The 142,258-nt window shown below is 47.0% G+C and overlaps 3 protein-coding genes, 2 long non-coding RNA genes, 4 other non-coding genes and 1 pseudogene across 16 annotated transcripts in view; 2 read left to right on the top strand and 8 right to left on the bottom strand.

Moving 5' to 3' along the window:
- The first annotated feature begins 5,647 nt into the window (after positions 1-5,647).
- On the top strand, positions 5,648-5,811 carry LOC127483947 (U1 spliceosomal RNA). Its single transcript, XR_007910738.1, has one exon. It is a non-coding gene; the product is annotated as a U1 spliceosomal RNA (small nuclear RNA).
- Positions 5,812-6,199: 388 nt separating this feature from the next.
- On the bottom strand, positions 6,200-8,571 carry LOC138844633 (uncharacterized). Its single transcript, XR_011380765.1, has 2 exons — positions 8,057-8,571; positions 6,200-7,587 (listed from the first exon to the last, which is right to left on the bottom strand). It is a non-coding gene; the product is annotated as an uncharacterized lncRNA (long non-coding RNA).
- LOC127483936 (U1 spliceosomal RNA) lies at positions 8,407-8,570 on the bottom strand. The gene has a single exon (XR_007910727.1). It is a non-coding gene; the product is annotated as a U1 spliceosomal RNA (small nuclear RNA).
- Positions 8,572-17,446: 8,875 nt separating the features above from the next.
- Positions 17,447-17,610, bottom strand: LOC127483980 (U1 spliceosomal RNA). The gene has a single exon (XR_007910769.1). It is a non-coding gene; the product is annotated as a U1 spliceosomal RNA (small nuclear RNA).
- A 6,710-nt stretch (positions 17,611-24,320) lies between these two features.
- On the bottom strand, positions 24,321-85,429 carry SNX6 (sorting nexin 6). Of its 6 annotated transcripts, none has more exons than XM_008269489.4 (14): positions 85,224-85,429; positions 85,020-85,070; positions 76,961-77,065; positions 74,834-74,959; positions 70,624-70,745; positions 68,336-68,459; positions 54,259-54,354; positions 51,010-51,115; positions 44,646-44,721; positions 41,214-41,253; positions 36,275-36,361; positions 33,880-34,039; positions 33,711-33,796; positions 24,321-26,078 (listed from the first exon to the last, which is right to left on the bottom strand). In XM_008269489.4, the coding sequence occupies exons 1-14, from the start codon at positions 85,227-85,229 to the stop codon at positions 26,025-26,027; spliced, it is 1,239 nt and encodes a 412-aa protein (XP_008267711.2). In that variant the 5' UTR covers positions 85,230-85,429; the 3' UTR covers positions 24,321-26,024. The 6 variants fall into 6 exon arrangements, with proteins under 6 accessions (XP_008267711.2, XP_051678719.1, XP_069909858.1 ...); XM_051822759.2 differs by having other exon boundaries at positions 85,020-85,067; positions 85,224-85,350; XM_070053757.1 differs by having other exon boundaries at positions 74,834-74,944; positions 85,020-85,067; positions 85,224-85,350.
- Positions 85,430-90,243: 4,814 nt separating this feature from the next.
- Positions 90,244-119,997, bottom strand: LOC138844632 (uncharacterized). 2 transcript variants are annotated; one of them, XR_011380763.1, is made up of 6 exons: positions 119,908-119,997; positions 110,783-110,860; positions 110,434-110,505; positions 110,105-110,161; positions 107,918-107,968; positions 90,244-90,432 (listed from the first exon to the last, which is right to left on the bottom strand). It is a non-coding gene; the product is annotated as an uncharacterized lncRNA (long non-coding RNA). The 2 variants fall into 2 exon arrangements; XR_011380764.1 differs by lacking the exons at positions 110,434-110,505; positions 119,908-119,997 and having other exon boundaries at positions 110,783-110,902.
- Positions 99,204-99,755, bottom strand: LOC108178358 (peptidyl-prolyl cis-trans isomerase FKBP1A pseudogene; annotated as a pseudogene).
- Positions 103,325-103,754, top strand: LOC100354714 (large ribosomal subunit protein eL34). Its single transcript, XM_002718133.5, has one exon. It carries the CDS (start codon positions 103,355-103,357, stop codon positions 103,706-103,708), a length of 354 nt encoding a protein of 117 aa, XP_002718179.2. The 5' UTR covers positions 103,325-103,354; the 3' UTR covers positions 103,709-103,754.
- Positions 119,173-119,328, bottom strand: LOC127484035 (U1 spliceosomal RNA). The gene has a single exon (XR_007910816.1). It is a non-coding gene; the product is annotated as a U1 spliceosomal RNA (small nuclear RNA).
- Positions 119,998-139,936: 19,939 nt separating the features above from the next.
- Positions 139,937-142,258, bottom strand: part of CFL2 (cofilin 2) — a 2,762-nt gene continuing 440 nt past the window's right edge. For both annotated transcript variants that reach the window (XM_051822158.2, XM_051822159.2), the window contains exons 2-4: positions 141,207-141,514; positions 141,021-141,097; positions 139,937-140,930 (exon numbers count right to left, since the gene is read on the bottom strand). In XM_051822158.2, the coding sequence (XP_051678118.1) occupies positions 140,818-140,930; positions 141,021-141,097; positions 141,207-141,514 (498 nt within the window). In that variant the 3' untranslated portion in view covers positions 139,937-140,817. The remainder of the gene's footprint in view (positions 140,931-141,020; positions 141,098-141,206; positions 141,515-142,258) is intronic.

Raw genomic sequence — 142,258 nt, 5'->3', positions numbered from 1 at the left:
CAACCAGACTACGGAAAACAACACAAGTACAGAAATGTGCACTTGGTAAGAAAGGTTAAGAAGGAAAGAGTGTTCTTGGTAAGGAAGGTTAAGAAGGAAAGAGTTCTTTTGAATAAAGAAAGGACATGGCTTGTAGGAATGACTTCATCCTGACGTCTAGTTTACTCTAGACTGGAATGGAAATGATGGAATGTTTCAGGTAAGTTGAAGAGGGTGTATGGAACTCACAAAAGGTTATGAAATAAAAAATATTGGATATCCTAACTGCCACTCAGGGAGATATCTGTGCCATGTTCCAGGAAGATGTTGTTTCTGGGTAAATCAGACTGGACAGGTACAAACCCAAATTCGTACTTTCCTGGACAAAGCCAAAGAGCTCCAGGAGCAGGCCAAGCAGGGCTGGGATTTCTGGCCTGACATCTGGTCATGGAAATCCTGGCTATTTCCTCTCCTTGGCCCTCTAACTTCTGTAATCTTGATGCTTCTCTTTGGACTGTGTGTTTTCAATGCCCTTGTTCATTTTATCTCCAACAGAATAAAAGCTGCTGAACTCCAAATGGTTGTCAGACAAGGCTTCTAGCCCATTCCATTGGATGACCTGAGCAGCCCTCTGGACCAAGCAGGACAGTCATTCCAAGGCCACTGTTGCAACCATAGGACAGACAGCGAGAGGAAATACCCATTTCCTTCTCAACACCCACGTGTCAGCTTTGAAGAAGCTACAGAAGACAGAACTCCACCCATTATCCCAAAAATAATTTTGGGTATTCCTCTTGAGGGGGGAATGTTAGGTAGGAAGTCAGATATGAGCTTATGTGTGTGTGACAAAGGCATAAGGAGACATCTAGGTCCAGCATATGCATCTCAGAATTATCCTGATAACCTTCCAGGTGCAGCCCAGGATCTGCACTTCAAACATCCTGCCCCAGATCCTGATCTTCCAGGGGGTCCTGCTCATCCTTCCCCTAACCCAGGGAGACGCCAGCCAGGCTTCCTCCTGTCTGATAACTTCAGGGGGAAAACTCAGAAAGGAATTTTTAGTACTTACATCCAAAAAGTCCTTTGTTCCAGGAGAAGAAGATGTGGGAAGACAAGACCCATCCCCTTAAAAAACCCCAGCCTCAACCAGACTGCGTGCTCAGCCCTCTGCTTTCTGCTGAGCTGCCCGCCTGGCCTGCCCAGGTGTATTCTCTCCACTCAACCATGTAACCCCTCTCACCCCCAGTCTGAGTGACTGGGCACTCTCTCTCACGTTCTGTCTGGAGAGGTGCCCACCTGTTCTTATGGATGTTCCTGCCCTAATAAACTTTGCTATTTCCTTTCCACTTACTCTCTGTCTCATGCCTGAATTCTTTCTTTCTTTTTTTTTTTTTTAAATTTTTAAAAATTTTTTTTATTTTTTTATTTTTATTTTTTGACAGGCAGAGTGGACAGTGAGAGAGAGAGAGAGAGAGAGAGAGAGAGAAAGGTCTTCCTTTGCTGTTGGTTCACCCTCCAATGGCTGCCACGGCTGGTGCGCTGCGGCCGGCACACCGCGCTGATCCAATGGCAGGAGCCAGGTACTTATCCTGGTATCCCATGGGGTGCAGGGCCCAAGCACTTGGGCCATCCTCCACTGCACTCCCTGGCCATAGCAGAGAGCTGGCCTGGAAGAGGGGCAACTGGGACAGAATCCGGCACCCTGACCGGGACTAGAACCCGGTGTACCGGTGCCGCAAGACGGAGGATTAGCCTAGTTAGCCGTGGCGCCAGCCCTGAATTCTTTCTTGTGCAAAGGCAAGAACTCTGCAGTTCTCCAGTAACACTTGGGCCCCTGAACCCACGTAGGAAACCTGGAAGAAGCTCCTGGCTCTTGGCTTCCAATCAGCACGGCTCCGGCGTTGTGGTCAACAGGGGAGTGAACCATCAGATGGAAGACCTCTCTCTTTCTCTCTCTCTGCCTCTCCTCTCTCTGTGTAACTCTGACTTACAAATAAATAAATAAATATTAAAAAACAAAAAAAAACAAACAAAAAACAAACAAAACCAAAAACAAAACCTTGGTCCCTACACCTGGTACCAAATCAAAGAACAAAGTTTGATAGTGGCCAGCGCTGCTGCTCAATAGGCTAATCCTCCGCATGTGGCGCCGGCACACCGGGTTCTAGTCCTGGTTGGGGTGCCAGATTTTTGTCCCAGTTGCCCCTCTTCCAGGCCAGCTCTCTGCTGTGGCCAGGGAGTGCAGTGGAGGATGGCCAAGTGCTTGGGCCCTGCACCCCATGGGAGACCAGGAGAAGCACCTTGCTCCTGCCATCTGATCAGCGCGGTGCGCCAGCCGCGGCAGCCATTGGAGGGTGATCCAACGGCAAAGGAAGACCTTTCTCTCTGTCTCTCTCTCACTGTCCACTCTGCCTGTCAAAAATAAAAAAGTTTGATGGTAAAAGGACAGAATAAAGTTATTAATATATCAATACACGAGGAGGCAGCAGACATCTGAATCTCAAGACTAGTGTCCCTTTCACTGAGGCAGGTCTGCTTTTTTGTTTTTGGTCTGGGGCTTTCTATTTTTTTCTTTTTTCTTTCTTTCTTTTTCCTTTATTCTTTTTTTTTTTTTTTTCACCAGGCAGAGTTAGACGGTGAGAGAGAGACAGAGAGAAAGGTCTTCCTTTTTCTGTTGGTTCACCCCCCAAATGGCTGCTGCAGCCAGTGCACTGTGCCGATCTGAAGCCAGGAGCCAGGTGCCTCTCCTGGTCTCCCATGGGGTGAGGGCCCAAGCACTTGGGCCATCCTCCACTGCACTTCCCTGGCCACAGCAGAGAGCTGGCCTGGAAGAGGAGCAACCGGGACAGAATCCAGAGTCCCAACCGGGACTAGAACCTGGGGTGCCGGCACTGCAGGCGGAGGATTAGCCAAGTGAGCCGCAGCACCGGCTGACACTTTTAGACCAGATCTAGTCATAACGATATTTAACGCAACTTTTTAAGACTTAATGCTTTTCATCAATCTGAACTTAACAGAAACAGTACACAATAGATTACTTTGGCAGAACATGAATTCTATGTCTCTTGTTTTCGAATAAACCAGAAATAAAAACCTTGAACATATGAATTAGCACACGAAATCATCACATAACTCAGAACTATTTAACAGAGTCGAAAAGAGCTTACAGGACCTAACTCTAGAAATGGCAGAGTAACCAATTGGGCAGACACTGTCAAAAAGAGACGTTGCAGTTTTTGCAAAAACAGATTTTAAGATTTGCGATTGAGACCATTTCCAGATATTTACTAACATTAGTACACTTAAAAACAAAACAAAACAAAACAAAACAAAACATTGTTGTAACAGAAGATCAGACTTCAACTTTAGGTCAGTGTAATTTTGGTATTAACACTGAACTTATAGAAAACCCTGTAAACAATATTTTAAAATCGTAAACTTTTTAAAACTTTTTGTGATTTGCTCACACCTTCTGAAACTTACACCCGTAGTTCCTTTTACATAGTCTTGAATTGTCATGTATGGACAACCTATGAGAACGCATGCTAACAAGCTCAGTCTCATTTTCCCATGTTTTACTTAGCACCAATGTCTAGATGACTTAAAACACTGAGATATTAATGAATAAATAGCACACTGTTATCTGAATTAAAAATCAAAATTACATTTCCACGCTTTTAAGTAACTAATAAGGATGACACCTCCTGAACAGCAAACGTGTGCACTAGTGCATGTTTACAACTTTGAAAAAATCTTCATCTTTAAAAGAAACAAGTTTAATGCATATAAAAGACACGTAAAACTGAGCAAGGGACCCAAACAAACTGAAGGGCGTTTGGATTAACCCAATTTTCTGAACCAATCTGTATTGACTTACTTTAGTTAAGAACATAAAGGCTTGTATACACAGAATTTACTCTCATTTTTATAAGACCACTTTAGCTGGAAAGCAAAAACATGAATACAACATAGGTCTGACATCATTTACAACATTGTAATGCACTTTACATAATTTGAATTGACTCAAACAGCTGTTATTTTAACAAGTTCAGAGTCTCATCCTTTGAGAGTTCCAGGGATCCTGGAAGCCTCAAAGTTGGAAGACTCGGTTTGTGCCGATCCTTGTGCCGATCTGAGGCCAGGATCCAGGAACTTCTTCCAGGTCTCCCACCCGGGTGCAGGGGCCCAAGGACTTGGGCCATCTTCCACTGCTTTCCTAGGCTATAGCAGAGAGCTGGATCGGAAGTAGAGCAGCCGGGTCTCGAACCTGCGCCCATATGGGATGCCGGCGCTTCAGGCCAGGGCGTTAACCTGCTGCTGCCACAGCACTGGCCCCAAGGGACCAAGGTTTTGGTAACACAGTAGAGGGCTAATCAAAATGTATGAGTGAGGGAATTAGAAAAGCAATATTTAGGGGTTGGCAATGTGGCACAACAGGTTTAAGTGGCTGCCTGAGATGCCCACATCCCACCTGAGTGCTGGTTAAAGTCCGGCTGCTCCACTGCCCATCAAACGTCGGCTAACGCACATGGGAGGCATCGGCAAACGATGTAGTGTTTGGGCTCCTGCTCCCACAAAGGAGATCCAGATGGAGTTTCAGGAGCCTGGCTTCGACATGGCACATCCTACCGTTGGTAGCCACTGGGCAGTGAACAGCAGATGGCAGATCTGTGTGTGTGTGTCACTCTGATGCTCTGCCTTTCAAATAAATGAAAAATTTAAAAACAAAAGGGTGAGCCCAGACTGTGAAGTGGGGGGAGGGGTTTGGCAGGTGGGTGGCCCCTGTGGTGCAGTGGGTTACCGCAGCATCCCAAATCCGAATGCCAGTTCGAGTCCCTGCTGCAATGCTTACCATGCAGCTTGCTGCTAGGGCACATGGTGTTATATTCGGAACAGCAAGTACAGAACATGGCAAACTTTTGGCTGAATTATGGAAGGCAAGGGCCTTGTCCTAAGGGAGACAAGACACCTTCACCCCGCCTCTCCAAAACATACGCAGACCAGACAAGAGAGACACAGGAGCACACAGTGAGCGCTGCTAGCTGGGATCTGCTTTCTCCCACGGCTTCTCAGAGAAGCCGTGGGTGCCCGGCACTGGCGCGGCACCCTGCTCCCGCCCGGCCTCGCGGGTCTCTCGGTCCGACCCTCGTTTCCGCGGACAGACCGCGCTCCGCCGGCCAGAGGGCAGCCGAGGGAGAGGCCACCCGGGGCAGCGTCGGGAGGGCCGCCGCGCGGGGCTGCGGCTCCTTCCCCGGGGGCGAAGTCGGACGGAGCCGGCGAGGAAATCCAGCCGCTTCTACTTTCGAGCCTCGGGCTCCGAGAGGGGAGGAGAGGGGAGGAGGGGGACGAGAGGGACGAGAGGGACGAGAGGGGACGCGCTCGGCGGGCTCCAGCCCGCCCCGCGCCCCTCCGGCTGGGGAGAGCGGGGCGGGGCCGCGGAGAGAAGGCGGGGCGTATGCAGATGAGAGGCGCGCGCAGAGGCTGCCGGTCGTGCGGGGTCCGGGCCCCCGAGCCCCGCGTGGGCAGCACGGCGGGGGCGTTCGTGGGGTTCCCGAGGGGCAGGGGGGCGGGCGGGGCCGGGAGGGGCCGAGGGCCGCGTGCGGAAAGTGACCGTGCGCTGAGAGTGGGGCGGGCGCGAGGGTGTGGGCTGGGCCGGGCCGAGCGACTCATACTTACCTGGCAGGGGAGATACCATGATCACGAAGGTGGTTTTCCCAGGGCGAGGCTTATCCATTGCACTCCGGATGTGCTGACCCCTGCGATTTCCCCAAATGTGGGAAACTCGACTGCATAATTTGTGGTAGTGGGGGACTGCGTTCGCGCTCTCCCCTGGTTTTCTGCGGTTGCTAAAAATAGTGTTTCGCTGGGAAATGACTGGGTTGACGCCGAAGCACAGGCTGCTTCTGCAGGATGCGCGGAGGGTCAAGACGAGTGCTGCGGTTGTAGGTATTAACTGAGTTGTGGCGCGACGCGGCGCAACCAGCACTCTCGTGGGAACAACTTCGTTCATGACTGCATTTTTAGGCGCAGCCTAGGGATTGTGTGAGGTCGACCTCACGACACAGCTTCCCTCCAGCGATGCTTAATTAAAATCTTTTTTGTGCGCAGGCCTGCTTCCCCGGAGCTCACCACCACCGGGAAAAATGCTTACAGAAGCGAGTAAAATTTTCCGCTACTGATTTTTTGAAATAAATATAAGGGAGGATGTGTGTATTTTAAGTTTCTTATTTTAAGTGCAGAGTGAAGCGAGGAGGGGCGAGGGGGGCTAGAGGTCTTCCATCCACCGGTCCACTCCCCAAATGGCCGCAGGGCCGGAGCTAGGCTGATCCGGAGCCAGGAGCTTCTTCCGGGTCTCCCACCGTGCGCTGCGGGGGCCCGAGGACTTGGGCCATCTTCTACTACTTTCCCAGGCTCGGAAGTGGAGCAGCCGGGACTCGAGCTGGCGCCCATATGGGATGCCGGCGCTGCAGGCAGAGCTTAAACCCACTACACCATAGTGCCGACCCCGGGAGGTGGTTTTTCAGAAGGGTACTCATTCTGGGAGCCATGTGAATCCGAGACACAGTTGACCACTAAACAGACTTATAACGAGGATGACAGGGAAGTACATAAACGTTCCCGACTGAATTCGCAAAGCTCTGCTCTCCGGTTCTGCTTGCTCTTCTGTCCCTCTAGCGGCTGCATCCAAATTCCTTCTTGTTTCCACTTCATGTCCAGCGTTTGTGGCAAAATTCCATACTTGGGGCCAAGGGTGTGGGAACTCTCCTGTTTTCTTATCGTGTACCGGAAAAGTTAAGAGAACTCAGTCCAACCAGAGGGGCCCATCATCATGCAAAACACAGAGGATTAGTTGCTAGCCTCTGAACTCCAGAGCACGATGTGCCGCCGCCTGGTTTCACAGGGATTCAAGGCTTCCCGGGACATAACTGCAATACTGCCAAACTGGAGTGAACTGCTGAGGGAGGGCTTGCTGTGTCAGCTGCAGGAAAAGTGTTACAAAGCGCACAGTGTGGGCATCACCTTGATTTTGCAGATGAACTTGTCTACCTACCGCACAGAACGAGAAAACCGAAATGAGGAAATCCAAAATCAGGGTCGACGGTTTGGGGGAGGGTAGTGTTGGATAGTGGGATCCAGCTTTTGCAGAGAGGAGACAGTCTGCACGGTGATGGCTGGGCAGATCCTCTGGTTGGGTCCCCAGCTCTTAAAGAGTAAGTTTTTGAAGTCACTCAGCTATCGTCATTTCCTCCACCGTGGGGATTCCAAAATTGGAAAAATCTTTCTGCTTGTTGTATCAGTATCATAAAAATTAAATGAGCCACTAGTGGAAGTCTACCTCGAAAGCTGCGATCAGGGGGGCCCGGTGTTGTGGCGTTGAGGGGAGAGCCTGCGTCCCATATGGGCGACAGTTCAAGTCCCGGCAGCTCCCCTTCCCATGCGGCCCCCTGCCGGCGCACCTGGGAAAGGCAGTGGAGGATGGCCCAAGTACTTGGGCTCCTGCAGCCCACGTGGGAGACCGGGAAGAAGCTCCTGGCTTCGGCCTGGCTTGGCCCACCGCCATTGTGGACATGTGCAGCGAACCAGTGGATAGAAGACCTCTCTCCGTCACTAAAATAGATAAAATTGCTATTAGGCTGCAGACCAAATAGCATATTTCTCAGTTAATGGGTGCCGTGGGCCCCGACAAGTACCTGGGTCCTTCAAAGGCTTAAACTTCTCCCCCGATTTATTTTGTTATCACGGCAACAAAAAGGAAAGGGGAAGAAAAAAAAAAAAAAGTTGGATTTATGCCTCTCATGTGAAACCAGTGTGTGTGTGTGTGTGTGTGGGGGGGGGGGTCTGTGGGCTGAGAGGGAGAGGCCCGTTAGACCAGACACCTGCAACTGCCAGGGTTGTGCCAGGCCAGAGCCAGGATCCAGGGACTCCATCCAGGCCTCCCGCGTGTCCTATGACCACTTGTGCCGTCTCAGGGCGCAGTTCAGCTGACAGAAGCCCAGGCAACAGGTGTAACCCGCTGTGCCACACCAGCACACCCCCGGCGCCCCTTAGAGCGATCCAGAGCTGTCCTGCCCTCTACCTTGTTACGCGGGTGACTCCGTGTAGCAGTCCCACTGTGCGCGTCCAGTGCACTGGACAGTTCACACAGCGCGGGAGGCGTGGCCTTTCAAACGCGGAGACAGCCGGGTAAAGCGCCTGTGCAGGTTCCGTGCTACTGCGCCTGCGACGTGAGTGAGGCTTCTCCGGAACCGCTGTTTGCAAAGGAGATGTCCCTGAACGCGGAATTCCACGCGCCACACCCACCCCACGCCGTGACACTTTGAACGCAGACACGGCCGCCGAACAGTACACGCACAGCCCAGGTCCACAGAGGTACTGAAACACCCCGGCGAAGCCAAGAAAAGAACCTGTTTTTGGAACAACAATTGCCAGGGGAGAGCGCGAACGCAGTCCCCCACTACCACAAATTATGCAGTCGAGTTTCCCACATTTGGGGAAATCGCAGGGGTCAGCACATCCGGAGTGCAATGGATAAGCCTCGCCCTGGGAAAACCACCTTCGTGATCATGGTATCTCCCCTGCCAGGTAAGTATGAGTTGCCGCCCCCCCACCCGCCAGACACCCTCGCGCCCGCCCCACTCTCAGCGCACGGTCACTTTCCGCACGCGGCCCTCGGCCCCTCCCGGCCCCGCCCGTCCTCCTGCCCCTCGGGAACCCCACGAACGCCCCCGCCGTGCTGCCCACGCGGGGCTCGGAGGCCCGGACCCCGCACGACCGGCAGCCTCTGCGCGCGCCTCTCATCTGCATGCGCCACGCCCCGTGTGGTGACGTCCCCGCCCACCCGCCTGGCCACCTGCTAAGGCGCTAGCGGGGAGCCCTTGGGCCCGGCATCTGGGGCCTGAAGCGCAGACCCGCGAAGACGGGGACCCCGCCGCCGGGCGGGCACGGGGACGCAGGGGGCAGAAAGGAAACCTGCGCCCGCGCTCTGTGCTCGCCGGTGCCGGCTCGGCTCCCAGGACCCGAACCCTCCGAGAAAGCCTGGTCCCGGGGGACGTTCAGGCCGGGCCGCGTCCGCGAGAGCCGGGGACGGGGACACCGCGGCGCAGGACCGGGGGCCTCCTCGGCCGCTACGAACGCCCGAAGGCGCGCGGACCCCGAGTTGGAAAGGGGAGAGGGAGAGCCCCGGACACCGCAGCCCGCGCCGCGCCGGGGTGAGCCCCGCGCCCTTTCGGCCGGTTCCGAGCTCGGGGGCGCCGACGTCCCCCGTGCCCAGCGCTGGGGCGTCTGGGGGCGAAAAGGCCTCTTGGGGTCACTTCCTAGTGGGGCGGGGCGCGGGAGAGGGGGCTGGGGAGTCCCCGAAAAGGCCGGCCGAGGTGCTACATCGGGGGGCCGCCGTGAGAAAATCGTGTGGGGAGAGACCTGCAGCGGCCAGGGGCTTGGTCCTGCGTGGGGCATCCCGCCCCCGGCTCAGAGCAAAGCCTGCTGCAGCGGAGGCCCAGGTGAGACAGCCCCACCCTGCCCCGGCCTCGACATCCAGGACAGGTGCACGAAACTCAAGTCCGCGAGGCGGTGGGGTTGGGGGACGATCCCCAGGGTCTTGTAGACCATCGCACGGCCCTAAACCCGAGTCAGCCGGGTTTTGACGACAGCACGCCAGCACGCACCGCCACCCCCGTCATCACCTGGCTGCAAGGGTGAAAGCAGGGAGGCCAGTCAGGGGGCTTGCAGCTTCCGGGCAGCATGATGCGGGTTGAAGCTAGGCTGAGGACGGAAATAGGCAGAGGAGCCGGGCTGAGAAAAGCAGGGTCCTCGCCTCGTCTCGCCTTCTCCTGGCGCCTGTAAACGGTCGGGTTCCTCTACGGGGAGAGCAGGAGCCGGGCGGGAGGCCAGGGCGGAGGGTGGGGGACTGCGGCGGGAGCGCGCACGCGGGGCTTCAGGCCCATGGTGTTCAGAGTAATCGCCGCGGACGCGGACGCGGCGGTGTGTAGGGGCCCAGCTCGGCCGTCCCGGCGTGGGCGCGCGGGGCGGGAGGTGGGTGGGACACGCTCTCCTCGGCCAGCGCCTCGACAACTCACGCGCTGGCTCGGACAGGCTCAAGGACGCTCAAGGAGCTTCTCGGGGATTCCTGCCTCTCTGTGAGAGACCTGAGCCTGCATCAAGGCGCCGCTGTTTTAGACCAGGCCTCCATCTCGTAACTTGGGCCTGACCGGGCCCGGAACCCTAAGCCAAAAGCGCCTAAAAGAACAATAAGCTTGCCGGCGCCGCGGCTCACTAGGCTAATCCTCCACCTTGCGGCGCCGGGACACCGGGTTCTAGTCCCGGTCGGGGCACCGGATTCTGTCCCGGTTGCCCCTCTTCCAGGCCAGCTCTCTGCTGTGGCCGGGGAAGTGCAGTGGAGGATGGCCCAAGTGCTTGGGCCCTGCACCCCATGGGAGACCAGGAGAAGTACCTGGCGGCCATTGGAGGGTGAACCAACGGCAAAGGAAGACGTTTCTCTCTCTCACTGTCCACTCTGCCTGTTCAAACAAACAAACAAACAAAAACCCCAACAACATAATAAGCTCCCCTTGCGATAAAGTCCGCTAGCAACGGCCAATGAGCAGGTAGTAGGGCAATACCCAAAGTTAGTTCCAGGTGTCTTATCAGGCAGTGAAGGTGACTGATAACATCCTGAAACCCTGCAGTGTGGCTCCTACACCCTAGCGGCTCGGACCCTATACTTTAACCAATCATAGAAGGGCAAATATAAATTTAAAGCATAAGCCTATCAGGGGCCGGCATCCCATATGGGCGCCGGTTCCAGTCCCGGCTGCTCCTCTTCTGGTCCAGCTCTCCGCTATGGCCTGGGAAAGCGGCAGAAGATGGCTCAGGTCCTTGGGCCCCTGCACCCGCGTGGGAGACCCAGAAAGAGCTCCTGGCTCCCGGCTTCGGATCAGCGCAGCTCTGGCCATTGCGGCTGTGGTGAAATGAGAAGGCCATGCCAAGATGGCCGCTGGCAAGCAAGCTCAGTTACTCAGGAATGGCTTCGAAACCCCCCTGGCAACAGGCTGTGATTGGCTAGGGCATAGGCCACCCCTTGACCGGACTGGCTGCCTTGGCTATTTAAGCCGCTGTACCAACTGAAAGAAAGGAGTCTGTGGGCTGCTCCCCTCGGGCCCACTGTCACCCGAGTCCCGGGGTCTGTGTGGTGACTCCGCGCCTCTTGCCCTCACCACACTCCTCCTCTCCTCCAGCAACATCTGGCGCCCCAACGTGACTGAGAGAGAGAGTCGAGTCGGCGAGGTAAGTGGGCCCCTCGGTGTTTGTCGCTTCTCTCGCTTCTCGGCTCCTCCTTTTACTTTCGGTTCGCCCGGCGAATTCACATAAGGGACTGATCATCCCAGAATTCGGAACCAAGTCACCTTCCCTCACTCGAGAGAGGTGACGCTCCGGAGACACCGTGTGGGCATACGGCCTTGCCTAACGAATCAAGGAAGTCCCCCGCTACGCACAGGGCATACGTACGATCTGATACACCGCTGTCAGTCTAACGTAGGGAACCCCCTGCAGGAAGCCATCAGCCGCTGAGGTGCTAGGAATTTGCTTTGTTAGGGCAGCAGTGCTGTGCGTGTCTTTCCTTTGGCTAGAGTTGGCGTGGCGCGCCGCTCTTAAGCGCTCAAACATGGGAAACATACCCCCCTCTCAGAAGCGCACACAGATTACCAGACATAGTGAACCTGTGAGTGATGAGAGCCTGTCACTCCAGGCCTCTGCTTCACAGGCAACAGTTGATGACTTAGGGAGAGAGAGCTCCCACAGTGAAAATGACAATGTAGCAAACAATGTAGCAATGCCTGGTCAGCCGACCTGGAGGCAGTAACCCACGCGAGGTCATCCCATCCACACCCAGTGAGGATCCCCACATTGGTGGCAGTCCCCGGGCACCGCAGGCTCTCAGGGCAGCCGCTAGACCCCGTCCCACCCGCACGTTTCCCGTTAATGTAGGAGCGGAGGCAGAATTCAGGCCCTGGACTCCAATGCCCGTAAATGACCCTGCTATGCTAAAAAAGGCTTCTCAAGAGTCAGGCCCTGGCTCTCCCTACTTTGAACAGGTGCTCACACAACGGGCAGCGAACCTTCAAACTCATTTTGACTGGGTTACACTGCTCAAAGCAATGTTTACAGTGGAGAGCCTCCGATGAGGAGGAGGCTGAAACCGTGGCGAGGACTAATGCTGCCTATGGAATTGCAGTCACCTTTGCTATGCTTACAGGCCGCGGCACCTACGTAGATCCTCATGAACAGGCCCGCATTGGGGTAGCTGTCTATTTTGATCAGGTCAGAGGCACTTAGAGCCTTAAAAAATATAAATCCTCCTAATTATAGCCAGCTCTTTAGAAACCTAGTTCAAGGCCCAGGCGAATGGTTCCCCGATCTCCTTGCCAGAGTCTCGGAGGCAGTAGAGAAAAGATGACCGCTTGGCCCCGATCAAGACAATCTGGTCGAACAATTAGCTTGGGAAGGTGCTACCAAAGAGGCAAAAGCTGCAATCGCCCCAGTCCGTAATGAAGACTTTTCTAAATAGGTGGTAGCCACACAGGAGGGAAACCCTGCCGATACACCCACACAGGCCCTAACTGCAGCCATTGACAAACTGAACACAAGGAAGTCCAATGACCCTCCAGTTTGCTGGGGATGTCAGGAAATAGGGCACCTACGGCGAAACTGCCCAAACGCTGACAGACGAGGCCAGCCCAAAACGCTGTGTCCCAGATGTAAAAAAGGTTTTCATTGGGCCAAAGATTACAAGACCGAGCCTTTAACCTCCCAGCGGGGCGGCCCTCAGCCCAGCAAGTAAGAGGGAGTCCCACCACCATTAACTGGCCGATGCCTATCTTCAATCTGAGGCCAAAATTGACCCTATACTTAGATGACATTGCCTTTGTGGGTTTAATTGATACGGGGGCAGATGCCACTGTCTTGAAAGCTAGGGACGCAAGAAAAATGCAACATTGGTGTTGGAGGATTAAAATTGGCTGATCAGGTCATCACGCCTGTAACGTGGCGAGAGGACAGTGGAGATATGGGAACTATCTTTCCGCTGATTGCTGAGGTTTCCATGGCCTTATGGGGGAGAGATGTGCTCTCACAAATGCAAGCGGTCCTTACTACGGATCACAAGTCTCCACGAGCCAGCAGCTTTAATGGAGCGCCTACAAGTAAGATTCACCCCCGATTCTAGGGGCCACTGCTCACCTCATACAAAAGCCAATTTGCCAATCCCCATCGAATGGGAAAAAACAGGACACATCTGGGTAGAGCAGTGGCCAATAGTACAACCCAAACTTGGCGTCCTTAGAGAACTGGTACAGGAACAATCGGAAAAGGGACACATAGAGCCCTCCACTAGCCCTCACAACACGCCCATTGCTTGTGATACCAAAGAAACAGGGAACATATAGGCTACTAAGTGAGACAGTAAGAAATTTACAATTCCTGGATTTGTCTATTGCCACAGAAAAGGTACAACATTTTCCTCCCTTTCAATTCTTGGGTTATCAGATCTCCTCCCATATATCTCCAATGGGCCCGAACCTAAAAGTCAAGCATAAATACTCAATCAACTTCAGCAGCTGTGCGGCCAAATCGATTGACTGAAGCCCTTCCTTCCCTTAACACCTGCAGAGCTTAGACTGCTGTTCGATTTACTGGCTAAGGGGAACAGCCCTTCTTCAAAAATCACATTGACACCAGCAGCCAAATTCACTATAGAAAAGATCGACACCCAGGTGTCATTGAAAACCTTTAGATGTGACTCTCAGGTGCCTCTGTTTGCCATAGCCATATCTACCCTCAAGGCCCCCTTAGGAGTTATTTGGCAACAACACGGACCACTTTTTTGGGCGAGCATAGCCTGGAGCGAGTGTCGTAAAATAGATACCAAAGTAGATGCCATCCTTATGATGGGACTTAAATTAAGATATTATGCCAATGAGAAATTTAGCACGGAGCCATAGTGGCCCTACCCCTATCACAATTAGAACTGTCCACACATCGATGCAGAATAGCACGCTCTTTCAAACGTTAATGATAAATTTCCCAGGACAGGTTGACGATCACCTGCCAGCGGACAGGCTACTCCAGACGTTACAAACCTTAGACATAGACTATCCAAAACATGCTTTCCCTGCTAATCGACCTGTACCCATGGCACGTTGTGCATTTACGGACGCCAACAAGTCACTGTTTGGAATAGTGATCAAATTGTCAACAGAAAAAAAATAAGATCCATGTAGAGCCCCACGGGGGGATCAGTACAGTTGGGAGAAATAAGGGCAATAGTCAAGGTTCTACTACTTCGCCAGGATGGGCCGGTAAATATATTTTTTCGGACAGCAAATACTCAGTACAGGTAGCAAAGACGATCCCTTTTGCAGTCTTTAACCTGACCAATAAGCCAGCTGACCAGATGTTCACAACACTTAAAGAGATAACTGAGAATAGAAAACACCCATGGTATATCTCACACGTAAGATCACCTACTGGGTTACCTGGCTTTATTTTCCAAGGCGACAGAAAGGTTGGTCGTCTTATCTCCTGCGATACGGCTTCCAACGGACACCTAGAACAAGCCCGTATTCTACACCAACAATTTCATATGTTAGCAAGCAACATAAAATTGCTTTTCCCGGAGCTAACAATGAGCCAATGCAAACACCTAGTGCACTCTTGCAAGAATTGTGCACCCCTCGCCCCGTTGGGCCCACTGCAACAAGCAGGAGGGAACCCACGAGGCCTTGCTTCTAATAAGCTCTGGCACGTGGACGTCACCCACATGAACTCCTTTGGTAAACTTAAGTTTGTCCACGTGGTGGTAGACGCTACTCAAAGGCTGTATTTGCAGCAGCCCTATCCAATTACCAGAAAAGGCTAGTAATGCGATAAAGGCGGTTAAATCAGCCATGCTGGTCCTTGGTGTCCCCTGGACCATAAAGACGGATAACGGGCCGGCACACACGTCACGGGAATTGAATTCCTTCCTGAAATCCTGGAACATACAGTCTGCCACCCACAGGTATCCCACACAACCCACAGGGACAGGCAATCATTGAAAGAACTCATGGGGCAATTAAAGATCTCTTACAAAGACAGAAAAACAATCTTATGCCCCCAGACCCACAGCTTGCTTTGACTGAGGTCCTTTTCACTATCAATTTTCTTACTTTTGATTCCCAAGGGATCAGCCCAGCTTATAAACACTGGGGATCCTTTCCATCCCAGACCCCTGCCCCTATGGTTAGGTGGAAAGACCCCCTGACAGGAGAGTGGAAGGGACCACACCCTCTGCTAACCAAGGGTCGAGGATATGCTTGTGTCTTTCCAGAGAATGCGGGACAGCCCATTTGGGTACCAGCCAGAAACATCAAGCCTGCAACTGACAGCCAACCAGAACCAGCTGAACAAGACTGGGAGTCCGCATTGTTAGGGGACGCACCTGCCCTATCATCCTACCCTGAGGAACTGCCCATAGCCACATCCGCTACTGTCTTATACCCCACCAGCTCTGGTCAGCTACTCAAACGGCCCACAGCCTGTGTGCGGTCATGCCGTTCCTGATTACCATTGTTCCTCATTCCTACCCCTATCTGAGCAAGCACTCCTGTGGTCTCCCGTTTTGAGCACTGGTTAGTCAACGACAGGTAAGACCCCTGGGGGACAACCTAAGACAGGCACAGCCGCGTACAGAGACCACACGGAAACGGGTCAACAATGGTGTGGCCAAGAATCACGCCTCCCGTTGCTCAAAAATAAACGAAAAGGGGGAAATGTGGTGGAATGCGAAGGCCATGCCAAGATGGCCGCTGGCAAGCCAGTGCCGGGATGGCTTCGAAACCCACCTGGCAACGGAGCCTGCCCGGCAACAGGCTGTGATTGGTTAGACATACACCGCCCCTTGACCGGATTGGCTGCCTTGGCTATTGAAGCTGCTGTACCAAGGGAAATAAGCGACTCTGCCGGCTGCTCCCTTCTGGCCCGCTTTCACCCAACTCCTGGGGTCTGTGTGGTGCCTCCGCGCCTCTTGCCCCCACCCAGGTGCTGTATAGCCAAACTTGCTTGTTCAACTGTATAAAAACCCTAACGACCTTACTGTAGGGCTGCCGATCCAGCCCAGCTGCACCTGGTGTGGACATCGGACCAAACTCGAGTTTGAAATAAAACTTGAGCTTGCATCAGCCTCGGCTCCTGGTGGTGTTAATTGGTGGGAATCGGACATTTCGGGTGCAACATTTGTTCTCACTGCGGCGGCTGGCTGAGGGGACCCGGGAAACGCATCTGCTTGCTAGTGGTGGCCGACGACCTCGGCGAAGAGGTCTGCCTCAGTTTCTCATCCGTGCTTCCCAGGCCGCGGCGGCTGCCATGGGGAACTCCATCGCCTTCTAGGCTCGCTGACGAGCAGACCACGGGTCGGAGGCTCGGTCCCTGCCTGTCACTGCAGCAGCTCTCTCCCCCTGCCGCAGGGGTGTCCTTGCTGTCCCCTCCCACACAGACAGTGTGTTTCCTCCCTCCCTCCCTTTTCCAAGGGTTATTTTATTTATTTGAGCGGCAGAGCTATGGAGAGAGGGAGACACAGAGAGAAAGACGTCCATCCCCCTGGGTCACACTCCCCAAATGGCCAGAGCTGGGCCGGCCCGAAGCCAGGAGCCAGGAGCTCCCTCTGGGTCTCCCACGCGGGTCAGGGGCCCAGACACTCGGGCCATGACTTCCACTGCAGCGCGGAGCTGCACTGAAGTTTAGCAGCCGAGACTCCTCCCCGACGCCCCTATGCTCCGGAGGCCGGTGTGGCAGGCGGAGGCGCCAACCTACTAGGCCCTCACAAGAGTATTTCTAACTGCAATTTCTCTGTGAAGACAGTGGGATTCTTGCGTGGGCTCAGAGCTACACAGCTGGGAACCTTGTCCGGTAATGCACATTTGGTCGCCTAGGACAGCCAGGTGTCATTTTAGCCAACGTTATAACTATGGGCGGGACCCTCAACGAAACGAACAAGAATCCCTGGGAGACGTTGGAAAACAGGTAGAGAGGCCGGCGCTGTGGGTTCAAGGGTCACGGCGCTCCCTGGGGCCGTCGACACTCCGTCCCAGGAAATCTCGCAAGGGTGGGGCCCAAGGGTCCGAGCTCAAGTAGCCCCTATTTGGAAGGCCGACCTATCAGTGATCAGCGGCAAGGAATCACCCCGGAACGCAGCTCTAATCCCGCTTCCGCGTGCTAACAAGAACGGCAATACAGCTTTCTGCTCGAGAGTCACGTGGCTCGAGAGGCAGCCAGCGCAGCACCCACATCGGAAAAACTCCTCCCGCAGAACAACGTGAGAAGTAAAAAACCAACAGCCCTCAGTTATCTTGAGATGCGATGTTACTGCAACCACAACTAGAGAACGTAAACGCAGTAAGAAAAGAGCATAAGAGTCTGACTTTGGAACCGAAGAAATCAGGGGAGAGCGCGAACGCAGTCCCCCACTACCACAAATTATGCAGTCGAGTTTCCCGCATTTGGGGAAATCGCAGAGGTCAGCACATCCGGAGTGCAATGGATAAGCCTCGCCCTGGGAAAACCACCTTCGTGATCATGGTATCTCCCCTGCCAGGTAAGTATGAGTTGCTCGGCCCGGCCCAGCCCACACCCTGCCACCCGCCCCACTCTCAGCGCACGGTCACTTCACGCACGCGGAATCCACGCTCTCCCGGGCCCTTCCCGGCATCTCGCCGCTCCGAAACCCAGCGATCGGCCCCGGCCTGGTGCCCACGCGGGACTCGGAGGCCCGAATCCCACGCGCCCGGCAGCCTCTGCGCGCCCTGCTCATCTGCATGCGCCACGCCCCGGGCGGTGACGTCCCCACCGCTCGCGTCCCTGCCCTGGGCCCGCGCCCGTCCTCTGGAGCCGAGCTCGGGACTGGCGGCTCTGGCGCGCGCGGGGCTGGCCCGGGACCGCGCGCAGCCGCGCCTGGGGGCGCCTGGAGGGGACCTCCGCGAGGTCCTCGCCGCCCAGTGTTGGGCGGGCCCTCCCTCCCCACGGACAGGTCACGACGCGGCTTCGCTCTGACCCCTCCTCTCCTGGAAAACAAAGGAACACCACAGCCCGTGTGGTTGTGAGCTGCCCGACAGAACTCGTCCTCGCGGGGCGCCGTTCGCACAGGAGCTCGCCTCCGGCCCTCAGTCAACCGAGGCGCCTTCTCCGTCCCGCTCACTGGGAAGTCGGTGGTGCCCGGCACCTCCACGCCAGGCCGCCCGTGTCGTTTCAGCAAGCACAGCGCCCACGCCCAGCAACCCGTAAACTGGGGTAAAATCCCCCTCCTCCTCCGCACTCCGACCCGGAAGACAGGGAGGCGGGAGAGGGACGGCCTGGTTTCCTGTGAGCGCGCGCGGGTGGCTGCGTGTCCACGAGCGGCCAACAGCGCGTTTGCAGCACCCGGGGGGCGTGCGTGGGCGCCCGGGGCTTCCCAGGCCGGCCCCGCTGCGGGGAGGCCCGCGGCCATCTCGGAAACGCAGGAGTTCCAGAGAGAGAGGGGGGACGGGCAGAGGTCCCCCAGCCACTGCTTCCCTTCCCAGGCAGCCGCAGCGGCCAGGGCTGGGGCAAGGCCGAAGCCAGGAGCTCCACCCGGCCGTCCCGCGTGGGTGGCCGGGCCCGAGCGCCTGGGCCGTCTTCCGCTGCTTCTCCCAGCCGGTTAGCAGGGAGCCGGGACCGCGCCGGGACGCCGGGGTCGCGGGCCGGCCTCCGTCTACCTCTTCATTGTCCATCCGCGTTCGGAACGGAGGGTGTGGTTGGCTCTGAGCGGCCGGTTTGCGTCCCAGCCGCTCCACTTCCGATCCTACCGGTGTCCCTGGGAGGTGAAGGTAGCCCAAGTACGCGCGGGTCCCTGCCACTCAACGGGGGACACCTGCCTGCGCTGCGGCGTTCCCGGCCGGCTCCTGGCTTGGGCCTGGCCCGGCCCTCACTGTCGTTGCCATTTAGGGAGTGAACTGGCAGTTGGTTCTCTCTCTCTCTCTCTCCTCTCTCTCTTTCCATCACTCTGCCTTTCTTATAAATACGGTTTTGTAAATAAAGGAACGTAGTCGCCTATCCATGAGCGGGATCACGCTTCCCCGGGGAAGATTTTAACCTGTATGCCTGCCTCCTTCAGTGCCCCAAAAGGCCTCTCCTTCGCGTCACTGTGGACCGTGGGAGAGGGGCGACCCCTTCCTACCCGCCGTAAGGGCTCGGCTGAGACCCGCGTGCCAGAATCCCGGTTGACACGAGAAAAGCCGCACCCATCTGATCCCGCCTTTACACGGCGCCAGGCCCACAGGCTGAGAACCGGAGGCTGACGACGCTGAGCCGACAGCTTCAGGAACGCGTGCGCGGGCACGGGGAGGCAGGGTTGCACCCGCAGGGGCCGGGCCGAGCCGAGGCTGGTAACCGCGCGGGGAAACCCAGCCAGGCCTGCCAGGGCTCCTCCCTGCCCCTCCGCGCCGCGGTGCGGTGCGGCCGGACCTCTTCCTGCGCCCGGGTCCCAGGCGTCCTGGCCGGCTCGCAGACCGAGAGGCCTGGGGAGACTGGGGCTACACTTTTAGGCTTTGCGTCTTGCTTTGGGGAAAAGGTGCTAGGATGCCCCCTGGGGAGAGAAATCCCAGTTTCTGTGTCTTGCCGCGAGCGAGCGGTGGGGCGAGGGGAACGGGAGACACGGGGACGGGGGTGGGGGGTGGGGTGGTCAGAGCAGCTTTGCTCAGAGGCTTCTATTTTGGGGAAAAGTCGTGAAATCTGTGCTTCGTTTCTTCCGTAATACGCTGCTTCTACGGAGCAGGAAAACAATCTGATCTGAGGGGCCGGCACGGTGGCACGGCGGGTTCAGCCCCCGCCTGAGACGCCAGCATCCCGCATGGGGCACGGGCTGGCGCCCCGGCTGCTCCGCTTCAGATCCAGCTCCCTGCTGCTGGGCCCGAGAGCAGCGGAAGACGCCCTGCCACCCTCGGGGAGACTCGGCTGGGGTCCCGGGGTCCCGGCTTCGGCTTCGCTCGGCCCCAACCTTCGTGGCCTTCTGGGGGAGTTGAACCACCGGTTGCAAGATCCCTCTCTTTCCTTAGGTAACTCTGCCTTTCAAATACATAAACGCCCCTTTAAAACACTTATTTGAAAGGCGGAGTGCCAGAGAGGTGGCAGTGGGGGAACTGGAGACGCCTACGCTCTGAGACCCCTGAGACCTCTGTTGCGTGGGCTGCTTCGCTCCTCGAGCGCCTGCTGCAGCCAGGAGCCCGGAATTCCATCTGGGCCTCCCCTACGCTTGGCAGGAACCCCTCACCCACCCGCTGCCTGGCTGGCGCCTTAGCGGGACGCTGCACGAACTGTGGAGCGGCCCCGCCGGGTCCAGGCGCCGCGATCCGGGAGGGGGCGTCCCAGGCGCCGGCTCTGCCTGCTCCGTGATCCCTGCTGCTCCTGCGCCCGTTTCTGAAGACCCCCTGACACCTCGCCAGGCGGCTGGGTGCAACCCTAGTTGAAAACCAGAGACGCAGGAGGCACGCGATGGCACAGCACACCGGAAGCGGTCTAAGGGCGGAGCCGCGTTCCCGGTCTAGGGGCCATCTCACAAAGCTTCAGAGCTCCGGTGAGACAGCCCGCGGCTAAAGCGCTTTCTGCAGGAGAGGAAAAACAGCAAGACTTTCAGGAGCCTGTCGCCGGCGGTCCAAGCCGAGAGGCGGGAAGGCGGGCGGCGGCGGAGGCCTCCTGCGGGACCCGGAGCCGAGCGCTCCTGCGGGGACAGAGAGAGGAGTCGCGGTTCCCCGACGTCCAGCCTCCTGCAGGCCCAAGGACGGAGGCGATGGCAGGAGCAGAAACCAGGAGTCCAAGCAGGTCGTGGCTGAGGTGCAGCCGCGATCTTGGGTTGGGTTTGGGCCGCACCGAGTCTGGGTTGCCGGTGGTACGGCAGCTGGAGGGCTCCGGCGGGTGATGGGCAGTGTCACGGGCGGCGTGCAGGGCAGAGGCTGACGCGGGCGGGCGTCGGATGGCTCCCGAGTGGGGTTCAGGCTGAGCACAACGGGAGGAAACAGTCTCACGCCCGACGGGGCCATCCGTCTCCTCTGCTCGCGCATCCCCTGCAGCTGCAGGAGGCCGGAGCAAGGGCCGGGACAGGGGCGACACGGAGAAAAGGCCCCTTGTGGAGTTCCGACCACTGTCTCCCTTTAGCAACCAGAGCTCTGTTTTGTAGCTAATCTGAGACACTGCCCGTGTCTCACTGATGGGGGGCGGGAGTACTGTTATTACATTTGGCACGAGGTAGCTGCTGCTTTCACCCAGGCTGAGGCTGTGGCAGGCAACGTTGATGGTTCATGCAGTTGCTCCTGCCAGCTACGTGAAAGGCGCATGAATCCCAGCTTCGGCCTGGCTCAGCCCCGGCTGTTGCAATGCCAGCATCCTGTACTGGAGCGCTTGTTGGGAGTCCTGGCTGCTCTGCTTGCAATTCAGCTCCTTGCTAATGCGCCAGGAAGGCAGGAGATGGCCTGAGTATTTGCTTAAATATATATATGTGTGTGTGTGTGTGTGTGTGTGTGTGTGTGTGTTTAAAAGATTTATGAGAGGCAGTCACAGAGGGAGAAAGGTCTTCCATCGGCTGGTTCACTCCCCCAAATGGCTGCAATGGCCCAGAGCTGCGCTGAGCCAAAGCCAGGAGCCAGAAGCCAGGAGCTTCTTCCGGGTCTCCCACGTGGGGGCAGGGGCCCAAACACTTGGGCCATCTTCCACTGCTTTCCCAGGCCATAGCAGAGAGCTGGATGGGAAAAGGGGCAGCTGGGACACAAACCGGCACCCATATGGGATGCTGGCATCACAGGTGGTGGCTCAGCCTATGCCACAGCGCCGGCCCTGGCCCGTCACCCACATGGGAGATGGAGTTTTGGGCACCTGGCTTTGGCCTTGACCAGCCTTGGCCATTGTAGCTAAGGTGGAGTGAAACAGTGGATGGAAGACCTTTCTCTTTCCCTATCACAGTAAATAAATAAAAATATTTTCCCTGTTTTGCTACCTGGAAGTGACTGAGGCCTGGAGCTGTAGCAGCCAAGACATACTCTGAAGCAACAGGCAGGCCAGGGAGAGTTTACACCTGGGTAGGAAGAGCAGAGGAGCCGCAAGGTAAAGAACTGGTAACAGCTGCACCACCCAAACTGCTTCTGCGGCATCCTGGATGAGCAGTCAGCCCTGTCCAAGCTCCTCGTTCAGCCACCTGTATGAGCTACAGATGGGGAATGGTGGTGGTACATATGTTCTAAATTGTTTTAAATCACTGAAATGTTCCCTCTTCGCTTTTTTTCTTTCTAAGCCAACTTCCCATGCTCCCTCCTCCTTACTCATGCTATTTGTTGTACTGTACCCCATTTCAAAAATATCAATTTGAGCTCAAGAGCTTTACTATAAGATTTTTTTTTTTTTGGACAGGCAGAGTGGACAGTGAGAGAGACAGAGAGAAAGGTCTTCCTTTGCCGTTGGTTCACCCTCCAATGGCCGCCGCGGCCGGCGCACTGCGGCCAGTGCACCGCGCTGATCCAAAGCCAGGAGCCAGGAACTTCTCCTGGTCTCCCATGGGGTGCAGGGCCCAAGCACTTGGGCCATCCTCCACTGCACTCCCGGGCCACAGCAGAGAGCTGGGCTGGAAGAGGGGCAACCGGGACAGAATCCGGCGCCCCGACCGGGACTAGAACCCGGTGTGCCGGCAACGCAAGGTGGAGGATTAGCCTAGTGAGCCGCGGCGCCGGCCTTCTATAATATTTTAATAAGTATTAATAATAAGTATTTAATAAGATTTGGGGCTGGCTCCATGGCATAGCAGGTAAAGCCATTGTCTGCAGTGCTGGCATCCCACATGGGTGCTGGTTTGAGACCCAGCTGCTCCACTTCCGGTCCAGTTCTCTGCTGTGGCCTGGGAAATAAGTGGAAGATGGCCCAAGTCCTTGGGACCCTGCACCCATGTGGGAAAGCAGGGAAAAGCAGCTCCTGACCCCTAGCTCCAGTTCAGCTTGCTCTGGCTGTTGCAGCCATTTGGGGAGTGAACCAGCGGATGGAAACTCTGTTTCTACCTCTGTAATTCTGCCTTTCAAATAAATAAAATATTTAAAAAAAATAAACTGAAGATTTTCCAAACTAAGTACACCTCACATAGTCTACAGAGTACTTTCCCGTGCAATTTCATCTCCACCCCTTCACCTTCCCTGCATAAACTCCTCTCCCTGAATTGTTTCTACCCATAGCTGACTCTCCAGGCTACTCCCACTGCCTGGACCACTCATCCTCTCATCCCACAGGGCATGGGCATCACCTCCCACAAAGTCAACTCTGCTTCTGGTCTCCAAGGACTCTCTTGGACTGAAGGCAGAGAAACCCTTCATGCAGAGCTTTTTCTGTACCACTAGGTGTCTTCTCGTTTCAATTTTGTGCCTCCCAGGGTCCAGATGGTCAAATATTAAGCAAATGCTTCAGCAATGAATCTAGGGCTGGCTGTTTTTATCAGGGACTAACAGTGAGCTATTGATGGTACAAGGACAAAAAGCCTTAGATCCTACTGACTCCTCACATACGTAACAGCAAGAAGGCCCCCCATTCTCTGCCCTAGATACAGCCCCAGCCTGTATTGACCAGCCCTGCGCTACCACTATCTGAAGAGTTCAGCTATCAGCTTGAGTAGTCTCCTCCCAACTCAGCCCGAGTTCAGCCACAGCCTCAGCCAAACCCCTCCCCGTTCACACTGGATCTCGTAGGACCTCTAGAACGAGCCCAAGCTCTCCCTCTATCCTGGCAGCCCAGCTTTAGCTCACACCCCCCAGCCCCTTTGTACCATATAAACCACTTGTCTATAAGGGAAGGTGCTCGCTCTCCGCTGTGTGTTCGCTGATAACTCTCTGCCATGCATTCACTGGGACTGACCCCCACCCCCCAAGCTTTATTCTTCAGAATAAAGGTCTGGCTTTGACTTCATGCTCTGCCTCTTCTTTCCTGACAGCTATGTTATGAGTATTTCAGTTGTTTAATATTTCCTTAGTTTGCCCTTCAGGGAGTCATATACATTCTTTACCTTATTTGTAAGTTTTGTTAGAAAGCCTTCCTTAGTGCAACTGTCAACTCAGTGTGTATATGAAGCACCCCCTCCAACACACACACACACACACACACACACGCTGCTTCCAGCACACTCCCAACCTCACAACAAGCACTTAAAAAATGCAAACCATAGGCATCTTCCATTCAACCGCCTCCACAAAAGACCACTTGCCAATGGGCAAGTGAACACCAGGGAACCTGTCACCCTGCACTTGCTATTTGTTTGCATTTACACAGCGTCTCTTCACTTTTCCAAAGCATGGTTACCAACATTTATTAATCCTCACAACATCCCTGTGAGGTAGGTCAACATGTCCTTTGTAGTAGCGAACTGAGGCAGAAGTCAAGCGAACCTGCTCAAATCTGGCTTGAGGCCACAAGGGCAGTAGGCAAAGGGGCTGGGTCTGAATCCTGAAGTCAGGCCTCAGTCCTGGGTCACCCACTGCTGGACTTCGCAGGAGCGTATTTTTACCAGTGAAGATTACATGAAGGACAAAACACACAGATCTCTCAGCCAAGAGAAAAACCAACAGTTCAAACAGCACTGGGGAACATGTCAGTTAGAGACCAGCACACGAGAGGACATGAAGAGCACATGCTGCTGAGAAAGGCTGGGATCACCACGACTGGCGATGAGACCGAGACCAGGCCTTCTTCAGAACGGCTTGGGACAATGTAAACGAATTAGGAACCCATCCAAGGGGTGACCAGCCCACATGCCTGTGGTTTCCAAACGGGAGAAAAGTTAGAAAAGAGTGAAAAAACCCAAGCACTCAATCTAACTTAAAACTAGGAATGACAATAATGTTCATTCACATTAGAAAGGCCAATAACATTTTTAATATAACTACTGGCAAATGGTATCCTATCATATACCAAATTTTATCCAAAATATTCTACTTTTTCCCTTACAGGTAAGTGTATTCATTAGACCTCTTTTCCTCTACGTACCAATTTACACACCGACATGGTAACTACCAAGTGGACTGACGGCCTATGTCTCATATCTAACTGACCGAGCCAGGGACGGAATCCAGGAAACCCAAATAGACTGTTGTCTGCTCCTTGTTTCAGAAACAGCCACCTCTCACCTGCACCTGCCCAGTTCCTACTTCTGTGGAGTGCACACAGAGGAGCAGTTCCTTCTTTTGTGGAGCGAATGGTGAACTTGGTTCAATATGCCATTTTAAAAGAGGTAAGAAAAAGAAAAACTAAAACCTGCACTGTAAAGCATAATACAGGAGTAGATTTATTACAGCTACTCCAGATTTCAGAGTGATACCGTGACCACAGAGTTAAAAATATCACTGTTATCGCTGGTTATTTTACATTATAATTGGTTTAGTCTACAAGTTTAAGGCAAACATACTAATGCATTTGCTTTTCTTCAGAAATCATACTTATAAGGATACGTAAAGTTTGTCTCAAAACTTCTAAGAAACGTTAATTAAAAATAAGTATGATTACAATGCTTTGCCAGGATACATGAACGAACCAAGGTGGTATACAATGTGTTTTAAAACAAAATTTAAAAAAAACTCAAGAAAGGCAATCTCTGTCTTGTTTGGACAATGTATTTTGGAAGGGTTAAACTTCAGAAATCACTTAAAGGTAAATAAGATTGGCAGCCATAAGGAATACTATTTATAAAATAAACACAGTTATAGAAACTACTTTAAAAAGACTGAACTTTGGACTTCTGAGTAGGACAAGCGCACAAAGATGGATGACTGTCCCTGGGAAGACAGTGCAGGGACACACCACAGACTGACATCACCTGTGCACGGTGGTGTCGCTCCCTTATGGACTTTTTCAGAGAAAGAAGAGTATATGCACTTTCAGCTGCTTTTTTGTTGTTGTTTCCAGTGAGCATAAATGGCTAACATCATTAAGAAAACAAAAGTAAAATTGGAAGGAAGGCAGCCCTTTTTAGCAGGAAGGTGGAAAAAGCCTTATGTATCTCCATTTAACACTGCCAGGCAGTTCTGCAGCAACTGTAGGTTACCCTAAAAAAAAAAAAAGGGGGGGGGGAATATGAAATTAAAAATTTTACAAAAAATTTATTTACTTTCATTTAAAAGACAGTCACAGGGAGGGAGGGAGAGGGAGGGAGAGAGAGACAGACAGACACACCAATCTTCCATCCACTGATTCAATCTCCAAATCCCCCTACATGGCTGCAATGGCTGGGGCTGGCCAAGCTAATGCGAGGAGCCAGGAGCTTCTTCTGGGTCTCCCACATGGGTACCAGGGACCCACGCACTTGGGCCATTACGTACTGCTTTCCCAGGCACATTGGCATGGAGCTGGATTAGAAGTAGAGCAGCTGGGACTTGGACTGGAGCCCAAATGGGATGCTGGCATTGCAGGTGGCAGCTTAACTATCTACAACACCAGCCGTAAAATAAAAATTTCTTTTTTTTTGTTTGTTTTTAAAATTTATTTGACAGGTAGAGTTTTAGACAGTGAGAGAGAGAGACAGAGAGAAAGGTCTTCCCTCTGCTGGTTCACTCCCCAAATGGCCGCCATGGCCGGCACTGCCCCAATCCGAAGCCAGGAGCCAAGCGCTTCCTCCTGGTCTCCCACGTGGGTGCAGAGGCCCAAGCACTTGGGCCATCCTCCACTGCCCTCCCAGGCCACAGCAGAGAGCTGGACTGGAAGAGGAGCAACCAGGACTAGAACCCGGTGCCCATATGGGATGCCGGTGCCACAGGCAGAGGATTAACCAAGTGAGCCACGGCTCTGGCCCCAAAAATAAAAATTTCTACGTTCATTTACAAAACCACTAAAAAACATCAGGCTCTGGGTTTCTCAACTACAGCACTACTGACACTTCTTTTTTTTTTTTTTTTTTTTTTAAATTCTTTTACCAGGTACTCTTTAAGAATTTATTTATTTATTTATTTATTTATTTGAAAGGTAGAGTTACAGACAGTGAGAGGGAGAGACAAGAGAGATCTTCCATCTGCTGGTTCACTCCCCAAATGGCCACAACGGCCAGAGCTGGGCCGATCTGAAGCCAGAAGCTTCTTCTGGGTCTCCCACCTGGGTGCACAGCCACACCCAAGTGGTCAGGCCATCTTCTACTGCTTTCCCAGGCCATCAGTAGAGTGCTGGATCAGAAGAGGAGCAGCCGGGACTAGAACCAGTACCCATATGGGATGTCTGTGCCACAGGTGGAGGATTAACCTACTGTGCCACAGCGCCAACCCCGGCACTACTGACATTTTCTGCTGAATAGCCCTTGGTTGCTGAGGACTATCCTGAGAATTAGAATATTTAGTGGCATCCTTGGCCTATCTAGCCCTCATATACCAGTATAAACACCCTCTCCCTAAAGGTCTCAAGACATTGTAAACTGTTCATCAGGAGGCAAAATAACCTCTATTGTGGACCATTGGAACAGAGCTAACAGAACCCTGATACAGAGAACTCATTTCAGAAAGGATTTGAGGGGCCCGCACTGTGGTACAGCAGGTTAATGCCCTGGCCTGGAGTGGCGGCATCCCCATATGGGTGACGGTTCAAGACCCGGCTGCTCCACTTCCAATCCAGCTCTCTGCTATGGCCTGGGAAAGCAGTAGAAGATGGCTTAAGTGCTTCAGCCCCTACACTTGTGTGGGAGACCCGGAAGAAGCTCCTGACTCCTGGCTTCAGATTGGCATAGCTCTGGCCGAGGACAACTGGGGAGTGAATCATCAGATGGAAGACCTCTCTCTCTCTCTGCCTCTGCTCTCTGTGTAACTCTGACTTTCAAATAAATAAATGTTAAAAAAAAAAAAAAAAGAGAGAGAGAAAGGATTTGAAAAAGTATAGAATTTGGAACTCAGAGAATGACATCAATTTATCACAGAAATCAGCAAACTTTTTCTGTAAAACGTTAAAACAAATATTTTGGACTTTGAGAGACATATGGCACCTGTTTCAACTATTGTATTTGGTTGGGGTGGTATGAAACAGCTAAAGGCAAAGCATCAATGAACAAGCTTGGCTGCATTCCAGTAAAATCTTACAGATACTTAAATTTAAATTTTATGTGGTTAATACATCTCATGAAATATCCTTCTACTGCCTTTAAGCCATTTTACCATATGGGCACCAGTTAAGAGTCCCAGATGCTCCACTTCTGATCTAGCTCCCTGCTAATGCTCCTGGGAAACCAGCAGAAGACCCAAGTCCATGGGCCCCTGCACCCACATGGGAGACCTGGAAGACACTTCTGGCTCTGGCCTGGCCCAGTCCCGGCTCTTGCAGCCATTTGGGGAGTGAACCAGCAGATGGAAGATGTTTCTTTCCTCTCTATCTATACCTCTGCCTTTCAAATAAATAAATCTTAAAAAAAAAAAAAAAAGGGTATAGTTTGCCGACTCCTAAATTATAGCAAAATTCTTGGTTAGTTTATGACTTCTTCAAAAAGAAAACAATGAACATTAGAAACCCACACAGGCTAAGTAACAGAAAACATGCCAAGCAGTCATGCCAAGCTTATTAAGACATTTTCTGTGGACACAATTACCAGACCAGATAACATATCTTAATTATATCATTCATGCATAAAACAGAAATAATGGTTGATTATAGGTCAATTTATAACTGAATAACTAGAGCCAATGAATTTTTGTTTGTTTGTTTGTTTGTTTGTTTTTTGGACAGGCAGAGTGGACAGCGAGAGAGAGAGAGACAGAGAGAAAGGTCTTCCTTTTGCCATTGGTTCACCCTCCAATGGCTGCTGCGGCCGGCGCACCACGCTGATCCGAAGGCAGGAGCCAGGTGCTTATCCTGGTCTTCCAAGGGGTGAAGGGCCCAAGGACTTGGGCCATCCTCCACTGCACTCCCAGGCCACAGCAGAGAGCTGGCCTGGAAGAGGGGCAACCAGGACGGAATCCGGTGCCCCGACCAGGACTAGAATCTGGTGTGCCGGCACCGCTAGGCAGAGGATTATCCTATTGAGCCGCGGCGCCGGCCCGAGCCAATGAATATTAATAATTCAATACAAGGGGCTGGCGCCGCGGCTCACTTGGTTAATCCTCTGCCTGCAGCGCCAGCATCCCATATGGGTACTAGATTCTAGTCCCGATTGTTCCTCTTCCAGTCCAGCTCTCTGCTGTGGCCTGGGAGGGCAGTGGAGGATGGCCCAAGTGCTTGGGTGCCGGCACCCACATGGGAGACTGGGAAGAAGCACCTGACTCCTGGCTTCGGACTGGCATAGTGCCGGCCGTAGCGGCCATTTGGGGAGTGAACCAACAGAAGGAAGACCTTTCTCTCTGTCTCTCTCTCTCACTGTCTATAACTCTACCTGTCAAAAAAAAAAAAAAAAATAATTCAATACAAATCAGTATAGAAAAAAAGGAACTAAACTTCAGCCTTTTTTGGAGCCAGGTACTTCTACATATTTACAATTAGATTAATGAATGTTGGTTCTTGTGGTCCTTCTTTTAATCATTTTTTTTAAATCAAAACTTTGAAGAAGGCAAAAGGGAAGTTCACACGAATCACAAATGTCCATCACCTGGGAGGAATAAATATTATGATAATTAAGTCCTATATGACCAAATCCAACTTTCAAAGATCTTGGATGAACTTGGAACCAGCACTGTGGCGCAGTGCGTTAAGCTGCCACCTACAATGCCAGCATTCTATATAAGTGCAAGTTACTCCTGACTGCTCCACTTCCAATCTGGCTCCCAGATGACCTGGGAAGGCAACAGAAGATGGTCCCAGTCTTGGGCCCCTGCCACCCATGTGGGAGAGCTGGCTGGAATTCTGGGCTCCTAGCTTCAGCCTAGCCCCAGCCTGAGCAAGTATAGACATCTGTGGAGTGACCCATCATACTGAAGACCTCTTTCTCTTGTCTTTCTGTAACTCAGTCTTTCAAAAAAAAAAAAAAAAAAAAAATCATGCTGAGCTTACCAAAAATTAGCAAGCTAAAATTTTACAGACATGCAAACTGTGCCAATACTTTTTTTTTTTTTTTGGACAGGCAGAGTTAGACAGTGAGAGAGAGAGAGAGAGAGAGAGAAAGGTCTTCCTTCCATTGATTCACGCCCCATATGGCTGCTATGGCCAGCGCTGCGCCGATCTGAAGCCAGGAGCCAGGTGCTTCCTCCTGGTCTCCCATGCAGGTGCAGGGCTCAACCACCTGGCCATCCTCCACTGCCTTCCCGGGCCACAGCAGAGAGCTGGACTGGAAGAGGAGCAACCGGAGTAGTACCCGGCGCCCCAACTGGGACTAGAACTCGGGGTGCTGGTACCGCAGGCGGAGGATTAGCCTAGTGAGCTGCAGCGCCGGCTGTGCCACTACATTTTAAGAATTAAATGAATGAATAATAAAAGTTCTAGAGATCTGTTGCATTACAATGTGAATATACTTAACACTATTGAGCTGTATAAGATGGTGGGTCAGGCACTGTGGCAGACAGGTTAAGCCATGGTTTGGGGTGTGCTGCTTGGGATGCCCACATCCGTACTGGAGTGCCAGGGATCAAGTTCTGTCTCTGTTCCTGATTCCAGCTTCCTCCTTATGCACAACCTGGGTTATAGCATTTTGGACCCTGCTACCCACATGGGAGATTCGAACAGAGTTCCCGGCCTCTGGCTTTGGCTTGGCCCAGTTCTAGCTCTTGTGGGAATATGGGGAGTGAACCAATGGATGGAAACTCTCTCTCTGCCTTTCAAACAAAAAAACAAAAACAAAAACAAAAAAGAAAAAAGAATTCAAATATCTTACGGGCTAAATTATAATGTATTCAAATTACATGGGAAAGCTTAATTTCTTTTATTTAATTTGGAGAAATTTGAATACATTTTTAATTGTTCATGCTCTATGACTGAAGATAAAAAACATTAAAATAAGTTTTTCAAATTTTTAATTTATTTGAAAGGTAGAGACAGAGAAAGAATAATTTTTCAAGTTTTTAAATTTATTTGAAAGGCAGAGAGACAGAGAGAGCGAGAGAGACATCTCAAGAGAGATGGCTCATTTGTCCATCTACTCCCCAAATGCCTGCAAAGGAAGAGCTGGGCCAGGACAAAGTCAGGAACCGGGAACTCGATTTGGGTCTCCCATGCAAGCAGCAGTGACCCAACTACTGCAGCCATCACCTACTGCCTCCCAATGTGTGCACCAACAGGAAGCTGAAACTGGGAGCAGAGGTGGGACTCAAACCCAGGACTCTAACACAGGATGCCAAGGGTCCAAAGTAGGGTCTTAACTGCTAAGTTAAACACCTGACTATTTAAACAAATTTTTAAATGCTGTTTTCATGAAGGAAGACACTTTTCCCACCCAGCAACTAGTCAAAAAATGATATTAGTGATTAGCGCAGGAGAAGTGTTGAACATAAAGCCCTGGACTGAAGGCCGAGGGTCCTGCTTATCCATGCTATGTCTGGCCTCTCTGCTCCAGAGACCGTTGTTCCCAGGAGGTGCTGCACACAGGTCAAGAAACATCCAGGGACCGGTGCTGTGGTGCAGCGGGTTAACGCCCTGGCCTGGAGCACTGGCATCCCATATGGGCGCCAGTTCCAGTCCCGGCTGCTCCACTTCCGATCCAGCTCTCTGCTGTGGCCTGGGAAAGCAGTGGAAGATGGCCCAAATCCTTGGGCCCCTGCACCAGTGTGGGAGACCCGGAAGAAGCTCCTGGCTCCTGGCTTTGGATAGGCATAGCTCTAGCCGTTGCAGCCATCTGGGGAGTGAACCGTCGGATGGAAGACTTCTCTCTCTCTCTTTCTCTCTCTGCCTCTCTTCTCTCTGTGTGTAACTCTGACTTTGTAATAAATAAATCCTTAAAAAAAAAATAAAAAAATAAAATAAAAAAAAAAAAAAAACACCCAAAGGCCTAGAGCTTTGCAAACAGTTTTACCATTTGGGCTGAATCATCAGGACCGGAAGAGAAATGAGCTTGAAGCATGGTAATGAAATACATTACTCCTTTAGGAGTGCAAAAGAAACAAATTCAGCCTGAAGACATGTTTGTTAAAAGTGGACAAGAGGCACTGGTTCCAGTCCCGGCTGCTCCACTTCCAATCCAGCTCTCTGCTATGGCCTGGGAAAGCAGTAGAAGATGGCCCAAGTCCTTGGGCCCCTGCACCCCTGTGGGAGACCAGAGGAAGCTCCTGGCTTCGCATCACCCCAGCTCCGGCCATTGCAGTCATCTGGGGACTGAACTAGCAGATGGAAGACCTCTCTCTCTCTCTGCCTCTACCTCTCTGTAACTCTGCCTTTCAAATAAATAAATAAATCTTAAAAAAAAAGTGACAAAGCAATTGAACAATTTTATACTAAAAAAATACTAACTCTCATATTAAGTACTAGATTCTTTCAGAGCTGACCAACAGAGACACTACAGATATTATTACTCTTTGAATCACAATTGCTAAAATTCCTCAATTCTAAGATTCTGTTTGTAAGGTTTGGACCAAGGCTTCCTTTCTCTTAATTTTTATATATTTGATGAGAAGGAGGGGGAGAGATAGAGGGGTGTGACTGCAGGAAGAAAACGAGCTCCAATCTACTGGTTCACTCCCAAAATGGTTGCCAACAGCTAGGGCTGGGCCAGGAGCTAGGAATTCAATTCCGGCTTCCCACATGGGTAGCAGGATCCCAGTCATAAGCCACCAGGAAACTGGAATTAGGAGCTGGAGCTGGGGCCTGAGCAAGGCATCAAACTCAGGGATCTGATAGAGGACATGGGGCATCTCAATTGGCACCTTAACTGCTAGGTCAAATGCCTGCTTCCACCAGGCTTTTCATTTTATTTACTTTTAAAATATTTCTTTATGGGGCCAGCGCTGTGGTGCAGTGGGTTAAAGCCCCAGCCTGTAGTGCCAGCACCCCAAGTGGGCGCTGGTTCAAGCCTTGGCTGTTCCACTTCCAATCCGGCTCTCTGCTATAGCCTGGGAAAGCAGAAGATGGCCGAAGTCCTTGGGTCCCTGCACCTGTGTGGGAGACTTAGAAGAAGCACCTGGCTCCTGGCTCTGGATCAGCTCAGCTCTGGCTGTTGTGGCCATTTGGGGAGTGAACCAGCAGATGGAAGACCTCTCTGTGTCTCTACCTCTCTGTAACTCTTTCAAATAAATAAAACAATCTTTATAAAAAAATCTATCTTATTTGAAAGGCAGACTGACAGCAGGAGAGAGCCCTTCCATCTACTGGTTCACTCCCCAGATGCTTTCAACAGCCAGCACTAGGCCAGGCTAAAGCCAAGAGCCCAGAACTCCATTCGGGTCTCCCATGTGGGTGGCAGGGTCCCAAGCACTTGAAGGATCACTTGTTGCCTCCCAGGATGCATTAGCAGAAAGCTGGATCAGCAGCAGAGCTTCTGGGACTTGAACCAGCACCCCAAAATAAGATGCAGGCCTTCGGATAAGTGGCTGCACCACAATGGCCACTCAAGCCTTGTCTTTATATTAAATAAGGAAGCAAAGAAATACTGTTAAAAAAAAGAATACAGAGATGACATCTACTGTAATTTTTTTTTTGAAGCAGTGAAATAAAAGAAAATTGAATTCCAGCTCAGGAATAGTCCTTAAGTTCACTGGTAGGAGGCAACTGTCAATAAAGGATCATTACCAATTATATAACTACTCAATTATAAGCTATATATCACTTAAATCATTAAATCTTTAATATGACTCTACCTTTGCATGCTTCAGTTCCAATTCTGCCAGTTCCACTAAATTTTTCCTGAATGCAGCAACTCTTCTTGTCTTAAAATCTATAAGTTCTGGGAACAAATCAGGATTAACTATTTAGTTTACATAATGCTCATAAAGTATGACTTGTGATTAAAGATTAATATAAGAGTACCTTGTTTTGCAGATTCAGATATTTTTTCAAATTTCTGACAACATAATTGTTGGGAAGTTTCAGCTTGAAGAACATCTTTATTTTTCGCCCTTGCTTTATCCAGTGCTTTATTAGCATTTTCATAATCCACTAGTGACCGTGATCTTCGATAGAGGAGATCCTGTAAAACAGAATGCCTCACAATAATGTATGATTAAGCTGCACATTCCTGGTAGTCACAATCAACCATCATCACCACATCCTCTACCACCACTATCAGAGCCAACACATGGGGAATACCAGATGCCAGGCATAATTCTACTTTTTTTCTTAAGTAATAGCTTTACTGATAGAAATCTACATATAAAACTCATACATTTAAAATATATACCTCAACAGTTTTTTTTTTTTTAAAGATTTATTTATTGTTATTTAAAGGTCAGAGTTACACAGAGAGGAGAGGCAGAGAGAGAAAATCTTCCATCCACTGGTTTACTCCCCAGTTGGCCGCAACAGCCAGAACCAAGCAGATCTGAAGCCAGGAACCATGAGCTGCTTCTGGGTCTCCAACGAGGGTGCAGGGTCCCAAGGACTTGGGCCATCTTCTACTGCTTTCCCAGGCCATAGCAGAGAGTTGGATCAGAAGTGGAACAGCCAGGACTCGAACCAGCGCCCATATGGGATGCTAGTACTGCAGGTGGCGGCTTTACCTGCGATGCCACAACACCAGCTCCAATCTCAACAGTTTTTACTGTGATCAGACACTTGTGTAACCAGCACCACAATCAGTTTTAGAACATTACGAACTTAAAAAGTTCACAGGAAATAGAATTAAGGGGCCAGTGTGTGGTATGGTGGGTAAAGCTGCCACCTGTGAACACTGGCATCCCATATGGGCACCAGTTTGTGTCCCAGCTGCTCCACTTCTGACCCAGCTCCCTGCTAGCAGCCTATGAAAAGCAGAAGACGACCACCAAAGCGTTTGGGCCCTTACACACACATGGGAGATCTGGATGAAGTTCCTGGTTCCTGGTTGTAGCCTGGCTCAGTCCTGGCCGTTGCAGCCATCTAGAGAGTGAACCAGTGGAAGGAAGATCTCTCTCTGCAACTCCGCCTTTCAATAAATAAATAGCTCTTAAAATAGAATTAAAATATATATTCACTTTGCTGCAAAAACTTTGAAATCCCATATATGAAGGAGTCTTCAAAAGTTTATGGAGGGGCCAGCATTGTGGTATAGCAGGTAAAGCCGATGTCTGTGATGCCATATGGGTGCCATTTCCAGACCTGGATGCTCTACTTCTGATCTGGCTCCCTGCTAATGTGCCTGGGAAAGCAGTGGAGGACGGCCCAAGTACTTGGGCCCCTGCACCTACGTGGGAGACCCAGAAGAAGCTCTGGACTCCTGGCTTTGGCCCGGCACAGCTCTGGCTGTTGTGGCTACTTAGGGAGTGAACCAGTGGATGGAAGATCTCTCTCTCCTTCTAACTCTGCCTTTCAAATAAATAAAAAACTAAATCTAAAAAAAAAGTTCTAGACTGTATCAAATCACAACCTTTGTAGGGGAAATTTTTTGTGGGCTTTCCTGATCTACCTAAAAGGAGGGAAAAAACCCTCATAGTGAAAATAAAATACAGGAGCAGGCATTTTGTGCAGTGGTTAAGGCACTGCTTGGGAGTGCCTCCATCCCCCCCGCCCTCACCAGAGTGCCTGAGTTTATATTCCGACTCCATTGCCAATTCCAGTTTCCTGCTAACACACATTCTGGGAGGTGGCAGGTAATGGCCTACGTACTTGAGTCCCTGCCATTCATGTAGGAGATACAGACTGAGTTCCTAGCTCCTTGCTTTGATGAACATCTGTGGAGTCAATTAGTAGATGGAAGATCTTTCTCTACCTTTCAAAGAAATAAAAAATAAGTAAAAATTTAAAAGAAAATAATATGCAAAATCAGGAAGTATACTGTCTTTTTTTTTAATTAATTTATTTGATTGCTTCTCAGCCTTTTGGCTAAGATCAAGTGTAAAATTAATTTATTTGAAAGGCAGAGAAAGAGAGAGAGAGGTCTTCCATTTGCTGGTTCATGCCCCAGATGGCTGCAATGGCCAGAGCTGTGCTGATCAGAAGCCAGGAGCCTGGAGCTTCCTCTCGGTCTCCCACCTGGGTGCAGGGGTCCAAAGATTTGGGCCATCTTCTATTGCTTTCCCAGGCCTTAGTAGAGAGCTGGATTGGAAGTGTAGTAGCCGGGACTCAAACCAGTGCCCATATGGGATGCTGGCAGTGTAAGCAGTGGCTTTACCTGCTATACCACAGCATGGGCCCTAGTATATTGTCTTTAACAATGTTAAAGTCCAAGGACCTCTGAAGAAATGAATTTTTGTAAAGTAGCTCATTTTTAAAGAACAATGAAAATTACCTTAGCTGCTTGAGATTCTCTCAAGTAATATTTTAAAAGGTCAGAAAGTTTGAGATCCTCATCAGCAGATACTCGTGCTTCTATTTTCTGTAAAAGAAAGAAACATCAAGTATTAAAAACTGGGGCAAAGGTCCAGCGCTGGAGCATAGTGGGCTAAGCCTCCACCCGTGGCACTGGCATCCCACATGGGTGCCAGTTCATGTTCCAGTTGCTCCTTTTCTGATCTAGCTTTCTGCTATAGCCTGGTATATGAGTAGAAAATGGCCCATGTACTTGGGCTCCTGCAGTTGTGTGGCTCCTAGCTTCAGATCAGCCTATCTCCAGCTGTTGCAGCCATCTGGCGAGTAAACCAGAGGACGGAAGACCTTTCTTTCTGTCTTTTCCTCTCTGTCTGTAATCCTACCTCTCAAATAAATAAATACAATCTTTTTTTTTTTTAAAGATTTATTTATTTATTTGAAAGTCAGAGTTACACATAGAGAGAGAAGGAGAGGCAGAAGAGGTCTTCTATCCGCTGGTTCACTCCCCAGAAGGCCGCAACAGCCGGAGCTGAGCCAAGAGCTTCTTCTGGGTCTCCCACGCAGGTGCAGGGGCCCCAAGACTTGGGCCATCTTCTACTGCTTTCCCAGGCCATAGCAGAGAGCTGGATGGGAAGTGGAGCAGCTGGGTCTTGAACTGGCACCCATATGGGATGCCGGCACTTCAGGCCAGGGCTTTAACCCACTGCGCCACAGTGCCGGCCCCATAAGTACAAATTAAAAACAAACAAATAAACAAACAAAAAAACTCAGCCAAAGCATTAGCAGATTGCATCTGACAATACCAAAGTGCAATTAACAGATGTGGTAAACCTGAGCTAGAATAGAAAGTGAAATTGATATATCAGAGGAGAAATCTTCAGCATAGAGACAAAGGACAAAGAGGTACCTTGTCACCAATGCAAAATGAGAACTTGTCTGGAGCGTAACTCAGACTACACAATAAAAAGCCATTTATGAGATAACTGGGGAAATGGGTACATTAGATACTTGATGACATTAACATAATCGCTCATAACAATACTGGCTATATTAAAAATTAATTCTTAACCTTAAAAAAAGATAAGCCAGCAATGTGGTATAGCAAGTGAAGCCACCACCTACAGTGAGTGCTGGTTTGAGTCCCAGCAACTACACTTCCAGCTCCCTGCTAACCCACCTGGGAAAGCAGTGGAAGATGGTTCAAGTACTTGGGCGACTGCACCCACTTGAGACCCAAATGAAGCTCCTGGCTCCTAGGTTCCCCCTATTCCAGCCCTGGTCATTGCAGCCACCTTGGGAGTGAATCAGTGGGTGGAAGACCGCTTTCCCTGTCTTCCCGCCTCCCTCTATAACTCTGTCTTTCAAGTAATAAATACATGATCTCAAAAAAAAATTCTTAAAGACAGAGGGGATGGCATTGTGATGCGTGGTTAAGCCATTGCCTACAATGCCAAGATCCTATGCTGGAGCTCCAGTTCAAGTCTCAGCTGCTCAGCTTCTGATCCAGCTCTTTGCTATAATGGACCTGGGAAAAGCAGCACAGCCACCTAGATCGAGTTGTCTTCCGGCTTTAGCCTGGCCCAGCTCCAGCCATTATGGCCATCCGGAGAGTGAACCAGCAGATAGAAAGTCTCTTTCTGTGCCACTCTACTTTCTCTCTCTCTTTTTAAAGATTTCTTTATTTATTTGTTTGAAAGTCAAGAGTTAGAGAAGGACAGGCAGAGACAGAGGTCTTCCATCCTCTGGTTCACTCCCCAATTGGCCACAATGGCTGGAGCTGCGCCAATCCGAAGCTAGGAGCTTCTTCTGGGTCTCCCACATGGGTGCCGGGGCCCAAGGACTTGGGCCATCTTCTACTGTTTTCCCAGGCCATAGCAGAGAGCTGGATGGGAAGTGGAGCAGCCAGGACTTGAACTGGTGCCCATATGGGATGCCGGCACTGCAGGCAGCCGCTTTACCTGCTATGCCACGGCGCTGGCCCCACTCTACTTTTCAAATAAATAAAATAAATCTTTTAAAAACAGAGATGAACAAAGGGTGCAAAACAGATGAATATAGACTTTATGGAATAACTATACAACGTGGAAAATCTGGGTGATGTACATATATTAATTCTTTTTCGCTACTCTTTCATCTTTTTTTAAAGATTTATTTATTTGAAAGGCAAAGTGACAGAGACCTTTCATCTGCTGGTTCACTCCCTACATGGCTGTAACAGCTGCAGTTAGTCCAAGACAAAGCCAGGAGCTCCATCCAGGTCTGCCACATGGGTGGCAGAGGCTCAGGCAGGGAGGTAGATAAGCAGAGCACCTGGGACTTGAACTCGTGCTCCTCTATGGAATGCCAGCATTGCAGGTGGCAGTTTAGCTCACTGCACCAAAACGTCTGCCCCTCATCTTTTTTTAAAGCCTGAAATTACTGTCAAGATAAAAGTTAAAACAATAACAATACACCCATCAGAATAGCAAAAATGGGAAAACCAAGTATTAGCAAGCTAGTACAGGAACCTGAATGCTCATATTCATTTTAGCGGGAATCTTAATTGGTACAATAACTCAATTAATAGCCAGCATGACAACCCTCCCACCCCCTCCACCCCCAACTCTCAGACACAGGAGTAAAAGAGCCTTCAGATAATTCTAGACCCAGCCTTCCTATCTTCCCTGTAGAGGCCCCAAACAAGGAACAGAGGAAAGCCATCTCTGGTCTTTGTGAATTCCTGACCCAGAGAATTCATTAACATAACAAAATAAGTGATTTTTCCGCTACTAGTTTCTGGATGGTCTGTTAAAGAGTAAAATAACCAAAAAACAAAAGAGTACCTTCAGGACTGTAGCAGCCATGGAAAAATTTTACCAAAATCTCCTTCAAGAGAAACTGCTTGCTGAAAGGAGCACAGCTGATCCACTGACCCCACTGCAACCCCTACAGATGCAGAACCATGTTCATCCCTAGGCTAGGCTCCAGCACACTCACCTCACCTGCCCTGGCAGTACACGATCAAAAGAACTCAGGAACTAGGAGGGCCTGCCCATTCTTGGCTGATGTGGTACTCCTTAAACAGGCTACTCTGGCTTGGGGATGCCCCTTTGGCCTACCTGAATGCACCCTAGAATTGCATTACAGTCTGAGCCTCTTCCTCCATCTTTTGTGGTGTCAAGCCTGCACTGCAGTCTGAAGGTTCTTCCTTCCTCTTTGTTCATCACAAAAAATCCTTTGTACAACCAACCCTATGTTTTGTTCTTTTTTTTTTAAACCCTATTTTAATATATCTTTCTCAGGGGACCTGAATAGATATAAGGCTATTTTATGATGGGTCTCTATTCTTGTGATGTGTATGAACAGAGAAACTCTATCTTCCCAGAAAATGTCACTGATACAAGCAAGTGCTAAAGGTAGACTAACAGGCCATCTGGATTCCACAGTGTTGACATTTATATGATTTTTTTTGTGAGACAATGTCTCCCTTTTATTGTCTCCACTACACATCACTCAATTGCCAAAGGTCATGCAGAAGTCCAATTTCTATACTAGACTGACAGCTTTCAGTTGACTACCATTAAATATCTAATAAATATTTCCTCTGTTTTATCAACTGATAAAAATGTTATATATTAATACATCTATGGCTGATGCTCCCAAGTGAACACTGATAATATGAAACTATTACTATCATGAGTGCAACCTTCTCATAGGTGTACACTTGACTCATACTGACATTATCCACTTTTTTTTTTTTGACAGAGTGGACAGTGAGAGAGAGACAGAGAGAAAGGTCTTCCTTTGCCGTTGGTTCACCCTCCAATGGCCGCCGTGGCCAGCGCACTGTGCTGATCCGATGGCAGGAGCCAGGTGCTTCTCCTGGTCTCCCATGGGGTACAGGGCCCAAGGACTTGGGCCATCCTCCACTGCACTCCCTGGCCACAGCAGAGAGCTGGCCTGGAAGAGGGGCAACCGGGACAGAATCCGGTGCCCCGACCGGGACTAGAACTTGGTGTGCCGGCGCCACTAGGCAGAGGATTAGCCTATTGAGCCGCGGTGCCGGCCAACATTATCTACTTTTAAACCAGTCTGTCGGGGCCAGAGCTGTGGCACAGTGGTTAAAACTACCGCCTACAGTACCAGTATCCCATAAGGGCATTGGTTTGAGTCCCAGATGCTCTATTTCCCATCCAGCTCTCTGATATGGCCTGGGAAAGAAGTAGAATATGGCCCAAGTCCTTGAAGCCCTGTACCTACATGGGAGACCTGGAAGAAACTCCTGGTTCCTGGCTTTGGATCAGCTCAGATCCGGCTACTGAGGCCATTTGGGGACTGAACCAGCAGATGGAAGACCTCTCTCTCTCTCTCTCTCTGCTTCTCTGTAACTCTGCCTTTTAAATAAATCTTTTTTTGTTTTAAAGATTTATTTATTTATTTGAAAGTCAAAGTTACACACAGAAGGAGAGGCAGAGGCAGAGAGAGAGGGGTCTTCCATCCTCTGGTTCACTCCCCAGTTGGCCACAATGGCTGCAGCTGTACCAATCTGAAGCCAGGAGCTTCTTCTAGGTCTCCCACATGGGTGCCGGGTCCCAAGGACTTGGGCCATCTTCTACTGTTTTCCCAGGCCATAGCAGAGAGCTGGATTGCAAGTGGGGCAGCCAGAACTCAAACTGGTGCCCACCACTGCAGGTGGTGGCTTTACCTGTTATGCCACAGTGCTGGCCCCACAAATAAATTTTTAAAAAAGGAAGAAAGGAAAAAAGGAAGAATGGAAAGAAGGAAGGAAGGAAGGAAGGAAGGAAGGAAGGAAGGAAGGAAGGAATAAATTTATCATGGTAAGGACACTTAACATGAAATCCATCCTTTTAATAGATTTTTAAACATACAACATAATAGGCACAATGCTATATGGTAGATCTCTAGGATTTAGTACTTACTCTTGTTTTATCAAACAGTTCTGAAACTTTGAGGAAAAATCTGAAAGGTAAGAATATTTTCATGAGGAGCTAAACTTGAAACAATTTTCCATTCCACTGTTCACAGAATATGCACACAAATCATATTAATAACAAATATTCTTGTCTCATTACAGTAATATTTAATGGTCTTGATAACTGAAGACTTCTTTTAGTTCAACAAAATTCTCCTTGTGCTTCCACTAATAAAACAGATTACTTGGAATCTGTTATAGAGAATCTGTATATAGGAAATACACAAAATTGTATACCTTAAACAAAAAAAATCTGTTATAGAAAAATCCACCCATTTCATTTCCAGAGGACAGTCTAAACTACACTTTAAACATTAATGTTGACATTCTGTAGTAATACACTGTGTAATACTAAACAAATCCTACACCTTCAAAGTTACAGAAAAATTAGAAAGTAATCACAATGAAAGAGAAGGCTAATTTAACAGGAATACACTGAAGTTGGAATAGTTCTTACAAGTTTTCTAAGGGGGCTGGCTGCTGTCTGCAATGCCGGCATTCCATATAGACCCCGGTTCAAGTCCTGACTGCTCCATGTCTGATCCAGCTCCCTGCTAATGGCCTGGGAAAAACAGCAGAATGGCCCCAGTGCTTGGGTTCCTGCATCCACATGGGAGACCCAGATGAAGCTCTTGGCTCCTAGCTTTGGCCTGGCCCAGTTCTGGCTGTTGTGGCCATTTGTGGAATGAACCAGCAGATGAAGATCTCTCTCTCTCTGCCTCTGTAACTCTGCCTTTCAAATAAATAAATCTTTTAAAAAAAATACAGCTGCATTATAACAGAATAACCTTGCAGGGCTGGTGTAGTACACCAGGTTAAGCTATCACTGGTGATTCCAGTATCCCAATATCAGAGTAATGGATTGGGTCCTAGGTGCTCTACTTCCCATTCAGCTACCAACTAATGCACCCAGGAAGGCAGCAAAACATGACCCAAGTATTTGGGTCCTGCCATTCATGGGGAAAACCAGGATGGAATTCCTTGCTCCTGGCTTCAAACTGGCCCAGAAGTGGATATTGTAGCCATATTTGGAGAATGAACTAGTACATGAAAGATCTCTGTCTCTCCCTTTCAAATAAATAAATGCTTTTTTTTTTTTTTTTTTAAATAATTAACCTTGTTTCACTGAAAGTTTGGCTCTTTAATGTCTACTGAGATAGGATATACTAGAGAAAAGTTCAAAGATGTTGTTTGGAGAAAGACAAAAACTTTGAAAATAGCTTTCCCAAATAAAATATGCTTGAATATTTTTCAATAAAAAGTTTAAATAAGATTACAGCAACAACTAAAATTAACTACTCTTAGATTAAAGTGAAACATCAGCATAAAGTGAAGAATAGCTGGGGGGTGGACATTTGGTCTAGTGGTTAAGGGGTTGGTGTCCCAAATTTTAGAGTGCATGCCTCCAGCTCCTGACTCTAGCTACCTACTAATGCAGACCTTGGGAGGCAGCAGCTGAATGGTTGGATCCTTGTCATCTATACAAGAGACCTGGATTGTTTCTGGCTCCTGAATTCAGCTCTGGCCCTAGCTGTCATGGGCATTTGGAAGTGAGCTGGCAAATGAAGCTCTGTCTCTCAAATTAATTAATTATTCTTCAAAAGAAAAAAAAAAGAACAGTCATACAAGTAACTCTCTCAAGAGCTTTTTTTTATGCTAACACACACAACACCTTCACTGGGTCACTCTCAGATTACCCTCAGATTCACTCTAAAAACCAGAACACGGGGAAGGTGTTGTGGTCCAGTGCAGTGGTTTAGGCAGCCACTTGGGATACCACATCCCACAGAGGAGGCATATGGGGAATGAACCAATGGATGAAGGATCAATAGTGTGTTCTCTCTCTCTCTGCCTTTCAAATAAATAAAAATAGGGGCCGGCATTGTGGCATAACTGGTAAAGCCGCTGCCTGCAGTGCCGCCAGCCCATATGAGAGCTGGTTCAAGACCTTGCTGCTCCACTTCCAATCCAGCTCTCTGCTATGGCCTGGGAAAGCAGTAGAATATGGCCCAAGTCCTTGGACCACTGCACCCATGTGGGAGACCCGAAGAAGCTCCTGGCTCCTGGCTTTGAATCGGTGCAGCTCTGACCGTTGCAGCCAATTGGGGAGTGAACCAGCGGATGGAAGACCTCTCTCTCTCTGCCTCTCCTTCTCTGTGTAACTCTTTCAAATAAATAAATAAATCTTTAAAAAAATAAACAAATAAACAAACAAACAAAACAAAAAAGCCTTCCAAGACCTAAAAAAATTCTAAAACAGCTAGTCTCTTTAAAAAGTAAAAACTGATAGCATCAAATTTTACTTTAAACTTTAATTTGGCCTCCAATGAAATACATGCATACTCATACACACACACACACACACGGATATGTAATTTAAAACAGCATTTATGATAAATATCAACAGTCATAAATTCTTCTCCACTCACAGTCTATTTTCATCAAATAAAACATTGCAAATAATTAAAAATTACACATCAAAGTCCATTTTTATTTTCAAAAGTTTAAAAATATGAGGAGGCCGGCGCCGCGGCTCACTAGGCTAATCCTCCGCCTAGCGGCGCCGGCACACCGGGTTCTAGTCCCGGTCGGGGCGCCGGATTCTGTCCCGGTTGCCCCTCTTCCAGGCCAGCCCCCTGCTGTGGCCCGGGAGTGCAGTGGAGGATGGCCCAGGTGCTTGGGCCCTGCACCCCATGGGAGACCAGGAAAAGCACCTGGCTCCTGGCTCATGCCATCGGATCAGCGCGGTGCGCCGGCCGCATCGCGCTGGCCGCGGCGGCCATTGGAGGGTGAACCAACGGCAAAGGAAGACCTTTCTCTCTGTCTCTCTCTCTCTCACTGTCCACTCTGCCTGTCAAAAAAAAAAAAAAAAAAAAAAAAAAAATGAGGGAAGCCGGCGCTGCGGCTCACTAGGCTAATCCTCTGCCTTGCGGCGCCAGCACACCGGGTTCTAATCCCGGTCGGGGCACCGGATTCTGTCCCGGTTGCCCCTCTTCCAGGCCAGCTCTCTGCTGTGGCCAGGGAGTGCAGTGGAGGATGGCCCAAGTGCTTGGGCCCTGCACCCCATGGGAGACCAGGAGAAGTACCTGGCTCCTGCCATCGGATCAGCGCGGTGCGCCGGCCGCGGCGGCCATTGGAGGGTGAACCAACGGCAAAGGAAGACCTTTCTCTCTGTCTCTCTCTCTCACTGTCCACTCTGCCTGTCAAGAAAAAAAAAAAAAAAGGTATTGACCCAAGTTTACAACAATGCTCCTTATCGATTGTTTTGACAAAAATAATCCAAAACATCTGCCTGCATTAGAAGTACTGTGTCATCTAGGCTACTAACAGAAATTTTTCTGTTTTACTTTTATTTGATGTTTTTAATTAGAATCCTTACTTGCATATATCTGTAGAATCCTGAGTTCCTAAAGCATACAATGAAGAACCAATTCTATTGTAATCATCTGCAGCACCTAAAGAAAAAGTTAAGAATATATTTATTCACTGATTTAAAAATATTAAGTACCTATCTGCCAGCACTGTAAAACATTCAGATACCCAAAGTCTAGTAAAGGAAACAAGACAAACAACCATAATATAATATGATGAATATCATATTAGACACATGCAAGCCATCTTGGGAACAAGAGAAACAGATGATTCCACCTGAGTAATTTGGGGAAGGATTTATAGGAACTACAGAATGAGATGGAGCTTGTAGGATGAACAGATCTTTATTTACTAGATAAAGAAGGAGCATTTTCAAAGACTTATTTTTATTTATTTGAAAGGCTGAGTTATGGGGAGGAGGGGAGATAGAGAGATCTTCCATCTGCTGGTTCACTCCCCAAATGGCCACAATGACCAAGGGCTAGGCCAGGCCAATGCCAGGAGGCAGGAGCTTTCTCCAGGTCTCTCACGTGGGTACAGGGGCTCAATGACCTGAAACATCTTCCACTGCTTTCCCAGGTGCATTAGGAGGGAGTGGATCAGAAGTGAAGCAGCCAGGGTTCAAACTGGTGCTCATACAGGATGCCAGCACTGCAGGCAGCAGCTTAACCTATTATGCCACAATGCTGGCCTCAGGGAAAAAGCAGGGAAAAGATAAACAAAGTGACATGGGTAAAGGCCAGAGAGATAATAGATAAAAGAGCACTATATGTTCAAAGAGCTTTCTGGGCTACATAGTGCAGGGTTCACAGGGGGAGTGGATGGGCTGAAGACAGAAAAGTTCAAAGCATCTTGGGGAAATAGCTCTTGTAAGCCATGACAATTTGGATTTGATCTTATGTGAATGGATGTCAGTAAACATGTTTAAGCCACAGTAGTGGTTAAATTCTGCCAGGGCAGGCATTTGGCACAGCAGTTAAATGGCTGCTCGGGATGCCTATATCAGACAGCCAACAGAGTCCCAGATACTCTGCTTCCCACCCAGCTTTCTTCAAATGTGTACCTTGGGAAGAAGCAGATGATGGCTCAAGTACTTGGGTCTCTGCCACCCACATGAGTGACCCAGACTGAGTCCCAGGCTTCTGATTTCATCTGGGCCCTGACTTGGCTGTTTTAGGCATTTGGGGAGTGAACCAGTGGACAGAAGATATCTTTCCATCTGTTGGTCTGTCTCTCTACCATTCAAATAGAACAAAAATAAATAACTGTATAAGAAATGTAAACCTTATCCTTTAAAACTTTTTGCTGTATAGATGTAAGTAAAACAAAGAAAGTAGGGTGATCAACCAAGAAACTGCTGCGATAACCTGGTAATGGAACTGAGGGGCAAGAGGGGATAATGGGAAGAGAGGAGACAGAGAGAAGCTGATAAAACTGAAAGATATTTGGAAAGTGTAACAGTTTGGATTTAGAAACAGTAGACCTGGCCGGCACCGCGGCTGAATAGGCTAATCCTCCGCCTGCGGTGCCGGCACACTGGGTTCTAGTCCCCGTCGGGGTGCCAGATTCTGTCCCGGTTGCTCCTCTTCCAGTCCAGCTCTCTGCTATGGCCTTGGAAAACAGTGGAAGATGGCCCAAGTCCTTGGGCCCCTGCACCTGTGTGGGAGACCTGGAAGAAGTTCCAGGCTCCTAGCTTCCGATCAGCTCAGCTCTAGCCATTGCGGTCATTTTGGGAGTGAACCAGCAAATGGAAGACCTCTCTTCTCTCTCTCTGGCTCTACCTCTCTCTGTTATTCTGTGTTTCAAATAAATATAATAAATCTTTAAATAAAAATACACACAGGAAAAGTTTTTAAAAATAGTAATCCTTAGTTGTAAAAAATTACATTTAATTAAAAAGGCTGAAATTTGGTGACTATTATGGCTACTTAGAGTAGACCTATTCTGGTATAATTTATGAAGAAACTTTGAATACAAACTTCAGACTGAACCATCATTTCTGTGGGATTCTTCACAATTATCTTAAAGTTTAATTTGATTTTTTTTTTTTTTTTTTTTGACAGGCAGAGTGGACAGTGAGAGAGAGAGACAGAGAGAAAGGTCTTCCTTTGCCGTTGGTTCACCCTCCAATGGCCGCCGCGGCTGGCGCGCTGCGGCCGGCGCACCGCGCTGATCCGATGGCAGGAGCCAGGAGCCAGGTGCTTTTCCTGGTCTCCCATGGGGTGCAGGGCCCAAGCACTTGGGCTATCCTCCACTGCACTCCCTGGCCACAGCAGAGGGCTGGCCTGGAAGAGGGGAAACCGGGACAGAATCCGGCGCCCCGACTGGGACTAGAACCCGGTGTGCCGGCGCCGCTAGGCGGAGGATTAGCCTAGTGAGCCGCGGCGCCGGCCCTAATTTGATTTTTTAAAAATATTTATTTTATTTATTTAAAAGGCAGAGTTAGAGAGAGGGAGGGAGGGAGGGAGGGAGGGAGGAAGAGGGAGGGAGAGAGAGAAAGGGAGAAGGAGAGAGGGGGAGAGAGATATCTTCTATCTATTGGTTCACTCCCCAAATGGCCACAACTATATGGGCTGGGCCAGGCCAAAGCCAGAAGCTTCACCCAGGTCTCCTATATGCATTCAGGGGCCCGAGCACTTGGGCCATCTTACACTGCTTTCCCAGGTGCATTAACACGGAGCTGGATCAGAAGTGGATCAGCTAGGACTTGAACCAGCACCTATATGAGATGCTGGCATTGCAAGTGGTGGCTTAATCTGTCATGCCACAATTCCAGACCCTAAAAGTTTAATTTTAAAAAACACTTAGAGACCAGTGTTGTGGCATAGCAGGTAAAGCTACTGCCTGCAATGCTGGCATCCATTATAGATACCAGTTCATGTCCCAGCTGCTCCACTTCTGATCCAGCTCTGTGCTAATGACCTGAGAAAAGTGGCAGAAGATGGCCCAAGTGCTTGGGCCCCTGCACCCACATGGGAGACCTGGATGAAGCTCCTGGCTCATGCAGCCATCTGGGGAGTGAACCAGTGGATGGAAGGTCGATATCTACATGTATCTCCCTCATTCTCTCTGTAATTTTGACTTTCTTTCCTATTTTTTTTTTTAAGATTTATTTTTATTTAGTTACAAAGAGAGCTAGAGACAGAGAGACAGGTCTTCTATCTGCTGGTTTACACTGATCCAAAGCCAGGAGCCAGAAACTTCTTCCGGGTCTCCGACATGGGCGCAGGGGCCCAAAGACTTGGGCCATCTTCTGCTGCTTTCCCAGGCCATAATGGAGCAGCCAGGACTAGAACCGGTGCCCATATGGGATGCCGGCACTTCAGGCCAGGGCTTTAACCCGCTGCACCACAGCACCAGCCCCTTGACTTTCAAAATAAATAAATCTCTTTAAAAAAATAATACTTAGGGGCCAGCGCTGTGGCATAGCTGGTAAAACCGCCGCCTGCAGTGCTGGCAGCCCATATGGGTAATGGTTCAAGTCCCGGCTGCTCCATTTCTGATCCAGTTCTCTGCTATGGCCTGGGAAAGCAGTAGAAAATGGCCAAGTCCTCGGGACTCTGCACCTGCATGGGAGACCCAGAAGAACCTCCCGGCTCCTGGCTTCGGATTGGCACAGCTCTTACCATTGCGGCCAACTGGGGAGTGAAACAGCAGGAGGAAGACCTCTTTCCCTCTCTGCCTCTCCTCTGTGAAACTCTGCCTTTCAAATAAATAAATAAATGTTCAAAAAAAAAAAAAAAAAAAAACAAACCTTAAAATCACATAAAGATTGGTTACCAAGAGGTAGAAATCAAGAACAATTTTTATAGAGCATGTATTTAACAGAGCAGTTAGGATAATGGTTGAGGGGCCAGCATTGTGGTTCAGTAAGTGCCACTTGTGACACTCACATGCCATTATCAGAGCAACAGTTTTGAGTCCTGGCTGCTCTGCTCCCAATCCAGTTAGGAAATGTGACTGGGAAGATGGAAGATGGCCCAAATACTTGGGCCCTGCCACCCATATGGAAGACCAGGATCGAGTTCCTAGCTCCTGGCTTCAGCTGGTCCAGACTTGGCTGTCGTGGTCATTTAGGTAGTGAACCAGCAGATGACGAACTCTCTCTATCACTCTGACATTCAAATGAAAAAATAAATCTTGAGAGAGACAGCGAGCAAGCAAAAAAGAGATAAAGGATAAAAAAAAAAAAAAAAAAAAAACTAGTGGGTCTGGCACTATGGCATACTGGGCTAGGCCTCTACCTGCAACACTGGAATCCCACATGGGCACCAGTTCAAGTCCTGGCTGCTCCTCTTCTGATCCAACTCTCTGCTAAGGCCTGGGAAAGCAGCTGAGATGGCTCAAGTGCTTGGGTCCCTGTACCTGCGTGGGAGACCTAGAGGGGGCTCCTGGCTCCTGGCTTCAGATCTTGGATCGGCTCCGCTCCAGCCGTTGTAGCCATCTGGGGAGTAAACCAGCAGATGGAAAACCTTCCTCTCTCTCTCCCTCTCTCTGTAACTCTACCTCTCAAATAAATAAACAAAACAAAACAAAACAAACAAAAAAAGCCAACTAGTTTACTCATAACTCAATCACTATACTTTCTCAAGAGAATCCTCATACTTCAGTATATAACCAAAGTGCTTTATGTGTTTCTTTAACTTTTTTTTAAAAAAAAAAAAAAAGATTTAATCATTTATTTGAAAGGCAGAGCTACAGAGAGAGCGAAAGGAGAGACAGAGAGATCTTCCATCTGCCGGTCCACTCCTAAAATGGCTGCATCATCCAGGGTTGGACCAGGCAAAAGACAAAAGCCAGGAGCTTCTTCTGGGTCTCCCACATGAGTACATGGGCCCAGGCTCTTAAGACTATCGTCTGCTGCTTTCCTAGACCATTAGCAGGGAGCTGGATCAGAAGCAGAGCAGCCAGGACTCCAACAGGCGACCATATGGGATGCTGATGCTACAGGCCATGGCTTAACCAGCTATGCCACAGTGCAAACCCCCCAACCCCTTAAAAAAAAAGAATGTGTATCATTTGTCCAGCACTATGGCACAGTGCTTCCACCTGCAGCACCGGCATCCCATATGGGCACTGTTGTGTTTCAGCTGCTCTTCTTTCGATCCAGCTCCCCGTGAATGGCTTAGGAAAGCAGTGGAAGATGGCCCAAGTGCTTGGGCTCCTGAACCCACGTGGGAGACCTGGAAGAAGCTCCTGGCTCCTGGCTTCAGATTGGCCCTGCTCCAGCCACTGCAGCCATTTTGGGAGTGAAGATCTTTCTCTCTGTCTTTCCCTGTCTGTAACTCTACTTCTCAAAAAAATAAATACATAAAATATTTAAGGAAAAAAAAAGAATGCATATCTTTCACTTTATCACTCAGGATATAAAACAATGTGGTCTTGGGGCCAGTATTGTAGTGTAGCAGGTAAAGCCACCACCTATGACAAAGGCATTCTCATATGGACACCAGTACAAGTTCTAGCTGCTCTACTTCTGATCCAGTTCCTGTTAATGGTCTGGGAAAGTAGCAGAGGATGCCTAAGTGCTTGGGCTTTGCATCCATGTGGGAGACCTGGAAGAAGCTCCTGGCTCCTAGCTTCCATCTGGCTCAGCCTAGGCTGTTGCCATTATTTGGGGAGTAAGCCAGTAGATGGAAAATCTCTCTCTCTCTCTCTGTAACTCTGCCTTTTAAATAAAAACAAAACAAAACAAAAAACCAATGTGGTCTTAACATTGGAGATTTATTATATTTATTTGTATTGCTTCATCAAGGACATTCTTAAGTGAAAGTCCCATTTTTTTATAATTTTTATCCACCTTTTCTTTTGCATTATCAGTGTAAATATCAACAGGGTAAAAAAGATAAAATATATCATAGTATTTTTATGAAAATATTTTTTTAACTCACAAACTTTTTTTTTTTCTTTGACAGGTAGAGTTATAGACAGTGAGAGAGAGAGAGACAAAGAGAAAGGTATTCCTTCCATTGGTTCACTCTCCAAATGGCCACCACGGCTGATGCCGTGCCAATCCGAAGCCAGAAGCCAGGAGCCTCTTCCCGGTCTCCCACATGGGTGCAGGAGCCCAAACACCTGGGCCATCCTCCACTGCCCTCCAGGGCCACAGCAGAGAGCTGGACCAGAAGAGGAGCAACCAGGACTAGAACCTGGCGCCCATATCGGATGCCAGCACTGCAGGCGAAGGATTAACCCAGTGAGCCACGTCGCCTGCCCCACAAACTCACTTTCTAAAAGGGTCTTGAGATCAGTTTCATAAATCAGTTCAAGAATCACTTTCCTGTATCAAGACTTTAACAAACTGTAAACAATATGTCAACTTTATACTTTAAACATTAAAAATGTAAGCATTAGCCACAGAAAAATCTTACTTTTGTGGGATCTTGTCATCTTATCAGATTTAGCAGATGCATCCTTAACCCGGTTATGATACTCTAAAAGGAATGTTCGTTCATGCTCAAAGAAATCATCTACATCCTATAGATCAAGAGAAAATGTGAATTTTTTCATTTGTTTTAGTATAATATATAAATCATTTTGTGTTATTACAAAAGATCACCAGTAAAACAGCATAGCTATCCTCTAACAATTAGATGTTATGCTGATTTTACTAATAAGGTAAGACTTTAACAGACATACATCTCTGTCTATCAAATCTATGGTTTTGGAGCTACAGACTTTGAGCTCCTAAGGTTCAGGTTCACACATTGTATTCTGAAACATGTTACTGATTGTGTTATGCCTCTCCAGTAAACTTCTATCTTCATAATGCATGTGCTGTGGCTTCTTGCCAGAAAGGACTCAACTTCCTTCTATTTTGATGCTTCTTATGCATTAATATTAACATTTTTTATTTTTTTAAAAGATTTACTTTATTTATTTGAAGTTACAGAGAGAGTGAGAGACAAGAAGAGAGAGGTCTTCCGTCCAATGGTTAACTCCCCAAATGGGTAATGGCTGGGGCTGGACCAGACCAAAGCTAGGAGCCAGGAGCTTCTTCTGCATCTCTCACATGGGTGGCAGAAGCCCAAACACTTGAGCCATCTTCTGCTGCTTTCAGAAGACGGATCAGAAGTGGAGCACCTGGTACTCTAACTAGTGCCCATTCAGGATGCCGGCACTGAAAGCAGAGGCTTAACCTGAAACACCACAGCACCAGCCCCAAGATTTTTCTTAGCTATTAAATGTAAATCACTATGTTGACCTTGATTTGATTACTTAATTAGTAAAGTAATAACTAATGTTTGAATGTGATTAATATGTTGATTGGCAGCCTACATTTTCTTAATCTTCGACATAAGGCTGTGGTGAGAATGGTCAATTGCTTTTGAAAAAAAAGAAAAACTAGGTTACATAGAAGTAAAAATCTATGCTTTTTGATTTAGTGTGTATTCTTTGGGCCATTCCTGAGGTTGTCTGGTCTTACTCATTCAGGCCCTCTCCAACAGCTTTGGGGAACATGGCCATGTCAGTTATCTATCTGGGATCAATGATCAAGTCAAACACTATTTTCTTTTTTTGAAATAAATCTATAGTAAAAATAAAAATTAACAGCAATTTTTCCCCTTCTAAACTAGCAACAATTCATTGGAAAAGCACCAGTTTACATGATCTAATTTGAGAACCACATCAACAGAACACAAAGAGTAAAAGTTGCTACAAAATGCCATTTAAGACCTGTATCATGGCACAGCTGGTCAAGCAGCTGTTTGCAATGTCAGCATCCCATATCAGAGTATTGGTTCAATCCTGGCTGCTTTCCTCTCAATCATGCTTCCTGCTAATGCCTGGGAAAGCAGATGATGGCCAGAATACCTGGGCCACCCACATGTGAGACTGGATATAGTTCTTGGCTCTTGTCTTTGGCTTGACCCAGTCCTGGCCATTTTAGCTATCTGGGGAGTAAAGCAGCAGATGGGAGAAGACCTCTGTCTCTCCTCTATCACTCTGTTCTTCAAATAAATAAATAAATATTTTTTTTAGAAACTGGCAACTCATGGAGTCATCACTGTGGTGTAGTAGGCAAAGCCTCTGCCTGCAGGGCTGGCATCCCATATGGGAGCCAGTTCACGTACCAGCTTCTCCTCTTCTGATCCAGCTCTCTGCTGCCGGCCTGGGAAAGCAGTGGAAGATGGCCCAAGTGCCTGGGCCCCTGCACCCATGTAGGAGACCCATAAGAAATTCCTGGCTCCTGGCTTTCAATCAGCCCAGCTCCAGCTATTTGTGGCCATTTGGGGAGTGAACCAGCTGAAGAAAGACCTTTCTCTCTGTCTTTCCCTCTCTCTGTCTGTAACTCTGCCTTTCAAATAAATAAATATGTAATTTAAAAAAAAAAAAAGGAAATTGGCAACTCATATGGACTAATTTTCTTAAATGTAAAAAGAGGGATAAAACTATCTAAGTTTCAGAATTACAGTGAAGGGGGCTGCCAACCAAAATATTATTCATGTTCAAACATTGTTATTTCACTGATAAAGTCATCAAATTATAATATAGTGATTTACATTTAACAGCTAAGAAAAATGTTTGATATTAATCCATAAAAAGCATTAAAACAGAAGGAAGTTAAATTTTTAATGGGAAGAAGTCATAACATACACATTACCAATATTCTAACTGACCTGTCTCTGAAAAATCAGAGTATAAATCAACTAAACAGCACTGTATACCCAAGCTTTACTGTAGATTTATCTGTAAAAACAGGCAATGGCACCAGCAACATTATTTCTTGGTACTTGCCTGATAATATAATATAAACTCTTTTTTCATTTTAATGATAACTGTCACTAGATTAAAACTTGTACCACTTTTAGAACATTATTAAGAAAATTTAGGTCAATATCTTTCTAAGTATTTTCATACATTATTTCATTCCAACAGTCTTGTGAGCTGGGGAAGTATTATTAACCCCATCCTGAAAATGGAAGAACTAAGGATTCAGAGAAAGAAAATGACTTTTCCATGTAGTTACGTTTTTCCACATAGCTACCCTCAGGTGCACTAACACCTCAACTGAGCTTTTCTAACTCCAAACCTGAACCTAGGAGAACCCTGAATAGCTTCAAGGCTAAGTAAGATGAAAGTAAACAGAGCAGAGGCAGGCAGGTGCTCTTCTTGCCCCACCCTCTAGCTCTGTCTGTCCCACACCAGGGGACCTCATGTGCATGTGGGTAGATGTTCCATCCTGATTTATCTTCTCTACTGTCCATCTTCTCTAACCAGCTGCTCCACAATTACTCCTTGAGCACCCATGGAAAACACTTAAGTGGCACAGTCTACCCTCAGAAGGACAAATTCAGGGAAGATAGCCACTCAAGACCTGAAGAAGGCTTGGGATTGGAGCAGGGAAATAATGGGGGTCTAGGTATACAGAACACAATCTGGTTTGGAGGAAGAAACATGGGTTCCAGGTGGGTAAATCCCCTTTGACTACAAACTTCTCACCCTTGAAGAAAGGAGATCCCTAGGAGAGGAACCCAGAGCAGAAGCACACTTTCCCAGATCCAAGGATTCTACTGTTCAAAGTTCTCTTTTGCTCTAATTCTGCGGATCTGATATCTCAATGTATTTCCCTCTTAAGAATTCTCAACCAATACCTTGTTAATCAAACAAAATCTTACCTTTACTCCAGAAACAATCACTCCATCTGCCGACTTAACCATGTTTTTAAAGAAGTCTTCAAGTTTCTCTTTTTTATTTTTTCCTCGAACACTCAACTAAAAGAAAGGTAATTTAAGTTAGCATTAGGCTACAAATGGATAGTGGTGCCTCCTTTATTCTTTGACATTTAAATGACAATATCAAAAGGACCTCTGTTTTTAAATTTAACAAAGTGGGAATCTCATCATATATATTAGTAACTTTCAAACTTCTGGACATAAAAGAAGAAGAGTCTGGAAATAATAGATATTCTTACATCACTCCCAGAGATTCAGATTCAGGCAGTCTATAGTAAAACTGATATATCTCAAATTTTACAAGCATTTCTTTTTTTGACAGGCAGAGTGGACAGTGAAAGAGAGAGAGAGACAGGGAGAAAGGTCTTCCTTTCTGATCCGATGGCAGGAGCCAGGTGCTTCTCCTGGTCTCCCATGGGGTGCAGGGTCCAAGCACTTGGGCCATCCTCCACTGCACTCCCTGGCCCACAGCAGAGAGCTGGCCTGGAAGAGGGGCAACCGGGACAGAATCCAGCGCCCCGACCGGGACTAGAACCCGGTGTGCCAGCGCTGCAAGGCGGAGGATTAGCCTAGTGAGCCGCGGCGCCGGCCCTTACAAGCATTTCTGACAATTCTGTTCCAAGTAGCTCTTTTATCATATTTTATCAAATACTGTGATAAAATGTAAAGACAACTAGGCCGGCGCCGTGGCCCAGTAAAGAAACATTTAATTCAGGAGTTCCTTTAAACATGTTAAAATTTATCCATTCAATTATTATTTAAAGCTGTTGTCTATATTCTCATTAAACTAGAGCCTTTTGCTTTTTATCTGTTAAATTTCTTACTTGGTGAAGTATTAGCCTTTTTATTTTAATTTTAAAATATACTACCTCAAAAACAAAAAAAAAAAAAAGGGAAAAAGGGTTGAAGGGAGAAGAGAGAGGGAGATAGGGAGGAAAGGGATACCATTATGTTCTTAGAGTTCTATCTACAAATCACACTAAATCTGCTAAAAATTAAAATTAAATAATGTAAAATTTACTGGGATACATTATAGTATCACATGACTTTGAAATAATTTTGAAAATATATTCTGCAAATTCCTTACTCTGAACTCATCCAAATATTCTCTTGTCCTGTTTTGGGAGTCAACAACTTATGGCACAAGAGACACAGAAGTAGACTCTGAATGGCATGGTTATCCAAGGGCAAAACTAACTAACTAAGCAGCTAACTCTTTGACACTTAGCACCTGTTGTATGAAGGTGCCCTATCTAATTTCCTCACATATTACTATGGCTCACTTTTATGCATCATGACTCACAAATCCCTACCACTATCTGTTAGCGCTCCCCCTGCCCCAGCTGGCCAGCACCCAAGACACACTATTAAAAGGTGGGTTCCTGGGGAAGTAATTAGATCATGAGAGCAGAGCCTTCATGAATGGGATTAATGTCCTTAGAAAAGAGGACAGAGGAAGCTAGTTAGCCCTGTGCCCCTTCTTTTTGCCAAAAAGATGCACCAAGAAGGCATCATTCATGGTGAGCCTTTACCAAATCTGCTGGCACTCAGGTCTCTCACAAACCCCAAACTCCAAAATTTTCAGCAATAAATTCTGTTGTTTATAAGTTACCCAGTTTAAGGTATTTGTTACAGCAGCCCAGACTAAGACACTATCCCTGAGCTCTTTCCCAAATTTCACATCAAATCCTTACATTGGAAGGCTGCTAACCTTTTATTAGATAAGCCTAAAACAGTGCTCTTCATAATCTCATCTCCACATTTTTTCAATTCCCAGTCTCTCTGATTCATAGCCCCTTCATACAACCAGTCTCTCAGGCTCCCAAGTTCCCTAAAATTCGTGTTTTTCATTAAAATCTTGAAATAATCTAAAATCCTTCATTTCTCTTACAGCTCAAATTCTACCAGCAAATGTCTGAAAACCATCCCTTTCCACTAAAAGTCTGTATCATCTGTAACCTAGACTACTACATATGATTGCTAGTTAATAACCTTCATTGGGGCCAGCACTATGGCGTGGCAGATAAAGATGCTGCCTGCTGTGCTGGCATCCCATATGAGTGTCACTTTGAGTCCTGGCTGTTCCACTTTTGATCCAGCTCTCTGCTACGGCCTGGGAAAGCAGAAGACTGACCCAAATCCTTGGGCCCCTGCACCCGGTGGGAGACCCAGAAGAAGCTCTTGGCTCTTGGCTTTGGATCGGCCCAGTTCTGACTGTTGTGGCCATTTGGGGAGTGAACCAGAAGATGGAAGACATCTCTTTCTCTCTCTGCCTCTCTGTAACTCTGCCTTCCAAATAAATAAATAACTCTTTAAATGAGTAAATAAATCTTCATATAATTTTATTTTTTATTTTTTGGACAGGCAGAGTGGACAGTGAGAGAGAGAGAGGGAGAGAGACGGAGAGAAAGGTCTTCCTTTTCCGTTGGCTCATCCCCCAATGGCCACTGCAGCTGGCACACAGCGCTGATCTGCAGCCAGGAGCCAGGTGCTTCTCCTGCTCTCCCATGCGAGTGCAGGACCCAAGGACTTGGGCCATCCTCCACTGCACTCCCGGGTCATAGCAGAGAGCTGGCCTGGAAGAGGGGCAACTGGGACAGAATACGGTGCCCCAACCGGGACAAGAACCTGGTGTGCTGGCACTGCAGGCGGAGGATTAGCCAAGTGAGCCGCGGCTCCGGCCAATCTTCATCTTTGCTGCCTGGCAGTTTTCTAAAATCATATTTTGAGCATTTCATCTGTACTCAAAATTTTATTAAGTTTCATAATGTTCAGAGAAAGAAAGCCAAACTTCTCCTTAGCGTGGTATGTAAGATTTTCAACAATCTGGTTCAACCCATCTTTCCACCCACCATCCTATCCCCGCAGAACCTAATGCTCCAAACAGTCTTCAAAAGAGCTTCCAGTTTTCTCTTTCTGTGAAATAGTCTCTATCCTCTCACCAAAAAGTCTACTTAGACTTAAATATCTAACTTAAAAGGCGTGAGGGGTCTGTCCTATGGCACAGCAGGTTCACCCGCCACCTGCAGCACTGGCATTCCCATATAAACACTGGTTTGAATCTCTTCTGCTTCATTTCCAATACAGAACCCTGCTAATGCGCCTGGGAAAGCAGTCGAAGACCCAGAAGAGGCTCCAGGCTCCTGGCTTCGGCCTGGCCCAGCTCCTGCCACTTGGGGAATGAAATAGCAGACAGAAGAACTGTCTTTCCTCACTAACTCTGCCTTTCAAATAAATAAATAAATCCTGTAAAAATAAATAAATGAAAAGCATACAAAACCCTCCCATTGGTACAGAGCAGGCATTTGGCACAGCAGTAAAGATGCTGCCTGGGGGGCTGGTGCCGTGGCACAGTAGGTTAATCCTCTGCCTGCAGCACCCGCATCCCATATGGGCACTGGTTCTAGTCCCAGCTGCCCCTCTTCTAGTCCAGCTCTCTGCTATTGCCTGAGAAACCAGTAGAAGATGGTCTAGGTTCTTGGGCCCCGGCACCCACATGGGAGACCAGGAAGAAATGCCTGGCTCCTGGCTTCAGATCAGCACAGCTCTGGCCATTATGGCCATTTGGAGAGTAAACCAACAGAAGGAAGGCCTTTCTCTCTGTCTCTCCCTCTCACTGTCTGTAACTCTAACTTTTAAATAAAATAAATAAAATCTTTAAAAGAAAAAAAAAAAAAAAAAAGACGCTGCTTGGACACCTGCATCCCATGCTGGGGTGCCTGGGTTCAAGACTAGCTCTGCCTCCAATTCTAACTTCCTAAGAGGCAGCAGGAAATGGCTTAACTACCTGGATCCCTGAATCCATGTGGGAAATCTGTTTTGAATTCTGACTCTTGGCTTCAGCTTGGCCCAGTCTCAGCTGCTCCAGGTATCTGGGAAGTGAACCAGCAGATGGAAGATTTCTGTCTCTTTCAAACAAAATAAATAAAAATTTTCAGAATATTTATTTATTTGAAAAGAATGACAGAGAGACTAGGAAAGGGAGACAGAGGAAATGGGAGAGGGAGATCTCCCACCTGCTGGTTCACTCCCCAGACAGGTACTACCAGATCTGGGCCAAGTGGAACCCAGGAGCTCCATCCAGCTATCCTATACAGGTGGCAGGGGCCCAAGCACTTGGGCCATTAACAGCTGCTTTCTCAAGCACATTAGCAGGAAGCTGGATTGGAAGCAGAGTAGCTGGGACTTAAATCTGCACTCAGAAATGGAATGTTGATGTGCAAAAATGGTAGCTTAACCCACTGTGTCACAATGCCATCCCCAAAATAAAAATAGTTTTCAATGTTCTAATATCTTTAGGCCTCCCAAAACATTCTGGTTGTTTTTCATCTTATTTTTTACTGCACTCTTGATATGAATTCACTCATTCAACTAATCATTAATGAATGTCTGCTACAGTTATGTGCTCATTGGGTGCCGGGGATATAAAGATCAATACAAAGGAGGATATAGAGAAACAAGTGTATGATCAAATACAGTGTGACCAGGATAACCTTAGAGGAATGTACAGGGATTAGGAGAGCTGCCAAAGAACTCAGAATAGACAACAGGGAAGAGGAACATAAGACTAGGGGTTGAATGACCAGCTACCACAATAACCCAGATGAGAATTACAAAAGCTGGAACTCATGTTTAGATCTGGTGATAGAAGGAAAGGAGTTAAACAGAGATGATTTAGTAATATGGAAAAGGAATAAGAAGTAGTCAATAATTCTCAGGTGTTAAGGAACTGGGTAGGTGGTGATGCATCTCCTTTGAGATAGAGAAAATGGTAGCACAAATGTATTTTATTTTCAAAAGAAAAGAAAGATACCTCCTGACTCTTGGTTTACTCCAAAAATGCCTACAATAGCTAGGGCTGGGCCAAGCTGAAGCCAGAAACCAGAAAACTCCATCCGGGTCTCCCACATGGGGGACTGGGACCCAACTACTTGAGTCATCAATTTTTGCCTCTAGGAAGCTAGAATCCATAGTGGAACCAGGACTCAAACCAGGCACTCCAATACGGGATTTATGTATCCCAAGCACAGCTTAACTGCTGAACCAAGTGTCCACCCCCAAAGCACAGGTTTAAAAAATTTATCTGGGGGGGTCAGCATTGTGGCATAGCAGGTAAAGCTGCCACCTATAGTGCCAGCATCCCATATGGGTAACAGTTCAAGTTCCAGCTGTTCCACTTCCAATCCAGTTCTCTGATATGGCCTGGGAAAGCAGTAGAATATGGTCCAAGTCCTTGGGTCCCCACACCTCTTTGGGAGAGCTGGAATAAACTCTTGGCTCCTGGCTTCAGATCAGTGCAGCTCCACCTTTTGTGGCCATCTGGGGAGTGAATCAGCAGATGGAAGACCTCTCTCTCTCTGCCTCTCTGTAACTCTGCCTTCCAAATAAATAAATAAATCTTATAAAATTTATCTGGGCCAACATTGTGGCATAGGGGGTTAACAGACTGCCTGCAACACCAGCATTCCATATGGGTGCCAGTTCAAGTCCGCTGTTGCACTTCCAATCCAGCTCCCTGCTAATGTACTTGGGAAAGCATCAGAAGATGCCCCAAGTACTTAAGTGCCTGCACCCATGAGAGACCTGGATGAAGCTCCTGGTAGCCATTTAGAGTGAATCAGCAGACAGAAGATCTCTCTTCTCTGCTCCCTCTGTTAACTCTTTCAATTAAATAAATAAATTTTAAAAAAACAATTCATGGGTCCGGCACTGTGGCACAGCAGGTTAAAGCCCCAGCCTGAAGTGCCTGCATCCCATACGGGTGCCGGTTCTAGTCCAGGCTGCTCCTCTTCTAATCCAGCTCTCTGCTATGGCTTGGGAAAGCAGAAGATGGCCCAAGTACTTGGGCCCCTGCACCCACATGGGAGACCCGGAAGAAGCTCCTGGCTTCTGACTTCGGATCAGCACAGCTCTGGCCATTGCAGCCAACTGGGGAGTGAACCAGTGGATGGAAGACCTCTCTCTCTATCTCTACCTCTCTCTGTAACTCTTTCAAATAAATAAAAAATTTTTAAAAAGTCTTTTAAAAAATTCATCTGAGAGTAAAATGCTAAGGAGATATTTAAACAAAGCTTTTTCAGTAAGGCTGTTTAATATACAGGGCTAGAACTTAGCAGCGATATTTACTAGTAAGTTAAAAACATTAGAAAGTGTGAAGCCACTGTAGATGAGCATTCTGCAAAGTCTAGAGGAATTTCTAATCCCCTAGAAAACTCTATGAAGACCCCTGGAAGAATAAAATATAAACGAATGAACACATGAAGGAAAAAGTTCATAGAGGAACTGGGAAATATAGATAGAATTACAAGGAAAAAAACAGAAGATATCCTGCGGCAGGCATTTGGTGCAACATTCAAGACACCACCTGGGATACCTATATTCCACAGTAAGAGTGCCTGGGTTCAATTTACGGGCTCTGCTCACAACCCGAGCTTCTTGCTAATGTGCACCCTTGGAAGCACCAACTTATGGCTCACTAAAGTGGTTGGGGTCCTGTCACCCGCCTGGGAGACCTGGATTATATTTGTGGCTCCCGGGCACTTCAAGCAAATGACAAACCCCTCTATCTCCCAAAGTAAAAAATAAAACAAGACAAGATCTGAAAATATTTGGATAAAAGATATCCTAAAGATCAGGAAGTACATGGGAAAGAATTTAGCTAGAAAGTTATCTCAGTCAAAATAGAAAGGCACAACGTAATCACCACACTTTGTATTCAATGACCAAAAAAAAAAAAATCCCCTCATATGATCATTAAAAAAGAATGTACTTTTCCTTTCTCTCTCTGCCTCTGTAACTCCACCTTTCAAATAAATAAATAACTTAAGAAAATGTAATATGTGCACTCAACAAACTAGGAACAGAAAGCAGAGATGGATCAGAAGTGGAGCAGCCGGGACTCGAACCAGCGCCCATATGGGATGCTGGCACTGCAGGTGGCAGCTTTACTTGCTACACCACAGCACCGGCCCCAGGATTCGATTTCTGATTGGCTACCATTTCCCTGTGAAGAAGGTCATCATCTATTCAAGAGGAACTGTGTGTGTGTGAAACTAGCTTTTACAGAAAGACTATCTAGAGACGTGTTTGTTATAAATGATAGAGAAGGTACTCAAAACTACAGGAAAAGCAGTGAAAACAGGAGGGCTGCTATCAGAATCAAAATGGCAGTCTGGGGCTAACATGAATCAATGAGTCAAGGAACAGGTAAAACAAGAAAAGATGGGGCCAGTGCTATGGCGCAGCAGGTTAAACTGAGCCTAAGACGCCAGCATCTCCTATGGGCAAGTTTGAGTCCTGGCTGTTCCACCTCTGATCCAGCTCCTTGCTAATGCACCTGGCCCAAAAGCATTAGATGGCTACCCAGGTAGGAGACCAGGATGGAGTTACAGGATCCTGGCTTCAGCCAGGCCCAGCCCTGGCCGTTGTGATCATTTGGGTGGTAAACCAGCAGATGGAAGATTTTTCTCTCTTTAACTATGCCTTTCAGATAAATGAATCTTTAAAACATATATTTTTATATGTATATATAGTAAGCATATATATGTGTATATATTTATATTTGCAAAATATTGTCTAGACTATCTTTTTTAGGCTTTCTCCAAAACATTATTTATTATATTAAAAGGGTTATTTCAGGGGCCAGCACTGGGGCGTAGCTGGTAAAGCTGTTGCCTGCAGTGTCAGCATCCCATATGGGTGCTGTCTCGAGTCCTGGCCATTCCACTTCTGATCCAGCTCTCTGCAATGGCATGGGAAAGCAGTAGAAGATGGCCCAAGTGCTTGGGCCCCTGCACCCACATGGGAGACCTGGAAGAAGCTTCAGGTCAGTGCAGCTCCAGCTGTTGCAGCCTTATGGGGAATGAACCAGAAGATGGAAGACCTCTCTCTCTCTGCCTATGTCTCTGCCTCTCTGTAACTCTGCCTTTCAATTAAATAAATAAATCTTTTTTTTTTTTTTTTTTTTTTTTTGACAGAATGGACAGTGAGTGAGTGAGAGAGAGAGAGAGACAGGGAGAAAGGTCTTCCTTTACTGTTGGTTCACCCTCCAACGGCCGCTGCGGCCGGCGCACCGCGCTGATCCGAAGCCAGGAGCCAGGAGCTTCACCTGGTCTCCCATGCGGGTGCAGGACCCAAGGACTTGGGCCATCCTCCACTGCCCTCCTGGGCCACAGCAGAGAGCTGGACTGGAAAAGGAGCAACCGGGACAGAATCTGGCGCCCCAACTGGGACAAGAACCTGGTGTGCTGGCACTGCAGACAGAGGATTAGCCTAGTGAGCTGCAGCGCCAGCCAAAAAATCTTTAAAAAATTTTTATTATTTTTTTGACAGGCAGAGTTAGACAGTGAGAGAGAGAGAGAGACAGAGAGAAAGGTCTTCCTTTTTCCGTTGGTTCACCCCCCAAATGGCCGCCATAGCTGGCGCGCTGCGCCGATCCGAAGCCAGGAGCCAGGTGCTTCCTCCTGATCTCCCATGCGGGTGCAGGGCCCAAGCACTTGGGCCATCCTCCACTGCCGTCCCAGGCCACGGCAGAGAGCTGGAATGGAAGAGGAGCAGCCGGGACAGAATCCGGTGTCCCAACTGGGACTAGAACCCGGGGTGCCAGCACCACAGGTGGAGGATTAGCCAAGTGAGCTGTGGCGCCAGCCTCTTTTTTTTTTTTTTTAAAGGGTTATTATAGTTCATCATCTTTATCTCAATTAAGCATATGTTTTGTGAGGGGAAAAAAAAAAGTAAATCTACTTTGATGACGGAAAATGTATGAAATCCTGATTTCTAAAAGTTACTTATAAAGCTGATCTAAACATTCAGTAATCTTTCACTTACTAATTCAACAAATATTTATTTTACATCTCAACTGCTAGGCGCTTCTCTAAAACAGTGAGCATAAATGGTGAAAAATTAGTGTTACCCTCACAGAGCTTACATTGTAGTGGGAGAGGAAACAGGTAATGCATACACACAAAAAATTTATTTTTTATTGGTTTATTTTTAAAGATCTATTTCTTTGAAAGGCAGACTTACAGAAACAGAGAGAGAGGGGAGCAGATACTTTCCATCTACCTGTTTACTCCCCAAATGGCCGCCAGCAGCATGGGCTGGGCCAGGCCAAATGCAGGAGCTAGGAATCCCATCCAAGTCTCTCACATGGGTTATAGGAGCCCAAGCACTCGGGCCATCTTCTGCTGCCTTCTGATACATGAGCAGGGAGCTGGATAAGAAATGGAGCAGCCAGGATGTGAACTGGTACTCATATGGGATGCAGTCGTCACAAGTGGCAGCTTAACCCACTGTGTCACAACACTGGCCCCTCAACAAATTTCTAAAAAGAGATATATGGGGACTGGCACTATAGTGCAGCATGTAAGGCTGCCTCCTGCAGTGCCGGCATCCCATGTGGACACCAGTTTGAGTCCTGGCTGCTCCACTTCCAAACCAGCTCTCTGCTATGGCCTGGAAAAGCAATAGAAGATGACCCAAGTCCTTTGGCCCCTGCATCCGAGTGGGAGAACCTGAAGTTGTTCTTGGCTCCTGGCTTCAGATCACTGCAGCTCTAGCTGTTGCAGCCCTCTGGGGAGTGAACCAGAGAATGGAAACCCCCCCACCACCACCACTCTCTGCCTCTCCTCTCTCTGTGTAATTCTGACTTTCAAATAAATAAATCTTTTTTAAAAAAATACAGATACATGTGTAATTTCAAATAGTGTAAGAGCTGTGGCAATGGGACAGAGTACTTGGAGAGTGAGGCCAACTTGAGCTCAAGTGGTCTTGCAATGATTACCATGCTTCACTTCATACTTATCCTGTTCCACCAAAATTAACTAAAGTTTTAGCTCAGGTTCTAGGTAAAGCCCAGCAAAAATCAAACTTAAAGATAACTGTGGCTGGCGCTGTAGCACAGTAGGTTAATCCTCCGCCTGTGGTGCCGGCATCCCTTTTGGGCACTGGTTCTAGTCCAGGCTGCTCCTATTCTGATCCAGCTCTCTGATATGGCCTGGGAAAGCAGTGGAAGATGGGCCCCTGAACCCGCGTGGGAGACCCAGAGGAAGCTCCTGGCTCCTGGCTTTGGATCAGCATAACTCCGGCCGTTGAGGCCAACTGAGGAGTGAACCAGCGGATGGAAGACATCCCTCTCTGCCTCTCCTCTATGTAACTCTGACTTTCGAATAAATAATATTTAACAAAAAAATAAGTAGTGACAGCAGACTTTCTTGCCTTCTTTCCACGTATACTTTCTATGCTATAATTTAGCAACTCTATCATGAATCATTTTTCAGCTTCTTATAATTCACAATAAAGCCACAGCTGCTAGTTATACACTATCGCATGCAGCACCACATACTACATTCACATTAGGGAAGTATCTATGCCTAAAGTGTTCTATTTTGTGGCACTGAGTTATTTCACAGTACTTTTTAAAAATCTGTGTCCTTTACTGACCTTAGACTTAGGACATTTCACTGCTAACTCTACTAAAATAAAATCAAAAAAGTATATTTATATAGAAACACACAAAATTCTTTGATTTTAATGTTAACTTGCAAGCAAATAAGCATTATGCTGTATTTGTTTTCTGCTGAAATTATTGATCTTTTTTTAGTTTTACTTTTATTTATTTGAAAGGCAGAGTTACAGAGAGAGAGAGAGGGAGAGATGGGGGGGGGGGGGGGGACGAGAGCGAGCGCGCATCAATTTTCCATCTACTTGTTCACTCCCCAAATGGCCACAAGGGCCAGGGCTGGGTCGGTCTGAAGCCAGGAGTCTGGAGCTTCTTCCAGGTTTCCCATGTGGGTGCATGGGTCCAAGGATTTAGGTCATCTTCTGCTGCTCCCCCAGGCACATTAACAAGGATTTGGATCCGAAGCAGAGCACCTGGGTTTTGAACAGCACCCACATGGGAAGCTGGCATTGCAGGCGGTGACTTAACCTGTCACACCACAACACCAGCATCTATGCTGTGGCGTAGGGGGTAAAGCCGCTGCCTACAGTGCTAGCATCCCATATGGGTGCTGGTTCGAGACCCGGCTGCTCCAATTCCAAACCAGCTCTCTGCTATGGCCTGGGAAAGCAGCAGAAGATGGCTCAAGTTCTTGGGCCCCTGCACCCACATAGGAAGACCTGGAGGAGGCTCCCGGCTCCTGGCTTTGGATTGGCACAGCTCCAGCCGTTCCAGCCAATTGGAGAGTAAACCAGCAGAAGGAAGACACCTCTCTCTCTGCCACTCTTTCTCTCTCTGTCTAACTCTGACTTTCAAATAAATAAATAAATCTTTTAAAAAATATTGCTTTTGCCAGCACTATGAATGAAGAAATAATTAAAGCTTAATCTTTTCTTTTGCGTGATAACAGTTTTTAGGTAGTGAGGATAATTAGGAACAATGTGGAGGTCAGTTAAACAGAACAATAGTAAATGATTTGTGGGCCAGCGCTATGGCTCACTTGGCTAATCCTCCCCCTGCAGCACCAGCACCCCAGGTTCTAGTCCCAGTTGGGGCACCGGGTACTACTCCCGGTTGCTCCTCTTCCAGTCCAGCTCTCTGCTGTGGCCCGGGAGGGCAGTGGAGGTTGGCCCAGGTGCTTGGGTCCCTGCATCTGCATGGGAGACTGGGAGGAAGCACCCGGCTCCTGGCTTCGGATGTGCGCAGCACCGGCCATGGCAGCCATTGGGGGAGTGAACCAACGGAAGGAAGACCTTTCTCTCTGTCTCTCTCTCCCTCACTAACTCTGCCTGTCAAAAAAAAAAAAAAAAAAAAAAAAAGAGTAAATGATTTGGGGCCAGCGCTGTGTAGTAGGCTAAGCCTCCACCTGCAGCGCTGGTAATCCCATTTGGACGCTGGTTCAAGTCCCAGCTGCTCCTCTTTCAATCCAGCTCTCTGTTATGGCCTGGGAAAGAAGCAGAAGATGGCCCAAGTCCTTGGGCCCCTGCACCCACGTGGGAGACCCTGAAGAAGCTCCTGGCTCTGGATTGGCTCAGCTCCAGCCATTGCGCGGCCATCTGGGGAGTGAACCTGTGGATGGAAGACCTTTCTATTTCTCCCTCTCTCTGACTGTAACTCTACCTCTCAAATAAACGAAATAAAATCTTAAAAAAAAAAAAATCAATGATTTGGGGCTGGCTTTGTAGTGTATCAAGCAGTGATGCCGGCATCCTATATGGGCACCAGTTCCTGTCCCAGCTTCTCCACTTCTGATACAGCTGCCTGCTAATGGTCTGAGAAGAGCAGCAGAGGATGGCCTGAGTGTTTGGGTCCCTGCCACCCACATGGGAGACCTGAATGAGGCTCCTTGCTCTTGGCTTCAGCCTAGTACAACACTGGTCACTGTGGCCATATGGGGAGTAAACCAGCAGGTGGAAGGAGATCTCGAAGTCTTTCAATATAAATATTTTTTTTGAAAACTCTATGATTTAAACCAAAGAAGTCCTGAATTCTTTTTTTTAAGATTTACTTTATTTATTTGAAAGTCAGAGTTACAGAGACAGAGGGAGGAAAATCTTTAATCCACTGATTTACTCCCCAAATGGCCACAAAGGCCAGGACTGGGGCAGGAGCAGGAGCTTCAATGAGGTGTCCCATGTGAGTGCAGGGCCCCAAGTCTTAGGCCATATTCTGCTGCTTTCCTAGGCACATTGCAGGGAGCTGGATCAGAAGCAGAGTGGCCAGGACTCCAACTGGCACTCATATGAGATGCAGGCATTTGTAGTTGGTAGTTTAACACTGGACCTCAATATTTGAATTCTTAACTTAAAGCACATTTTTGGAATTCTCCATAAGGCTTTAGAAGTCTTCACAATAAAATTTAAGAAACATTGGGCCGGTGCCGCAGCTCACTAGGCTAATCCTCTGCCTGTGGCGCCGGCACCCCAGGTTCTAGTCCCGGTTGGGGAGCCAGATTCTGTCCCGGTTGCTCCTCTTCCAGTCCATCTCTGCTGTGGCCCAGGAGTGCAGTGGAGGATGGCCCAGGTCCTTGGGCCCTGCACCCGCATGGGAGACCAGGAGGAAGCACCTGGCTCCTGGCTTCGGATCGGTGCAGTGCACCGGCCGCAACGCGCAGGCCATAGCGGCTACTTGGGGGGGTGAACCAACGTAAAAAGGAAGACCTTTCTCTCTGTCTCTCTCTCTCACAATGTCTAACTCTGCCTGTCAAAAAACAAAAAAATTTTAAGAAACATTAACGGGGGCTGGTGCTGTGGCATAGCAGATAAAGCCGTTGTCTGCGGTGCCGGCATCCCATATGGGCACCGGCTTGAGTTCCAGCCTCTCTACTTCCGATCCAGCCTCTTCTATGGCCTGGAAAAGCAGTGGAAGATGGCCCAAGTCCTTGGGCCCCTGCACCTGCATGGGAAGACCTGGAGGAAGCTCTCGGCTCCTGGCTTCATATTAGCACAGCTCTGGGCATTGTGGCCATCTGAGGAGTGAACCAGCGAGCAGATGGAAGACCTCTCTTTCTCTCTGCCTCCTTCTCTAACTCTGACTTTCAAATAAATAAATAAATGAATTTTTAAAAAATAGAATAAATAAATAAATCTTTAAAACAAAAAAAGGAAAGAAACATTATTGAATTTGATAACCCTCCTTCTAAAGAAGCTCACAGTTCCGGATGAAAAAAAAAATCAATATCCCACACAGTAAAAATTGAGTATTTTTTATTTAAAATGTGTGAGATCAGAAATGTTTTCAGATCCTGGAAGTTTTTGGATACAGAAATATTTGTCTTTCCTAAGTATCCCTAATCTGAAATGCTACCAAGTCTGAAACTTCTTAAGCATTATGTTGGTACTAAAAAGGTTTTGGATTTTGATTCTTGGATTAGGAATGCTCAATCTCTAACATGATTTCCCTCAACCCTCCAATTAATTCACTTAAATTCTACCAAAATACTACTGAAAATGAGTCACTTTAAAGTGTCTTGACAACGAAAAATGTTCTTAAAAAAGCCTTAATTCCTTTCTAAGTACTCTTTGCCTTTTGCAATGATTATAAGAAAACCTTGATCACTGCTTTCGCCAATCTGATACTCACATCTTGATTATATTCCAAGAAGACATGGAAATTTAAATCTTTTCTCAAAATAGGATGTGCTGCCACCCGACATAGGAACACTTCATGCATTGCAACTGTCTTCTTAAATATTGCCAAATATTCACTAGAAACAATATACAAAATTAAAGGTAAAAAAAACCTGCATCAATTAAAAAGTCATCTATAAAACATTTTTTGGCAAATATTCTTTGGATTATTCTAAATGTAACTTAAGAGATACAAAAATATGAACTATGTCAACAAAGGTTTCAGTTGAACTGTTAATGATATATAAAATCCAGCTCTGAAAAAGACCCCATGCTAGTTAACAGTACTTATTATATTCAAATGTTAGTACTTGTAAGTTTTATCAACTTTCCTTACTACACAAGTTAATATAGGTCATTACAGGAGTGTTTGTTTTTACAGCTCCAGAGAAAAGGTATTACAAATAATTTGATACCACTTTAACGATTCAATTTCTACTTTTAAGCACCTTAATACAAAAAATGCCATATCCAAACCTCAGTAAATATATTTTTATGTTATTTTCATCTAGTGACCTAAACACGCAAGAAACAAACACACCACGGAAACTGATTTTTGCCATTACCCTGAAAAAACTTGTTTAAAATATTTTAACAACACATCAGTGAATCCCAGTGATCATACAGTAATACCTGTGAGTTTGGAAAAAAAAAAAAACACTCAAGGAAAAGGCCCAATATTCTTGCTTCAACTATGTGCAAGAAGGATAAATTTTACATACCAGCAAACCAGCAGGACCAGTGTTGGGAGAAGTTTGATCTCTGTGAGGGTATTCATTCAGTGAAGACAAAAAAGAAGGATGCAGAGGATGGAGGTAGCAGTAGCATAAACCCAACGTTCTCTGTTATCCAACCCCTAACCAGACCACAAAAGAATCATGATCAGGGCCACTAGAAAATCATAGATTCTTCAATAATAATGTGCTCTGTTAATTTCCAGTTTTCAGTCGTATAAACTTTAAGTACGTACCTATCTGCTATCAGACTAGTCCTGTATCCAACACTGACAGAATTCTTAAAATACCTGTCACCGTATCATACTTCAACAAAGAACTACTTTGCTATTACTTTTCAAAAGGTTAGCATTCTGAAGAGGAGTCTGGTGGCAGTGTGAACACATGCTTGAAAACTGAAACTATGTGGAAGAAGAGAAAAGGAAATGCATGAAGGAGAGAAGTGACTAGAAAAGAGCAGTGGAAGTAATGATAATGAAAGGAAAATTTATTTCCTTATACAACTCTCAAAATTAAGAGAAGCAATATATAGAGGGGAAAGATTCTGCCTTTATGCTGAACTTGAAATTAAGTTCCAATTTTTTCAAAGGCTGAATACACTTCTAGTAAATATGAAACTAATGGTCATTTAATGAAAATTTTTAATATTCTTTAGTTACTCTGCTCCTATTCTTTTTTTCTTTGGCTAGAAGCCACAGGCAGAGAATACAGTTATAGGGTATGGGGGGGCTATATATACAGATTAAATTTTTTTAAATTACCATTAAAAATTTTATTTATTTTCATTTCATTTAAAAGGTAGAGAGAGAGAGAGAGAGAGACAGAGAGAGACAGAGATCTTCCATCTGTTGGATCATTCTCTAAATGCCTGCAACAGCCAGGACTAGGTGAGGCTAAAGGCAAGAGCCAAGAACTCCATCCAGGTATCCCACACAGGCAGTAGGGATCCAAGTAATTAAGCCATTATTGCTGCCTCCCAGGGTGCCCATGAGCATGAAGCTGGATCAAAAACTGAGTAGCCGGGACATGTCAGTGTCCCAAGCAGCAACTTAACTGCTGCATCAATGCTTGCCCCTATATTGTTTTTTTAAAAGATTAACAATATATGTAAATAGTTGCTCAGCACATTCTATGAGAAACAGAACTTTTAAAAATATTTTTTAAAAAAGAAAACTAGGGTAAAAAGTCACTAAGTTCTTACAAAAAAATCTACATTCTGTTTTAAAAAGTTATGTTCCCTTTCAATTTTGTATAAGCTTCTGGAGCCCATTTTCAATTTTCAGAGTCTATTTAAAATATTAAAGAATTTAACAATGGAGACAATCATTCTATAATTTTCCTGTAGGCTCTGATCATGATCGTTAACACTGGCTGTGTGACTTAAACCTGCATTTTGCATAAAGGGTCACTACAGTAAAATGATTAAAAGAATGGGATATCAGACAGCATACAAAAAGTCATTAAAACAAGCACAATTAACAAAAGCAACAAGAACAAAATCACATACGCTTCCAGTTCCTGTTTCATCTTTGTGAATTCTTCCTTTGTCATTGAACCTTCTCCTTCTCCAAGTTTTTGTAGTTTTTCCCGTGAAGCATCAAAATCAGGTCTTGGTGGCGCTGGTGGGATCTACAATAGAACCAAAGCACTAATTTTAAGGGACATTCATGTCTTGCAACATTGTGCTACTGTCACCATCAAAGAATGGGAAAGTTAAATGTATCCTCAATGTACTGGGCACCAGGAAACCAACTTCATATGAGAGAAATGAACCAATTCCAGGCATTAAGACTGAGGTAGAAATACCGCATAGGAAGAAATACAGCATAGCACTACTTTCTGGTACTAGAACAGTAGTTCTTGAAATTCAGTCTGTAGACTCCTACATAGCAACCTAGAGTCCTTAAATTCGTATGTGCACCAAGCTCTATGAATATGTATAACAAACATGTATACCACTTTTCAAAAGTATGTAAAGGATAGGATTAAATACAAATTAAAAAAAATTTTTTTTTAAATTTTTTTGACAGGCAGAGTGGACAGTGAGAGAGAGAGACAGAGAGAAAGGTCTTCCTTTGCCGTTGGTTCACCCTCCAATGGCCGCCGCGGCTGGCGTGCTGCGGCCGGCGCACCGCGCTGATCCGATGGCAGGAGCCAGGTACTTCTCCTGGTCTCCCATGGGGTGCAGGGCCCAAGCACTTGGGCCATCCTCCACTGCACTCCCTGGCCACAGCAGAGAGCTGGCCTCAAAGAGGGGCAACCAGGACAGAATCCGGCGCCCCAACCGGGACTAGAACCTGGTGTGCCGGCGCTGCAAGGCGGAGAATTAGCCTATTGAGCCACGGCGCTGGCCTTAAAATTTTTTTTAATTATAAAAATTATAATAGCTTTTTAAGTTTGAGAGGCAGAAACATGGCATACTACCATAGGCTGGTTCACTCCCCAGATGACCATAACATCTGGTACTGGGCTATGGCAGGTGCTCGGAATGCAAGCTAGGTCTCCCACATGGGTGGCAGGAACCAAATTACCTGAGTCATCAATGCTTCCTCCCAGAGTCTGCACTGACAGGACGCTGAAGCCAGGAATTGAACCCAGGTACTTGATATAGGATGCAGGCTTAACTGCCAGCTAAATCCAAGTTTCCTCATAGCGGAGTTACGCTAGTGTACTTTTTTAAAATTAATAAATACTAACAATAGAATGCAGTTTAAAAGGGTCCTGGATTACAGGAATGTATCAGAAGCAAAAGGAACTTCTTTAAAAACAGGAAAATAGCACCAGCATTGTGGCTTAGCAGATTAAACAGCTGCTCGTGATACTGTGTTGGCATCCTATATTGGAGCAACAGCTTCAATCCCAGCTATTCTGCTTCTGATCCAGTTTCCTGCTAATATGCCAAGGAAGGCAGTGGACAATAACCCAAGTACTTGGGTCCCTGCCACCCATGTGGGTGACCAGGATGGAGTTTCTGGCTCCTGGTTTTGGCATGGGCAGGCCCTGGCTGTGGCATCCATTTAGGTAGTGAGCCAGCAGATGGAAGATACCTCTCTCTCTCTCTCTCTCTCTCTGTCTCTGTCTCTGTCTCTCTTTCTCTCCCTGTCACTCTGCCTCTCAAATAAATAAATCATTTAAAACAAAAAGAGAAAATGGGACAGGTGTTTGGCCTAGTGGATGAGACACCTGCATCCCACGTCAGAGTGCCTGGGTTCCAGTCCCACACCACTTCTGATACCGGCTTCCTGCTAATGTGCACCATTAGCAGGGGGTAATGGTTCAAATGATGGGTCACTATCACACACATGAGGCACCTGGGTTGACTTCCAGGCTCCCAGCTGCAGCCTTGCCTTCCAATCCTGGCTGTTGCAGGCATCTGGGAAGTGAGTCAGCAGATGGGAGCTCTGTCTGTCTCCCAAATTAAAAAGAGTTAAATTTTCAAAGAAAACACTAAAGACAAGACACAAATTAATGACTAACTTTATTTTCTTCATTTATAGTCAGGGAGTAAATAATCACTTACCATACGTAAAAATGTAAGATCTAGAAAAGATACTTCAAGGGAAGGATATTTAAAAAAATTATTCAAGAAGGAAAGGCCTGCAAGCAAAAATTGTTAAGGGGGAAATGATGGAAAGTTAAAGAGGGCAGTACAGTAACAGGGAAAAAGTTAAAATAATAACTACAAGAAATGGGTTACACTAAGGAAATAAACAGAGTCAGAGATGATCAAATACCATTCAGCATACATTCACTGAGCATCTGCTAAGCACCAGGCACAACCCAAAACACTGGGCAGATAAAGATACTTAAGACCAATCTTAGGCCGGCACCGCAGCTCACCAGGCTAATTCTCTGCCTTGCAGCGCCGGCACACCGGGTTCTAGTCCCGGTCGGGGCACCAGATTCTGTCCTGGTTGCCCTTCCTCCAGGCCAGCTCTCTGCTGTGGCCTGGGAGTGCAGTGGAGGATGGCCCAAGTGCTTGGGCCCTGCACCCCATGGGAGACCAGGAGAAGTACCTGGCTCCTGCCATCGGATCAGCGCGGTGCACCGGCCACAGCACGCCAGCCACGGCGGCCATTGGAGGGTGAACCAACAGCAAAGGAAGACCTTTCTCTTTGTCTCTCTCTCTCTCTCTCTCTCACTGTCCACTCTGTCAAAAAAAAAAAAAAGACCAATCTTAGTCACTGAAGTCTTTAACCTATGAGAAAATAAAGCAGTAAAAAAGTATCATCAGACAAAATCGGGGTGGAGGGAGTATAAACAGAACGGGAAAAGAACACACTACTGATTATACACCAAAATCTGAGCTGTAGAAAGAAAAGGGGGGAGGTGGGCTGGCGCTGTGGGTGAGCCAGTAAAGCTGCTGCCTGCAGTGCTAGCATCCTATATGATCGCAGGTTCATGTCCTGGCTGCTCCACTTCTGATCCAGATCTTTGGCATGGCCTGGTAAAGTTGTAGAAGATGGCCAAAGTCTTTGGCCCTCTGCACCCACATGGGAGACCTGGAAGAGACTCCTGGCTCCTGGCTTCACAATGGCCCAGCTTTGGCCGTTGTGGCCATTTGGGGAGTGAGTCAGTGGAGGGAAAACCTCTCTCTCTCTCTCAGAAAAGGAAGGGCAAGTGTTGTGCCACAGCAGGTTAAATCGCCTGCGATGCCAGCATCCCATCTGAGTGTTGGTTTGAGGGAGAGGTGCTCCACTTCTGATCCAGTTCTCTGCCAGTGCACCTGGGAAGGCAACAGAAGATTGCCCAAATGCTTGGGCCCCTGCCACCCACGTGGGAAACTTGTTAGAAGCTCCTGGGTCCTGGCTTCGGTCTGGCCCAGCCTTGGCAGTTGCGGCCATCTGAAGTGTGAGCCAGCAGATGGAAAATCTGTCTTTCCCTCTCTCCCTGTAACTTTGCTTGTCAAGTAAGTAAATTAATCCAAGAAAGGAGAGGACAGGAGAGCAGAACAGAGAGGAAAGAAAGGAAAGGAAACAAATAACTGAAAAAAGGAGTAGGCAGCCACAAGAATGGAAACAGAATGAGGTCACAGTGATTTCAAGGAAACCAAACACAATTAAATTTTAGAAATCTGAACATAGAGGTCAGCGGTGTGGTGCAGTAGGCCCATATGGATGCTGATTCATGTCCTGGCTGCTCCTCTTCTAATCCAGGTCTCTGTTATGGCCTGGGAAAGCAGTGGAAGATGGCCCAAGTCCTTGGGACCCTGCACCCACATGGGAGATCCAGAAGAAGCTTCTGGCTCTTGGCTTTGGATCAGCCTAGCTCTGGCCATTGTGGCCATTTGTGGAGTGAACCAGCAGATAGAAGACCTCTCTCTCTGTCTCTCCCTTTCTCCATCTGTAATTCTATCTCTCAAATAAATGAACACAATCTTTAAAAAAGAAATCAGCATGGTCAACAGCTGATGTAGGATAATCATCTATTCTTAATTACAGTATCTGAAGCATATTTATATTAGATAACCTCTTAAGGTCCTTAATTCCTTAAAACAAGCCTGTTTTAATTCTAACAGTAAGAATTTCAGTTTATATAAGGGAGCACAACATATCCACAGACTCAAACATGACAAATTAAGATAAAAAGTGATAGTCAAATATATTGGCATTTTGAATCATCTTACCAGCTCATTAAAAACACTCAAAGATTTCAACACATTAGAGTATGTAAAACATTACCAGAAAATGAGTTTAAAACGAAACCTCAAAACTTACTATGTAACCTGCGTAGTCTTCATTTTCAACGAAGGAATCATGAAGCCAAATAAATTCCTCATGTTGTCGAACAACAGAAAACTCATTCTGCTTAAAATTTGGCAACGAGCTCTGCAAAGATATGCTCTTAAGTAAAAGTCAAAATTACACTAAGAAGCTTTTAATAACCAATTTATATCTCAGCATTTTTGTAAAATAGTCTTACACAAAAGACTATCATTGCCTTTAAACTCTAATATAAAAACCCTAAGATACCCAAGCAAAATTATCCTCAGATCTCTATAAAAACTGATTGAGAGGCATTTATTAGATAGTACTGCCAGTACTTAAAAGTTATCCTATTAATAATATACATCAGCATTGTGGTACAACTGCAGTGCTGACATTCCACATGGACACTAGCTCAAGTTCTGGCTGCTCCTCTTTCCAACCAGCTCCCTGCTAACTCGCCTAGGAAAGCAACAGACGACAGCTCAAGTACTTGGGCTCCTGCCAACCACGTGGCAGACCTGGATGGAGTTCCCGGCTCCTGGCTTCAGCCTGGCCCAGCTCCAGCCATTGCAGTCATCTGAGGAGTAACTGAGAGGATGGGAGATCTCTGTTTCTAACTTTGCCTTTCAAATAAATATTTAAAAAATTTTTTTTTGAAAAGCATAGTTACAGAGAGGCAGAGAGAGAGAGAGAGATAAGCCTCCTATCTGCTGGTTCACTCCCCAAATGGCCGCAATGGCTAGAGCAGGGCCAATCCGAAGTCAAAGGCCAAGGCTTCTTTCAGGTCTCCCACCCAGGTGCAGGGGCCCAAGGACTTGAGCCATCATCTACTGCTTTCCCAGGAACACAGCAGAGAGCTGGATCAGAAGTGGAGCAGCCAGGACGAACTGGCACCCATATGGGATGCCAGCACTGTAGGCAGCAGCTTTACCAGCCATACCACAACACTGGCCCCATAAATAAATCTTAAAAAAGAAAAAAAAAATCAAACTCAACCATTCAAACCTAGGAAAATTTATTTGCAATCCAAAAATGTACCCAAGAGCTGAAATCTAATAAGGTAATTTGTAAATCAATAATTTGACTAATTGGGGCTGAGTTCTAGACTCCTGCCTTTGGCCTGGCCCAGCCTTGGCTGTAACAGCCATTTGGGAGAGAACAAGCAGATGGAAAATCTCTTTACCTGTATCTCCCTCTCTCTCACTCTGCTTTTCAAAAATTTGAGGGAGAAGTGGGCAAAGCCGCCACCTGTGTGCCCACTTCCCATATGGACACCGGTTCAAGTCCCAGCTGCTCCACTTCCAATCCAGCTTCCTGATGGTGCACCTGAGATAGCCCAAACCCTGGGCTCCTGCCACACCTATGTAGGAGACCCAGAGGAAGCTCCTGACTTCTGGCTTCGAATTGGCCCAGCTCTAGCCATTGCGACCATTTGGGTAATGGACCAACAGATGGAAGATCTGTCTCTGCCATTCTCTCTCTCTTTCAAATAAATAAACCTTTAAAAAATAATAATAATTGACTAACTGAAAGAATGTAACAAAACTGAATGTTACAGTAGAACATATTAACAAAAATCTAGAGAACATTAAATTTACATTATGTCTAGGTTCCATGAATTATTAAAAGGTTAATCTTAAAGTACATTTTCCTAAAATATTTTGTTAAAATAGCAACGAACTATAAACTAGAGTACTGTTTTTTTCCTATTATGTTCAAAACTCAAGTTCCCAGGCTGGTGTTGTGGTGTAATAGGTTAAGCTGCTACCTACAACACCAGCATCCCACATGGGCACTGATTTGAGTCCCAGCCGCTCCACTTCATATCCAGCTCCCTGCTCATGAACCTGGGAAAGCAGCGGAAAATGGCCCAAGTCCTTGGGCCCCTTCTCCCATGTGGCAGACCCAGACGAAGCTTCTAGCTCCTGGCTTCAGCCTGGCTGTTGCACCCATTTGGGGAGTGAACCAGCAGACGGAAAATCTCTCTCTGCACTTCCCTCTCTCAATCTGTAACTCTGCCTTTCAAATAAATAAAATAAATCTTCAAAAAAGGTCAAGTTCCAGTCAACATAATTCTATACTTAATATTAGCACAATAAATACTTAAATAATACAAACTGCAAAAACCACATTTACCTTTGTATGCACAGTGAATTTGACTTTATCTCTCTCACTAAGGGCATCGGAAATGTCCACCTGCAGGGCAGCATCACTTTGAAGATCTACATTTATTGCTTTAAGCTAGAAAAAGAAAATAATATTCCAGTTAAAGTTCTGTATACTTTTACATAACTTCATTCTTCTCCCAGACAAAAATAAAATGCAAAAATAACAAAAGGAATCTTTTTAAAAAGATTTTATTATTATTTATTTATTTGAGAGGGAAAGTCTTCCATCTGCTGGTTCACACTCCAAATGGCCACAATGGCTGGAGCTTGGGCAATTCCAAGCCAGCTTTTTCCAGGTCTCTCACACAAGTGCAGGGACCTAGCACTTGGGCCATCTTCCACTGCTTTTCCAAGCCATAAGCAGAGATCTGGATAGTAGGAGGAGCAGCCAGGACACAACTGGCACCCTTATGGGATGCTGGCACCGCAGGCAGAAGCTTAGCCTACTATGCTACAGCACTGGCCCCGAAAAATACTATCATAAAATAGTCAATGAATGACTGTAGGTGCCAGCGTTGTGGTATTGCAGGTTAAACCACCACTTGTGCAATGCTGGCATACCATAACATGGTGCTATTTTGAGTCCCACTACTCTGCTTCCAATCCAGTGTCTTGCTAATGCTCCTGGGAAGGCAGATGGCCCAAATACTTGGGTTCCTGGCTTCAAGGAGTGTACTAGTAGATGGAAGGTCGATGTCTCTCTTTCTGACACTCTGCCTTTCAAATGAATAAATACATAAATCCTTAAAAAAAAAAAAAAGGCACCACCAGCAATGCCAGCATCCCATATCAGAGCACCAGTCTGAACCCCGGGTACTTTGCTTCCTATCTAACTTCCTGTTAACATGTCTGAGAAGGCAGAGGAGGATGCTCCAAGTGCTTGGATCCCTGCCTTCCATGTGGGAAATGAGGATGCGGCTCCTGGCTCTTGGCTTTGGGCTGGCCCAACCCTAGCTGTGTAGCCATTTGAAGAGCGATAACCCAGCAGATGGAGAATCTCTATCTTTCAAATAAATAAATCTTTTTGAAAGATAATAAATAAAACCAACCATCTTACTATCTACCATCTACTCTTGCTCTTTCCCTTATGGTCTGCATTTTCTCTTCATTCTATGTCCAGCCCACGTACTCAATCACTAGACCTTGTTAATTCTCTCTCTTAAATATCCCTTTATTAACTTTCCTTCCTCTTCCACTACCTTAGTTCTACCTTCATTTCTCATCTGGACTGTTAATATAGCCTGTTAACTGGCTTGTTTTCTGAAATGCAACATCAACCAACCCACTCTCCAAATCAGAGTAATCTATGATGTTATCTCCATTGGTCCTGTCTTTCCCAGCTTAAAAATCCCCTAGTATTTCCCACTGCATGGAACTGTTGTCATTATGCACTCTGCATTCTATTTGTACTAGCCATTATCTTTGTAACTCCTGGTCTGGCAAAAACAGGCTCTAGAAGGAATCACATTACCTACATAAGCTATCCTCTCTGCTCCCTCTCCCCTGACAGCCTACAAAATTCCAAATCAACATTTAAGGCTTAGCTCATTTTGGTGATAGCATGCTGTTAACAGCCCACACCCTAGAGTCTGACTGCTCTGTTAGACAGCAGTTCCTACTAGCTGTATGACCTTGGGAAAGTTACTTAATCTCTTTAAACCTTAGTTTTTTTTTCAAAAGTAGGGACAGCAGCAGCTACTTTCTCGGGATTTCAGAATTGAGTTAATACATGGAAACAAGCAATTGCTGTGATAAGTGTGTTCACCATTACGTCTTCACTACTGCCCTTTACCCCAAGGTTGAACACACTCTCATACTCTCATGGGACTTTATCACAGGGGATTATAACTCCTTCACTACAATGTGATGATCCAGGCTATCCTCAGCCAACACAACACATTTTTATTCGAAATAACCATCAACAGAAGTGAAATGTGTTTAAGATAAATGCTGAATAGGCACAAAAGAAAATGTAATCATCTAGGTTAAGTCTTAAAAGTTCAATTTCAAGTGAAAGAAGAGGCAAAGAGGAAAAAAGCACTCCACAACACTGCAAACATTATAGTGCAGAAGTGGGGGTAGACATCTGGCCTAGCTGTTGGGACGCCCAAGTCTCCCAGCTCCAACTCCTGATTCCAGCTTCCTGCTAACGTGAACCCTGAGAGGCATGGTGATGGCCTGAGTGGGTCCTGTCACCCAGTTTTCTGGCTCCCAACTTTGGCTACTAGGCCATTGCAGGCATTTTGGAAATAAACCAGTAAATGACAGCTCTCTCTCAATAATTTAAAAAAGTACAAAGATGCTTAGGCAATTACAAGTAGAATAGGGTATGGGTGGGGTGAGCACATTGAGAAATGAAATCAGCCAGAAAGAGTTATAAACAGTGTAAAATGCTAGTCTGAAGAGTTTGGATCTTATTCTAAAAGAATGGGTCCAATTAAGTCCTTTTGACTGGTGGTGCCATATGATTTTGTCATTTCAGTTATATAAGTAATGTGAAAGTTGGGTTAAAAAGTTGAAGACAGTGATTAATGACAGACGAGGAAAAGGGAAATGTTGGTTAAAGGGTACAAATTCTGTTATGAATAAGTTCTGAAGAACTAATATATAGCAATGGTGGCTACATTTAATAATAAAATTTGCTGAGAATACATCTCAAATGTTTTCATACATATACAACCTAGGTAGAAATAAATAGCAAGGACTTATAACTGGGTAAACATTTCCCAGGTAAAATTAACTAACCTCAGTTGCTACACTGAGGATAAAGGATATGATTTAGAAGTTTCTTGTACAATTAAAAAAATGATGCCACTAATGAAGAAAAGGAATACAGAGGGAGGAGTGAGGTTAGGAGTCTAGGAAAAGGTGTAGTTACTCCATCTAAAGTAATTTTTTAAATAAATGTATTTAGATTGAAATCAAATGATAAAATTATGCCATCACTCTGGCATGCACTGCTCTTATTTAAAAAACACACTGGAGCAAAATGTGTCCAATTCAAAGGGTTCATTTGAGGGCAGAAATTACAGTGCACTAGATTAAACCACTGCTTGGAACGCCCACATCCCAAACTGGAGGGCCAGTTTGAGCACTAGCCCCTCTGTTTCCAACCCAGCTTCTTGCTACTGTATCCTTGGAGGCAGCAGATGATGGCTCAGGTGGTTGGCTCCTGTCTCCTGCAGATGAGTACTGGATGGGGTTCCAGGACCCAGGCTCAGCCTGGCCCACACCTAACTGTTGTAGGCACTTGGGGAGTGAACAAAAGAATGGGAGATCTCTCTCTTAAGTAGATCAAAATAAACAATTTTTAAAAGGGTCCATTTACTAAATAATATGCTACTTTCATTTGTGGGCGAACCTATTATGTAGAGGTGGGGCTTAAGAGATCAAAAGATGGCCAATATCAACACTGTATAGTCTTTTTTTTTTTTTTTTTTTTGACAGGCAGAGTGGACAGTGAGAGAGAGAGACAGAGAGAAAGGTCTTCCTTTGCCCTTGGTTCACCCTCCAATGGCTGCCGCGGCTGGCGCGCTGAGGCCAGCGCACCGTTCTGATCCGATGGCAGGAGCCAGGTACTTCTCCTGGTCTCCCATGGGGTGCAGGGCCCAAGCACTTGGGCCATCCTCCACTGCACTCCCAGGCCACAGCAGAGAGCTGGCCTGGAAGAGGGGCAACCGGGACAGAATCTGGTGCCCCGACCGGGACTAGAACCTGGTGTGCCGGCGCCGCAAGGCGGAGGATTAGCCTAGTGAGCCACGGCGCCGGCCAACACTGTATATTCTTAAAAGTCTGCCTTTTTAGTTTCTCACCAAACAGTATTTTCTTAGGGCTTGAGGATTCTGTTATGATTCAAACATCACAATGAAAATTTAACACTGGTAAAATATTTATTTAAAACTACTGACTTTAATTTTGCTTAATTGCTGCTTTATGTGAAATGTTTATTGCTTCTGATCGTATGATGTCCCCTTTGCAATTTCTATCAAATATGCACTTTATGCTTTTCTCTATCATGAATTCCTTTCTTTAAAAAAAAAAAAAGATTTTATTTATTTATTTGAGAGGTAGAGTTATAGACAGTGAGAGGGAGAAACAAATGGCTGCAACGGCCAGAGCTGTGTCATTCTGAAGCCAGGAGCCAGGAGCCTTTTCCTGGTCTCCCATGTGCGTGCAAGGGCCCAAGGACTTGGAAGACACATCTCTCTCTATCTCTCTCTGCCTCTGCCTCTCTGTAACTGCTGTTCAAATAAATAAATAAATATTAAAAAAAAAAAAAACTAAGAGTGCAACGCTTAAAAGTTCTAATTATGGCCATCTATTTCTATGACAACATATCCATCATAGCTAAGTTATATCCATATAAGTTAAACTTAAAACAGACCAGAGAGCTCTGTTCCTGAAATGAAGAAATAGCAGAATGGCCGGCACCACGGCTCACTAGGTTAATCCTCCGCCTTGCGGCGCCGGCACACCGGGTTCTACTCCTGGTCGGGGTGCCGGATTCTGTCCTAGTTGCCCCTCTTCCAGGCCTGCCCTCTGCTGTGGCCAGGGAGTGCAGTGGAGAATGGCCCAAGTGCTTGGGCCCTGCATCCCATGGGAGACCAGGAGAAGTACCTGGCTCCTGCCATAAAATCAGCGCAGTGCACCGGCTGCAGCGCGCCGGCCACGGCGGCCATTGGAGGGTGAACCAAGGGCAAAGGAAGACCTTTCTCTCTGTCTCTCTCTCTCACTTCCGCTCTGCCTGTCAAAAAAAAAAAAAAAAAAAAAATTGCAGAATAACTCCTTAAAGCAATAATCAAACCTCACTGTACAACAGTGGTTATTAAAGTAGCATGATGGAAGATCGATCACTCCTCTCTGTAACTCTGTCTTTCAAATAAATAAATAAATTTTTTTAAAAGTATAATTAAAAGAAAAGTGATGCTTGTTAAAAATGCAGTTATCTGCAATTCTCTCCATCCCAAGAGACTATGATTTAGTAGCAAGGGTGTGGGCCCCAGAAACTTTTCTTTCCTCCAACACCCCAGGTAATTCTGATGCAAGTATTTCAAGGCCACTTTGGGAAACACATACACACACTTGCTCTGATGTCAGAAAAATACTTCAGGGGTCAGCACTGTGGCGTAGCAGTTTAAGCAGCTGACTGCAACGCCAGCATCCTCTGTGGGCGCCAGTTCGAGTCCTGCCTGCTCCACTTCCAATCCAGCCCCCTGCTAATGTGCCTGGAAAAGCAACAGAAGATGGCACAATCCTGCCCCGTATATGGGAGACCCAGATGAAGCTCCTGGCTTCAGGCTTCAGCCTGGCCTAGCCCTAGCCATTGTAGCCATTTGGGGAGTGAACCAACAGGCAGCAGGTAGATTTCTCATTCTCTGGCTCTCCCTCTCTAACTCTGCCTTCCAAATAAATCTTTAAAAAAAAAAAAGAATAGAAAGAAAAAGAAAAGCAGTTTAAAGTCCACCTTTCCCACTCATTGCTATGTGGCCTCTAAGGTTTGGATTTCTCATATGCATAAGGAGGACTTTGATGGGTCAGAAGATAAGAGAGAATAATGAAACATTGCTTACACAGTGCCTAAAACAATGCCCAAAACAGTGTGCAGGTAAAATTATTATTGTGACTCATCCAACTCCACAAGACAAAAATAAGGATGAACTAGATATGTGTATGTATTTATGATGACCTTTTTTTTTTTTTTTAAATTATTTGACAGAGTTAGACATGAGAGAGAGAGACAGAGAGAAAGATCTTCCCTCCGTTGGTTCACCCCCTAAATGGCTGCCACGGCCAGAACTACGCCAATCCAAAGCCAGGAGCCAGGTGCTTCCTCCTGGTCTCCCATACGGGTTCAGGGGCCCAAGCACCTGGGCCATCCTCCATTGCCTTCCCGGGCCATAGCAGAGAGCCAGACCGGAACAAGAACAACCAGGACTAGAACCCGGTGCCCATATGGGACACAGGCAGAGGATTTACCAAGTGAGCTATGGCACCGGCTCCCACGATGACCTTATAAAAGCCTTCAAATTCATTATTATTTTCCATTTTCACATTAAAATTTTCATATACACAGTTCTACCAGAATTTATGGTCAGGCATATTCTTTATCTGCCTTTCCATTTAATTTTGTAATACACAAAAATGTTTCTAGACACATAAGTGCCTCCCTCTCCATAAGCAAGTCTTACCAAAGGCATAAAACCATGAATACAAATATTCACCAGAACATACCCTACTTTTCACATCACCAGTGTAAATATTCAACAACTTAATACTTTAACTGAACACTAGTTAGATTTAATACAAAGCAAATACTGTTTGCTTTTCCTGGTAGATCAGAAAAATAAAACACAAAGTCATTATCTTAAAAAAAAAGCCAAATTCGGCAGGTGCCATGGGTCTCTTGGCTAATCCTCCACCTGCGGCGCCAGTACCCCGGGTTCTAGTCCTGGTTGCTCATCTTCCAGTCCAGCTCTCCACTATGGCCCAGGAGGGCAGCGGAGGATGGTCCCTGCACCCGCATAGGAGACCGGGAGGAAGTACCCGGCTCCTGGCTTCAGATCCACGCAGCGCCAGCTGTAGAGGCCATTAGGGAAGTGAATCAATGGAATGAAGACCTCTCTCTCTCACTGTCTATAACTCTCTCTATATATCTCTCTCACTGTCTAACTCTGCCTGGCAAAAAACAAAAACAAAAACAAAAAACTGATTTATGCAGCATCTCTGCTCTTTAAACTTTGATAGAGCTCATCTCTTACTACAAACAGCACCATTATCCCACAATATTTTATCACCTACCAAAAATCCACTAGAAGATGCACCTCTCACATTATCTAAGACAGATAAGTAAAAGCAAAACAGAAAGCTAAAGTATAGCCGCTAAATGTGAAGCAATCACGAGACTGTGGGGTAGCACTTATCGTATATCAATATTTTCAAGTGCTCACTTGTACAAGGCACCAGACTTCAGACAAGGCAAGTGGGGGGGGGGGGGCTGAAAGAGAAGAGGAAGGAGAGGGAACACAGCAGGAATGCCCTTTCTCACGTGGAGTACAACCTACCTCCAAAAGGCCAAGGGTAGAATGGTGATTACTAAGGCCTAGGAGGTGAGGGAAAAGGAGAATGTTGGTCAAAGGGGACAATCTCTCAGTTATAAGCTAAGTTCTGAAGAGCTACCATACAGCATGGCAACTACGCTGGCTAACTATGTACTGTATATATGAAATTTGCTGACAGTAGGTCTCAAGGGTTTCCCTACACAAAACTAGGAACTAGGTAAGGTGATGGATATGTTAGCTTGATTGTGGTAGTCAGTTCACAACGTACGCATAGTACCAGTTACATACCTTAAAAACATACATTATTACTTGTCAGTTACATCCCAATAAAGCTAGGAGGGGGAAATACAAAATTAACAGACCCTACACTACAAAACATGTGTTTTGTTTTTCTTTCTTTCTTTTCTTTTTTTTTTTTTTTTTTTTTTTTATCTTGGGAAAAGTAAAGGTACTGTAGCCTACAAGCTCTTTTGCAAAATCTGGTAGGACACTGGAGAAGAGTTCGGATTCGGCGACTGCAGAAAATCATTGCAAAGGGGGTAATTTAGAATAAGCTCCTACTCTGTTATGCGAGAGAGGTAAGAGAGGGTAGGAGAGGGTTTGAGAGGTCTACACTGGCAGAAAACCGAGGATACCGCCAGGAAGGTGTGAGAAGTGGTTTTCGTGGTCCCAAGTGGCCAGGGTGGGGGCGTTCCAGCTCCGGTCGCCACCCGCACGTCCCCTGCTCCCTGCCCTGGGCGGGGAAGAAGGGCCACAGGAGGGTTCGAGCCCGGTTAGGGGACAAGAAAGAGGCCGCGGCCCCCCGGGAGGAAGGGCTGCAGGAGGGCGGGGCGCGGTGCGGCGAGGAACCCGAGAGGAGGACTCTGGGCAGGGGGTGCAGCGCGGCCGGGGACCCCTCCCCACACCACACCCGGGGGGCCTAGACAGAGGAGGAAAGGTTCCGCGAAGAGAGGAGGAGGCAAAACTTACTCCGCGGTCTTCCTCAGAGAGGAAGTCGGGGCCGTCGTCCAGGCCTTCCTGCTGGGTCGGCAGGTCCGGCGCGCCGGGGGAGAGGGTGGGATGGGGGAGACACAAAGGGAGACATTAGTGCCAGTCCGGCGCGGTCCCCGCGCCCGCCCCGCGCCCGCCGCCCCCACCGCGCGCCCGGGGCTCCGCGCCGCGGAGAACACCCACCATCATGGCTGCTCCGAGGCGAGGGCCAGCGCAGGCGCGCACTGCACCGCCAGCCGAAGGCAGCCGGCGGCAGCGGCGGGGCGGGGCCGGCGGGGCGGGGCCCCGGAGCAGCCCCGCCCCCGCCCCGCCGCCAGAGGCCGGGGTCCCGGAGCGGAGGAGGGGCGTGAGCGCCGGTGTACAAGGTCGACCGGCTCCGGCCCGGGAGAGTCCTGACCTAGGTGGCTGAGGTTAGCTCATAGCTGGCCGGCCCTGGCCGTTCGGCCACCTGGGGAGCTGTCCAGTTCCCTTGCCTTGAGGGCTCCAGCAAGAAACCATGCCCTCGCCCTCCGGAAGCCACAATAAATCATCTAGTCTTTGTGTTGAGCCACACGATAATTAATCACAATTAATACCGTTTTACCTATGGAAGTTGCGGGAACCAAGGACCTTTACACAGTGAGCAGTCAGGGGCTGTAATCAAGCTTTTACTGCGGGCGAGGTAATAAGTACCTCAGGGTTTGGGGCGCTAATGAGTGAGCACTATAAAAACGAGCTGTTCTCCTTACAAGAGCGTTCCTTTCCTTTTTACCAAGAAATTTCCCCAGGCCTTCTCTGTCGGATGGCTCCACACAGGCATCTGCAGGCACTTCAGACAAGATGAAATCATTCCGAATCCCTGCCCCGCCTCGCCTGCTACACACACAATCCCCGTGCTTCCAGTCAGTTCATGACATCAGCTTCTTCCAGTGTGCAAGCCGGAAACCTCAGTGCTGTTCAGACCTCTCCTCTTCCTCGTTCCCCACACTCCTACGATGGATTCTCTTCTTAACCTTTTGCATTGATCCCATTTTCCCTGCTTTCCACATTAATTACTGTTGGCATTCTTGTCTGGAGCTTTGCAATACTCTCCTAACTTCTTATTTCCCAAATCTTTCTCCTCCATCCTACACGCTGCTGCCAATATTCCATTTCACAGGCAATGATTATGCTACTACTTGTTCAATGATCTTTCCAAGTCTCCATTTCACAAGGGGGCCTACTCAGCCAGCAATGTTTTTAAGATTTCTTTTTATTTAATCAAAAGGCAGAGTGACAGAAAGAGAGAGGGAGAGCTAGATCTCCCATCTGCTGGTTCACTACCCAAATGGCCTCATGGCCAGGGCTGGGCCAGGTCAAACCAAGGAGCCAGGAGCTTCATCCTGATCTCCCACATGGATGGAAAGGGCCCAAGCATTTGGGCCATCTGCTGCTGCTTTTCCCAGGCATTAACAGGGAGTTGGATTGGAAATGGAGCAGTCAGGACACAAACCAGTGCCCATATGGGATACCAGCATCACAGGTGGTGTCTTTACCCACTGGGCCACAATGCCAGCCCCTAAGCCAAGAATTTGAGGCCCTCTGCATTTGAATCTCTCCTTTTGCCAGGCGCTCCAGCCTGTCTTATTGAATTGAAGTCCTCAAAACTACCACATAAGTATTAAATTTACTAATATTTCCATGAGACAGGCTTGTGGCTTTCATTTTGTATGTAAGGAAAACTGACGCATGGAGAGATTAAGAAACTGTCCCAACAAAGGTTACGGTCTAATATGATAGGGAGGGGGAACTTTAGTTTTTGTCTTTTGTCTCTTGTTTTCCAGGGCATTGTAATGATTACAAAAGTAGTCTTTCTCACTAGGAGTCATGAGGCCTCATGTGGTGCTTGTGCAGAATGAAATGTCAGGAGGAATGTTCTAATAATTCATTACTAATAAAAAAAAAAGTGCCAATATGGGACTGACATTGTAGTGCAGCTGGTTAAGCTGCCACTCACAATGCTGGCATCCCATGGGGAGTGCTGGTTTGTGTCACCTCCCCCTGTCCCCCAGCACTAATGGGCCTGGGTAGGAAGCAGAAAATGGCCCAGCAGTACTTGAACCCCTATCACCACAAGGGAAACCCAGATGGAGTTCCTGGCTCCTGGCTTCAGCCTGGCCCAGCCCAAAACAAACAAACAAACGAAGATCCAGTCCTGTTCAGATATATGTTCTCTCATTTTTTATCATATACCATTATTTAACTGGAAGATCTAGGCCCTACAGAAGAAGGACTAATAAGAGTGTAAATCTTGGGCAGGTGTTTGGAGTGGCAAAGTAAGCTACTTCTTGAGACACCCACATCTCGTATCAGAGTGCCTGGGGTGGAGTCTGCATCTTCTGTTCCAGCTTTCTGCCAATGCACCTGGGAGGCAGCAGGTGATGGTCCAAGTACTTGGGTTCCTCCATCCATATGGGAGACACAGATGGAGTTTCTGGCTTCTAGCTTTGGTGTGGCCTAGCCCCGGCTGTTGTGGGCATTTGGAGAATGAACCAGCCAATAGAAGATCTCAATGTCTCTATCGTTCCCATTTTCTCTGTCATTTCATCTTTTAAATAAATAACCAAATATCTAGGGTCGACATTGTGTATGGCGGTTAAAACCATCGCCTGTGATGGCAGCATCCCATATGGGCACCAGTTCCTGTCCTGGCTGCACCACTTCCAATCCAGCTCCCTGTTAATGGTCTGGAAAGCAGCAGAGGATGGTCCAAGTCCTTGGTCCCCTAACACTCATGGGAGACCTTGATGAAGTGCCTGGCTCCTGGCTTCATTCAGCCTGGCCCAGCCTGGGCCGTTGCACCCATCTAGGGAGTGAAGCAATGGATAGGATATCTCTCTGTCTCTCCCCCTCTCTCTGTAACTTTGCCTTTCAAATAAAATAAAAAATAAATCGTTTAAAAGATTATTCAGCAGAACTTGAAATATCATTTTCCTCTCTTTAAATTTTTAAACATTTGAGATGCAGAGAGAGAGCACACACAAGTATAAGAGCTCTCCCATCTGCTGATTTACTTCCTAAATGCTCCTGACCACAGTCCTGAGCCGAGAACACCATCCAGGTCTCTCCTGTGGGTGGCAGGGCCACAGCTACAAGTCTTTCTTTACAGCTCTTTGTAGCACTGTGCCTTTTGAACTGTAACATTTAATGTTAGTGTTATCTGTTAATGTTTTGTGTGGATGTTAGCTATATATCAATCATGTATTTTCAGTCTTATTTAAATATCCACAGGTTTAAAAATGTTTCATTGTGGATAGAATAGTGAATCGGTGCTCTTGGAAAGCAGTATAATACTATGCAGTCAGAAAGATATTTGTGTCTAATTCTAGGTATTTACCCCAAAGAAGCAAGGGAAACAAAAGTACATATACAAAGATGTCCATTGTGGTATGTGAATTGTATTTTAAGATTTATTTGTTTATTTGAAAGAGTTAGAGCCAGAGCGAGAGCAAGAGAGAGGCAGAGAGAAAGAGAGCTCTTGACTGACTACCAGATAACTGACCTTATATCTGATGGGTACATTTCCTATGTTGACAAATACAGCTTTTGTAATTTGTCATCACCAGACAAGCTCTGGATGCAATTTCAATTCAGTCTTAGAACTGAGCACTCTACGTGCCATGCTGAGCGAGGCCCTGCTGCTTTCAAAAACACCAAGTCATGTGGGACTGCTAACTGGTTTGTCAACATGCTCTCCAAGGCATGTGTTACACAGTGCTCTGCCAGATAGTAATTGATGTGTTGTTGTTTTTTCAAGGGAGAGGTCAGAAGTAAATTGAAAATGGTCTCCTCACACCCAAACACCACTAAAAGCAAGTAGTGATTGCCAGTGGCTGGGAGTGAGGGAAGTGCAGCAACTGCGAAAGGGCACGTGTTTTGGGGTGATCAAAGTGTTCCGGAATTAAATAGTGGTGATGGTTGCACAGCTTTTGAAGAAACTAAAAAACACTGAAATGTACACTTTAAAAGGGCGATGATGATGAATTGAATCTCACTTTAAAGACAAAAGACGGAAGTGACCTTGGGAATTTCTCTCTTAGGAATTTATGCCTAGAGTTTTTAGGATAGGTATTCCAAAAGGTCAGTGCATTCTTTTCTGCAAAGTTACCTGCATGTTTACATAAAGGAGAATAAGTCACATATTCAAAATCCAGGCCTTGTTTGTAAAACCTGCTACTTTATCCCACAGCTTTTATCTTTCTAGGAGCAGCTTGTCCCTTTGCTTAAGATCTAAATTTATTAAGAGGAAGAACAAATTTCCAGCAATGACTAATGGGGTTAAGCCCCAGGGAGGCTGTGAAGTAGCTTTAGTCTCTGCCAAAGGAATTCCAAGAAAGAAAACATTGAGGGGTCAGGGAGGCCTTCTAGCCCCTGAAATCCCCCCAAGAGGCTCAGCCACGGCCCTGGACACTGCTGGTGCTCCAACACTCAGCCCCAGCCAGACCTGAGAGTGCAGACACAGGAGTGCTCCAACTCAGGAGAGGGCTGGAAGGAGTATTTGGACATTGCATTCAGTAGGGAATAAAATGGCAGACTGAGGAAACTCTTTGATTTGTGGTGCTAAACTTTTGCTCTCATTATGCTGGAAAGAATCTAAATATGGTCTTCCTCAAAAGGGCGAGCTGCCCAGATTTGGGGGTATGTAGGTAGCGCAAGGCCTTCCTCTGTTCTTGCTACCTGAACTGACTTCTTCTCTTTGCAACTTCTATTTTTGGTAAAGCTTTTAGTTACTTAAAAGAAAAAAAAAAAAAAAGAGGCTGGCACTGCTGCACAGTGGGTTGTTACTGCACCATAGAACTGGCATCCCAAATGGGTGCCAGTTCAAGTTCCCACTGCAGCACTTCCAATCCCACTTCTCACTCATGGCCTGGGAAAAGCAGCAGAAGATGGCCCAAGTCCTTGGGCTGCTGCCACCCACGTGGGAGACCCAGAAGAAGCTCCTGGCTCCTGGCCTTGGCCTAACCCAGCCCTGGTCATTGTGGCCATTTAGGGAGTGAACCAGCAGATGGAAGCCCTTTCTCTCTCTGTGTCTTTCCCTGTCTCTCTAACTCTTAAAATAACGCTTAAATAAATAAGTAAATCTTAATAAGAAAGAAGTATTTAATTAATACACTTATCTTTTATATCATCAGATATCACATGTGTATATGTGAGTATATATATAACTGAGTGGTTAAAAGTCATATTAGTTAAGGTATTGTTAGCTGATTTAATAGCTGATTTAAATATGACATTTCTCATTTATGTACAATGGGGGATTCTTCAGAAGTAGTGTCCTTGCTGTATACAGATGTACAGGAAGTCAGCTTCTTCCCATCTTGTGGTTTTGCCATCCCTTTTAGGACAATCATGGAGGCCACGGAAGTCAAGGAATCTGAATTTGGGTGAGAAAAACAATTATACCTTTATTTTCTTTAGCCTTTACTGTAGTCCAAAACCAAAGTAATGTTGGAAGTACCCATGATTTTGTCACCAAGAGAAATCAGACTTTTTCATATTATAATACCGTTGTTGTAGAATCTTTTTATTATTATTATTCCTTTTGTGAGAATATTCTTTTTACATTTATTTGAGAGACAAAGAGACAGAGATAGCTCCCACCTACTGGTCATTTTCTAAAGGCCTGCAGTAACCAGAACTCTGAATTAAACCTGGAGCCAGGAACTCAATCCAGGTCTCCCACGTGGGTGACAGGGATGCAATTATTTTGTTGTTAAGTCTTAAAACCGGATCAGCGCGGTGCGCTGACCGCAGCGCACCGGCCGTGGCGGCCATTGGAGGGTGAACCAACGGCAAAGGAAGACCTTTCTCTCTGTCTCTCTCACTGTCCACTCTGCCTGTCAAAAAAAAAAAAAAAAAAAAAGAAAGAAAAGAAAAAGAAAAAAGAAGAAAACAACATTTATGCTCACCACTATTTATTTTGAAATTAAGGTACTTATTATATATCCATTGCAAGGTCTGATTATTTAATGTGTTAATAATACATTACATATTGATATTTTGTTTTTCCTCTCTTCTGGTTTTTTTTTTTTTTTTTTTTTTAAGATTTATTTATTGCCGGCGCCACGGCTCAATAGGCTAATCCTCGCCTTACAGCGCCGGCACACCAGGTTCTAGTCCCGGTCGGGGTGCCGGATTCTGTCCTAGTTGCCCTTCTTCCAGGCCAGCTCTCTGCTGTGGCCTGGGAAGGCAGTGGAGGATGGCCCAAGTCCTTGGGCCCTGCACCCCATGGGAGACCAGGAGAAGCACCTGGCTCCTGCCTTCGGATCAGCGCGGTGTGCTGGCCGCAGCGCACAGGCCACAGTGGCCACTGGGGGGTGAACCAACAGAAAAGGAAGACCTTTTTCTCTCTCTCTCACTGTCCACTCTGCCTGTCCAAAACACACACACACACACACACACACACAAAGAAAGAGTTACACAGAGAGAGGAGAGGCAGAGAGAGAGGTCTTCCATCCGATGGTTCACTCCCCAATTGGCCACAATGGCTGGAGTTGTGCCGATCCTAAGCCAAGAGCCAGGAGCTTCTTCCAGGTTTCCCATGTGGGTGCAGGGGCCCAAGGACTTGCGCCATCTTCTATTGTTTTCCCAGTCTATAGCAGAGAGCTGGATGCAAAGTGGAGCAGCTGGGACTAGAACCAGCATCAATATGGGGTGCTGGTGCGTCAGGCCAGGGTGTTAACCCGCTGCACCACAGCACCGGCCCCTTTGTTTTTGTTTTTAATTCTACAAAATACCTGACTAGTACTCCTCAAGATGGTCAAAGTCATGACAAAATGGAAAAATGGAGGCATTGCCACAGACCAGAGGAGACTGGGGAGACAGCTAAACACAATGTGGTATCTTGAATTCACCCTGGAACAGAAAAAGTACATTAAGGGAAAGACTAGTGAAATCTGACTGTAGATTAGAGTTTAGTTAAGGATCGTGCATGAATACTGGTCTCTTAGTTTTGGCAGATGTACCACAGTAATGAAGGGTGAAAACGTTAGGAGAAACTAAAACTGAGTGAGGAGTATGTGGAAACTCCCCTTGTACTACTTTTGCAATTTCTCTCTCTTTTTTTAAGATTTTTTTATTTATTCGAAAGTCAGAGTTACACAGAGAAAGGAGAGGCAGAGAGAGAGACAGAGAGGTCTTCCATCCGATGGTTCACTCTCCAATTGGCCACAACAGCCAGAGCTGTGCCGATCCAAAGCCAGGAGCCAGGAGCTTCTTTCCAGGTCTCCTACACGGGTGCAGGGGCCCAAGGACTTGGGCCATCTTCTACTACTTTCCCAGGCCACAGCAGAGAGCTGGATTGGAAGTGGAGCAGCCGGGTCTCAAACTGGCGCCCATAGGGGATGCCGGCACTGTAGGCGGTGGCTTTACCTGCTATGCCACAGTGCTGGCCCTCTGCAATTTCTCTTTAAATGTAAAATTATTCCAAAATAAAGGTTCTAGTTGAAAAAAATAAAAAGCATTATTCTGAGAAGGAATTAAGTCCTTCATGGCACAAAATGAATCAGAATGTCTGCCTAGAGCCTAGGATGCTATCGAACAAGGCTGGAGAGAGCATCAGGACCACGTGGGAAGCTTTCTGGGCCACGCCTGGCAGCAGGAACATGACTGCTGTCCACAGTCGCTCATCCAGAGGCGAAGGGGCCCGGGAAAAGCAACCCCTCAGCTGGGCAGCAATAACTGCACTCTGGAAGGGGCTCCTGACTGAGCCAGCAGCCGTCTGTCAAGAGAATTCAAGCAGTAGAGTCACGAGTTCCTGTCTATCAGCCGGGGTTCTAAGAGGGAGCAGGTAACGCTCCAATCGAGATGATTCCAGGCGGGTTCATTTTCAAAGAGGGAAGGCTGAAGGTGGGGTGATTGCAGGAACCCAGGACGAGCAGAAGTCTCAAAGGATTTCAATCTTCTGCAGCATGGGAGTAAGTCAGCCACAGCAGTAGCATAGGAAGGCATCCCTGGGGGCCCTCAACAAGCAGTTTTAATTGAAATGTTTTAAAACGGAGTCAGTGGGGCAGGCATTTGGCACAACAGTTAAGAAGCTGCTTGGGATGCCTACAGCCCATATTGGAGTGCCTGGTCTAAATCCTGGCTCCACTTCTGATCCAGCTCCCTACCAGTGTGCACCCTTGGAGGTGGTAAGTAATGGCTCAAGCAGTTGAATCCCTGCCGCCTAGCTGGGAGATTTGGGTTGAGTGCCTGGTTCCTGGCTTTGGAGGAGTGAGCTAAAGATGGGAGAGCTTTCTCTCTATTTCTGCCTTTCAAGTAAATAAATAACTTTGTTTTTTGACAGGCAGAGTGGACAGTGAGAGAGAGAGAGAGAGAGAGAGAGAGAGAAAGGTCTTCCTTTTTGCCGTTGGTTCACCCTCCAATGGCCACCACGGCCGGCACACCACGCTGATCCGATGGCAGGAGCCAGGTACTTCTCCTGGTCTCCCATGGGGTGCAGGGCCCAAGCACTTGGGCCATCCTCCACTGCACTCCCGGGCCACAGCAGAGAGCTGGCCTGGAAGAGGGGCAACCAGAACAGAATCCGGCGCCCCGACCGGGACTAGAACCCGGTGTGCTGGTGCTGCAAGGCGAGGATTAGCCTAGTGAGCCGCAGCGCCGGCTAATAAATAACTTTTTAAAAGTAGAGTTAAAGAGCTAGGAAATGTAAAACAAGGCTGACTTTGAACAGAAAAGTTAAAGAATGACTTAAAGTATGAAGACCTGAGTCAGACAGGACAGCATCAGAGTCCTGGATTTGCCACTTATTAGCGAACTGCACTTATTGTGTAAAATGTACACCCCTGCAATGAAAAGCTCCCCTAACTGTTGTCCCTTAGCCTTCCATCTCCCAGCTGAGGGCTGAGAGGTTCACCACCTCAGAATAGGAGAGAGACATCACTTCCCAGTTCTGCAAGACACTTGGCTAGTTAGAGCATGGAGCTTCCTGATAATGTACATGCTGTGATTTGGATACAGTTAGAGTGTCACACATTGCAGTTTCTGCCTTGTTGTTAGGTAGTAAGAAAGTGGGACGTTAATGCAACAATGGTGTTTAGCAGTAGGGCCCTGGGGAACATTAAAGTAGATTAGAGGTTGGCCGGCGCCACAGCTCACTAGGCTAATCCTCCGCCTGCAGCGCTGGCACACCGGGTTCTAGTCCCGGTCAGGGCGCCGGATTCTGTCCTGGTTGCTCCTCTTCCAGTCCAGCTCTCTGCTGTGGCCCAGAAAGGCAGTGGAGGATGGCCCAAGTCCTTGGGCCCTGCACCCGCATGGGAGACCAGAAGCACCTGGCTCCTGCCATCGGATCAGCGCAGTGTGCTGGCCGCAGCGGCCATTGGAGGGTGAACCAACAGTAAAGGAAGACCTTTCTCTCTGTCTCTCTCTCTCTCACTGTCCACTCTGCCTGTCAAAAATTAAAAAAAAAAAAAAAAAGTAGATTAGAGGCTCCATGATCGAATTCTGGGGGTTACATACATGCTTCTTGCTGTCTCTCTCTTTTAAAAAAAAGATTTATTTATTAATTTGAAAGTCAGAGTTACACACAGAGAGGCAAGGCAGAGAAAGAGAGAGAGGTCTTCCATCTGCTGGTTCAGACCCAATTGGCCACAAGGGCCAGAACTGCACTGATCCTAATCCAGTAGCTGGGAGCCAGGAGCTTCTTCCGGGTCTCCCACATGGGTGCAGGGGCCAAAGACTTGGGCCACCTTCTACTGCTTTCCCAGGCCATAGCAGAGAGCTGGATCAGAAGTGGAGCAGCTGGGACTTGAATCGGTGCCCATATGGGATGCCGGCACCACAGGCGGCGGCTTTACCCAAGCCCGCTATGCCACAGTGTCGGCCCCATCCTCACTGTCTCTTGTCATGTGATGCTCTCTGCCACACGAGGACTTTGCCAACAAAACGCCATTTACCAGATGTGGCCCCTAGACCTTGCACCTCCAGAACTCTGGACCAAAATATACCTCTTTCCTCTGTAAAGTAGTTTGCCTCTGGTATTTCATTGTAAGAATGAAAACCACAAGTGTACTAAGAACACCTGTGTACTATATTAAGTACGGCCTGCCCTAGAGACCTTGTCACGAGTGGAGGAGACAGTTAAGCACCAGCCCCTGCCAGCCTATTGGGTTAGGAAGTGAAAGGGGCAAGTGAGCCAGGAGGTGGCCTTGAACAGACATAAAAGCCTTGGTTTCTTCCCTCTTTTCAGACCTCAGGCCTGGGGGGATGGGGCATCAAACACGCTGAGGGAAGTGCTGGGGCTGATGAGTCTCTTGCTCCACTTCCCATCTCAAGACTCAGAGATGAGTTATCGGGAGGGCTGCCCTTGGCCAGTGCGGCCATTCAGCCCAGGCCGGCAGAGGAAGGCCTTGAGGTTTAGCTTTCTCTGGAGTGTGATTAGGGCCAGAAGTTCCCCCAGTATTCATCCTTTCCTCAAGGCAGGGGACAGTTGAGTTGGGTACCAGGAGTTCCTCCTTATGTAAAACTCTGGGCAAATACTAATATTGACTATTTTAGTGATGGAGAGACTCAGACAAAACTTTTTTTTAAAGATTTATTTATTTATTTATTTATTTGAAAGGCAGAGTTACAGAGAAGCAGAGGCAGAGAGAGAGAGAGAAAGTCTTTTATCAGCTGGTTCACTCCCCAAGTAGCTGCAATGGCTGGAGCTAAGCTGATCCAAAGCCAGAAGCCAGGAGCTTCTTCTGGGTCTCCCACACAAGTGCAGGGGACCAAGGACTTGGGCCATCTTCTACTGCTTTCTCAGGGCATAGCAGAGAGCTGGATTGGAAGTGGAGCAGCTGGGACTCGAACCAGCACCCATATGGGATGCCAGCACTGCAGGCGGCCGCTTATCTGCTACACCACAGCGCTGGACCTGGCAAAAAAAAAAAAAAAAAAAAAAAAAAAAACTTTGAAAAAGGAGCCAGTGTTGTTGGTGTAGCAAGTAAAGTCTTCACCTGCGATGCTGGTGTCCCATAAGGGCATCAATTCGAGTCCCAGCTGTTCTACTTCCAGTTCAGCTCCCTGCTAATGCACCTTGGAAAAAGCAGTGGAAGATGGCACAAGTGCTTGGGCACAAGTGCTTAGGGGGGAGACTGGGAAGAAGCTCCTGGCTCCTGGTTTGGCCTGGCTCAGCCCTGGCCATTGAGGCCATCTGGGAAATGAACCAGCAGATGGTAGATCTCTTTCTCTCTCTCTAATTCTGCCTTTCAAATAAATAAATAAATCTTTTTTAAAAAAATCACAAACCTCTGTAAAGATCTATTGTATTCTCTGCATGCCTAGAGATCTTGAACAGCTCATACTTCCTTTCCTTCTTCCGGCCACCACCCTTCCCCACACGCCTCTCACTCTCACCCTCCCCTCCCCCAACCTGGGAGCTTTCAGAAGCAGAGATTTGAGCCAAGTGACCTCTTGAGGTTTCTTTCTGCTTTGTGATTCAGAAAACGCATTGAATTATTTACTCTTTCACGTTATAAAGCCGCAATCTTAAGTCATTTCCCTGACCTTGCTATTTACCCAATTTCCTTAGCCTTGCAATTTTCTAAAAAGGAAAGTCAGACAAACATGTGTATCCTCATTTTTAAAGCATTTTGGCACCATACACAAAATCCTAAATTATCAAAAATGATTCTTATCCCCTCGTGTTTAACTGAACAGAGACCTCGTAGAAACTTGGCATTGGAGGCCTTTGAGATTCCAAAGAATCTCATTGTCCCCTGTCACACTGCAAGGCTGAGACAGCAACCATTACAAAATACAGCTATGGGGGCTGGTGCTGTGGCGTAAAGGGTAAAGCCACCGCCTGCAGTGCCAGCATCCCATTTGGGCGCTGGTTTGAGTCCCGGCTGCTCCACTTCTGATCCATCTCTACTATCACCTGGGAGAGCAGAAGATGGCCCAATGTCCATGGGCCCCTGCACCCAGCAGCCATTTGAGGGGTGAACCAGCAGATGGAAGACATCTCTCTCTCTGCCTCTGCCTCTTTGTAACTCTGCCTTGCTTCTTCTTCTTCTTCTTCTTCTTTTTTTTTTTTTTTTTTTTTTTTTTTTTTTTTTTTGACAGGCAGAGTGGACAGTGAGAGAGAGAGAGAGAGAGAGACAAAGGTCTTCCTTTGCTGTTGGTTCACCTCCAATGGCCGCCATGGCCGGCGCACTGCGCTGATCTGAAGGCAGGAGCCAGGTGCTTCTCCTGGTCTCCCATGGGGTTCAGGGCCCAAGGACTTGGGCCATCCTCCACTGCACTCCCGGGCCACAGAAGAGAGCTGGCCTGGAAGAGGGGCAACTGGTTCAGAATCCAGCACCCCGACTGGGAGTAGAACCTGGTGTGCTGGCGCCTCAGGCAGAGGATTAGCTCATTGAGCCGCGGCGCCGGCCATAACTCTGCCTTTCAAATAAATAAAAATAAATATTAAAAAAAAGCCAGATGTGGGGTAAGAGCATAGTGATATCCTTTTAAAAATTAGTCTGTTTTTTATTTTTATTTACTTAATCTGTTTGAGAGGCAGAAAGAGTGAAGTCTTCCATCTGCTACTTCACTCCCCAAAGCTTGAGGGCCAGGGACCAGGGCCTTACTCTGGGTCTCCCAACATGGGTGTCAGGGACCGTACTGCATAGCCATCGCCTGCTGCTTCCCAGGGTGCACATTAGCAGGAAGCTGAATTGGAAGCAGAGGAGCTGAGACTCAAGTTCAGCACTCCAGTACAGGATGCGGGTGTCCCAAGCAGCAGTTCCAGGGGTGTGGTACACTTGAGGAGCTAAAGGCCTTAAGTCAGGCTGGTGGGACCCGTGGTCTGGAGGCCTCCATGGAGAGCTGTGGAGGAGACCATCTCAGTGTTCTCCAAAGCTCACTCTTTGTTTCCTCCATATTCCCCAGTCCCCACACACATGGGAGCGGCTGTGTGACTCAATTCAGTGAAACATGACTGCAGATGATGTGTGCACCCACTGTGTGACTACAGTAGTTTATTGCCTCTGTAACAAATGATCAAAACCTTAGTCAAAACCACGCAGATTTATTCTTAACTCTTGGAGGCCCGAAGTTTGAAATCAGTTGCACTGGGCTAAAGCCAGGCTTTTGGCAGGGCTGATTCCGTCAAGGTGCTCTAGGAGGGAGTCTCTCCTTCCCCCACCTTTTCTGCCTTCCAGAGGCTGCCTGCATTCCTTGGCCCAAGACTCCTTCTTTGTATCACAGAGAGAGAGAGAGGCAGAGAGAGAGAGAGAGAGAAGTCTTCCATCCTCTGGTTCACTCCCCAAATGGCTGCAACGGCTGAAGCTGGGTCAATCTGAAACCAGGAACCAGGAGTTTCTTCCAGGTCTCCCACATGGGTACAGGGGCCCAAGGACTTGGGCCATCTTCTACTACTTTCCCAGGCCATAGCAGGGAGATGGATCAGAAGTGTAGCAGCTGGGACTCAAACCAGCACCCATGTGGGATGCCAGCACTGCAGGTGGCGGCTTTACCTGCTACACCACAGCGGCAGCCCCAACCAGCATCACTTTCAAGAGAACACTCAAGGATGTGCCATGACGGCCAGGTTTTCCCTGCATGATAGTCTACAAACACCTTCAGTTTTAACTTTAGATTAAAGTTTCCTAAAATTTAGGAAGTGTTGCAGTCTGGATTGTTAGGAGACTATAAAAGTTCTGAAAATCCACTAGAAAAACCATAGGATGGAAATAAAAAATAATCCAGGTCACAAAGAAGGCTTCAGTGGTCCCTGGGGCCCAGGGACAGGTACCTATAGTGTCCAGCATCACAGGGAAGTGAGCTGGTATCAGAGGCGGGGGGTTCCGGGGAGGCTGGACTGGGGCCATGGAAGCAAAGGCTCTCTCGTCCCCCACTTCAGTCTGAGCAGGGCTGTTAACCCACCTCAGGGACACCTCTCACGCTGGAGAGTCATTCAGCCCTCAGCAGCGTCTCACTTCTGCCGTGGCATTGCTGTCCTGCAGCAAGACTGTTTAATACATAATAGATACAAATCTTATCCAAAAAAGAAAAATAAAGTGAAAATTCTTGCAAACCCCGCCCAGCAACACCAATTCCTGTTCTAAAGTGAACTCATCACTCATGCTGCTAAAACCTCACCACATCTTCACTGGAAACTGAGACCCAAGATGGAAACTGAATTTTTACCCCAAAAGGAGAACAGAATAAATCGAGTCACTTGAGGTTTGTGGCAGGGATGGTTTCGGTGATCATGCGTACAGGGGGAGGGGAAGAGGAAGCAGGGGTGTAAGAAGTGAAGCTGAGTGACAGAACACATTCGGTCCGGCAGATGTTTGTACAGAGGGCATAGTGGAACTGCAGGAAAAGCTCCAGGTGGATTCCAGTGTGCACATCTGGAACACCAGACCCCCTCCATGGCAGATCCAAGAGCAGGAAGCTAAGGGAGGAGGCCATTCCTGACATTCCAGTTTTAGAAGCTCCACGTCAAAGATGAGAGTGGCATGTGGCGAGATGATGCCCGGGTGTCCAGGGGCACCATAAGCATAGTCTAGGGAGATGGTCAGTGTGGCTCCCTGACCCACACTCATCTGGGCAACCCCTTCTTCTCAGTATCAGATCACTTCCTGCCTGCCCAGCATAAACTTAAAGGGCTTGTTTCTGTTCCGGGGGGAATTGAATTTCTTTCCCTCTTCAAACATCCCAATGTAGTGCACCATGCAAATCTGGCTGCACTTTGCAGGAGACAGTCTCCACCTGCACTCCCATGGTGGCTGCGGATGCTGGGCAGGTGGAGAGGTGGACTGAGAAGGGACCTGACGGTGGCTCCATGGCTCTGCTAATCCTCGGTCTTTTTATTTTATTTATTTATTTGACAGTTAGTTATAGCCAGAGAGAGGGAGAAACACAGAGATAGGTCCTCCATATGCAGGTTCACTCCCCAAGTGGCTGCAAACAGCCAGAGCCGAGCTGATCCAAGCCAGGAACTTCTTCTGGGTCTCCCACATGGGTGCAGGGGCCCAAGGACTTGGGCCATCTTCTGCTGGTTTCCCAGGTCATAAACAGAGAGCTGGATTGAAATAGGAGCAGCCAGGACACAAACTGGTACCCACAAGGGATGCAGCGCCGCAGGCAGAGGATTAACCTACTGCTCCTCAGTGATAGCCCCAGTCTTTACATCTCCTACTTCTTCCTCTTCTTACCTCCTCTAAGGGGCCTAGTGATTACACTTAGAGCCTACTCAAATAACCCAGTATAAGACCCACCTCAAGATCTTTCATTTGTCAAAAAATTATTTATTTATGTATTTGAGAGTCAGAGAGACATACGGAGAGAGACAGATAGACAGACAGACTGCCCATCTGCTGCTCCACTCCATGCCCACAACAGCCAGGCCAAAGCTGGGAGCTGAGAACTCCATCTGGGCCTGCCGGATGGATGGCAGGGACCTGACTACTTGAACCTCTGTTGCCTCCCAAGGTGGGCATGAGCAGGAGGTTGGAATCAGGTGTGGACCTGACACTCAAACCTAGGCACTCCAAATGGGACTCATGTGTCCAGAGCCGGTTCCTAACTGCTAGGCTAAATACCTGCCCCAAGATCCTATGGTTAATCACCCTGCAAAATTCCTTTCCCAACCTAAGCAATAGTCACAGATTCTGGAGATTAGGATGCGGACCTCCTTGGGGACTACCATGTGGCCTACCGCACTGATCCATGCTTGCCAGCTGAATGAAGAAAATGATGAAACCAAAAGAAGCAAGAGACATACACAGCAGAAGCAGCCTGGGTCCTGAATAACTGGCTAGACCAGAGGTCCTTGGCAGACAATACTGGGGAAAAAATACATTCACTGTGTCAAGCCACTATGGTAGATTGAATTATTGGCCCCAATTCTTCAACCCTCCCTACATCCATACCCTTGCCATGGCCTCACTGTGGGCATGGTGCACTTTCTGGCCTCTGTTCTTGGGGTCTGACCCAGTGGCTTGCTTTGGCCAACACATGCAGGGAAGTGACACTGTCCCCTGGCCCGCAGATATGGCTGTGCTTCTACTTGTATTCACTGGTCTCTGCCACTGCCTTGAGCCCAGTCTAGATCCTCCTAATCCTGCCAACCCACAACTCTATGCTTCATAAACAAGAACTGATGTTTTAAACCAATATATATTAGGGTAGCTTACTAGATAGCAGTAATTGGGTAATGCAAACACTGAGATTTTCATTTATTACAACAGTCAGACTAAAACAAGCCCTGGAAGAGTGACAGAGGGTCTGGAAGAACAGATTGCTGAGCCAGAGAGTGGGTGGGGAGCTGGAATCTATTATTCCAGTGGAGTAGCAAGATCCAAGGTCTGACAGCAGAAGGGAGAGGCCGAGGTCACTGGAGGTAAGCAGATTAAAGATAAAGACAGAGGGCCAGCCCTGTGGTGTATCTGGTTAAGGCCCTGGCCTGCAGTGCCAGCATCCCAAATGGGCACCAGTTTGAGTCTCGGCTGCTCCACTTTTGACCGAGCTCCCTGCTAATGGGCCTGGGAAAGCAGCTGGAAGAGCACCCGGGAAAGAGATGGCTCCAGTGCTTGGGTACCTGCACCTATGTGGGAGACCCAGAAGAAGCTCCTGGCTTTGGGGAGTGAACCAGCAGGTGGAAGACTTCTCTCTGTCTCTACCTTTCTCTGTAACTCAACTTTTCAAATAGAGAAAATAAATCTTAAAAAAAAAAAAACACCAAAAAGATAAAGACAGAACTTGAGGTGCAGTGGGAAACTTGTCACAGGCCCACTGGATGAGGGCTGGTCTTGAGACTGCGAAGTGTGACTTTGAAAAGAAAAAGCTTTAGAATTGCTGGGATAACCCTGTGCAGAGTAGCTTGTCTTCATCCAAGAAAGCAATTTCACAGGTGATACAGAGAGCGGCAGTCAGCACACTAGCCAAGCTTGATGAAAATACACCTGACAGACCAGGTGAGCATCTCAAGATAGAAATGATAGCCCGGCCGGCGCCGCGGCTCTCTAGGCTAATCCTCCGCCTTGCAGCGCCGGCACACCGGGTTCTAGTCCCGGTCGGGGCAACAGATTCTGTCCCGGTTGCCCCTCTTCCAGGCCAGCTCTCTGCTGTGGACAGGGAGTGCAGTAGAGGATGGCCCAAGTGCTTGGGCCCTGCACCCCATGGGAGACCAGGAGAAGCACCTGGCTCTTGCCTTTGGATCAGCACATTACGCCGGCCGCAGCGGCCATTGGAGGGTGAACCAACGGCAAAGGAAGACCTTTCTCTCTCTCTCTCTCTCTCACTGTCCACTCTGCCTGTTAAAAAAAAAGAAATGATAGCCCAGGCTGCTTTAGACTGCCTGGTTCTAGCCAATTCTAGTCCCGGCTGCCCCTCTTCCAGTCCAGCTCTCTGTCATGGCCTGGAAAAGCAGTAAAGATGGAGTTTTATAGAAATGCCTATAGGCCCATCATTTCTTCTCCCCACTCTCTCTTCTGGGATATTGCGGGATTTCTGAGTGTGTAATTTGTAGCATTCTTCCCAGGGCTTTATCAGCGCAGTTATTAGATCTAATAGCCCTTGGTGTAGGGCAGGGAAGATTCCCCTAAGCACCCCTGGGAAAGGGCTGGGACCTATCTAACCAGGTTGTTGGTTGTGGGCACGTCTTTTGATGTGCAAATGCTAGTCTGCTTCCAAAGTGTGCTTCTGCACTTCTTCCTCATTGGACGGCACAAAAATTCACAGTTTTCTCTATAGCTCCTCTCACACATAGGCTGATGTCTGCCTGTTACTAATGTAAGTAGGAGGGGAGGATTTCCCCCTAACTCCTGTTCTGTGAAGGGTTAGGTAGCAATGGAGAAGTGAGGTCTTTACTTGGAAAGAAAAGCTGCACTTACCTCCATTGTCTAAGCCAGGCTTTCACAACAAAAAGAAAGGCAAGAGGACGGTGCAGGCTCCAGTAAGCCACAGATACAGGGCAGACATCTGGGGAGGTTATTAAGCTGATGCTAGGGATGCATGCACCCCAGTGACTCTGCTTCTGATACAGCTTCCTGCGGTTCGGTGGGAAGTTAGACATTAGCCTGTGTGTGAGAGGAGCTGAAGAACAAAAATGAGAATTCTGGGCTCTGAAGCAGACCAGCCCTTTTTAAGATGGGTCCCAGACCTACCCCAGGGGCAGCTGGGGGAAATCTTGGGGAGCTGTTAGTTGCAATAACACAACACTGATAAAATCCCGGGCAAAGAATTCCACAAACCAAATGCTCAGAAAGCCCTCCATCCAGCAGTATCCCAGAAGAAGGAGGAAGAGAGAAGAGAAACACTGGTCCATACATATAAAAACTCCAATGTCTCTTCCAGGACGGTGCTTAGAGGCAGCCACAATGGTCCAGCGTTTGACGTACCGCCGGAGGCTCTCCTACAATACAGCCTCCAACAAAACCAGACTGTCCCGAACTCCTGGTAACAGAATTGTTCACCTTTATACTAAGAAGGTTGGGAAGGCACCAAAATCTGCATGTGGTGTGTGCCCAGGCAGACTTCGTGGGGTTCGTGCTGTGAGACCTAAAGTCCTGATGAGATTGTCTAAAACCAAAAAACACGTCAGCAGGGCTTATGGTGGTTCCATGTGTGCTAAATGTGTCCGTGACAGGATCAAGCGTGCTTTCCTTATCGAGGAGCAGAAAATTGTTGTGAAAGTGTTGAAGGCACAAGCACAGAGTCAGAAAGCTAAATAAAAACATGAAACTTTCAAGTAATTAAAAATCAAAAAAAAAAAAAAAACTCCAATGTGTGGGCACTGTGGCATAGAAGGTAAAGCTACTGCCTGTGATGCTGGCATCCCATGTGGGCACTGATTTGAGACCCAGCTGCTCCACTTGTGATCCAGCTCCCTTCTAATGGCCCGGGGAAGTATCTGAAGACAGCCCAAGTTCTTGGGCCCCTGCACCCATGTGGGAGATGTTGATGGAGCTCCTGGCTCTTGGTTTTGACTTGGACCAGCCCCAGCCTTTGCAATCATTTGGAAAGAGAACAAGCGGATGGTAGAGCTCTCTTTCTCTTTCTTTTTCTCTTCCTCTCTCTTTGTAACTCTGACTTTCAAATAAATAAATCAGTCTTAAAAAATAAAAAACCTCCAATGTGAATGCAGACTGGGTTCTCAGTTCTTTATTGAGTTGCTTGCCTCTTCATTAAACTTTGCTACCTTGCTTACTGACACTCTTTCCCATGTCTGAAATTCTTTTCTTGCATGAAGACAAGGACCTCTGTTCCAGCCATCTCTAGTAACACTGTTAATGCACACCCTAGGAGGAAGCAGTTGACAGTTCAAGTGACTGGGTCTCTGCCATTCATGTGGGAGACCCAGACTGAGTTCCTGGCTCCCAGTTTCAGCTTGGCCCAGCCTAGACTCTTGCAGGCACTTGGGGATGAACAGGTGGTTAGAACATCTATGTCTGTTTCTCTGCCTTTCAAATAAATTTAAATAGAGAGAAGGAGACAAAGAGAGAAGAGCAGACAGTCGGTAGCATGAGGAAGGCTTGGCCTGACATTGCTGGTTTTGAGATGAGACCAGCAGGTCATGAGCCAAGGAATGCAGCCAGTCTCTAAAAGCTGGGAAAGGCAAGGAAATAAATTCTCCCTTAGGGCCTCCAGAAGGAATGCAGCTCTGCCCACACCATGATTTTAGTGAAAACTCTTCCTTACACATGACCTCCAAAACTATGAGCTAATGTAGTTGCATTTTCAGCCTCTGAGTTTGTGGCAATTGGGTACAGCAGCAATAAGGCACTAATACACACGGCATTCCTCAATTTTGTGAGCTATTCCAGGATCTGTCCAATAAATCCTCCTTTTCACTGGATGGAATTGGGTTTTGGTCCCCTGTAACCCAGTTCCCAAGATCCCTGATTATACAACAGTACTGATCTCTAGGGACAGAAATGTTTGCCATAAATTAAACCTTAAAGATGCCATGCACTATTTCTTCAGTATAATGACTGGACAAGAGAAATAAAAGGTACTTTGCAAAGTTTTTCACTTATCTTAAAGACAAGTGGAAAGAGAAAGAGAAATAGAGAAGGGGAGAGAGATCTTCGGCTTACTTGTTCACTGCCCAAATGCTCACAACAATCAGGCCTGGGCCAGGCCAAAGGCAGGAGCCTAGAATTCCATGTGGGTGGCAGAACCCAAGTCAGAGAGCTATCATCTGTTGCTTCCCAGGCACACGAGCAGGAAACTGGATCAGAAGCAGAGCTAGGACCGGATCCCAAGTACTCCAAAATGGGATAAGGGCATCCCAAGAGACAGCTCAAGCCACTGTGACACAATGCTTGACCTTTAAATTTTTTTTAAATTTATTTTCATTTTATTTGAAAGGCAAAAGGACAGACAGAATACTATCTCCCATCTGCTAGTTCACCCCCTAAATGCCTGTCAGAGCCAGGAGCCTGGAGCTCTATCAGGGTCCCCAACATGGGTGGCAGAGACCCACTGACACTGAGTTATCCCCTGTTACCTCCCAGGGTGCACATTAGCAGGAATGCTGGGATTAGAAGCAGACCAGAGCCAGGACTCAACCCCAGGCTCTGTAGGAGACATGGGCATCTCAAACACAGCACCAAACCCCCACCCCAGAGCAGCCTTTAATTTGAGGCTCATTTGAACGCAGTTCTGGGGCAACAGGTTTCTGAGGACTGGAGCTGATGCCCTGATTGTGAGGTTTCTCCTCCCCGGCACTGGAGGAGGGAAGTGCTGCCAGTCTCACGGGTCAGCCCTGGCAGTCACTCCACCTTTCCTTGGCCTTGGTACATGCTGATCAGGACTGAGTAGAAGACTCGGGGAAAACGCACTTCAGATCTCCAGAATTCTCTCTCTCCATGACTCTCCTCGGTAAATTCTGCCACCGTCATTTGCTCAAATTACGAGCTCTGTCTCCTCGACTCAGTGCATCTCAGGGTTCCTCCTCTCTTCCCCTCTTTGTGCTGCTGTCTGCAAACTCTCCGTGGCAACAGTGAGACTCAGCTCTTCTGTTTCTTCGCAGGAAGCACTGTCCTGTGCTGCCTTTTGTCTGTCCAGTGTCTGAAACTGTTGTTGCAAATTTTTTGTTTGTTTGTTTTAAAATTTTAAAGGCAGGAGAGCAAATTTAGTTCCTGTTACTCTGTTAGCAGTAGAAAGCAGAAGTCCCGGGGGCCATATTCCAATCACAGATGTGCTATTTTTTCCTCTGAGCAAGTTAGTTAACTTTTTTTAAAATTTCTTTTAAAGATTTTATTTATTTTATCTGAGAGAGTTACAGACAGTGAGAGGTAGAAAGAGAGAAAGGTTTTTTTTTGTTTGTTTGTTTTTGACAGGCAGTTAGACAATGAGAGAGAGAGAGAGAGAGAGAGAGAGAGAGAGAGAGAAAGGTCTTCCTTCTTCCGTTGGTTCACCCCCCAAATGGCCACTACGGTTGGTACATTGCGGCCGGTGCTCTGTGCTGATCTGAAGCCAGGAGCCAGGTGCTTCCTCCTGGTATCCCATGCGGGTGCAGGGCCCAAGCACTTGGGCCATCCTCCACTGCACTCCCGCGCCACAGCAGAGAGCTGGACTGGAAGAAGAGCAACTGGGACAGAATCTGGTGCCCCAACCGGGGCTAGAACCCGCGGTACCGGTGCTGCAGGTGGAGGATTAGCCTAGTGAGCCGCGGCACCGGCCGAGAAAGGTCTACCTTCCATTGGTTCACCCCCCAATGGCTGCAACGGCCAGAGCTGCGCCAATCTGAAGCCAGTAGCCAGGGGCTTCTTCCCAGTCTCCCACATGGGTGTGGGGGCCCAAGGACTTGGGCCATCCTCCACTGCTCTCCCAGGCCATAGCAGAGAGCTGGATTGGAAGAGGAGCAACCGGGGCTAGAACCCTTGCCCATATGAGATGCCGGCGGCGCCACAAGCAGAGGATTAACCTACTGCACCATGGCACCGGTTGCAAGTTAGCTAACTTCTCAGACTTTACTTCCTCTAATTTTTTTTTTTTTTTTAGGATATGTTTGTTATTTATTTGAAAGGCAGAGGGACAGAGAGAGAACGAGATCTTCCACCTGCTGGTTCGCTCCCCAAATGCCTGCACATCTAAGGCTGGGCCAGGCCAAAGCTAGGAGCCAGAAGCTCATCTAGGTCTCCCCTATGGGTTGCAAAGATCCAAGTACTTGAACTTGCTGCCTCATGGAGTGTGCATTAATAGGAAGCTGAAACCAGAAACAGTGCCAGGATTCGAATCCAGGCACGCCAACATGTGATGCAAATGTCCCAAGTGGCAGCTGGGCCACTGTGCCAGATGCCAGCCCTAGATTTTAACATTTCTGAATTTTACAAATCCAGTCCATTCCTTCTAATGGAGAGGTCATCCTGTAACTCATTCACACTGCAGCCTCTAGGCATCGTGCTGCAGGCCATCAGAGTGCCCAAAGGCATGGGAGCAGGCACCCCACCCTCAGGGGACCTTGCAACTCACAGCGTCCCAGCAGGAAGTGGGTCAGTGTGCCCTCTCCTTGCTAACTTGTCTTCAGGCCCTCAAATTCTCATTCGTTTCTTACATAGCAATTTCGTTCTTTTTTTTTTTTTAATCGGTTCCAGGCCATCCAACTTATTCCCAAAGGGCCTCATCTCTATAATTAATTTTAAAACGTGCACCTAAACTTCATTAGCTTTAACTAACTCTAGGATGAGTTTTATTAGCCACTCCTCTCCCTGCCACTACACACACACACCATGTCCATGGTGGTGTCAAGACAAAGGCAGGTGTCCTTCAGTAAATACGTTTGAATTATATGAAGACAAAAACAGCTTTCTTCAGGAAAGTAAATGGTCTTCCGTGGATATGTGAGAGATCATATGTCATATCCTGTTCATTACAAAACAGAAGTAGTGCGTCTAAAGTAGTTTGCTAAAGTACTTAAAATTAAAAATGCTTACCCATCAGATGCATTTACAGATGCATACACATGGCAGAAAGCCAGCACGCTCCTGCAAGAAAACAGGATGTTCGCCCAGCTCAGTAAAGCACGTGTATTGTCCGAGTCATCACATTTTCAAACAGACCAGGGGAAGCAAGAGACATGAGCCCCATCTTCCACATCACGTATTTCTGCAATTCCAAGATGCACTGACAGCCTTTAGGGGAAACCGAAAAGGCTGTGAATGTAATGTTCACACCCACTGTGAAGCTACATTCTGGTTTCAAAAGTTTGAAAGGCAAGCGATAAAAAGGTATCCGAGGCCGGCGCCGCGGCTCACTAGGCTAATCCTCCGCCTAGCGGCGCCGGCACACCGGGTTCTAGTCCCGGTCGGGGCGCCGGATTCTGTCCCGGTTGCCCCTCTTCCAGGCCAGCCCTCTGCTGTGGCCAGGGAGTGCAGTGGAGGATGGCCCAGGTGCTTGGGCCCTGCACCCCATGGGAGACCAGGAAAAGCACCTGGCTCCTGGCTCCTGCCATCGGATCAGCGCGGTGCGCCGGCCGCAGCGCGCCGGCCACGGCGGCCATTGGAGGGTGAACCAACGGCAAAGGAAGACCTTCCTCTCTGTCTCTCTCTCTCTCACTGTCCACTCTGCCTGTAAAAAAAAAAAAAAAAGGTATCCGAGAAGCACTTGGAAGTGGCTCAGTCCTCTACTGCCCAGCTATCGATATACTGAAGAAAAAGCCATTTGATCATACTGCTGCTAAATAAATGCAGTAGTCTTTCAGATAGAACCAGAGTTTCAATATATTCATATCTAGATGGAAGCTTAATTAAATAGTCTCAGTCTAGATTCTGTAGAATGTGGTATATGAAGACTTTGGAGGGGATTAGAATAGTAGAGCCCAACCTCTCTAAGCCTCAGTTATGTTATCTATATAATGGGTAAAATAACCTGACATCCCCATGAGGTTGGTAAAAAAGATTAAATGAGACAATACACACATAAGGTGCTTAGTGAAATGCCTGAAGCATAATACTGTCTACTGTTGCAGAAATTGAGAATTCAACCACAAAGAGAAGTTTAAGGGATTATTTTTTTTTAAGATTTATTTATTTTTATTTGAAAGAGTTACACAGAGAGAGGAGAGGCAGAGAGGCAGAGAGAGAGAGAGAGAGAGAGAGAGAGAGAGAGAGGTCCTCCATCCAATGGTTTACTCCCCAATTGGCTGCAATGGCTGGAGCTGCACCAATCTGAAGCCAGGAGCCAGGAGCTTCTTCTGGGTCTCCCACATGGGTGCGGGGGCCCAAGGACTTGGGCCATCCTCTACTGCTTTCCCAGGCCATAGCAGAGAGCTGGATAGGAAGTGGAGCAGCCGGGTCTTGAATCGGCGCCCATATGGGATGGCGGCGCTTCAGGCCAGGGTGTTAACCCACTGCGCCACAGTGCTGGCCCCTAAGGGATTATTTATTCCTCATATTATTCACTCCAATTCAACAAATGTTTAACAATCATCTACTTCACACTAACAAATTAAGTGAGGGCTAACATAGAAGGAAATACAGAAGAATGCTGTGGTTGTTTTCAGAAAAAAGAGCAGATGAGACATATTGGCTCTATTTAATTTTACTAACTTAATCTTGAGTTGAAATATGGAGAAGGGTGAGCACTATGGCACAGAGGGTTAAGCTGCTGCTTGGGATGTCTGCATCCTATGTCAGAGCACTGGTCTGAGTCCCAGCTACTCTGCTTTCCATCCAGCTTCCTGCTAACACACCCTAGGAAGCAGCAGATGATGGCTCAAGTACTTGGGCCCCTGACACCCATGTGGGAGACCCGGAAGAAACTCCTGGCTCCTGACTTTAGATCTGTCCAGCTCTGGCCATTGCAGCAGCCATCTGGGGAGTGAACCAGTGGATGGACAACCTCTCTCTCTGTCTCTCCCTTTCTCTGTCTGTAACTCTACCTCTCAAATAAATAAAAGGTCGGTAGATGGGAGCTGTGTCAAGGCAACAGAGAACAGAGGCCACTCTCAGAGGGACAGGCTGTATGGTGTGAGCAGGGGTGCTTGGGGAAGTTCCCTTCCAAAGATGACTTTCCCCCCCGTTTTCCCACAGAATCAGAGACCCCAGCAGTCCATGACTTCAGGAGTCCCTCACTAAGAACACAACCTTGTGTAGCTTCCATTTGCCCCCAGATCCACTGACCTCTGCCGCCAAACTCAATGCCTTTAACTTCCAGCCAGGTTCAGCCAGTGGAGATTCCTAACAGAGACCAGAGAGAGAGAGAGGTAATGCGCGTGAGTGTTATCGCCCAGCTCTCTTCCTGATAAGTCAGCCTGGGCTGGCTGGGTCCCTGGTCAAAGGTCACTGCTTCTCTCAACACAGGTCTCTCTCCCTGGCTCTTAAGAACCTACTTAAAAAAAAAAATCCACTCCCTCCCTTCATCCTTCCAGGGCTACAGACGGCAAAGGCTCTGACACTGCTCTCCCTGAAACTGCACACACCTGTGGATCTAGTACCTTCATTAAACTCACCTGGAATTATCCTAACTGGCGTGCGCCATCTGTTTCCTCCTTGGACTTTGGCAGCTACAACTTGATTATCGGCTGTAAACATCCAATTAGCATTAGTGTATGAAACTAGGAGGGAATGGCAGGCAGGACAAATACCTCTTCTTGGAAGTAAAAGAGAAACAGCACCACACAACAGACAGAGCAAGTGGTTTGGGCCTGGATCTGTTTGAGTTCCGGATCGGCAGTCTGCAAGCCCTCTGGGCCTCGTTGTTCTCTGCAGACTGAGGGTTTTTAAGTATGTCTGTAACTTTCAATTTGTGTCCTACAAAACCCCACACAGTCCCACAGAGGTGCGCCAGGGTGCACTCACCTGAGCAGGGAGAGAGCAGAGAGAGGCAGACAGCTTCCTTTCCCGGCTTCAGCAGGGCTGCTGCTGTCTGCTCATGTCCTGTATGGAAGGAGATGGCACGAGATCTGACCCACAGCACACCTGCGGAAATCCGCCAAGGACAGACTAATAACAGACGAGATATTGCACCTGCAAATTAAAAGTGGGCTGCACACATGCTTGTGTGTGTGTGTGTGCGCGTGTGTTTAAAAAGCAGTTTGGGGCTGGTTATTGTGGCACAGCAAGTTAAGCCCCAGCTTGGGACACCCATGTCCCATATAGGACTGCCTGGGATCTAGTCCTGTCTCCGCATCCAATCCAGCTTTCTGCTCATGCACCTGGAAGGTAGCAGGTTATGGCCCAAGCAATTAGATACCTGCCTTCCACATGGAAGAACCAGATGGAACTCCTGGCTCCTGGCTGCAGCTTGACCTATACCGGGCTGTTGTGAGAATTCAGAGAGTAAACTAGTAGATGGAAGACTCTCTCTCTCTCTCTCTCTCTCTCTCTCTCAGTTGCTCTGCTTTTCAAATGAATAAATCTAAAAAATTAAAAAAAAATAGTTTGGCTTTCTGCCCTCCGTGTATCTGAGGCCCAGGGTGGGGGGGAGAACATGCGCCCTCTCTCCTCAAGGACCCACTGCAGGCAGGCGTCTTGGGTGGAGGGGGCGGCAATCCAAGGCAAAGCCTGGGGCAGTGGGAACCAGCCCAAGTTCCTGCACACCCAGCAGAGGCGAGTGGGCAAGCTAAGTGCAGGAACAGATCTCAGGGTCAGCTCTGGAGCTCACAGACTTAGCACAGTGGGGAAGCACACGCTCCTGGGTGGGGGCTAAGCCTTGTCTCATTTTAATGTTAAAAAGAACGGAGCCCTGTCTGTAGAAGCGACACCTGTTGCTGCACATGGGCAGTGGATAGACCGTGATGGATGTGGAATAAATGGATGCCTGAAGACACAAATAGATGCTGGGTAGCATCAAATCAGAAGATAAGGCTTCTGCTGGTGACGCACGTATGAAAAGCAGAGAGGGCCGGCGCCGTGATTCACTTGGCTAATCCTCCGCCTGCGGAGGGTTCTAGTCCCAGTTGCTCCTCTTCCAGTCCAGCTCTCTGCTGTGGCCCAGGAGGGCAGCGGAGGATGGCCCAAGTACTTGGGCCCTGCACCCCATGGGAGATCAGGAGAAGCACCTGGCTCCTGGCTTTGGATCAGCGTAGCGCCGGCCGTGGCGGCCATTTGGGGAGTGAACCTACGGAAGGAAACCCTTTCTCTCTCTCTCTCTCTCACTGTCTAAAACTACTTGTCCAAAAAAAGCAGAGAGATTCCCCACTGGCTCCGAGGGCCGAGGAAAGTGGGCACGCCTGTGCTTCCTAGGGCCTTGGCGCTTCCTTGGAGGACTTTCAGGAAAGGCTGTTAGCCATAAGCAAGAGGAGAAGCAAGGAAAGAAACAGAAAACACCAATCTCAAGTGATGCATATGATGTGCTTCAGAAAGTGTAGAAATGCATATTATTTTAAAAATGCATGGATTTGAAATTTTTTGCACCAAAACACATTTTTAGTTTCATTTTTCCATGAACTTTTTGAAGTACCTTTGCGTTTTTTTCTTTGGCATTTTTTTACTCTTTATGGTTGAATAAGCTCAAAGCAAGACTTAAATAAAATTACAAAGTAAGCTCAATGGATTTTTTAAAAAACTTTTTATTTTGAAATAATTATAGATTCACAGAAAGTTAAGAATCTAGCTACAGAAAGGTACTGTGTACCCTTCAACAAAATGAGTTTTTAAATTATTGTTATTATCTTATTTATTTGAGGGAGAGAAACTTCCCATCCACTGGTTCACTCCCCACAACAGCCAGGGCTGGGCCAGGCCAAAGCCAGGAGACAAAAACTCAAGCTGGGCCTCCCACATGGGAGTCAAAGACCCAAATACTTGAGCCACCATCTGCTGCCTCCAGGGGTGGTAGGAAGCTGGACTAAGAAGCAAAACAGAAACTAGAACCCAGGAACTCTTATGTGGAATGTGGGCATCCCGAGTGGTGTCTTAATTGCTATGCTAAATGCCTGTCCAAACAATATATTGCTAAAATGTAAAATTTAGGGGCCAGCATTGTGGTATAGTGAGTAAAGCTGTCACCTGCAATGCCAGCATCCCATATGGACGCCGGTTCAAGTCTCGGTTGCTCCACTTCCAATCCAGCTCCCTGCTAATGGCCTGTGAAAGCAGTGGAGGATGGCCCAAGTGCTTGGGCCCCTGTCATTCACCTGGAAGACCCAGGGGAAACTCCTGGCTTCAGCCTGGCCCATCCCTGGCTATTGTAGCCACTTGGGGAGTGAACTAGTGGATGGAAGACCCCTTTCTCTGTCTCCCTCTCTGTGTAACTCTGACTTTCAAATAAATAAGTAAATATTTAATAAATAAATAAATAAATAAATGTAAAATTCAGTTAAATAATTTTGGACCACAATTCCATTTCCTGACTCTTCTGAAATGCTGGATCCAATAGACATCATTGATCACATTTAGGATGGCATCTCAGGCTGGCGCTGCGGCTCACTAGGCTAATCCTCCGCCTGCGGTGCCGGCACCCCAGGTTCTAGTCCCGGTCAGGGCGCCGGATTCTGTCCCGGTTGCTCCTCGTCCAGTCCAGCTCTCTGCTGTGGCCTGGGAAGGCAGTAGAGGATGGCCCAAGTGCTTGGGCCCTGCACCTGCATGGGAGACCAGGAGGAAGCACCTGGCTCCTGGCTTCAAATTGGCACAGCGCGCCATCCGTAGCGGCCATTTTGGGGGTGAACCAACGGAAGGAAGACCTTTCTGTCTCTCTCTCTCTCACTGTCTAACTCTGCCTGTCAAAAAAATAGGCCGGCGCCGTGGCTCACTAGGCTAATCCTCCGCCTGCGGTGCTGGCACACCAGGCTCCAGTCCCGGCCGGGGCGCCGGATTCTGTCCTGGTTGCTCCTCTTACCAGGCCAGCTCTCTGCTGTGGCCTGGGAGTGCAGTGGAGGATGGCCCAGGTCCTTGGGCCCTACACCCCATGGGAGACCAGGAGAAGCACCTGGCTCCTGGCTTCAGATCAGCGCGGTGCGCCGGCCGCAGCGCGCCTGCCGTGGTGGCCATTGGAGGGTGAACCAACGGCAAAAAGGAAGACCTTTCTCTCTGTCTCTGTCTCTCTCTCACTGTCCACTCTGCCTGTCAAAATAAATAAATTAATTAAATAAATAAAATAAAGAATGGCATCTCAGACATGAAGAATCAAGGTAAGACTTTAAAAAAGTCTTTGCTCTCCTTCAGATACACCTTCAGAAGAAGGTTGTAGGGAAACTTCAGGAGATAAAGTATTACATTTAAGGTGTTTGAATAATTTGAGTCCTCTGAAACCATTAGCTGCCTGACTTTCTAGAAGATAACCAGTAGAGGGCACTCTAGGATTTACAGACTGCAGAAAATGCAGATATTCCCCCTCAGGAATCAGCAGTGCCTGCCTTCACCTTTTATCTTCAGCAAGATATTTTCATCTTATTAGGAGCTTGCCCACTGAATTATTGTTGAATGACTTTCTTGGTGATAAAAACTAAAGTTTAATATGCAATATTAATGAATATTACACAAATAATTTAAAAATAACTTTAAGAGGGATGAAGGTTTAGCATTATGGTTTAAGATGTCTGCATCCTTTATTGAAATACATGGATTCAAGGGGCCAGCACAGTGGCGCAGTGGGTTAATGCCCTGGTTTGGGGCGCCGGCATCCCATATGGGCACCGGTTCGAGACCTGGCTGCTCCAATTCCTGTCCAGCTCTCTGCTATGACCTGGGAAAGCAGTAGAGGATGGCCCAAGTCCTTGGGCCCCTGCACCCACGTGGGAGACCCAGAAGAAGCTCCTGGCTCCTGGCTTCTGATCAGCACAGCTCTGGCCATTGTGGCTATCTGGGGAGTGAACCATTGGATGGAGGACCTCTCTCTCTCTCTCTCTGCCTCTCCTTTCTCTGTGTAACTCTGACTTTCAAATAAATAAATCTTTAAAAAAAAAATACATGGATTCAAGTCCTGGTTCTGCTTTCCATTCCATCTTCCTATTAACACCCATTCTAGGAAGTAGCCGATGAAGGCCGAAGTGCTTGTGTCCCTACTACCCAGGTGGGAGGCCTGAACTGAGTGCAGTAGGTAAATGGAATAAACTGTGGTACTTTAATATTATCCACTGCTAAAAATAAATGACTTATAAAGCCATAAAAGGACATGGAGACACCTTAAACACATATTACCAAGCAAAAAAAAAAATCCAAGAGGCAACATAGTGAATGATTCCAACTATGCCATTCTGGTAAACACAGAACCACACAGAGACAGTAAAAGGATAGGTGGTGGCCCAAGGTTAGGAAAGAAGGGGGGAAGAAAGGGTGGAACACAGAGGATTTTTAGGGCAGTGAGTCTGTTCTGTATGATACTGTAATGATAAACGCAAGTCATTATTTGTTTGTTCCAACCTGTAGAATACACAAAACTAAGAGTAAACGCTAACGTAAACTGTGGAATTTGAGTGGTGATTTGCCAATATAGGTTCCTTGACTGTGACAATATGGACTACTCTGGTGCAGGATGTCAACAATGGGGGGAGGCAATGCAGGGTGGTATATGGATCTCTCTAGACCTTCAGCTCAAAACTGCTGTGAACTTAAAAAATAAAGGTGATTTAAAAAGAATTCTGGGTGCTTGTATCAGCATTCCCCAATTACTCAGCATGTTCTCTGAATCAACCACTTAATTCTGTAGGGCTCCAGGTGATAATATACCCATGATTACTAAAATGTCGGTGGGGCAGGTGTTTTACATAGCAATTAAGGTGCCACTTGGGATGCCTGCATCCCATATTGCAGTGCCTATGTTTGAGTCCCATCTCCACGTCTGACTCCAGCTTCTTGCTAATAAGCACCTTAGGAAGCAGAAGGTGCTGGCTCTGGTGGTCTCTTCTACCCCTTTGGGAGACCTGGATCGAGATCTAGGCTCCACTTTGCTCAGCCTGGCCCAGCTGTGACTTTTGCGAGAATTGGAGTGCAAATTTTGGAGAGGGAAGATCTGACTATGGCGGGTTGTCTCTGTTTCTGTCTCTCTGCCTTTCAGATCCATTTTTAGAAATTAAAATTGAAAAAGGAACACCAAGATTTCTGGGGGCAGGCATTGTGCCACAGTGGGTAAGCTGCTGCTTGTGACATCTGTATGTCTTATCTGAGCATCTGGTAGGAGCCATGGATCCTTCCCTTCTGATCCTGCTCCCAGCTAATGCACCCGTGGAGACAGAAGGGGCTAATCCAAGTACATTGGCCCCTGACACCTGCATGAGAGACCCAGATGGAGTTCCAGTCTCCTGGCTTCAGCCTGACTCAGCCATGGCCATGGTAGCCATTTGGAGAATGAAGCAGCAGATGGAAGATCTCTCTCTCTCTGTCTCTCTCTCTCTGTCTCTCTACCTCTCTGTAGCTCTGCCTTTCAAATAAATAAAAATAAATCTTTAAAAAGGGCTTATTTTTTCAAAGATTTATTCTGTTTATTTGGAAGGCAGAGCTACAGAGAGAGGGGGAAAGACACAGAAAGAGGTCTTCCATCCACTGGTTCACTCTCCAAATGGTTGCAATGGCTGGGGCTGGGCCAGGTTGAAGCCAGGAACTTTATTCGGGTCTTCCATGTGGGTACAGGGTCCCAAACACTTGGGCCATCTTTTGTTGCTTTCCCAGGTGCATTAGCAGAGAACTGGATCAGAAATGGAGCAGCCGGGTCACTGGCCAGCACCCATATGGGATGCCAGCGCAGCAGGCGACTGTTTAACCGGCTATGCCACAGCATCAGCCCCAAAATAAAGGTTTCTTACTCTTGTACACGCTTGCCTGAATACACATTCATTGCCTGGACCCAAATGCAATGTGCATGTCCTGCCACAGAGGCCTTTAATTAACCCTTTAAAACACCCACATGCTCTGAGAAGCCTGGCAGGAGAGCAAAGCTTGCTGTGTTCCACCGTTCAGAAATCGCGGACCAAAGGATTAGCATGTTCCCTGCGAATACCCAGAAGCTACCAGAACTTCACCAGGAATGAATCTCCACGTGCTACAGATGCAGCCAAGTTCTTCTGCAGGAGGGAGGCAAGCTAACATCGGCTAAAGAGTTAGACTGAGTCAGCCACTTGCTGGGCACTTTGCACACACGAGCTCATGGCCTGTCTCTGGTATGGTGCTTACCTTGTTGCAGGCTGTGGACATGGCAGTGGCTCGAGCACCCACAGTGAGCTAGCGACAGGGCAAACCCAGATGTTTCTGGCTCCGTGCGCCTTTCTTCAGGGGAGCTAAATGGCTCTGTCTTCAGACACTCTGCTGCGGTTTTCCTGGCATTGGCTGTAGCTGCTCTCCTTGGTGGCGTTCATTTTCAGTGATGGTTAATTCTCTATATTTTAGAATTTGCTTTCTTCTTGCACTATGCCTGTGTTCTTATGAAAACTCTCCAAAGCCAAGGTAATAGAAGCTTTTCTTTTTTATAGAAATAACTTTTATTGGGGACAGCTCTGTGGCATAGTGGGTTAAAGCGCTGGCATCCCATGTGGGTGCCAGTTTGAGTCCTGGGTGCTCCACTTTCTATCCAGCTCCCTGCTAATGCTCCTGGGAAAGCAGAGGAGGATGGCCCAAGTCCTTGGGCCCCTGCACCCACGTCGGGGACCCAGAGGAAGCTCCTGGCTTCAGATCAGATCAGCTCCGGCCATTGCAGCCATTTGGGGAGTGAACCAGCAGATAGAAGACCTCTCTCTGTCTCTGTGTCTCTGTAACTCTTTCAAATAAATAAAATAAATCTTTAAAAAAAGAAAAGAACTTTTATCCAGGGGTTGGGTGGAGCTAGAGGGAGCTGGTGAGGACAGCGAATGGGGCCTGGTTTGTTTGGTTTTTTGTTTTGTTTTTTTTTTTTTTTTTACTCTGTATAGTTCTGTGATAAATGCTTGACTATTTTATGATTAGAATGCACTCACACATTAGTTTTTTTCTTAGAACAGAAGGAAAAAAGGATCTTTCTAGGCAAATATGTGAAAACACTAGAAAGAACCACGGCGCCGTGAATATTCTGTTTTTATGATATATTCCTAGTAATTAGAAGATAAAGAGCTCTATTGAGAAGAAGAGAGAGGACCAAGTTCTCAGTATACAGATGTGTGATCCTCTCTGTCCCGCACACCCTACACACAGAGACACAAACAAAGGCTCGTCATTGTTTCCTCTCGTGGCACAGCGATGACTAAGTGGCTGAATAAATCATCTGGGGTGACCAAAACTTCATCCCGGTCATTTGACACCGTTGAGGGGAGACTATGCTGGAAATGTGCAGCTGTTCAGATCCCTGCCACCCCCACTTTCGGAGGAGTAGGAGAGCAGTGGAGTCCACAGTCTCTAAGTGAAATAGCACGTTGATTTTAAACAGTTATCCCATCGGTGTGACAGCAAAAATATGTTTTCCCCTTCCTTCTCCAAAACTCCGGCACGGTTTTCATAACAAACCAAAGGCAAAAGTTGCAAATTTTTTTCGGGGTTCAATTTGCAATCCAGAGCCTGTCGAATTCTTTCAAGGTAGCAGAAACGGCTCTACAGTGATGTTTGCAGCAGTGAATGCAAGTGCTGGGGGTTACCTTCGTAGCCATGGATAAGGATTTAATCATCTCACCCTGTGATTCAGGATGTGCTGAAGAGTGGGCACAGCAGAGTAAGGGGCAACAGAGCAGCACACGCTGGGCCCCCTCTTCTGTGGCTCACTCTGCCTGAAAGTGGGTTAGAATTCTGTGCCGTGAGAGCTCTGTTTATTCTAGCGATTCTGGGGAAACGTCCCTGTGATGTGGCAGGTGCACATCAAATCTGTTTTCAACCTGCAACAGGTGGGACGTCATTTTTCTCTTGCTCACACTACCAGCTGAATAATCAGGGATGCCTCCTGTAGAGAGCAAATTTGGTACACACATGCACACACACACATATATGCACACACATAAATGCACACACATATCTGCATACATTGATATCTGTATCGTACTCCTGTGTGTATGTGTGTACATATGTGTGTGTGTATACACATACACTTTGGGGTGGAGAGTCATATGCCTTAAGAAACAGGGCCAGGAAAGCAATGGAGGATGACCCAAATGCTTGGGCCCTTACACCCAAATGGGACACCTGGATGAAGTTCCTGGCTCCTGATGTCAGCCTGGTCCAGCCCTGGCTACTGTGGCCATTTGGGGAGTGAACCAGTAAATAGAAGATCTCTCTCTCTCTCTCTCTCTCTCTCTCTCTCTCATCTCTGCCTATATATAACACTACCTTTCAAATAAATAAAATAAACCTTTTTTTTTCAGGGGAGAGTGGGAACACAGTCCCCCACTACCACAAATTATGTTTCCCGCATTTGGGGAAATCGCAGAGGTCAGCACATCCGGAGTGCAATGGATAAGCCTCGCCCTGGGAAAACCACCTTCGTGATCATGGTGTCTCCCCTACCAGGTAATTATAATAAAATAAATCTGAAAAAAAAAAAAAAGAAAGAAAGAAACTGAGGGCCTACACAGCACATTTTCCTTCTGCCTGCCTTTCTGATTTTCCTCTCTGACCGTTTTCAGATCCTCGCGCTCCTGGCCGCTAGGCTTGTTCGCCATAAACTTCAACATCCTTGTGTGACCGGTACTCACACACACTCTGTTTAACCAGCTGAGCAGATTTGCTGCCGTCATGATGACTCCGTTGTGTTCACCCACTTGCTATTTTTATTTCATTCTCTTGGCTCTGCACACTTTCTGGTCACTTGGCTTGAGGGAGGGTCTTAACCCATCGAGGACGGTTGCCTCCTCTTCGATCAATAATACAGAAACGGGTTATTTTACATAGCACGTGGGCGAGCGCTGGGGCCGGTGTGGAGCTGGTCCTGAATGCTGTCAAGGACACAGATTCTTTCCGCTGGCTTCCTGGCCTTCCCCACCCAATTGGCTTTTGTTCCCCTGCTTGTCCCTCACGGTCTCCGGGGCAACTTCTCTTCCTGAGGATTATTCCTGGACTTTCCCCCGCAGCCCCAGGGCCTGCTCCGGTTTCCTTACCTTAGGCAGTCTGGCCTCAGGAGATCTCCGTCTGGGGCTTTGCACCTCTAGCCTGGCCTCACCCTGCCCCTCCCGAAGGTTATCTGATCTGACGCCAGCTGGCATCCCTGCGGGGGCCCCAAGCTTTTGGGAATTGAGTCAATCAAAAAGCTCAAGGGTGGGGCTCCTTGCCCTTTTCCTAATCTGTGCAGCCCTTTCCTTGGGGCCTCCAGGGAGGACCCCCACCCGGGCGCCCTGGGTCTTCTGCGTCTCCAGCAAGCCCTGCTACTTCGCTGGCCTAGAGGTCTCCCAAGGTTCAGACTGGCCTTTCTCAGAAACTCTAAGCTCCCTGGGAAAGGCCTCTGGCCTGTGGCTGCCGGTCTCCTCTCTCTGCTCGGTTCCGCTCCCCAACCACTCGTCACCTGGACATTCTATCTTGACTTTGGGGTGGAGGCCCCCTCAGCTGAATTCCCCCCCTCCTCCCCTGTCCGCACCTGTCACCGCGTATGTGCCATGAGCATTTATTATTCTGCTCGAATGCCGTTTAAAGCCAAGAACTCAAAGCAAATGGGATTATATTTAGTACGATCCATCTTTCTTTTCTTTCCCTCAGAAGGACTTGTATCAAAAACAAAGATGCAAAATCGCTGGGGTCTGCATTGAGTTAGAAGACCCAGTGAAGCTGTAAAAACGGACAGGAAACCAGCAGCTCTAGAGGCAAAGGCGGGAGGGCTTACTCTCAGGATGGCCAGATGACACAGGGCACGGCCATGCGGTGTGTGATGCCTTTTTTTTTTTCTTTTGGCTCCTGGCCTCAAAAAAGGACAACCATAAAGGATGTTACTGGGGAAATTTGAATATGGGTTGGATTTTTGGTAACATTATGGTCCTAATGTTAAAATTCCAGAATGAGATACTTATTTTATGATTAGGTGGGAGGAATGTCCTTGCTCCTAGGAGATATACGCTGAAGTATTTTGGGATGAAGTGTCACAGCATCTATTATTAACTCTTAATAGTTCAGAACAAAATTTGTAAAAAGCTAGGGGGAGAGCAAGTGCAGTGAAATGTAATCGATAAACTGGAGTGCACAGCAACATGCAGTGCTGGTTATGCTACTTGCAGCTCTTCGATGTCTGCAATTTTTTCAAAATCAAAATTTGGAGTGAAGCTGTGACAGTTGGAGAAACCCTCTGATTTAAGTGTGTGTGTGTGCATGTGTGTGTGTGCATTTGTGTAAGGGGTAGGTCTCACGGTTAATTTTATATTTAGAAACTCTGGAGGTATAATCATTCAAGAAAGCAATGAGATCACTATCTATTTAAAATCTCCATTAACAGTCTACCCGGTGGAAGGGCTGGTTGGTAACGCCACTTCTGAAGCCAGGCCCCGGGCAATTCCCCCTCTGAAGCTTCCACTTTTCTCACAGAGCCCTGTCTGCTGTGTATGCCCCGTGGAGGAAGTGGCCCGTGTTTTTCACTGCGGTTACTGTGCTCTAAAATAGACACGGCGCGCTTGGTTCTGTCACTCAGGTTGGGATGTCGTGCAGGTGGGAGGTGATGCATTGAGTTGCCGGATGGCAGGCTCTGTTCTAGACTTTCATGCATGCAAGCGTTATGGTGCAGATGGGTAAGCCACCACTCGGCAGGCCCGGATACAGCCCCAGCTACTCGACTTCCGATCCAGCTCCCTGCTACTGTATCTGGTAGGCAGCAGACGATGGCCCATGTGCTTGTGTTTCTGACAACCATGTGGGAGGCCCGGGAGAAGCTCCTGGCTTGTTGTGGCCATTTGGGGGAGTCAATGAGTGGATGGAAGATCTCTCTTCACTGTCTCTACCTCTTTTTCTGTCAAGAATGTTATAAAGAAATAAATATTTTTTAAAACAAAAGTTGCTCTGACACTCCTTAGGATCTCATGTTAGGATTGAATCTTCGCTGGTGCCGTGGCTCACTAGGCTAATCCTCCGCCTTGCAGCGCTGGCACAAAGTCCTGGTCGGGGCGCCGGATTCTGTCCTGGTTGCCCCTCTTCCAGGCCAGCTCTCTGCTATGGCCCGGGAGTGCAGTGGAGGGTGGCCCAAGTCCTTGGGCCCTGCACCCCATGGGAGACAAGGAGAAGCACCTGGCTCCTGCCTTCGGATCAGCACGGTGTGCCGGCCGCAGCGCGCTGGCCGCGGCGGCCATTGGAGGGTGAACCAACGGCAAAGGAAGACCTTTCTCTCTGTCTCTCACTGTCCACTCTGCCTGTCAAAAAAAAAAAAAAAAGGATTGAATCTTCTAAATAAATCAACAAATAAGTAGAATCATGGGTCATCCTCCAATTCACCTGTTCACTGTCACCATCCAAGAGGAAACGGGCATTTTGGTAAAACTTCAACATCGGTCGGTCAGTTCCCTTTCACACACTTCTTTCCTCATGTACGGGCACCAAGTGTCAGGATGTGAAAAGGCCTGCCTTCATAAATGAGAGTCCTTATTTTGCTTCAGAATAAGCTTGTATGCATACTGTATTAGCTGAAGTCTCTGTTATCTATTTTTAAATATTTATTTATTTGAAAGGCAGAGTTACAGAGAGAGGGGATGGGAGAGAGAGAGAGAGAGAGAGAGAGATTGTCCATACACTGGTTCACTCCCCAAATGGCTGCAACAGCCAGGGTTGGGCCAGGCTGAAGCCAGGAGCCAAGAACTTCATCTGGGTCTCCTACGTGGGTGCAGGGCCCAAGTACTTGGGCCACCTCGTCTGCTTTCCCAGGCGCATTAGCAGGGAGATGAATCAGAAGTAGAGCAGGCAAGACTCAAATTGGTGCCCCTATGGGATGCCAGTGTTGCAGGCAGCAGCTTTACCTGCTGTGCCACAATGATTGTTTGGGTTTTCTTTGCTTTTCCATTAACTATTTATAGAATACATTTTTCTCTTCCTAATGATCATTTTAGTAGACTCAACCAGAAATTCAGTGCCTGGATCATCATTTTGGAAGGGCATTCATCTGGGTTCCTGGTCCAGGAACACTGCACAAACTATGGTCCAAGAATTTTTTTAGCTTTCACTTCTTTTTTAAACTTTAATTTGTTTTATATTTTGTTGGAAAGGTGAGAAGACATAGAGGGATTTTTCATTTGCTGGTTCACTCCCCAAATGCCCACACCAGCTGGGGCTTTGCTAGGTTGAAGTCAAAAGCCAGGAACTCAATCCAGGGCTCCCACATGGGTGGCAGGACCCAAGCACTTGTGTCGTTACCTGCTGCTGCCTAGGGTGTGCATTAGCAGGAAGCTGGATCAGAAGCAGAGTCAGGACTTGAAGCAGGCACACTGACAGGAGGTGCACCAAACACTGCCCCCAGCTTTCACTTCTCTTGCCTTCACATAGAGCCTGCAGCCCCAGATTTTACAGAACATTTCTAAGTAAAGAGAAGAAGGAATTTATATTACTAAAAGCTACTGTTGCCCAGGAATTATTCTATTTTGCCAGTGTTTACTCATTTAATTGGGGATGAATATAGTTTAGTAGTTACTAATTCTGGGCCACTTTGAGGAGTGAACTAGCAGGCGGAAGATCTCTCTTTTTTCTCTCTTCTCTGTCTCTCCCTCTCTGTAACTCTGCCCTTCAAATAAATAAAAAATAAATCTTATTTATTTAAAAGAAGGGTCAGCATTGTGGTATAGCTGGTAAAGCCACCGTGAATCTGGCAAAATATTTACAATTATTGAATCTATGTGGAGGGCATACATGTCCTCTGCACTTTCAATTTTTCACATTTTTCACAATAAAAGAGACTGTCCTCAGGTAAATATAATTATCATATTACCTAGCATATAACTGCTAGCTGCCTCCCCAGGAGAAATGAAAACACACATCCACACATAAAAGCTAGGAAGCTAACGTCCAAAACAGTATTATCTATAATAGTCAAAAAAGAGAAACAACCTAAAAGCCCATCAAGTAATGAATAACATTAACACTTTATTATAATGAAATAACATACTGTGGAATATTATTTAGTGATAAAAAAAGAATGAGAAAATTTTAAATATTTATTTATTTATTTATTTATTTGAGGGGCAGAGTTACAGACAGAGAGAGGGAGAGACAGAGAGAGAGGTCCTCCTTCCACTGGTTCACTTGCCAAATGGCTGCAGTGGTTGGAGCTGGGTTGATCCGAAGCCAGGAGCCAGGAGCCTCCTCCAATGTTTCCCACGTGGGTGCAGGGGCCCAAGCATTTGGGCCATCTTCTACTGCTTTCCCATGCCATTTACAGGCAGTTGGATCAGAAGTGGAGCAGTCAGGACTTGAACCAGCGCCCATATGGGATGCTGGCGCCACAGGCAGAGGTCTCATCCTCTATGCCACAGCTCCTGCCCTCAAAGAGTGAAATCCTGATGCAGACTACACGTAGATGGACTTTGAAAACGTGATGAAAAAGCAAGTCATGGGCCAGCTCTGTGGTGTAATGGGTAAAAACGCTGCCTACAATGCTGGCATCCCATAAGGGCTCTGGTTCGAGTCCCAGCTGCTCCACTTCCGATCCAGCTCTCTGCTATGGCCTGGGAAAGCAGTGGAGGATGGCCCAGGTCCTTGGGCCCCTGCACCCATGTGGGAGACCAGAAGAAGCACTTGGCTCCTGGCTTCGGGTTGCTGTTGCGGCCATCTGGGGAGTGAACCAGAAGATGGAAGACCTCTCTCTCTGCCTCTGCCTCTCTTTCAAATAAAATAAATAAATCATAAAAAAGAAAGAAAAAAAAGCAAATCATAAAAATGCCATGTATTTTATGACCCCATTTATATAAAAATCCATAATAGGCAAATCCATATAAATAAAAATTAGTGTCTGCCCAGGGCTGGATGTAGGGGAGGACGAAGTGACTGTAAATGGATGTGGGATTTCTTTTAGCCAGAGATAACATTTTCTCTTTTCTTTTTTTCTTTTTTTTTTTTTTTTTTTTTTTTTTTTTTGACAGGCAGAGTGGACAGTGAGAGAGAGAGACACAGAGAGAAAGGTCTTCCTTTGCCGTTGGTTCACCCTCCAATGGCCGCCGAGGCCGGCACGCTCAGGCTGGCGCACCGCGCTGATCTGAAGGCAGGAGCCAGGTGCTTCTCCTGGTCTCCCATGGGGTGCAGGGCCCAAGGACTTGGGCCACCCTCCACTGCACTCCCAGGCCACAGCAGAGAGCTGGCCTGGAAGAGGGGCAACCAGGACAGAATCCGGTACCCCGACCGGGACTAGAACCCGGTGTGCCGGCGCTGCAAGGCGGAGGATTAACCTATTGAGTCGCGGCGCCGGCGGGGCACTAGATTTTTCTATAGATCATGTTCTTTATGCCAGAGACTTGATGGAGAGCAAGACACACGGCACTAAAGAGTTAAGGTCCTCCTTATGCTTGAATTAGGCAAAAGACCCTAATAACCACTACTGATGGAGCTATAAATTCAACTACTACTTATTTCCAACAAGTACTGAAAGTTCCCATTTAATCACCTCTGCCACAACCCTTTCCCCAAAACCACACACACATATACAGCTGCTATTTTCCTGCCTTTTCTTTATACCTGTTGAGCAATGTCCGATTATGGTTAACAATCCAGTGAGGGCTGTGCACTGGCTGTGTACATGGTATGCACTGTGAAAAGTCTTCCAGCTGCCCAGGGGACAGCGATGTGCTGAGCACTTACACACAGACGCCTGGCTGGCCACACCCGGCTGGACTGGAGTTTGACAAGTCCTGGGGCGGGGGGACCTCCACGCCTGGACTCATTGCTATGTCTGGCATGTACTGAACATTCAGTGAATGTTTGCTGAATGACAGAAATTGTTCGCTTTGCTTTGGCTCCTGCTCATGGATCCCTCATTTTATATGAGCGCTCTCATTTTTTCCAGGGACACATTTGAATTCCACTGTGTAGGGCTTTGCTTTACATGAGAAAAGAGGGGATGTTTGAAAAACCATTCCAGTTACAGAAAGAAAAAATGTCACGAGATGTATTAACCACCAGAGTTCTTCCAAGCTCAAATATTGCCTTAAGGTTCGATCTCTCCTGCACTTCTGTGGCCAAGGCGTGGTCCCAAAGCCGCCTAGCCCTTGAGGAGGGAGGGGAAGGCAAGGCAAGAGGCCGGTCCATCCCCAGTCACGGAGAGGAAAGAGCCCGCAGCACAGGTCCTGTTGAGTGGAGGACACTTCGGTCACCTAAGACAGGAGGCAACACTTCCACGCACTCAACGACTGAAAAGCTGGTGGACTTCTTGGAAAGTCCCTGACAAGAGGCAAAATAAATATCCAGAGACTCAGTGAAGCAGAACGTTCTATGGCAAAATGTAGTTCTGCGTGCTCCACAGGTAGAGGCAAGCTCATTCATTTGTCCAGGTGGATGCCTTCCATGCACCAGGAACTCTTTTAGGTGTGAGAAATCCAAATTAGGGGCTAAAGATGGTGTGTCAGGAGATTTCAGAGGAGAAAATTGCAAGGAATAGAAACTGGAAACCTCTCAACCTTCCAAGGCCCCACAGAGTGCTGGCTGCTCTCCTCCTGGACAGATAGGCCTCTTAGGAGAAGACAGCTGCTACAGGATAGAACTGAGAATAAGCACTTTTTTGCAGCCATTTGACATGGCCATGACATCCAAGCACAGAACCCATGCCCTTGGCTGATTGAACAGAGTAGACCCGTTTGGGTGTGAGTGCGTTGCACCTGATACAAGCTGTGTCCTGCTTCTGCAGAGTCGGCCTCTGGTGTCAGTCCATGACAGACTGGAAATTAAAGGTACCGCACTTCACCGCGGACATTTGGAAAGTTCTGCGCTATACAACAGTTTCCACTTCATCTCTTTTTCAATCTTCAAGCCACTTCCATTTCCCTCTGTCTTCCCCACTCTGCAGGAAATGCCGCGGGCGAGGTTGCTGACCTCCTGAGTTCAGTGCGTTCTTCTCTGAAGCTGCCATAGGTGACATCTCTTCCGCCTAGGGAACCCTTTGCTTCATTAACATCCCAGGAGGTGAGTCCGCCTCTCCCCTCCTTGACAACTCTGTCTTCTTTCCAGGCTTCTCTTCCAAGGCCCACTCCTGGCCTGTTTCTCTACTCCTGCTACCCCATGTTTACAAGACATTTTATTGATGTTTTGTGGTCTCAACTATATATCAATGGCTTCCAAATCACCTATTTCCAGGATTATAAAGCTGATGGTACATTAATGTGCTGAGATAATTTACAAAATAAATTAGTTTAAAGTTTAGAAAGTAAGGGGCCAGTGTTCTGGTGCTGTGTGTCAAGCCGTCTCCTGCCACACCGGCTTCCCTTATTGAAGTGCCAGTTTGAGTCCCAGCTGCCCCACTTCTGTTCCCGCTTCTTGCTAATGCTTCTGGGAAAGCAGCAGGTAATTACTGAAGTACTTGGGGCCCCTGAGACCCATCTGGGAGACCAGGATGGAGTTCCTGGCTCCTGGCTTTGGTCTATTAAAGCCTTTTGGAAGTAAATCAGCAGATAGAAGATTCTCTCTCTTTCCTCCCTCTCTCTCTGCTTTACAAATAAATAAATAAATAAATAAGTAAATCTCTAAAAATTAATGAAGTTTGAGAAATAAGATAACTGAAGAATCAATTTTTTTTTCATTTAAAACAGGTCAGATTTATATGTTATTCATCCCCAGAAATCCTTTTTATTACAGACAAAATCTTAAATGAAATTCCAATGTATTTTAAAAAGCAAATTTCTTTTGCTGAAATGTTTGTAAGAGGTTCTGAACTGTATCCATTCAGTCTTTTACTTCTTGGGTTTCTCAGGTAATTGCTAAGTCACAATGTCTCTTAGCTTAGGGGGTCTCCAGACCATCATGAAAATAATTCAGAGAATTCATCTAAAAGATGAGAGATATCCCATCTGCTGGTTCACTCCCCAGATGCCGGCAACTCCCCTGGCTGGTACCATAGTCAGGAACTGGGAACTGAACCCGGGTCTCCCATACAGGCGACAGGACCCAGTGACTTGCAGCATTCCTGCTACCCCTCAGGGGCTGCACTAGCAGGAAACTGGAGTCAGGAATGGAGCTGGGTATTAAAGCCAGGTGCTCCAATATAGGAGGTGATCATCTTAACCAGAATCTCACTGGTGTCATCTTAGAAGAGAGAGGGAGAGCTGGTGATGTGCTGTCATGGGTTCAGCCTTCGCCTGCACTGCCGGCATCCCATACGGGCACTGGTTTGAGTTCCCATCCAGCTTCCTGTTAACGTGCCTGGGAAAGCAGTGGAAGATGGCCCAGGTCCTTGGGCCCCTGTACCCATGTGGGAGACCTGGAAGAAGCTCCTGGATCCTGGCTTTAGATCGCTCACCTCTCACCATTGTAGCCATTTGGAGAGTGAACCAGCGGATGGAAGACTTCTCTCTCTGTCTGTAACTCTGCCTCCCAAATAAATAAATGTCTTAAAAAACGAAGACCACTATGCTGAGAGGGAGTTCATAGACTTCAGCAGACTACCAACAAGATTTCTGGAACAGGTGAGGAAAGCTACCTATAGAGACTGAGACTTCATGACAGTTACCCACAAGGAACGTAAAGCTCCCCAACACTTTCTATTTTGACCCTTATCGTTCTGCAAAAGAATTTAATGAAGTGGTGATAAATCGTTCTTGATATTAAGGAGATTTTCTCCATGAGGAAAGAGTTCACTGGATCCTCATTTCAGAGAACAATTTTGTATTGGGAGGGAGATATCCTTTTTAAAAAGACACTTTCTTTTTCTAAGTGCTGTTTAAAATTCACTTCTAGGAAATCTTTTCTCTTTTGGAGCCTTCTTTTTATTTTTATTTATTTATTTTTTGACAGGCAGAGTTAGACAGTGAGAGAGAGAAAGACAGAGAGAAAGGTCTCCCTTTTCCGTTGGTTCACCCCCCAAGTGGCCGCCATGGCTGGCGCACTGCGCTGATCCGAAGCCAGGAGCTAGGTACTTATCCTGGTCTCCCATGGGGTGCAGAGCCCAAGCACTTGGGCCATCCTCCACTGCCTTCCCGGGCCACAGCAGAGAGCTGGCCTGGAAGAGGGGCAACCGGGACAGAATCCGGCACCCCAACAGGGACTAGAACCTGGAGTGGCGCAGGCGCTGCAGGCAGAGGATTAGCCTATTGAGCTGCAGCGCTGGCCCTGGAGCCTTCTTTTTTCCTACATTCTCTCGATGCTTATGCAAATGCTTATCAGTGAATACCGATTAGTCCACAGGTCCATTTTGTCTCCAAGTGGATGATGATAGCTCCTTTGAATTTATTTCTCTGAATAGCCAGAATAGTGTTCTACAAATAGACAATAAATGCTTCCTGACAAGCTTAAGGTCTTTCAGAAAGATGAATTTATTTACCACTGAAGAATAAAAACCAGTATCATTATGCAGCTTTATTATGAGGTTAAAAAAAAAAGGAAAATTTAACTCCAGAATTATATTGTTTATAAATAGCTTCATTCTTACAAGAACTAAAAAGCTTCTTTAACAAGGATTTTTTTTTAAGATTTATTTATTTATTTGAAAGAGTTACACAGAGAGAGAAAGAGAGGCAGAGAGAGAGAAGTCTTCATCCACTGGTTCACTCCCCAATTTTCTGCAATGGCCCGAGCTGGGCCAATCCGAAGCCAGGAGCCAGGAGCTTTTTCCGGGTCTCCCACGTGGGTGCAGGGGCCCAAGGACCTGGGCCATCCTCCACTGCTTCCCCAGGCTATAGCAGAGAGCTGGACTGGAAGTGGAGCAGCCGGGATTTGAACCGGCGACCATGTGGGATGCCAGCACTGCAGGCAGCGGCGCTACCCATCACGCCACAGCGCCAGCCCCTAAAAATATGCTTTTTCTTTCCACAAACATTTGTGAATTTTCTGTTAAGTCTTTTCTAAGTCAATCTGATTCTTTTTTAAAAATTAATTAATTTATTTTGAAAGAGTTAGAGAGGGAGAGACAGAAAGATCTTTCATCCCCTGGTTCACTCCTCAGATGCCCACAATAGCCAGCTCTGGGCCAAACTGAAGCCAAGAGTCAGGAACTTCATGTGGGTCTCCCACATGGGTGGCAAGGGCCAAGCACTTAGGCTATCTTCTGCTGCTTTTCCAAGGCACACTGGCAGGGAACTGGATAGGAACTGGAGCTCGGGACTCGAAGCAGCACTCATATGGGATGCTGCATCACAGATGGCAGCTTTACTTGCTACGGCGCAACGCCAGCCCCCAACCTGATTCTTAAGTGTCTACAAGTGCAAAATTTCCAAATGTAGAAAGCCTTGCATTCTTCGATTATGAAATTAATGAACTGCTGCCAAACCTCCTAAATATTTCTCAAATATACCCACATCAAATATACTTGCTACTGCTTTGATTCAATTTCTTTCTCCTTCCAGGCATTCTCATCATAGTTACAAAACAATCAGATCTGTGTTTTGGAAACACCATGCCTGCCTATCCTCTGCCTAAAGCCCTGCACCAGCTCAGCAGGCACGGGTTTTCTGATTCACTCCCTAAATGGCCACAAAGCCAATTCTGGATCAGTTCAAAGCTAGGAGACAGGAACTCCACCTGGGTCTCCTACATAGGTGGCAGGGAATTCAAGTACTTGGGCCATTTCCCACTGTGTTCCTAGATGCATTAGTACAATCCAGATTGTAAGCAGAGTAGCCCAGTCTTGAACCTGCACTCCAACACTGGACACCATGTTTGCCAGCAGAGACTTAATCCTGATTGCACCAGCTTTTCTTTCTCTAGAACAATCATTTTGTACTGATTTCTGATGAGCTCTATCATCCTTCAAAGGTGCTTCACATTTATTGAGTCAAATTATATTTAATGATGTGAAGAATTGGGCGACAGAGACGGCATATTTCTAGAATGATCCCTAGTGGCCAGGTTGGTCATGTTTCGCCACAGTCAACATTCATCTTAGGTTTCTTTAATCATGAGAATTGCTGGATCCTCTTGAATAGCACACAAAACACAAGCTCGCTCTTAAATTAGGCTAAATGAAAGCTGAACATGTAAGAGGCAAATTAGTCAATGTTCATTCTGCATAATTTGAGCCAAATTGAATATATTTTTTTCATCAAATATAGATTGAATACTGCTGCCTTAGTGCAAAATATATACTCTATGTTTTATCTTCAATATTCTGTAAAGGATAAAGTTGATCAGAGGGTGGTTTATTTGCACTGTAGACCAGAAATTAAGGTCTATTGAACTTGATCATACAAATACCAGAAGAAAAGCAGAGTCCTGACATATTGGAAATTATTTATTTTATAAAACAATTCCTCAGGGAACAATGGAAATCATGCCAAGGATGCCTACTATCAATTCTCTTTTTTTAAATATTTATTTATTTATTTATTTATTTATTTTGACAGGCAGAGTGGACAGTGAGAGAGAGAGACAGAGAGAAAGATCTTCCTTTTGCCGTTGGTTCACCCTCCAATGGCTGCCGTGGCCGGTGCACCACGCTGATCCAAAGGCAGGAGCCAGGTGCTTTTCCTGGTCTCCCATGGGGTGCAGGGCCCAAGCACTTGGGCCATCCTCCACTGCACTCCCTGGCCACAGCAGAGAGCTGGCCTGGAAGAGGGGCAACTGGGACAGAATCCGGCGCCCCGACCGGGACTAGAACCCGGTGTGCCGGTGCCACAAGGCGGAGGATTAGCCTAGTGAGCCGTGGCGCCGGCACTATCAATTCTCAATATAACAAAAGTAAGTGGGGGAGTCGATGGGTAAAGCGATGCCTGCATTGCTGGCATCCCATATGGGTGCCGGTTCTAGTCCCAGCTGCTTCACTTCCAATCCAGCTCTCTGCTATGACCTGGGAAAGCAGTAGAGGATGGCCCAAGTCCTTGGGCCCCTGCACCCGCATGGGAGACCCGGAAGAAGCTCCTGGCTCCTGGTTTTGGATCGGCCTAGTTTTGGCCATTGCGGCCATTTAGGGAGTGAACCAGCAGATGGAAGCTCTCTCTCTCGCTCTCTCTCTCTCTCTCTCTGACTCTGCCTCTCTGTAATTCTGCCTTTCAAATAAATAAATAAACCTTTAAAAATGATAAAAGTAGGGAGGTCAAGAAATCCAGGAAAATCTGTGGCTTCAAATATTTATAGAGTGGAAGGCACTAAGCCCAGCAGCGGGTGCTCAGCCAGCTGCAATGAAGCATTTTCAGGGTCCCAGTCAGCTCCTCCGTGACTTCAGCCACAAGAGTTCTTTCCAGGATGAAAGTTACTGATTGTTCCACACTGAACACACGATTTTTGGAATAAAAACAATACAATTTTAGAAAGATTTATTTATTTATTTAGAAGCAGAGTAGAGAGAGAGAAGACACAGGCAAAGGAAGATCTTCCATCCACTGGTTCTTTCCCCAGATGGCTGCAATGGCCGGAGCTGGGCCTATCAGAAGCCAGGAGCCAGGAGCTTCTTCCGGTCTCCCATGTGGGTGCAGGGGCCCAAGGACATGGGCCATCTTCTACAGCTTTCCCAGGCCATGGCAGAGAGCTGGATCGGAAGTGGAGCAGCCGAGACTTCAACCAGTGCCTACGTGGGATATTAGCACTGCAGGTGGAGGCTTAGCCTGTTATGCCAAAGCTCCCGCCCCACATTTAAAATGACAACTAGTGTAAGCATTCGGGATAGCCATTAAGATGCTACTTGGGAAGCCCACATTCCATACTGGAGTCTGTGTTCAAGCCCTAGTTCTGCTCCCTACTGCAGCTTCCTGTTAATGAACACCCTGGGCAGTAGCAGGCGATGACCGAAGTCATTGAGTCCCTGCCACTCAGCGGGATACCTGGATGAAGTTGCTGACTCTTGGCTTTGTCTGGAGCTCCAGCTATTACAGGAATCCGAAAAGTAAGCCAGCAGATGGGAGTTCCCTCACTAATTAAAAATAATAATAATTTAAAAAGGCAATTATGGTATATTCATATAACTCAAGATCACTTTAACCTTTAACATTATAAAATTTAAAATTTCTTCTTTTATATAATTTATTTTCATCTTAATTGAATGGCAGAGAAACAAAGCTCTTCTCTGTTTCTAGCTAGCTCATTCTCCAAATGCCTGTAACAGCCAGGGCTGGACGAGGACAAAGTTGAGAGACAGGAACTCAATCCGAGTCTCCTTTGTGGGTGGCATCACCTGCCGCCTCCCTGGGTGCCCATTAGCAGGAAGTTAGGCCCGAAGCAGAGCAGCCAGGACTCAAAGCAGGCACTCCGGTGTGGTATGCAGCTGCTGCTGGGCCACACATGTGCCTCTAAGTCTCCTCATTCTTAAACGTCTAAGTAAGTTATTTTATAGCACAGCTGTCAATCAGCAGTCATGAGTAAAAGTAGGCCTTTTCCTCTCAATCTTTCATGTTATTTTATACCCACAAGGTTTACATTAATCTAATCTTCTCACAGAATTCTATTCCACTTCAAGAAGTTGACAGCTGTTCGACATAATCTTATTTCTTGTGAGATACAGTAAAGCTTTTTACTTTTATTTGAAAGGTGGAGTTAGAAAGGGAGAGAGAGATCTCTTCCATTTGCTGGTTCACTCCCCGAGCTTCATACAAGTCTCCCACATGGATGCAGGGGCCCAAGGTCTTGGGCCATCTTCCACTGCTTTCCCAGGCCATAGCAGAGAGCTGGATCTGAAGCAGAGCTCCCGGGACTCGAAACAGCACCCATACGGGATGCTGACATCGCAGGTGGCAGCTTACCCTGCTACACAATGCTGGTCTTGGTATGGCAGTTTTATTATTTCTAGAACAAAATACACTGTTGCCCTCTCTACCTTTTATAGAACTGTGTCTATGTCAACTTGGGATCTGCCTTTCTTTAAATCTGGAGATTTAGTTTGCAGTCAGTAGAAAAGAAAAAATCTCCATCAGTTCACAGGAACACATATTAGGAAGGTTTGGGCCATGTGCCCAGGAATTTTGAAACTTACTCAGTAACTATCAACTTCCCTAGGGAAATACTTGGAATTCCATTATTAAGAACACATAAAATGATGGAAAATGTGTCAACATCCTATACTATCATCACAACTTTTTCATTTCTGTGGGAAAATGACTTCATTTGAACAAACTCTGTTCCACATTTTTGTTATACCAAATAAACTACTTAACTGTTGTATATGTGCTATGAAATTAGCTGTCATAAATAGAGAGCAAATAAAAAGTAGTCCAAGCTACTTCGTAATGAGTATGCCTGGGGCACAACTAATAAACTAAAAGAAACATCCAATAAAATAAACTGAAACAAGTCAACTGGCATTTTAAAGATTATTTTGCTTATCAAATACTAGTTCTCATATCTTATTATTTCAATAATCTTTAAGAAAAGGATTAAGAATAATCTTTCCTTCATTATGGGGACAAATTCCTTTGTATGCCTATAATGATACAGATACAGCCAAAGGTAAATATGAGGGACCAGTGCTGTGGCGCAGGTTAATCCTCCGCCTATGGTGCTGGCATCCTTTATGGGCGCCGGTCCTAGTCCCGGCTGCTCCACTTCCGATCCAGCTCTCTGCTATGGCCTGGGAAAGCAGTAGAGGATGGCCCAAGTCCTTGGGCCCCTGTACACATGTGGGAGGCCCAGAGGAAGCTCCTGGCTCCTGGCTTTGGATTGGCCCATTTCGGCCGTTGCAGCCATTTGGGTAGTAAACCAGTGGACAGAAGACCTCTTTCTGACTGTCTCATTGTCTATAACTCTGTCAAATAAATAAATATTTTTTAAAAAAGGTAAATATGAGTTCTTCAAATATTAATATGTAGATCCTTTACTGGAATACAATAACAGCCCTCTATTTATAGCTCAGCTATTTCACATACTTTACTTACCAAAAAAAAAAAAAAAAAAGGAAAAGGAAAAGGAAAAAAAAAAGACCAAACCCCGGGATACTTAGGTTCCTGCCATCCATGTGGGAGACCTGGATTGACTTCCAAGCTCCTGGCTTTGGCCTGACCCAGCCCCAGCTTTGCAGGTATTTGGGGAGTGAACTAGTAGATGGAAAACTTGTCTGTCCCTCTGCCTTTCAAATAAAATGAAACTAATTTTTAAAATTTTAAAAATATTTATTTGAAAGGCAGAGTTACAGACAAAGGGTTGGAGGGGTGGGGAAAGTAGGGGGAGAGACAAATTTGCTGGTTCACATCCCAAATGGCCACACAAATCTGGGCTGGACCAGGCCAAAACCAGGAGACTGGAATTCCATCTGGGTCTCCCATGTGGATGACAAGTTTTTTTTTGTTTGTTTGTTTGTTTTTTTGACAGGCAGAGTGGTTAGTGAGACAGACAGAAAGGTCTTCCTTTACTGTTGGTTCACCCTCTAATGGCTGCCGCAGCTGGTGCACTTGCGACTAGCACACCGCGCTGATCCGAAGCCAGGAGCTAGGTGCTTCCTCCTGGTCTCCATGTGGGTGCAGAGCCCAAGGACTTGGGCCATCCTCCACTGCCTTCCCGAGCCACAGCAGAGAGCTGGACTGGAAGAGGAGCAACCGGGACAGAATCCGGCGCCCCGACCGGGACTAGAACCCTGTGTGCCGGCGCTGCAGGTGGAGGATTAGCTTACTGAGCCGCGGTGCCAGCCGTGACAGGGTCTTAAGCACTCTTCTGCTGCTTTTCCATGTTCATTAGCCATGATCTGGATGGGAAGCAGAACAGCGGGTATCTGAACCAGTGCTCATGGGACGCTAGCGTCTTACATGACAGCTTAACCCACTGTACCACAACGCCAGCCCCAGAAATCCTTAACAATTAGTAATCTGCTCAAAATATCAAATTATTTGTTTTTAAAAAAGAAATACAGTAACTGTTACAATGTAAAATGCATAGTGAAAATTATATGCGACTGTTATAGCTTTTTAAAAAAAGACTTGAGAGGCATAGTTAGAATCTCTCATCTGCTGATTCAAACACCAAATGGCCGCATCAGTCAGGGCCGAAGCCAGGAGCCAGGAGCTTTTTCTGGGTCTCCCACATGTATGCAGGGGCTGAAGCCCTTGGGCCATCCTCTGCTGCTTTCCCAGGGAGCTGGATCGGAAGTGGAGCAGCAGGGACTTGCATAAGGGATGCTGATGCTACATGCCAGGGATTTAACCTGCTGAGTCACATCAGTGGCCCCCACTTTTTTTCTTTTAATGTTTATTTTTCTGTAATCGAAATGTAAACTAACAAACAGAGAAATCTTCCATCAACTTGCTTACCCCTCTACATGCCCACAACAGCCAAGGCTGAGCCAGGAGCCAGGAATTCCAGCTGAGTCTCTCAGGTGGACAGCAGGGACACAAGCACTTGAGCCACCATCTGCCCCTCTCAGTATGCACTAGCAGCGACCTGGACTGGCAGCATAGTAGCCAGGACTCAAACCAGCACTCCAAAATGGGATACAGGCATCCCAAGTGGTAGTTTAATCTGCCACACCATAATACCCACCCCTGCGTATTTTGCTACTCCATAGTTTAGGCTGTTCTTTAATCCCCCAATCTCCAGTTTCCTTACATGTAATGAAGAAATACGGTTAGCTAGTAACAGGACCTAAAGAGATCAAATAAAGTGACTTGAAAACTATGATGGACTACACAAAATTAGATACTAATAATAGATGCTCACCCTGACCAACAATTTATGCCAAGTATCCCAAAGCAATAGCTATCTTTTTTTTTTTTTTTTATTTCAGAAGTATCTGGGGGTAGAGAGGAACTAGTATCCAATCAGACATGAAAAAGAAAATGACATTAAAAAGCCTAAAGGTAGTCAGGAGCATCAACTCGGAAGCTACATTAATTATAAACTTCATATTTCATTCTGAAAAAGATGCCATATATTAGCAAAATAGTCCTTGAACTGAGATTAAATGTAGTAGCTACAAAAAGAGAGGTTCAGTCTGGCCCATCTATGGTTGTTGGAGTCGTCTGTGGAGTGAAGCAGTGACTAGGAGATCTGTGTCACTCTGCCATTCAAGTAAATACATTTTTTAAAAGAGCAAATGGTTTAAATAAATTATTACATTTCCCTGGCATGTTCCTGTTTTCGGAAAGCACTGTTGCCTTTGGTGCTCAGCAACCAGGTACAGCAGACAGATATTGTTCCCACATTACCAATTAAGAAACTGAGAGATAGGGCTGGTGTTGTGGCATAGAGGGTAAAGCTGCCGCCTGCAGTGCTGGCATCCATATGGGCGCCAGTTTGAGTCCTGGCTGCTCCACTTCTGATCCAGCTCTCTGCTATGGCCTGGGAAGGCAGCAGAAGATGGTCCAAGTCCTTGGGCCCCTGCACTCCCATGGGAGACTGAAGAAGCTCGTGGCTCCTGATCAGCACAGCTCCAGCCATTGTGGCCATCTGGGGAGTGAACCAGGGGATGGAAGACACCCCCCCACCCGCCGCCTCTGCATCTCTACATGTAACTCTGCTTTTCAAATAAATAAATGAATAATCTTTAAAGGAAAAAAAAAAAAAAAAAAAACCTGAGACAAATTTGTCCAACTGCATTATGAGAGGAAACTGAACTGGAACTGAAGGGCTGAGTCTCCATGCTTCAAGGAAAGAAAACAATTGGTGCTCCACAGCAAAGGAAAAGCCTCAGACTCCACTGGCCAAGATGCGACAGAACATCTATAAACTCGTGCTGTCTTGAAAACATTATCTGGGCATTGAGGCACAATGAGGTAAGCCACGGCCTGCAGTGCCAGCATCCCATACGGATATCAAGTTCTACCTGCTCTACTTCCCGTCTTGCTCCCTGCTAATGCACCTAGCAGCAGAAAATGACCCAAGTACTTGGGCTCCTGCACCCACGTAGGAGACTCAGATGAAGCTCCTGGCTCCGGGCTCCAGCCTGGCCCAGCCCTGGCCATTGTGACCATTTGGGGAGTGAACCAGCAGATGGAAGAGCTCTCTGTCTCTCCTTCTCTAACTCTGCCCTTCAAATAATCTTTTGTTTAAAAGCAATATTCCTTGGAGTCTGCCTACACATCTCTAATAGCTTTAATATTCATATGAAAATGAATATTTATGTTGTTTTACATTTAATCCTAAATTCAGAAGCAAAAACAGACCTGTGAAGAGAGCAAGGTTACCTTTTCAGCAACAAACCTAATGAAAAATGTTCCAACCTGCTGTGATTTACCATTGCTGTTGATTAGTCCTCAACAAGACACTTCAAGTTGTCTCGCAGAGCTCAGCTGCTCGGTTCTAAAGATTGGCTGCTACGAAGGAAAAGCATCAGAGAAACTCAAACCCAGTAGGAGGATTTCTTCCAATCTACTAAAAAGATGCATTAAATACACAATGCTGGCTATCCTATTTTAGATAATGATGGAAGACAACAGCTGATAGCCAGTTTGGGAAAAATGCCAACTGTTCCCATTTGTCTGAAAATGCTAAAATTAATTGCTACAACATTCAATTTCTAAAGAAAATTGGTCTTCTTAAATGAGAATGCACATCAAACAAAATCATGAAAAAAGAGACTAAAAGATAATGGTGCCTCTCTTATCTGCAGTATCATTTTTAAACTTTTAATCTTTTCTAGGATAAGTAAACACATCTCAACAGCTTTAAATATTTTCATATATTTTATTTTTTAAACACTTGTCATTTTGCAAGCTAGCAATAAAATATCGCCCTCAATATTTTACTAAGTAGCACCATAGACCTCTTAAAGCTAACTGGAACATTGTTTCATTGTAAAAACCATTGGAAGATAGTGGTCACTTCAAATGTCAAGTAAGTCTCAAGCAACACATGATCCATTATTAATTTTATCATTATTTTTGGCTCATGCCCAAAAATCTATCTCAAAGATGAACCTAACCATATTATCAGTTTTTGCCAATCTGACAAATCAAAGTATCATAGTTTAAAGTAATACTTAGTCTCTGAAAGTATTACATAATTAAAGGGGCATATAAGAAAGGTAAGGACTCAGCTTTCAAAACAAAAGATACTACATAACTGATTTATAGTCCCTTATTTTTCAGAAGAATGAAGAAATAATGAAAAATTCCATGGTACAAGTATCAGTTGTACATAAGGTTTAGCATCCATCAATAGTCTCATGTTTTGCTTATTAGTTTGGCCTTACCAAAAAGCCATAAAAATGTCCAGGATAACTCACAGGGACAGCTGGAAGCCTGAAATAAAACTGCTCAGTACAAAAAGATCCTAAGCCATTCATATAATTTAAAATGGAAGCCTAGATATGTACCCCTATTTTTAATGTTCTCATCTGAAAAATATTTCAGAAACACAGAAGAAATCTAATATTCAAATTACTTCCCTATCTTTAAAAAATTTTTTTCATTTTCTGTTTTCTGATAAAAGAGCTAACGGGTTAAGTTCTGAGCCACAATTGACTATTACTAGCATGCTTGTTTTGCATACCAGTAGAATCAAGTCCAGTTTTGCCATTTGTGGATAACTATGACAAGATACAAAAGCATGTGTTTGCCATAAATAGCTCTGGCTAACAGCAAACCGCTCACACTGAGCAGATCAAATTCTCTATAAGGAGAGCGGTCTGGACTACAGTCAAATCCCATTGCTAATGTTTAAGACTGCTATATCAATTCTTTTTGCCAATTAAATTCGCAAAATATATTAAGTAATAGTAGCTGAAATACATTTTCTTAAATGTAAGAAGTATTTTTAAAGTTTTGAGGGACAATATTTCATTATGACCAAATAAGCAGTAAGAGCTTCTTGCTTCTACCACTCGATTGCTCATAAAGTAAATGTGAATAAAAAAAAAACTACCCTAATTTATTCAGAGAACAAAACCAGACATTGAAGAGTACTTGTCCAAGTGCAAAAAATAATTTCTAATCTCCATACTAACACATAAGGAAATAAATAAACATGTTTATAAAAGTACTGTTCTTTAACAATGGTATTTTATATTAGTTGGCTAGGATGGAAAATTTTTAAATCAAATAAATCCAACAAACCTGGAAAATACCACACACGAATGCTGCACACACACAAAAATCCTCAAATGACCAGTGCAGAAATTAATGATGGTTGTTTACCCTAATTGTTTCACATGACATTTACAAAACTTCCAAGGAAAACAAGGCAACGTTCTGTAATATGCCACAATTTTTATTGCAACGTGGCCATTTTTGTGAGGGTGGGGATTCTGATCTCAAAACAATGTTCCATTTAAGGCTCTTTTATACAGAAATTGCCATCATGACTGATACTCAAAATATCTTTAGTGTTGCAAGACTCACATGGTAAACATAAAACTCCTACACTTATTCAGTAGTGTACACTCAATGGAAAACAAAAAGGCACTAATAATAGCTATTTCGTTTAAGAAGGTATGCAGGTAACAGGAATGAACACTGAGGTACTAGGCTAAATTGATGACACAGTTAACAAAACTTAATTGGCATTCCTTTGGGGGGATTAAACTCATTACAAAAAAAAAGTGCTTTTAATGCATAGTGTTATATCCGTGCTGCCATGTCACACAAATAGGTTGGCCAAGGCAGGTGAGGTGTATGAATGCTCAAGCCTCAGATTTGCAATCAAGTGCAACTATAAATAATACTGAAACAAGTTGACCATCTCACCAGTGGATAATACTTTCAAGGCATTCAGTTAGCTTACCCTTTGCAGTATTCTAAGCTATTCACATTGACAATCACATTCATTGTAGTGCTTGCTACAAGGGAGGCATCTAACAGTTCTTTTGGCTGAAGTAAGACGGGAAGGCATTCCATGGGTTCTACATAAAGTAACTGCATTCAACAGTCTAATGGCAATCACTGATAGGCTGCTTAAATGAATGTTGCCTCCTTCATTCATTGTGTTAGAAGGGCCCAGTAGAAAGGGGAAAAAAGGAAAAAAAAAAAAAAGAAAAAAAAACCCAAAAAACAAAAAAACCCTAATACTATTCCAATGGACTGAGCTGGAGAAATGGAAGCTCCTTAAGATCCAGATGGCACTTGACTGTCATTTTATAGTGGTTTTCCTTCAAGTGAAACTACTACATTGCCTCCCAGCTTCTCTCCAAGTGTTGAACGGTCCTTAATGTCATCCAAGCCATTCACTTGCCATTCGTGTTTAATCCCTACAAAGATAAAGAAAAAAAATTATCCCATTATCTTAATACAACTAAGAAAGAGCAACTTCCTTGCACAAAATATTTAAATGTTTGTACCTGTAAATTTCTTTTTAATGGCATCTTTAGAGCTAGCATAAATCATCTTGCTTTTTAAAGGTGCACTTTCAGGAGCCCTACAGAGGGAAAAAAAATTGTTGAATCACATTTACAAGACAAGCAAAGGCAAAACTGACTAACAATCCTTGCATTTTAAAAGTACTTTTTTCTTTTGTTTTTACACACCAGAATATAAATACTAGGTCTTCTTTCTTAGACTCTTTTGTTTCGTATGTGGCATCGTACAAAGCATATCGGCAATCATTCAGAGGTAGCAACTTCACAAAAGATGTGTAGGGGTCCTCTACAGTATCACCAATGTCACCCACCAAGATCTGCTTTGCTTCCTCTACAATTATTTGTCTTTTGTCATCGCTTAAACAGAAGAGAACTGCTTTCTTTCTTTTTTTGATCTCCTCTTGTGTAGAAGATTTCCTTACTTTCATATCATTAAAAACTTTGATGACTTCATCATTCACTGTAACTCCAGAAGCCTGAAAACAAAAAGCAACAGTAATTCAGATCAAGAATTCTGGTTTTAGCCAAAATTACTGTTTGCCCAGCGAGGAGTTAGGAGTGGTGTAGGGACATAAAAAATTGCAGGGAATCATGCAAACCGTCCAGCCCAATGTGTCAGATTTTATGCATCGGTCACGATCCTTCCAAAGCATTCTAACTCATCCTGCCCATTCATCCTCAAGGGCTTTGGAGGTGGAAGCCAACAGAAGGAAGAGCGAAAGGGACAAACCCAAGTTGCCCCATCCCTGAAATGTTTCCTATTTCACTGGGTGATGTCAGAGCCGCAGGAGCAGCAGCAAAAATACCTTCTGTATTGTGTCAACTCTGCAGGCCTTAAAAAAACGCTTTGGGATTTCAGTTAATGCTTCTACTATTTTTTTTTTCTTTAAAGTCATCCCAGCCGCTGCTGTTTCCTCATAAGGAAAGAGAAGCAAGTGTAAACTCCAAACCGCCCACGGCTACAACATAATTGCCTCACAGCTCAAACGCAGACACCTCGCCTAACGGGACGAGTGGAAAAGCTTTTTACCGCGAAAAGGCATTTTTAAAGAGTTGCCCCACCTCCTCAACCTCCCCGCCCGCCCTCTAACCACAGGCCAGCCAGACCCCGACCCAGAGCCCTCGAAGCCCGGGCTCATTCTGACAGCGCGCAGGTTAAGGAAAAATCCACAGCGAAGGGCAAACAAGGCGCGCGCGCCGGGCTGCCCCCCGCGGACCCC

This window comes from Oryctolagus cuniculus, chromosome 12 (genome assembly GCF_964237555.1).
Source record: "Oryctolagus cuniculus chromosome 12, mOryCun1.1, whole genome shotgun sequence".
Lineage (NCBI taxonomy): Eukaryota > Metazoa > Chordata > Mammalia > Lagomorpha > Leporidae > Oryctolagus > Oryctolagus cuniculus.
Note: the sequence above shows the minus strand (reverse complement) of the source record. Positions and strands in the feature narration are given on the sequence as shown.

Bases quoted from the DNA above. Each gene is read 5' to 3' on its own strand.
- SNX6 (XM_008269489.4), bottom strand. The intron at 70,746-74,833 runs GTAAGTTTTGAG...GTTCTATTGTAG, and splicing joins AAGACTACGCAGGTTACATA to ATCCCACCAGCGCCACCAAG. The intron at 36,362-41,213 runs GTAAGTACTAAA...TTTCTTTTACAG, and splicing joins AACTGTTTGATAAAACAAGA to AAAATAGAAGCACGAGTATC.
- LOC100354714 (XM_002718133.5), top strand. From the start codon at position 103,355: ATGGTCCAGCGTTTGACGTACCGCCGGAGGCTCTCCTACAATACAGCC.